This window comes from Giraffa tippelskirchi, chromosome 3 (assembly GCF_054371585.1).
Source record: "Giraffa tippelskirchi isolate mGirTip1 chromosome 3, T2T-mGirTip1v1.2.pri, whole genome shotgun sequence".
Classification (NCBI taxonomy): domain Eukaryota; kingdom Metazoa; phylum Chordata; class Mammalia; order Artiodactyla; family Giraffidae; genus Giraffa; species Giraffa tippelskirchi.
In genome coordinates this window covers 128858354-129002532 of record NC_137277.1, presented here as the reverse complement: position 1 = coordinate 129002532, position 144179 = coordinate 128858354, and the positions used below count along the sequence as shown (strand labels likewise).

The 144179-nt window shown below is 37.8% G+C and overlaps 1 pseudogene across 1 annotated transcript; it reads left to right on the top strand.

Annotated features, from left to right (window-relative positions):
* Window positions 1-31360: 31360 nt before the first annotated feature.
* LOC145540929 (tyrosine-protein phosphatase non-receptor type 11-like) lies at window positions 31361-114411 on the top strand (annotated as a pseudogene). The gene is made up of 2 exons (XR_014078645.1): window positions 31361-36486; window positions 114374-114411. The product of XR_014078645.1 is annotated as a tyrosine-protein phosphatase non-receptor type 11-like (transcript).
* Window positions 114412-144179: the final 29768 nt, after the last annotated feature.

Here is a 144179-nt window from a genome sequence, read left to right as displayed (position 1 = left end):
ATTTAGGTCATACCTGAATGGTCTAATGGTTTTCCCTACTGTCTTTAATTTAATTCTGAATTTGGCAATAAGGAGTTCATGATCCAAGCCACAGTCTGCTCCCAGTCTTGTTTTTGCTGACTGTACAGAGCTTCTTCATCTTTGGCTCCAAAGAACATAATCAATCTGATTTCGGTGTTGACCATCTGGTGATGTCCATGTGTAGAGCCTTCTCTTGTGTTGTTGGAAGAGGGTGTTTGCTATGACCAGTGCGTTCTCTTGGCAAAACTCTATTAGCCTTTGCCCTGCTTCATTCTGTACTCCAAGGCCAAATTTGCCTGTTACAGCAGGTGTTTCCTGACTTCCTACTTTTGCATTCCAGTCCCCTATAATGAAAAGGACATCTTTTTTGGGTGTTAGTTCTAAAAAGTCTTGTAGGTCTTCATAGAACCGTTCAATTTCAGCTTCTTCAGCATTACTGGTCGGGGCATAGTCTTGGATTACCGTGATACTGAATGGTTTGCCTTGGAAACGAACAGAGATCATTCTGTCGTTTTTGAGACTGCATCCAAGGACTGAATTTTGGACTCTTTCGTTGACCATGATGGCTACTCCATTTCTTCTAAGGGATTCTTGCCCACAGTAGTAGATGTAATGGTCATCTGAGTTAAATTCACCCATTCCAGTCCATCTTAGTTCACTGATTGAAGAGAGGGAGCCAAAGCAAAACCAATACCCAGTTGTGGATGCAACTGGTGATGCAAGACAGGTCTGATTCTTTAAAGTGAAATATTGCATAGGAACCTGGAATATTAGGTCCATGAATCAAGGAAAATTGGAAATGGTCAAACAGGGGATGGCAAGAGTGAACGTCAACATTTTAGGAATCAGTGAACTAAAATGGACTGGAATGGGTGAATTTAACTCAGATGACCATTATATCTACTACTGTGGGCAGGAATCCCTTAGAAGAAATGGAGTAGCCATCATGGTCAACAAAAGAGTCCGAAATGCAGTACTTGGATGCAATCTCAAAAACGACAGAATGATCTCTCTTCATTTCCAAGGCAAAAGATTCAAAATCACGGTAATCCAAGTCTATGCTCCAACAAGTAATGCTGAAGAAGCTGAAGTTGAACAGCTCTATGAAGACCAACAAGACCTTTTAGAACTAACACCCAAAAAAGATATCATTTTCATTTTGGTGACTGGAATGCAAAAGTAGGAAGTCAAGAAACACCTGGCGTAACAGGCAAATTTGGCCTTAGACTACATAATGAAGCAGGGCAAAGGCTCATAGAGTTCTGGCAAGAGAACGTGCTGGTCATAGCAAACACCCTCTTCCAACAACACAAGAGAAGGCTCTACACATGAACATCACCAGATGGTCAACACCAAAATCAGATTGATTATATTCTTTGCAGCCAAAGATGGAGAAGCTCTATACAGTCAGCAAAAATAAGACTGGGAGCTGACTGTGGCTCACATCATGAACTCCTTATTGACAAGTTCAGAATTAAATTAAAGACAGTAGGGAAAACCATTAGACCATTCAGGTATGGCCTAAATCAAATCCGTTACAATTATACAGTGGAAGTGAGAAATAGATTTGCAGGACTAGATCGAATAGACAGAGTGCCTGATGAACTATGGACAGAGGTTAGTGACACTATACAGGAAACAGGGAAGAAGACCATCCCCAAGAAAAAGAAATGCAAAAAAGCAAAATGGCTGTCTGAGGAGGTCTTACAAATGAAGTCCTTCCTTCATTGAAAGGACTGATGTTGAAGCTGAAACTCCAATACTTTGGCCACCTGATGTGAAGAACGGACTCATTTTGAAAAGACCCTGATGCTGGGAAAGATAGAGGCAGGAGGGGAAGGGGATGACAGAGGATGAGATGGTTGGATGGCATCACTGACTCAATGGACATGAGTTTGAGTAAACTCCAGGAGCTGGTGATGGACAGGGAGGCCTGGCATGCTGCAGTCCATGGGGTCACAAAGGGTCGGACACGACTGAGCAACTGAACTGAATTGAATTATTTTTATTTTAAATTGACATTAGATTTAATTTTAGACTTCAGAGAAGATGCGCATTAACACAGACAACTTTTGTATACATGCTATCCCACTCCCCCAATCTTAATATAGAAGCATAGTTAAATGGTCAAAGTTAGGAATTTTGTACATTACTTTTAATCATACATTCTTTATTCAAATCTTACCACTTTTCCATTAGTGTCTTTTTCAGTTCTAGGATTCAATCCAAGACCCTACATTGCATTTAATGGTCATCTCTTTAGCACCTCAAATCTTAGAGATTTGCTCAATCTTCCTTTCTTAAGAGATTTCTCCCTCCACTTTTCTGCAAAGGAAGCACCTTTTCCTGTCCTAATTGGGAGGACAAGAAAGAGCAGTCACAAATAGGCAGTATCTCACAGCAATAATGCTCGTATCCTCTCTCTAGCTCTCCCAATCTTCAAATACAGAATGGGATAGAATATGGGCAGTAACTGAGATGGAGCAGCACAACTTGTTTAACGGCCTTTCCAAATATTTAAAACATGGCATCTCCCACTGGTTGTTTGGGTTTCTCTTTGGTATAAGGAACATTTCATGCCTTTGCCTTCACCGTCAGTTTTTGGTCACCAATTTTGGAGCAACAGGAAATATTTCAGTTAACATCTCAAACGAGATTGACCTAAAAGGAATATATATGTTTACTTTGCCTTTTGCAAGACTCATCATGGTGTTGTACACAGGGTAAGTGTAATAAGTGCCCACTGAATAAAAAATGACTGGTAGGAAAGAAAGAGGGAAAGGAAATGAATGAAACATTGGTCTGTGCTTTGGTCAGATCATTTTATAGAAAAATGCAAAATAATTTTCTTCCAAAGTGGCACTTAAAGTTAGATGGGTAAAAGTGCAAAGTACATCTTACAGTCAATTGCAAATAAAGTAATGAAAGATATGATGGAGAGAAGGAAAGGAGGCACACATTTTTACTGGTTGCTCTAGTGCTCAGCCACCTGCCTATGAAGCACTCCACAATCTATTAGTGCAATCACAGTGCACAATACTTTTTCACAAATTCTGGGTGTTTTCATAACATTATATTAGAAATAAATGTTGAGTAGAATATAATATGGAATTCTAGAGAAAAATCACCAAGTTTTGAAGTCATTTTAACTATTTCCAATATCAAAATTTAATGTCCGCAAAAATGTGCTAAATTGCATAATAGTTCGCTTGGTTTAAATTTTTTGTTATAAAACAAAGTAGTTTATCATTCTATCATTCTTGATTCATCTCCTACCAGGGCACTGTGAAGTCTCACCTGATCAGATCTATCTCTTGGTGACATTTGCAGGTGCAGAGTTGCCAGCCTGTCAGCCAGTGTGAATCCAGCCATCCCAGGACAATGCATCTAAAAGAGTAAAGAGAAAGCATTAGTCACTCAAGCAAATATCTCTTACATAGCCATTTCTTTAGAAAATGGCAACTTTTCAAGAACTAGCTCTCAAGAGTTGCAAATGTGGTAGAATTTCACTAGCTCAAAATGGAGTTGACTGTCTCAGAGCTGTCTCTTCCTTTGACAATACAAGTTACAGATGAGTTGAAGCTTATTTGAGTAGTGAGAATGATTCCTTGTGAGACAGAGCCAATGCCTTTATTTGGATAAAGATTTTCATTACTTTTTTTCTTGAAGCCTTTCCTGGTTTTTCTAATCTACATCACTCCTTGTTTCTTTTAATAATTTTGAGTGTATATTCCTATAGTTTGCATTTTTGTTGAATTAAATAAAATATGAGTTGCCAGGACTTCCCTGGTAGTCCAGTGGTTGGCTTTGCCTCCAGTGGAGGTGGTATGGGTTCAATCCCTGTTTGGGGAGCTAAGATCCCACATGACTCATGGCCAATAAACCAAAATGTAAAAAACAGTATCAATACTGTAACAAATTCAAGAAAGACTTTAAAAGATACGAGTTTTAAATTTTGTTTGTGATTTTTTTCTTTATTCATCCAACCAACTTGCTAATTACAAGTATTGAGAGGTGACTAAGATGATTCCTCTGTTTAAGAAGCTTGCAAACTAAGAAGAGGACAAGCAAGAGCACAGTGATTCTGTGTGGCGAGTTTCATGAGAGTGTTCTAGGTAGATTGCTGTTGGAGTGCAGAGGAAGGATGGTGACCTCAGACTAGGTGTCTGAAAGCACCTTCTATAGGAGATGATGCATTTCTAGGAGGCTTACCTTTTATTTGGCCCAATGAGATGTAATATTCCTGAGCATTTAGAACAACATCTGATACTCAGTGAAAACTTTCTGAATAAATAGAATAATGAACTATTTTTTCTTGATACATAGTTTCTTAAGCACCGAAAACTTAAATGACATTATTCATTATAAATATGAAACTAAAAAGTAACTCAGCCTCGTTTTAGTTGTTGAAAATGACGTAAATTATTCTGAGAATTCCATAAATGTGACCTTCCAGTGCATGATCAGACTTGTAAGCAAAAAGTCCACATGGGTTGTGATTGACCAGCAAGCTTCTTTAATAACCATCCGTCATGAAACGTATTTCCTACCCCATCTGCTATGAAATGAGCATGAGATTAAAAAAATAATAATGTATTGTGTTCCTACAGCTTTGAAGGGGAACCAGCTTAGAAGTAAAGGCTGCAAACACAGCGGATATGATGGATTAGTGTCAGAAAGCAGCAGGATACAACTCTAGAATTAAACAAGTTAATAACAATGACATTTCACATGGAAGTGCTGTCAGAAACAGGGTAAAGAGATAAAACCCCTAGTTCTCTTAATAAAAATACCAGAAACATTGCATTCAATTATAACTTAGTTTAGTTGCATTTAGGTTTTGCTACTAGTTTTGAATAATTGAATTCTTCCTTTTATTAACAGAACAGCTAGCTATAATTCTTAATCAATTTCAAATGAGGATTGGAAGTGGAAAGAGAACTCACTTATTGAGGATCTACTAGATTTTAGGCAGGACTGTAGCACACCAGGCTTCCCAGTCCATCACCAACTCCCAGAGCTTGCTCAAATTCATGTCCATCAAGTCAGTGATACCATCCAACCATCTCATCCTCTGTCCTCCCCTTCTCCTCCTGCCTTCAATCTTTCCCAGCATCAGGGTCTTTTCCAATGAGTCAGCTCTTCGCATCAGGTGGCCAAAGTATTGGAGCTTCAGCTTCAGCATCAGTCCTTCCAGTGAATATTCAGGGTTGATTTCCCACTGACTCAAGTGAAGATATTATGGTCAGTGCTAGAGCAACTATCTTGAACTTCCAGAGTTTGAACCAGAAGCTGTATTTTTAGGTTAGTAAGACAAGAAGATAGAAGAAACCAGGATGCTTGTAACAGATTCTTCCTACCAGACCTGAGTCTATGTGATGAAAAAACATCTTGTTTGAAACTCTTATTTTGGTCATCAACAATAAAGCTAATACTAATACAGCTCCATTATTTCATTCACACACTATTGCTTAATTCATTAAACACAGTGACCTATAGAAAAAAGAAGAGTAGCCACACAATGAACATTCATTGAAAATTAGTACACGTGGATTTCTATTCCTTCTGTTACTTTATAGTTGTGTAATCTTGAAAGAGTTTCTTGAAGAGAGAAACTTCCTCTTACGAATCGAAGTTTGTATGTACATAAAATAACAGGTTTAGACCAATGGTTCTCTGCTTGCTTGCGTGTCACTTCAGTTGTGTCCAACTCTTTGTGACACTATAGACTGTAGTCTGCCAGGCTCCACTGTTCATGGGATTTCCAAGGCAAAAATATTGGAGTGGGTTTTTATACCCTCCTCCAGGGGATCTTCCCAACCCAGGGATCAAACCTGCATCTCTTATGTCTCTTGCGTTGGCAGGCAGGTCCTTTACCACTAGTGCCACCTGGGAAGCCCCAGTGGTTCTCTGCTGAGGTCAAATATTCCCCCTAGAGGACTATTGGAAATTTCTGGAAACATTTTGGTTGTCACACTCAAGTGGTGGGTAGCTACTGGCCTCTATAGGTAGACATCATACAATACATTCCATCACCCCATGACAAAGGATTTTCTGGCTCCAAATGTTAATAGTGCTGCAGTTGAGAAACTCTGGTTTAGATGAAATATTTGGATTCCTTTATCCATGACAATGACTTTTACAGTACTGAAATTATTCATTCATTAATAAAATATTATCTCTCTTCTGGTGATTTTGACAGTAAATAAGATAAAAATATTAGACAATGAAATAAAAAGAAAATTTATCTTACACAGTTAGGTCCTGTGGTTAGCAGTTGCCAAGCTTGATTAAATCAATAGGAATTACAAGATCTTCTTTTCTCTGCTTTTCTCAACATGCGGGCTTTGTCTTCAAGTTAGATCTGCTTGGGGTTGTAAAGTGGCAGCCATGGTTCCAAAGCCCAGATGAAGAACAAAAATACATAACTGAGGAGAATGACCTTTGCTTTCTGTATCTATTTTGATTGGCAAGAAAAATCTTTTAACAATATACCGAAAGACTTTTCCTAGCAACACTTTAGTTAAAATTTCTTTCTTTCATTTTCCTGTTTGTAGGGATCAGGAACTGGGAGCTGCCATCTTGCAAAGAGATGGATCTAGTCTAAGGATAAAGTCAACCTGCTGAGGATAGTAGAGGAAAACAGATAGAACCTGAGTCCTTGATGACCTCACTGCATTTTTCAGTTAACTGGCCTTAGAAATAGCATACCCTGAAAATTATTATCATGTGAGATAAAACGTCCTTTCCAATTATCATCTAACCTCAATTATCAGAAAAAGGAAGAAGACCATTGTTCCTTTTTGAATGTGATTTACTCACTGGGACTGGAGTGATGGCTTGGGTTTAAAGATGAATATGGCAGAATTCTTGTGTTTATGGAGGTCCTAGTTTTCTGGCAGGTAGGGCCCATGAATAAAGAACATATCATGCAGAGGGAGTTGGTATGTCTCGAACTATAATAGTTGTCTTTGATAGCAAGCATGAATAGCAGTTGAAAAAAAGCAGGTCAAAAAAAAGAAAAAAAGCAGATCATAAATACAGATTTAGAAGTTGAAAATAGGAAATTTATCATGTTTTGGTCATCATGACTTGGCAAAAGATAATAAAAATTTTGGTGGAGAAATTTTTGAAGAGAAGTAAATTCAAAAGACAGAGAGCACAGCCTCATATTCATTCTGGAAGAAAAATCGGGATGGACATTTTATCAGTATTAAAAAACACAAAAGAAGAAAACATCTAAAAATAGCATCTGTGAAAAGAAGCATCGTTTATAAATTTGTGTCTATACTGCTCTTCTTGAAATTTTGTGATCTTTCACACTATGTAAGGGTCCAGATTATTTAAATACAATGTACATGGTTTGTTTTAGGATATAAAAAACATTTAACGACATTTCCAAGTGGTCAATGATGTCACAGTGATCTTCCATTTCCTAGACTAGTCAGAATTTGATATAGTAGTATTTACTTTCACATATTTTGTCCACTCTATTTTGTTTCCCTAAGTGTGTCATGTGTTTCAATTTTGCTTCATTAGCTATACTGAAAGTTTTCTGAGGGCAAGCATTTGAAGATAATGATGATCTATATTCTACCTGTAATAGCAGGAAGTAAAGTGGGAACTGAAGGAAATGAAAAGAAATGGCATCAATAGAAAAACCTCTCTTCTGGTGGCAGTGATCCTGCTGTGATTGCATCAAATTTCTGTCACTAAAGTTTGTTCATTTATCTTTGGTGTATAGAATTTTAGTAGAATTAAAGAATGATGAATCTAGGTAATACTTTGGCACTTCAGTTTGAGCTTTCAATTTTATTAGTATTGAAAGTAGAGACTAAAGAGACAAATTAAAGAGCTCCAAATCCCACAGATAATTAGACTGTGAGAGGAAGGAAGAGGCCAGGATATAAACAGCTGGCTCTCGATCAATTAAAATGGCAACTATAAGGGCAAGCAAAACTGAAGGTAGAATTCAGTACTGTTCAGAAAACTATTTCTGTATTTTTTTCTCATTTGCTTGTGAATGTTGAGAGATTATCTTTTTTGGCCAGCCCTCTGCCTTGAAATTCTGCCATATGTTTGTTTTTTTTTTTTCAATATTTATGTTGTGAATCACTGAAACAGAAATAAAACACTTCCAACTGAGTTGGACTCTTCTGTTAAATATCTCTCTAGCATCAGCCAGCAGTGAAATTACAGAACATTTAATTTGACCAACTTAAAAGTTCTTAACTGTCTCCTTTTTCTTTCCTTTCTTTTTTTTTCTCTCAGTTTTGCAGAGGGAGCCTTGAGATCTATTTTAACCTAATTATTTTTGACAGGCCAACCGTACCCAACAGGATGAAATTATAACCTTTTCAGTTAATTGTTGTGATTATCTACTTAGCATAATGTGCTTACCTGTCACATTAAGGAGATGCCTGCTGTGGGGATGCAGCTGGTAGTTTAGGTGTGAAGGGTGTATCTTAAGATTTCATTAAAAAATATCAAAACATGGATGCTTCAGGGAATAAATCAGAATATCACCACCTGGGTAACTGGTCAACAAAGTAAGGCTTTCTGCAGAGGAAAGGGGAAAGACTAGACACTCAGCCTGAATTTTTTGTATCTTAAGGACCAGAGAAATAATAGTGAACTAGGGATTTGGTGGCACATTAAAAGTCATTTTCCAAGAGAATTCCATAAGGACAAACTGTCTCCATTAGGGCTGGGGATGAGGAGCACAGGAGCAGTGCCTGAAGCTATTTGATGAAGCATGGTAGAAAATGGGACCAAAGTCATAGTTAAGGATGTATCCTCAACATCTTCTTACTAATGGCAGGAGTAAAGTGGTCTTGCAGTGAATGAGTGGGAGCATAAAGGGGGAATGGAAGTTGCAGAAAAGAATAATGGCAAACAACAACAAAAAATAATAACTTGAAGATGGCACCCTTTGGGACATTGATTCCATCTTACCAATTTTATCAGAGGACTCCTTTGTCTTTTATTTTGGTCCAGATACATTTCTAGGATGAAGGACAATGAGGACATCCATTAATTTTTTTTTTCATGAAGGGATAATAATATCCACATTATAATTTCAATTTCTATTAGCTAAGGACAAGGAGAAGCAGGGCTCTTGATTATATATAGGTCCTGGACCAGGAAATCTTATGTCTAAAGACTCTCTTGGTGTTTGCTGTAAGAATAAGAGGCTCCTTTTTATGGGTCCACCCTTGAAACTATAACCTTACTCTAATTGGCTTCAATATTATTCATAATTCAAAGATAATTAAAGTGTGTTCAAGACTTTAGAGAGGGCACCAAAAGTCAAACCCTTACTTAGGACTCCCTGATATATTGCTTCCATGGTGTCCGACCTCACAAAATGTCAGTATAATATCTTTCGGGCTTTGTAGCCTGGTAACCTTGTCTAGTTTCCTTAAGAGAGTTGGTAAGTTTTTTCTTTCTCCCTTCTAAAATACAGACCTTGTATTCTTGTAGCTCTTCTTTCTTTGATACTGAGCAGAAGAGAAAGTTGCCTATACCTCACATTTGAAGTTTCTTAAATAGTGCATAGATAAGAGTGGGCTTATTTTGTATCTACCATGGTGGGCACATCACATACCTTTGCAGAGAGAAATGATTAATCTACTGATATGTATTTATTGCTTGGCTTAGTGGAGAAATGAAAGGAATGCATGTATATTCATATTTATAAATGTTAACTGCTTTTTGTGCGGAAACCTGCTATTTTGAAGGATGCTGTTTGGAAGTTGAAATAAGGGAAGATTGGTGCGCATGAAAACGTGTTGCTAGGAGTGCACCATGCCGAATGGTGCCTAGGTACCATTCTCTCAGCTACATATTAACCCTTCTAGTCTCTTCCCTTGCCTGAGAGGGCTAGAAGACTAAACCATTTCTTTCCAGATTTTCTTGCCAGCTGACTTCCTGTCATGTTCAGCCAATGGGAAACCTTGGAGTGAGAATGGAAGTCAAGAGAAAGGGAAAGACATTTTCTTCTAGTTTCTGCATTGGCAGAAAAAGTGGAGACGTTAGCAATGGTTACTGGTGGACTGTGTGTACTGATTTCAGATAAGGTAACTCACATCCAATCACAGCAATTTCTATTTTATTTTACTTATTGGTGTACAGTTGCTTTACAATGTTTGTTAGTTTCCACTGTACAGCAAAGTGAATCAGCCATACATATACATATACCCCCTCTTTTGGGGATTTCCTTCCTATTTGGGTCACTACAGAGTATTGAATAGAGTTCCCTGAGCTATATAGTAGGTTTTCATTAGTTATGTATTTTATATATTGCATCAATAGTGTATACATGTCAACAATTCATCCTCCCCCCTTCCCAATGTTCATATGTTTGTTCTCCACCTCTATGTTTCTATCTCTGTTTTGCAGATAAGATTATCTATACCATTTTTCTATATTTCACACACAGCAGTTTCAAGGGACAGAGATCATGGGCTCAGAGTGGGAGTAGACCCTTGTTTCTTCAGCCCTATGAGGGTTTAGCCACCACTTTCTGTTATGAATTTTAGGATACACTTGCCTTCTTCTTTTACTCCTCCACATCTTCTATATACTTTTAACAAAATCTTTTCATTAAGGTCAGTTTTTAAAAGTCCCTGGAATATTCCTTATTGGGTATGGACTGACATAGCCTCACACTGCTTTCAGCTTTCCCTCCTTGTGCTGTTTGGAGTGCTTAAGGCTATGAGAGAACAAAGCAAATGATAGAGTGGAGAGGTGTGGCACAGATTTAGTCTCATCCAGCTCATTTTCTGGGTTTCTTTCTACTCAATTCTAGGCCTCTATTCCTTTTGCCATGTTACTTCTGCAGCATGCTAAACAGTACTAAGCACCATCCCTTTGAGAGATGGATAGCTAATTCAAAGTATTCATAATCAGAGACTTTCCTGGTAGTCCAGTGGTTAAGAATTCACCTGCCAATGTGGGGACATGGGTACTATCCATGATCTAGGAAGATTTCACATGCCATGAAGCAACTAAACCTGTGTACCACATCTAATGAACATGCACCCCCAAGACCCTGTGCTCCACCACAGTGAGAAGTCTGTGCACTGTAGCTAGAGAGTAACCCCTGCTCACTACTAGAGAAAATAGTGCACACGGTTTCTCTAATAGTGCAACTAGAGAAAGCCTACATTCAGTAATGAAGATCCAGCACAGTCAAAACTAAATAAATGAATAAATAAATACTTAAAACACAAAGTACTCATAATCAGTACTGTGATGTTTCTGAAATCATCTTTTAAATTTTCTCTATGTCTCTGGTTTAGGAGATGGAATTACTGCATTCTACTTTTCTAGAAGCTTTCCCACATTGGCTTTTCAGGAATAGGTTTGCCAGAAAATACGCAGAATATCTAGTTAAATTTGAATTTCAGGTAAATATTGCATGGGGCATACTATTAAAAAATATTATTAATTATATGAAATTCAAGTTTAATTGTATCTTAGATATATATGTATATGTACACATAAATGAGTATGTGTATATGTACACACATATGTTTATGTATGCATACATGTGTCTATATACATGATTTTTATTTCGCTAAATCTGACAACTCTAGTCTGAGGAGTTCAGGAGAGTTTCTCTAAGAACTTCTTGTGCTATAACAGTATTATATGAGGCCTTATACTGTAGAGGTCTGAGAACAGCTTGAATGCATGTAATCTTCCAAAGATTAAAGATATGAAAGATAATCGACTTCTGAAATTCCATGTTTGTTTGCAAGGTTTCTTCAGTCCAGGATAAGGCGATGGCACCTAACACTCTAGACCAATGGTTCTAAAAGTGTGGTCCCTGCCTAGCAGTACCAGTATTACCTGGAAACTTGTTGGAAATAAAGATATTCAAGCCCTACTCAGACCTTCTGGGTTAAGAAATATGTTTTAACAAACCCTACAGGAATTTCTAATGCACGCTGGAGTTTGAGAACCAGTGCCCTGTTACAGCAAAATACAGAACACCTGTAATGTTACTTCCTATTCTCCACCCATGTTGGAAGTTTCATTTATGACTATAGTGAAAGTGAAAGTTAAGTAGCTCAGTCGTGTCTGACAATTTGCAACCCCATGGACTGTAGCCCACCAGGCTCTTCCATCCATGGAATTTTCCATGCAAGAGTACTGGAGTGGGTTGCCATTTCCTTTTCCGTAGTATTTCCTACTATATTTGGGTCTAGTCCTGGCATATGTTTTATTATAGCTCTTTAGCAGGCACTACAAATTTATTTCCTAGTAGAGTGTTAGTATCAGAATACACTTCCAACTTTTCAGCCTTAACTTTGGAATCTCACTGAAACTTACTTTCTCTAGAATAATGCTTTGTGTTCTGAGGTATCTTTTCTTACAACCTACAATTTCTTCAGTCACACAGTTTCTTCAGAGATGGATCAAAAATGCTTGGGCTGATGGTGAGTTAAAAATAACCTCATGTTTTAATGCTTGTTCATGGCACCATAAATTTACACCTGAAAGCACTGAAATTCATTAGCCAAAGGGTCTCCATAATGGTAAAATTTAAGACACTGTAGAAGGTAAGTTAAATAAATTATTTTGGTTAGGAAAGATTTAACAGTGGCCTGCAAATCACACTGAAACAAGTAACAGTTTATTATGTCTACACATAAATTGTGCTTTTGGTCTGTTGTCTTGAGGAAATCTGAGGTGTAAAACACTTGTGGCAAATCCATTTAGGTTGATTTGGAGATTCTAATAGACACCATTTGAATTCACAGAGAAGGAACCTCATTTTCCCATAGGTAAACAATTCTTGAAATAAAGTCATTATAAATTATAGTGTGGCTGTTTACCATCAATACACACCTCCTTAATTAAGTGTTGACTGGATCAATTGCAAGACAGCACTGGGTCAGGTCAAAATTAGAAAAAGAATGATGAAGAGTTGCTTAGTAAGAGACCAGTTCTAATGAATAAAATTAAAGTGATTTTTTGCTTACTGCAGAAGCAGAATTCATGCTTCCAGGACAGATGCTTTGCCCAAGAGTTAAGAGTGTTGGGCAAAGCATGGGTTTAAGAATTGGTCTCAAAACATGTGGACAACTGATCAATCTCAATCTTAATAAAAATATTTTCTTTAAAACAATAATGTGGTAGCATTTTTCATCTATATCATCTGGAATTATTTTAAACAAATGAAGAGGTTTGGACCACCAAAGATGTACTGAAATCTAAATTCTCAGATTCTTTTTAAAGGAATGTTAATTACCACAAATTTTATAAAGGTTAATTTGATTGTGTATATCAAAAACTTTCAAATGTTCTCTTGGACTCAGTAATTCAATATACTGTGACTGGTCATAAATAAACAACCACAGTATTATGTGAAAGGAGTTTTTAGACATTTTTGAAATTGTGAAAATTTAGAAATAGCTGTCTTGAATATCTAACAGTAAGAGAATGGTGAAATAAGTTATGGTGTTTATAAAATAGAATTATTATATGGCTGTTAAATAATTTTATAAATTCTTATGATATAATGTGAGATAGAAAGTCAGGACAGAATATTGCAGATGGAAAAGCCTCAATTTTGTGTATATATACACACATATATTTATAATAAAATGGAGGAGAATAAAACATACCAAAATGTTTATAATCACTTCTCTAAATGATAGCGTTAGTACCACATTTCTAAATATATATTTCTTTTGTATTTTCTAATATTTATAACTTAACAATTTATTGGGCTTCTGTGGTAACTCAGCGGTAAAGAATCCTCCTGTCAATGCAGTTTGATCCCTGGGTTTGGTCTCCTGGAGAAGGAAATAGCAACCCACTCCAGTATTCTTGCCTTGGAAATCCCATGGACAAAAGAACCTGGTGGACTATGGTCCTTGGGGGTCACAAAGAGTCAGACATGACTTAGTGACTAAACAACAACAACCATGACTACAGAAAATAGCGCTGGGATTACTGTCATTCCTTTAACATCATCATTCCAGGTACTGCCACCATTACCTACCATCTAAGTGCTTGCTCTTCTCTTGTACTTGCTAAGTACTGTAGGACCATTAGCACATTTACAGTTTACCATAATCCTATGAAACTGGCAGTATTATTTCTATTGATGAGTTGAGGAAATTTTGACTTCGAAAAATTAAAGTCTGCTGGTATTTAAGTATCGTGGGTATCAATGCAAATGCCGTCACCCTTTCCACATAATGTCACACTTAAAATTTGCATGCTATTTCTTTTTAATGTTTTTCCCCCTTTTCTAGAAGTTACTTACATTTCAATTTTCCCCGTTCAGAAATGTTGGTGCCTTTAAATGTTATGAATCTTTATGACTATTGGAATACTGAAGTGTTCTGTCCTGTCTTTTTCTGACCTATGTCATGGTCTCTTCCAAATTGATTGGCACTGGGCCTGAAATGACTGCCCTTATGTTAGTCTGATCTTATGAAGTGAGTGCTTGAGGTTTTAAATATTTAAAATCAATGGACAGTTTGAGAAAAAGAAGACCAATCAAATGAGTGATGTGTGACCTCAATTTCTTCAATCTATTTGAAGTTGAATTTGTTTTCCTATAGGAAGATAAAAAAAAAATTGAAACTAAAACAGACAGATATACTTTTGCTGTAGCCAGATAATGTGTTTGAGATGCTTGACCTGGCTTGGAGAACAGAAAGGCCAGCTGAATCATATGATGAGATCTGTGGTGGTGGTGGTGGTGGTTTAGTTGCTAAGTTGTGTCCGACTCATGAAACTCCATGGACTGTAGCCTGTCAGGCTCCTCTGTCCGTGAGATTCTCCAGGCAAGAGTACTGGAGTGGGTTGCCATTTCCATCTCCAACTGAGATCTGTGGAAGAGGAATATTCAAGCAGACACAGTAGGATAACCTCTGCTAACAGTGTGCTATGTATTTAGTCCACATACAGTTAAAAACAAAACAATGGAATAATACTGTTCCTATTCTTGCAATTTGCTTATCCCCTTAAACAGTATTTTCTGGGCATCTTTTGATTTATGAGCATCTTTATTAAAATTAGAGACCATTTTTTTACATACTGTTACATGATATGAATTATATCTATTTCTATATCTAAGTTTATTCTCTTTTGACACATAGTTACTTAAAACTTTTAAATTATACATAAGGTGTATATATCACTATGTATTAGTATTTGCAGCCAACTATAATTGTCTATAGATTGCATTTCTGATAAGAACTTGAAAGTCAATAATTTCTTTAAGATACATGTGACCATCAAACCACAATTATTAGAGAACTTTCCTTGAAGTTTAAAGGAAGTACTGCACAAAACATCATTTTTCTGGCTTACTTTGGTAGGACCTTGGGGATCAGGGTTAGGGTGGGTCTCATGTCAGAATGAGATATGGTAATAGGTGAATTTTCCAGGTAACAGAAACTTTATTTTCTAAGTTCTGACATTTTGTAAAATGCTTTCTGTTTTAAAATTATCCATATAAACATTCAACTTCTTTCAATTATTCTTATTGTTCTTTACACTCTGTATATAGCACATTGTATACACACACATCTGACACCTCAGTAAATTACAGCGTGATGGTTAGTGTGTATAACAAGGGAGAAATTTGCCTCTGTGGATGCTTGGGTTTGCTATATTTTGTGTTTAAAAGAGTCTGTCAAATGATAACAAAGCTAACTAGTGACTAATATATTTCTAGACTCTCTTCACTGTACTACTACATTTTCTTATAACCACTAGAGTTTTATACCCATAAACAAATCATCATCTTTTAAAATTAAATGGCTTTAAGTGACAAGTATAAGTAATTTTGGTGAAATATGTGAGTAGAAAGTGTAAAATTTTTTTAAACTAACTGATGAAACAGAAAAGTTACAGATAAACTGAATTTTAAAAAATTGTTTTTAAAAATTCACTTTTAATCTGTAAAATGCAGCATGTCTTAAATGCACTAAAGAAAGTGGCTCTTTACAAAAGATTAGTTGATCATTCCTTTGCAAAGTGATCAGTTTTCTCAGATCTGTTTTGATACCAACATCTTATGGAATGAAAAAAGCTCCAGATGTAGAGAACTCTGAAAATTCATAGATACTTCTCTCAGTTCAGTTGCTCAGTCGTGTCTGACTCTTTGAGACCCCATGGACTGTAGCCCTCCAGGCTTCCCTGTCCATCACCATCTCCCAGAGCTTGCTCAAACTCATGTCCATTGAGTCTGTGATGCCATTCAACCATCTCATCCTCTGTTGCCCACTTTTCCTTCTGCCTTCAATCTTTCCCAGCATCAGGGTCTTTTCCAATGAGTCAGTTCTTCCCATCAGGTGGCCAAAGTATTAGAGCTTCAGCTTCAGCATCAGATACTGCTCTAGTAAGTGATATTTCTGTACATCTTGTGATCCCATTCTAGAGAGTCACAAGGAGAATCATTATCTTTTCATTATGAGTATTTCCAGGCTGATGGGATTTAATAAAGGATGAGACATGAAAAATGGAGAAGTTAGTAAGGCAATGAGAATTTTTTAGAAAAGCTTTTAAAAATTGATTTCCAGGAATAAAAGTGAAGAAAAATTAAAAAAAAAAATGGTCAAGAGATCTGACTTTGATTAGTTTATCCTTCTACCATTTTTGGTTCAAATTTCAGACATTTAATGGAACACATTGCCTAAGTCATTTAATACTAGAGCCAGAAGCAGTCTTAGAAACCATTTAGTTTAATTTTCCCATTTTATAGATGATGATGCTGAGGGCCAGGGATTTCCTATAGGACGCTAGTGAGTTGTGACCTAGAATTAGATTCTAGGTTTCCTGTTTGTCAATCCAGAGCTCTTTCCACATGTTGGCTTTATAGTGGGACATGTGGCCAGCTGTGCAAACACTGGGCTTTGCTTTCCCTGAAGGACCATGTTGGATTGATTTCTCTCAATACTGTGTGAGTGGATAAGGTTTATTAATGGCCTCTTCCCTCTAAGCCAGATTTTACTCTGTGAAGTGAAAGACTGCATTACTTATTCCCTTCTGTCTGCAATCCCCATTTTCTTTTTATCTGTCAGCAAGCTGATTTTTGTTAGGGGCATTTAATTTTCAGGCTCTGTCTGTGATTGAATCTATATGTCTTCCCTCCCACCACATTTTCTTTTTGTCTGCTCCTACACATTCTCTTTATCTTCATTGTCATTAGATATTTCATTTGCTGGACTCTTTTCTCATTTGTAACCTAACATTCGATTTTATTATTTTCTTTCAGTCACAGGCTTATTGTGAGTAATGCGTTTTTCTCATACTATTTCTCCCAGGGAAATAAAGAGGAAACACAAGACAGAGGAAGAAAACATCCTTTTTATAAGGGAGTGAAAAGCCAATCTGAGTTTGGCTGGCAGTGGATCTTCTTTTTCTTCAGTTTCTTTTGTAAATCTTTTTTAGGCTAAGTGAAGAGTAATTTCCTGAATCCAAGATTAAACCAGAATTCTCAGACATTTCCCAGTTACTAAAGGACTCTTTAATATTGCCTCTATCCACTTAAAAATACTACACAAGATACTCATCAAAATAAATCAAGAAATAAAATTAAGAGTTCATACCAATTAATTTACCACCTTTTACTGCCAATACTTCATTAAACTTATAACTATCTTGTCAAGCCTACTAAATAACACATTAATTGATACACTGAGTAGCAATATCATCTAAAGAGATCATACTGGGAGACTGGCTGATTGTCTTGATATTTTGTTGCTCAAGATGTGCATGAAAATAATTTCTGAGCCACACAAGGAGTTCCATTGTTTAATAAGCATCTCATTTTTTGATTCTCAGCCCCCATCACCATCTGAAAGACCTTAACGTGAGGGCAGCCTCCAAATCAGCTTGTAATGTTGATAAAAGTTAAACTACATGCAACAATGAGAAAAAAAGTTTTACAATCAATGTTAACAGTGATGGTCCGTAATGAAATTTGTCGTAGGTAATTGTTTGTAAGTCCTAAAGACACATATGCTTCATGGCAGACATCTGTGGGACCATGTCTTCAGGAAACAAATGAACACCATCAGCTTAAGTGCACTTCGGAGAATGGCACAAAATAGATGAAAATCTTCACTCACACTTTATTCTAGTCACCTTTTGAATGGAATAATGCCATCTTATTTATTTCTAGCTCTAGGTAATGCTCTTGGTAATGATTTTCAAAGCCCTAGGTAAATAGAATGTTTTCAGAATTTTTGTGTTGCCCTGAAAAATATTGCCACCTTAACTTCAAACTCAGTGTCAAGGTATATTTCCCTTGGTGTTTCATCATTCTTCTCTCTTTTTGTCCATCCACCATCTGCTTATCTCTTCATTTTTTCCACTTCTTAGGCTGTTTAGATGCTTCTATATTAAATCCATCTCTTAACACTATGGGCTTCCGTGGTGGCTCAAATGGTAAAGAATCTGCCTGCAATGTGGAAGACCTAGGTTTGATCCCTGGGTTGGGGAGATCCCCTGAAAAAGAGAATGTCTACCCACTCCCGTATTCTTGCCTGGAGAATTCCATGCTCTACACCAGGTTTAACGTACTCAATTCAGTTGTTTAAACCATACAACTTAGCATAATCCTCAAATCTTCTCCTTTTATTGTATCTCACATCCAGCCCATCACTAAATTTTACCTTTGGGCTTTTCCATGGCAATCACAGTAATATAAGATATTGTTATTTCTCACCTGGATTATCACAATAGTCTCCAAACTGATGTCCCTGCCACTACACTTACTCACTACTGTTAGTATGGAGTCCAAAACAAACCTTTTAGGATGTAAGTCAGCTCTTGCCATGGCTTTTCTGTAGACTTGCCAGTGACCTCCCATATCACTCAGAGGACAAATTCTTGCAGTGGCGTATAGGTCCTATGTACTATGCTTTCCCACTATTTCTCTAATCTTATCCCCTGCCACTGGTGGTAAAGGATCCACCTGCAATGCAGAAGACCTGGGTTCGATCACTGGGTTGGCGATATCCCCTGGAGAAGGGAATGGCTACCCACTCTAGTATTCTTGCCTGGGAAATCCTATGGACAGAGGAGCCTGGTGGGCTGCAGTTCATGGGGTCACAAAGAGTCAGACATGACTCAGAAAGTAACACTTTCATACGACATTTGCCCCTCTGGATTTTCTGCTGTTTCTTAGACGTCAAACATAGCCCTGCTTTAGATCCTTGCCACATGTTACTTTCTCTGGCTGGGATGATCTTTTCCCCTGGTGGGTCAGCTGGTAAAGAATCTGCCTGCAATGCAGGAGACTGGGATTTGATCCCTGGGTCAGGAAGATCCTCTAGAGAAGGGAATGGCTATCCCCTCCAGTATTCTTGCCTGGAGACAGGGAAGTCTGGCAGGCTGAAGTCCATGGGTGGCAAAGAGTCCGACACGACTGAGTGACTAATACTTTTGTTTTGCATGACTGGAGGGAACATCTTCCTTAACAGCTGCTCAACTGTCAGGTTATCAATGAAGCCTTTATTAAGGTGATCACCTCCTTAAATAGTATCACCCTCTGCTGTGCTCTCTGTTCTTGTTTACTTTGTTTTATCCCCCTGTCCGTAGTATTTATGACCTGAATTTACTTTTTATTCATATACTATCTGTCTGCCTCATGCCTCTTAGAATACAAATTCCATGAGAGCAAGAATTTTTGTTTAGCATATAAGAGTGTAATAAATATTTATTGAAAGAATAAATAAATAAAAGTAAAGATGTTAGTGAAGTGTTTGAAAACATCGTCTTTGGTGTAAATATGTGGATCAAGTAGCAGAGTAATCATAGGAAAAGCATTTCTTTGCAAGAGAATGCAATAATGCTGATTTCATAGGCCAGTCGTATGAATTCAACGATTTATAAGATAAAGAGTGTATCAAAGTGTTTACTAGTAGCAAATGCTCACACAGTGATGCTACTGCTGCCTCACTTGCTGCATTTAGAATCTGCATTTTTACTTCAAGAGCATCAAAGCACTGACCCCTCCTCTCAGGGGAGAAGGGCACACGTCACCCACCCTCTTCCCTTCTTCAAGGACATTTTAATGACGTAACCACCTGTCATCTGGGCTCATAATGTAATGTTTGTTTCTTTTTTTTAATAGCCAAACTGTTGTGAGATATTTTACCTCTGTGATGCATATCTCACTTTACTAAGCCATTGATTAAAATTATCAACGATATAGCCTGACCTTGTTGGCTCTTTTGCCACTGAAATCAAATCAGGGAATCAATAAAACTAAAAGAAAATAAATCTTTAAAATCCATTTAAAGTTGACATCTTCAAGGAGAAACTTGAGTTTCTGAAATGAAGATATTTACTACCACTGCCAGATGAGTAATGGCGTCTTTTATTTTGCATCTTTCTTTGCAAAGGAGACAGAGGACAATCTTCACAGACTTAGAGAAGGAACTTATGGTTTTCTGTACACAAAGCTATATTTAAAGTGGATGACCAACAAGGATCTACTGTATAGCACAGGGAACTCTGTTCAATGTTATGTGGCAGCCTGGATGTGAGGTGAGTTTGGGGGAGGATGGATACATGTATATATATGGTTGAGTACATTTGCTGTTCACTTGAAGCTATCACAATGTTGTTAATTGGCTATACCCCAATATAAAACAGTTAAAAATATCTTTAGTTCATGTATCCTTGCAATTAAAGACTTAAAGTTCTATTAGCTAAAATTAAAGACTTTCAACTCTCTTTCAACCTTTGTGGTCCAGTTATACTTGTAAAAAGCAGTGGAAATTTGGCTTGGTAATTATGAGTGATGCTAATATTTAAAGAAAGGAGTAAAGAAAAGGCAGAAACATAATTTTTACCTAATGACCAAATCTTCGAACTGATTCATGTTTGCCAAATGTATTTTCCAGCTCAAATACACTTTGCTACACTGATGGACCCCATTGCCGAAATAGGTCAGTATGATTGCTTGAGAAGGATTTGGACAAACAACACTGACAGACACAACTACCCTAGAAAGAATATGTTTTTGCTAAGTGCTAGCTCTGGGTCAGGCAGATTTTGATAAATGTTGTATGAACAGAGCCTCACAGCAACCCAAAGAGTTAGATGTCATTTGTCATATTCTGCAAGATGCAAAAAAAAAAAAAAAGAGTATGACAGGATAGTCTAACCAAGAAGAGGCAGAGTCTGGATTTCATATTGAATTTCCCTGGGTAATAAGACCCAGTTTTTACTCTAATGCTTCCCAACAGAAACCTGAATCACTTGTCAAACAGCTCCTGATAGCAGATGGATTCACAGTTTATTGGTGGCATGAAGAGGGTCAGTGGTTTAAAACCAGCATTCTTCCCAACCATATTCAAAGACTTTTTTGATCTCACCTGTCAGTTAAATCTGATTTGCCTCTGATTAATGGTTACCTCCTTAAGACACTTTCTGGTGTGAGCAGGTATGTGCTTCAATGTCTTTTTTATTTTACTGTGATAAAAATAATCTCAACATCTTAGTGGCTTCCAACAATAAACATTTACTTGATTCTTGGGATGTGCATGTAGTTTGGTTGACCAAGGCAGGACTCAGTTGACCCTGGCTGGACTCTCAACTTCTGGCTGAGTTCAAGTCTGTGTCTTCACTACCTGTGACATACTCTTTTCATGGTGGATCTTCTCAGGAGTGTACGAGGGAGAAGAGTGACATGGGACGCTTATACATGCTCAGTCCATAATCGGTCCACTGTCACTTCTACCCACATTCCACTGGCCAAAGCAAATTGCTGTCAGTGGCATGGAGATATATTCTGCACCATAGTAGAGACACTGCAAACCTCCATTTCAAAGGCATGATATATTATTCTAACACAGGGAAGGAATAAATGAGAATAATGTGGAAACAGTTTCTACAAACCAAGGATTTACTCCAAAGCCCACATTCTTATGACATGGCTTTATCTATCTAAAATGTGGGTGACAGCATTTATCTCATGGAGATCCAGTGAAGATAAAATGAGATAATTTATCTATATACTGCAAGGAATAATATCTGGCATTATGAACAATCAATGGTGGCTTTTGTTATTGTTTTTCATGTAGTACTTTTATTATTTTTATATTATTAGCTCTTTCACATCCTTTTGATTCATGTGAATCAATAGATTCTTGATTACTTGTTTACTCTTAATAAAATCATCAAACAAATATGTTAAACTGCTACTCTGATTTGGCCTTGCCCGTGATTAACTAAATCTATCTGGTTTTCATCTGCTTGTTTAGTTTTTGATCATCTGCATATTTGGATTCCTGGTAGCATCTGATTTCTTCTCTTTCCATGGTTAGTTTAATTTCTTACTGTGGCTTTGCCGGAGAGTATATGAGTGGCTTTTGATGGCATTTGATCAATTTCAACCCCTATTAAATCTGTTAATTTTGATTATTCACAACTTTCTGGCTCTCATAATCATATTTTGTATTTTCCTATCACTTATGCCTTTTTTCCACTGCAAGCCAAAGAAAACTTGATGCACAGTGGCTTATGCAAAGATGAGCTTACCTGAAAATTCCAGGAGTAAGGACAAGTCTCAGGAACAGTTTGCTGCAAAATTTAGTTTCTCTCTCTTCCTCTTCCTGACATTCATCTTGTTGAGCCAGCTCTGTTATCATTTGGATAAAATATCTTCCTTTGGAAGCAAGACAGCCTTTGTAGCTCTGCACTAAATACTAGCAGTTAAGTTAGTCTTCCCTAGAAGTTTCTGATCAAATTTCATTGCCTATTATTAGTTTGACTGGAAGTAAGTTTCCACCTCTGAACTGATGATCATGCATTGGAAAGATATCCCAGTTGACTTAAACTAAGTCACATGCTCCAGGAACTGAAGACTGGCTCAGTCTTATCTGTGTTCATGGGCTAAACTAGGGGAAGGGTGGGTGTCAAAAATCAACATTGGGAGACAAAAACAACAGCAACAACAACAAAAGAAAGCCATTTACTAAATTCCCTACATTTTTATTTTCTCTGTTGTTGCTAAGGCATTCAATCTAAACAGTGCTCATTAAAGTAAAAAATTCAGCGAAATGCAAGTAAGTGTATCTGTATAGACAGAGGTTCTGGGTTTTATGGCTTCTACTCTCCTCTCTGTCTACTCCAAATCCCAACAAGAAATCTCATTGGAGCACTGAGATTGCCTACATCATTTATTCTATGGTACAGAAAATTTAGATTTTTTTCTTTGGGAGTTTATGGGCCTTAAGTGAAAGTGAAAGTTGATCAGTTGCCTCAGACTCTGCACATGGATTATACACTCCATGGAATTTCCCAGGCCAGAATACTGGAGTGGGTAACCTTTGACTTCTCCAGGGGATCTTCCCAACCCAGGGATTGAACCCCAGCCTCGTGCATTGCAGGCAGATTCTTTACCAACTGAGCTATCAGAGGAGCCCTATGAGCCTTAATACTAAGTGAAAAGTTGTTAATTACTGCAGATTTTAAGTCTGGCAAATAATTCATTTTTGACTGGGCTAACCCATTCAATATCACGATAATCCAAGTCTATGCCCCAACCATTAACACTGAAGAAGCTGAAATTGAACAGTTCTATGAAGACCTATAAGACCTTCTGGAACTAACACCCAAGAAAGATGTCCTTTTCATTATAGGGGACTGCAATGCAAAAGTAGGAAGTCAAGAAACACCTGGAGTATCAGGCAAATTTGGCCTTGGAGTACAGAATGAAGAAGGGCAAAGGCTATTAGAGTTCTGCCAAGAGAACGCACTGGTCATAACAAACACCCTCTTCCAACAACACAAGAGAAGACTCTACACGTGGACGTCACCAGATGGTCAACACCAAAATCAGATTGATTATATTCTTTGCAGCCAAAGATGGAGAAGCTCTATAAAGTCAGCAAAAACAAGACTGGGAGCTGACTGTGGCTCAGGTTATGAACTCCTTAATGCCAAATTCAGACTGACATTGAAGAAAGTGGAGAAAACCACTAGACCATTCAGGTATGACCTAAATCAAATCCCTTTTGACTATAGAGTGGAAGTGAGAAATAGATTTAAGGGACTAGATCAAATAGACAGAGTCCCTGATGAACTATGGATGGACGTTCGTGACATTGTACAGGAGACAGGAATCAAGACCATCCCCAAGAAAAAGAAATGCAAAAAAGCAAAATAACTGTCTGAGGAGGCCTTACAAATAGCTGTGAAAAGAAGGGAAGTGAAAAGCAAAGGAGAAAAGGAAAGATATACTCATCTGAATGCAGAGTTCCAAAGAATAGCAAGGCTTTCTTGCTAAGAAAGCCTTCCTCAGCGATCAGTGCAAAGAAATAGAGGAAAACAACAGAATGGGATAGACTAGAGATCTCTTCAAGAAAATTAGAGATACCAAGGGAACATTTCATGCAAGATGGGCTCAATAAAGGACAGAAATGGTAGGGACCTAACAGAAGTGGAAGATATTAAGAAGAGGTGACAAGAATACACAGAAGAACTGTACAAAAAAGATCTTCATGACCCAGGTAATCACGATGGTGTGATCACTCACCTAGAGCCAGACATCCTGGAATGTGAAGTCAAATGGGCCTTAGGAAGCATCACTACAAACAAAGCTAGTGGAGATGATGGAATTCCAGTTGAGCTATTTCAAATCCTCAAAGATGACACTGTGAAAGTGCTGCATTCAATATGCCAGCAAATTTGGAAAGCTCATCAGTGGCCACTGGACTGGAAAAGGTCAGTTTTCATTCTGATCCCAACGAAAGGCAATGCCAAAGAATGCTCAAACTACCACACAATTGCACTCGTCTCACACGCTAGTAAAGTAATGCTTAGAATTTTCCAAGCCAGGCTTCAGCAATATGTGAACCGTGAACTTCCTGATGTTCAAGCTGGTTTTAGAAAAGGCAGAGGAACTAGAGATCAGATTGCCAACATCTGCTGGATCATTGAAAAAGCAAGAGAGTTCCAGAATAACATCTATTTCTGCTTTATTGACTATGCCAAAGCCTTTGACTGTGTGGATCACAACAAACTGTGGAAAATTCTGAAAGAGATGGGAAGAGTACACCACCTGACCTGCCTCTTGAGAAACGTGTATGCAGGTCAGGAAACAACAATTAGAACTGGACTTGAAACAACAGACTGGTTCCAAATAGGAAAAGGAGTATGTCGAGGCTGTATATCGTCACCCTGCTTACTTAGCTTATATGCAGAGTACATCATGAGAAATGCTGGGCTGGAGGAAGCACAAGCTGGAGTCAAGATTGCCAGGAGAATTATCAATAACCTCAGATATGCAGATGACACCACCCTTATGGCAGAAAGTGAAGAAGAACTAAGAAGCCTCTTGATGAAAGTGAAAGAAGAGAGTGAAAAAGTTGGCTTAAAGCTCAACATTCAGAAAACTAAGATCATGGCATCTGGTCCCATCACTTCATGGCAAATAGATGGGGAAACAGTGGAAACAGTGGCTGACTTTATTTTTGGGGGGACTCCAAAATCACTTCAGTGGGTGATTTCAGCCATGAAATTAAAAGACACTTACTCCTTGGAAGGAAAGTTATGACCAACCTAGACAGTATATTCAAAAGCAGAGACATTACTTTGCCAACAAAGGTCCATCTAGTCAAGGCTATGGTTTTTCCACTAGCCATGTATGGATGTGAGAGTTGGACAATAAAGAAAGCTGAGCACCAAAGAACTGATGCTTTTGAACTGTGGTGTTGGAGAAGACTCTTGAGAGTCCCTTGGACTGCAAGGACATCTAATCAGTCCATCCTAAAGGAGATCAGTCCTGGGTGTTCATTGGAAGGACTGATGTTGACGCTGAAACTCCAATACTTTGGCCACCTGATGCGAAGAGCTGACTCTTTGGAAAAGACCCTGATGCTGGGAAAGACTGAAGGCAGGAGGAGAAGGGGACGACAGAGAATGAAATGGTTCGATGGCATCACTGACTCGATGCACATGGGTTTGTGTGGACTCTGGGAGTTGGTGATGGATTGGGAGGCCTGGTGTGCTGCGGTTCATGGGGTTGCAAGGAGTCAGACACGACTGAACGATTGAACTGAACTGAACAGAACAACAAGGACAAGGTTGTAGAACATTGTTATTATTCCATGTCTGTTTTTCAAATACTTCCTTTGACCTTCAACTTTTAGTGGTTTATAGAAAATATCATCTTCCTCTTTCTCCTGGTCCTTTCACTGCCGTGAGCTATTTATATATCATGATCAACATCAATAGCTATTATTGATCATGATGATACTAATGTTAAGACACATGTGTCATGTTACGTGTTACTAAGCACTTTCTCATCTATTTAAAAAACGTTAAACCTTGTGAAAATTCTGTAAGGCAAGTGTTATCAATTAGAAATTGAGGTCTTGTTAAACTTTTAAAAAGTTGTATAAGGACCCAGAGCTTTAGATTATCTTAATTCACGTTCAATAGTCTTCCCGCTGGTGCTACTCTATAGCTTTAGAAAACTTATCCTAGCTAGGCCCCTGAAGGAGAAGAAATAGAAGCTTATAGACACTTGAAAAAAATCATGGTTAGTGGAATAAGAAATGTCCTCCCCCCAAATCCCCAACAAAACGAGCTTTATCTTTGAAACGGATTTTATATGAACAAGTTCTCTCTTCAGGAGAGAGAATTAATGAAACTATTTCAGAAAAGGCAGGACACAGATGTACTTATATTTCAGAAGTTTGAAAGGATTATGTGGAGGTTCTAAATCAATTACTTCACATTCTCTTCTTTTTATATTCACCACTAATGTACCATTAGAACACACTGTACCTTAGGAATTTTACCATATACTAAAAATCATAGGTTGTGTAATTTATATAATTCATCTTGAAAAGATATAATGCTAGATAATATATTATTACAATCTTATATTATCTAGTCCTGCTTGACTAAACCAGAGCCAGTAAATCATTTTCAATACCATTTCTCTTCTGCACTTGAAAATGTTTCGTTTGCTTAGTTCTTCTTAATCTCTAGAATTGAGATACTCAAGTGCTATTGTATATATAAGACCTTTTGTTGTTGTTTAGTCACTAAGTTGTGTCCACCTCTTTGTGACCCCGTGGATTGAGCCTGCCAGCTTCTTCTGTCTAGGGATTTTCCAGGCAAGAATACTGGAATGGGTTGCCATTTCCTTCTCCAGGGGATCTTCCCAGTCCAGGGATGGAACCCAAGTCTTCTGCATTGGCAGGTGGATTCTTTACCCCCAAGCTACTAGGGAAGCCCATTTAAAAACCATAGACTCTTCTTTATTCCAAGGATTATTTATTCTTTCTGGTAAATTGCTATAAATAACTACTAACTCCTGACTTAATTGTAGCATCATTCATTGAAAAATAACTTTGAAAATCATTTGGTGAAGTTACCTTTCATAGGAAGAGACCACCTTCTGCGGGTAATCGGATCTTTCATGGTGCATTTTATTTTGGAGACTAGGTTTACTTTTGAAAATCCAAAGCCTTAGGGCTGCATATGCCTGCATATGCCTCATTTGTTTACTTTTCTTGTTTGTTTGTTTATTAATTTTTAATTATTCATTGATCTTCTGAACTACTTTATAATCTTTTGAATGTCCTTGGTTCCTCCCCTATTTTTATACTCAATGCTTTGAGGTTAATATAATGTCTCATTAATATGTTAAATTTACATTTGGAATTCAGGAAACTCAGTTCTTCACTTCAGAATACTTCACTAATACTTCACTTTGAATACTATAATTCAAAGTATTATATTTACAACAAAAAAGAGATATGCCAGCAAACATCTATTTCTCTGTCTCTAAAGAGAGACTCTCTTTTTTTTTCTTTATTGCCTTTGTCCTTCCCTTGTCAGAGATGTAGCTTTTTCTTATAAAGAAGATATAAAAAATTCTTTAAATGAGAACCTGCATGAGAATTCTTATTTTTGTTGTCTGAGTATGCATCTTGTATAATTTTTTTGTTGTTACTATGTCTTTGGGAAGCTAAAAAGCTGGTTTTGAAAGATTGTCAGAACTTCACACTTTCCTGATACAAAGTTGCAAGATGGATTGGCTACCTACAAGCATAGAAAAAGGGAACCTGATGAGAATTAGGATTGTCCAACAGTTGGAGGGACACATAGACACAAGATAAGTGTGTATTATCAACATGTATGCTGTGCTATGCTAGGTTGCATCAGTCGAGTTCAACTTTTTGTGACCCTATGGACTGTGGCCCGCCAGGCTCCTCTGTCCATGGGATTCTCCAGGCAACGATACTGGAATGGGTTGCCATACCCACCTCCAGGGGATCTTTCTGACCCAGGGATCAAACCTACATTTCTTATGTCTCCTACATTGGCTTTATGACTACATGACCTGGGAAGCCCCATCAACATGTATTCAGTTCAGTTCAGTCACTCAGTCATGTCTGACTCTTTGTGACCCCATGAACTGCAGCACTCCAGGCCTCCCTGACCATCACCAACTCCCAGAGTTTACACGAACCCATGTCCATTGAGTCAGTGATGCCATCTAACCATCTCATTCTCTGTTGTCCCCTTCTCCTCCTGCCTTCAATCTTTCCCAACATCAAGGTCTTTTCCAAAGAGTCAGCTCTTCGCATCAGGTGGCCAAAATATTGGAGTTTGAGCTTCAACATCAGTCCTTCCAATGAACACCCAGGACTGATTTCCCCTAGGATGGACTGGTTGGATCTCCTTGCAGTCCAAGGGACTCTCAAGAGTCTTCTCCAACACCACAGTTCAAAAGCATCAATTCTTCTGTGCTCAGCTTTCTTTATAGTCCAACTCTCACATCCATACATGGCTACTGGAAAAATCATAGCCTTGACTAGATGGACCTTTGTTGGCAAAATAATGTCTCTGCTTTTGAATATGCTGTCTAGGTTGATCATAACTTTCCTTCCTAGGAGTAAGCATCTTTTAATTTCATGGCTGCAGTCACCATTTGAAGTGATATTGGAGTCCCCCAAAATAAAGTCAGCCACTGTTTCCGCTGTTGGGTTAATTGCTCAGTTGTGTTTCAACCCCATGAACTATAGCCCTCTAGGATCCTCTGTCCATGGAATTCTCCAGGCAAGAATACTGGAGTGGGTAAATTGTTTTCTCTTCCAGGGACTCTTCCTGACCCAGGGGTCAAACCCAGGCTTCATGCATTGCAGAGAGATTCTTTACTGTCTGAGCCACCAGATAAGCTATTCAACCACACAAACACACACACACACACACACACACACACACACACACACAAAGCAGAAGAATGAGATCCTACTCTTTGCAATAGCATGGACAAAACTTGAGGGAATTATGCCTGGTGAAATATGTCAAAGAGAGAAAGATAAACACTATATAATATCACTTAACATGTGTAATCTAAAAAAACAAATCAGAAAAACCCACAAAGTCATAGAAAAAGAAACTAGATTTGTGGTTACCAGCAGAAGAGAGTAGGGGGTAGGAGAGTTTAATGAAGGAAACCAAAAGGTACATATTTTGAATTAAAAGAAATAAGTATGCGAAATGAAGTATACAATATGATGACTATAGTTGATACTGACAGTAATATCATATATTTGAAAGTTGCTAAGAGAATAAATTCCCAATGTTCTGATGGCAAAGAAATAAGTTCTTGGTAACTCTATGAGAAGATGAATATCAACTAAACTGCTGTGGTAATCATTTCTCAATATATGTTTGTTAAGTCATTATGCTGTATACCATAAACTTATACAGTAAGTCAATTATATTTCAGTAAAAGTGAAAAAAAAAAGTGAGTAAGTGATAAATAGGGAGATGAACAGATCCTGTGTCACAACACAGATACAAATGGTGTGCAGAGACGCAACTTCTCTTTCCACCCTTCAAAGCAGCACTTCTCATAACCGGTCTGTTTACCACCCTACTGGTCTCTGGTCCAGCCTCCATCCCTTAGGCTTCGGTCAGGCAATTTGCTGTGTTTGTCCACTCTTGAATGGCTGTCCCTACCTGAGGACAGAGAATGGCAGGGTTAGCATTTTGTTATGGCATCAGGAACACCAGGAGAGCTCCAATAACTGTCCTCTTTGCCCTAAACCCTCTTCAGTCTCTAGCTAATGCCTGCTTTCAGAACTTCATCACACAAGACCTCCAGTGCTTAAGGGCTGTCTGAAATGCAAACTGAACAAGTCACTTCTCTGTTAGACCCTTCAGTTGATCCTGCTTACCTATGAGATCAATGTTGAATACTTGGCCTGGGCTCACCTTTTCATTAGCCTGTGTTTTTGGTCTCACCTCTGTCCAGAACTGACTATCTTCAGCCACAACCACTAGTCTTGTCTAGAGGTGCCCTTCTCTCAAATGAGCTGTTTTTTTCTCAGCTCAGGAAGAATTTCCCATACTACTCCCTGCCCCCAGTGTCTGCTGGTAAGCAGCAACTCATTCTCTGTGATTCAACTCATCCATCGCCTCATTTTTTGACTCACTCATTCTTTTTATGTAGATATTCTTCCTCTTTCCTCTGTACTTCCAGTGTTTTCATGACCCACCATTTGTCCACACAGGATAGTTTAATGAGACTCAGAGACAGGACTGTGTTTTTCCTGTTTGCCATCATATTGCCAGTGTTTTGCACAGGGCCTGCCTAGTACAAAGTAAGCTCTTAATACATTAAGGTTGAATACGTATTTAACAAACAGTAAATGCTAACATGTGGTACTATTTGAATTAGTGCAAGCTGATCGTTTTCTTCAATTTAAGTAAAAAAATAACATAAGATGTGTTTTGTCTAAAATATTATGAATCCAAGATTCGCTATAGTCTAACAAAATTTAGGAAACTCTGGTCTAGGTAGGAGAGTAGGGGCTTGAGTTTGTGTGGCATTAGCCCTGTTTGGAGGTGAGGAATGAATGAATTAAGTTGATGGACGATAGCCTGGAACTCATCCCCCTGCCTACTGGTGTGATGTTTTTGAGGGCAGTGGCTACATCTGACCTGGTTTTTTGGGCCTCAGTGTCTGCCACAGCACCAACCACATAGTTGGCATTGATCAGATATTTGTTGAATGAGAAAAATTAAGAGCATCCACATTTCAATATTAGACATGAAAAGCAAACCTTATATTTAATGAGCTTATGCTTTAATAGATATCAGTCGCCATCTGATTTCAGGGTTTGTCAATCTCAACATACTTGATGTGGAATAATATTTCAAGGTTATAACACACACTAGATTTGCTTCCTGGTGTAAGATTGATGGTCTGAGGTATTGCTATTAATCAGTTTTTAGCTTTTCTTAGTAAAAACCATCCTCTCCTCCATCTAACCTAAGATTCTTTATGCCCCCAACCCCAGTTTCTATCAATTCCTTTTTTCTTTTTACCTGTTATTACTTCCTGCCTATGAAATTCTTAAATGTGAACAAGCTTCATCCTCCCAAAAGAAATTTACAAAAAGTATATGATTGGGCCAAAAACTAGGATCTTCACACCTACTGCTGAATTTTGTAGGTCCCCTTGGATTCTAGAATGTTTGCAATTTATGCTAGCCTGTTTAGACTTTGAGACATTATCTTGTCATAATTTACACATCCATGTCCTCCTAATCTCAGGTTATCCAACTATTTTCAGCCATTATCTACCATGATTCTAATTCAACCTCCAGGTCTATATAATGCCACACACTCTCTCTTCCAACTTTCAGTGCAGAAGTTTCCTTGCTATGAATTTGTGGTCCACAGATGCTCATGATTTCAGATCCGACAGAAGAAAAAAAGATTAGGTTCAGTGCTACACGCTCAAGACTCCTCAAGGCCTTTGGCTGGGATGGATTCCCTTTGAATCCAAAACCATCACTCTCCTACATTTGTGACTGGGCAAATAAACTTGCCTAGCTTTGGAACCAACATTCACAGACTCATTGCCTCAATATTTACTTTCAAATAAGAACATTTTCCTAAGATGATTTATCACTTTTCAGAGAAAGAGATTCTCAGATGGAGTTCTTGGTAGTTAGATGGGTGTAAGTCCCAGGGCCCCAAAAGACTGGTCTATCTTCTTTGTGCCTCTGATTGCCATCTTGAAAACTTTTAGCTCTTACAGTTTAGTTAACATTTCCTAAGTGTCTCCCTTGAACCAGGTGCTGTGGATACCAAGGTGAATAAACACAGTCTGTACCTTGGGTCATATGTCGAGTCAGACAGGCAAATGTGGAATTTTAACACAGTATGGCGAGTGTTCAGTGACACAGGAGAGTAGAAGCTGGTATAGAAACATAATGAAGAATCATTTTTGTCTAACCCAATGATTCTCAAATTTTAATGTGCACCAGAGTCATTCAGAAAGCTGATTAAAGCCCTATGGATCTCACCCTCAGATTGTCTGATTTAGCTTGTCTGGGGCTGGGTCCGAGAGTTTGCATTTCTGATGAATTCCTGTGTAATAGTGTTGCTGCTGGTGCAGGGACCTGGCTTGAGGTAACAGTGGCCTCTCCTTAGGGGCTCTGAGAAAGGCTTTCTGGAAGAGAGGATGTCAAACAAGTTGAAAAAGATAAATGAAAAGGGAGAAATTCTAAGAAAGGAAAGAGCAGGTACAAAGACAGAAGAATGCACAGGGCACAAATTCTTCTGGAAAATACAAAGAACAGGAGATGAGGCAGGGGCCTTTGAAGTAAGACAAATTAAATAAATCAATGAACTATGGGACTCTTTCCCCTGGCATCCAGTGCTGGAGTAGGCACTGTAACATTTCAAATCTGTACAACCTGTAAAGAATCACACAAATGCCAAAAATTATGGGTAATTCTTCCCTCCTGGGCCACATTCAGAGACAGGTCTTATTTAATGTATCTCTGAAAGGCGAGACTTTGTAAGAATATTTTAAGCAGATTGGAAAACTTGGATGTACAATGATTACAGGCTACATGAAAATGATATAAAAACAATAATATTTTGTACAGTACCTGTCAGAGACAGAGATTTGAAAATGCTGTTTGGTAGAATGTAAGAAGTCTGCTCTATTGAGCATCAACGTGAGACTTACGTTTACTTTTGTTTGCCATTTCTAGTTATAACATCAAATTCTTCTAAATTTATTGGCTTAAATTTGTGCAATTAACTTACACATAAATAAAATTAGATTTTCCATTTATTAAAGAGGAAAGAATTCTGATAATATCAATGGAATAATAGTTTTTGTTCCATAAATGTTCAGCTTTTATTTGCATTAATATTGTTAATAATAAAATAAATTACACAGAAGGTATATGCAGAGAATAAAGTGAAAGTGAAAGCTCAGTCTTGTCTGACTCTTTGTGACCCCCATGGACTACACAGTCCATGGAATTCTCCAGGCCAGAATACTGGAGTGGGTAGCCTTTCCCTTCTCCAGGAAATCTTCCTGACCCAGGAATCGAACCGGGGTCTCCTGCATTTCAGGTGGATTCTTTACCAACTGAGCTATCTGGGAAGCTCTATATAGAGAGTAGGCATAGTTTAAAGAATATTAATTTTATGAATAGCATTATCCATTTTAGAACATTACTAGAATCTTTGAGACATCCAATATATCTCTCCCCAGTTACATCCCCTTCATCTCTCCCAAAGGTAACTTCTGGCCTTACATTTATTTAATAATTTCCTTTGTTTTTACCATGGCTTCCCAGATAGCTCAGAGGTAAAGAATCTGCCTGCCAATGCACGAGATGCCAGAGACATGGGTTTGATCCCTGGGTTAGGAAGATCCCCTGAAGGAGGAGGAAATGGCAACCTACTCCAGTATTCTTGCCTGGAGAATCACAAGGACAGAGGAATCTGTTGGGGTACAGTCCATGGTGTTGCAGACGAGGACACAACTGAACAATTGGTCACAAATTTTTATTATAGCTTTGCTAAATTAGTACTTACAAACTATATGTTTTCTAGTTCTGCCTTTTGAAATGTAAACAAATGGAACTTTATGTGTTCTTAGGCCCTTTGCACTTTTTGCATTACATAATGCTGTTCAGAATTGGCTGTGTAGACATGGAGCCATACGTCATTCAATTTCATGGCTGTAAAATATTCCATTGTGTCAATAATCACAATGTAATTGTCCTCCTACCTTTAACAAATATTAAGTAGTTTACAGTTGTGTGGGTTTTTCATCACAGGCACGGATATTATGAACATTAAGTGTGCCTGGCTGAGTTTCAGGGTGTGTATATGTTTAGATTTATTAGGTAATATTAATTTCTTTTTGTAGTCTTTTGTTATAAAATTTTCATTTTCTTTGGAAGTATCCTTTGGTAGACTTTTAATTTCTTCCTCAAATCAGAAAGGTGTTATTCATTGTTTTTTAATTGGCATTTTCCTGGTTAATAATGAAGTAGATAATTTACATTTATATCTTTATTCATCTTTTGTCTTCTTTGAAAATCTTTTCCCACATCTTTTGGTTGAAAATTTTTTGATTCACAGGATTTTTGAAAAGTCTAGACACTTATACTTTGTCACTTATATCTGTTCCAAATATCTTCTCTCAATTGTAGCTCCTTTATATATTTTCTTTTGATAAATAGACTTTCTCATATTTTATACAGTTGAAGGTATCAAACTCTTTCTTTATGGTTTATGCTTTTTAATCCCAAGCTCCCAACTATTTTAGCTTTCTTTCTAAACATGTTTTAGGTATCATGTTTTCCCCTTCACTTTTCCCCCCTCCACTTTTAAGTATTCACTGCATTTGGAATTTTTGTATATATGTATATGTGTGTGTGTGGATATATGATATGAAGATCTATTAAAATATTTATGGATGATCAGTTGTTTCTATGTTATACCAATTATCTCTAATTGTGGCCTAATTTACATATACTTGCTTTTCAGTTTTCTTGATGAATTAGTCTATTTGCATGCTACCACCACTCTTTTTCAGTTATTATAGTTTTAGAGTGAAGTGATATTGTTTAAGGCAATTCCTATTTCTGGTTATTCTTTTTCAAGAATGTATTTGGTATTTTAGACTCTTTTGTCTTCCATATACATTTTAGAGTTTGGCTTTTCAAGTCTTATTAAAATCAGGTTGCAGTTGTGCTGAGGATTTCTTGGAACCAATAGGAGGAGGAGCAAACCGGGCTTGGGGGGCGGCTGCAGAGTCTCCGGGCTCCTCAGGCCTTGAGGGGGGTCTGCGCGCGGCCGGCTGGCTCCCTCCCCTCCCCCCGCGCGCCCAGCCTGATGTGACCGGGCCCAGCGGAGCCTGAGTAAGGAGCCGGTTCGTCACGGAGCCGGAGGGCGGGAGGAACATGACATCGCAGAGATGGTTTCACCCAAATATCACTGGCGTGGAGGCAGAAAACCTACTGTTAACAAGAGAAGTTGACGGCAGTTTTTTGGCGAGGCCCAGTAAAAGCAACCCTGGAGACTTCACACTTTCCATTAGAAGAAATGGAGCTGTCACCCATATCAAGATTCAGAACACTGGTGATTACTATGACCTGTGCGGAGGAGAGAAATTTGCCACTTTGGCTGAATTGGTCCAGTATTACATGGAACATCATGGGCAACTAAAAGAGAAGAATGGAGATGTTATTGAGCTCAAATATCCTCTGAACTGTGCCGATCCTACCTCTGAAAGGTGGTTTCATGGACACCTCTCTGGGAAAGAAGCAGAAAAGTTATTAACCAAAAAAGGAAAACGCGGTAGCTTTCTTGTGCGCGAGAGCCAGAGCCACCCTGGAGATTTTGTTCTCTCTGTCCGAACTGGAGATGACAAAGGGGAGAGCAATGACACCAAGTCTAAAGTGACCCACGTCATGATCCGCTGCCAGGAACTGAAATATGATGTTGGTGGAGGAGAACGGTTTGACTCTTTGACAGACCTCGTGGAGCATTACAAGAAGAATCCTACGGTAGAAACATTGGGCACAGTACTACAACTCAAGCAGCCCCTCAACACAATTCGTATCAATGCTGCTGAAATAGAAAGTCGGGTTTGAGAACTAAGCAAATTAGCTGAGACCACAGATAAAGTCAAACAAGGCTTTTGGGAAGAATTTGAGACACTACAACAACAGGAGTGTAAACTTCTCTATAGCCGAAAAGAGGGTCAGAGGCAAGAAAATAAAAACAAAAATAGATATAAGAACATCCTGCCCTTGGATCACACCAGGGTTGTCCTCCACACTGGTGATCCCAATGAGCCCGTTTCGGATTACATCAAGGCAAATATTATCATGCCTGAATTTGAAACCAAATGCAACAACTCAAAGCCCAAAAAGAGTTACATTGCCACACAAGGCTGCCTGCAGAACATGGTGAATGACTTCTGGCAGATGGTGTTCCAGAATTCCCGAGTGATTGTCATGACAACAGAAGAAGTGGAGAGAGGAAAAGAGTCAATGTGTCAAATACTGGCCTGATGAGTGTGCGCTAAAAGAACACGGAGTCATGCGCGTTAGGAACATCAAGGAAAGCGCCGCTCACGACTATATCTTAAGAGAACTTAAACTCTCGAAGGTTGGACAAGTAAGTATACTGTGGTACTTTAGAGACTCTGGTAACTGCACATGGGGTGCGCTAATCCAGGGTCATGCAGTCACTCCTGTCTGCATACATTCAGGCATTCGTTCACTCACTGAATATCATCCATTTATGGACACCCTCTGGAGAAGGAAATGGCAAACCACTCCAGTACTCTTGCCTGGAAAATCCTATGGACAGAGGAGCCTGGTAGGCTGCAGTCCATGGGGTCGCTAACGGTCGGACACGACTGAGCGACTTCACTTTGACTTCTCACTTTCATGCATTGGAGAAGGAAATGGCAACCCACTCCAGTGTTCTTGCCTGGAGAATCCCAGGGACGGGGGAGCCTGGTGGGCTGCCGTAGACTGGGGTCGCACAGAGTCAGACACGACTGAAGTGACTTAGCATGGAACCAATAGATAACTTCGGGAAAATTGGTGTTTTTCTAATATTGAGTTTTCACAACTATGAACATAATATATTTTTCTATTTGTTTAGCTTTTAAAATACCTTTAAATTAGGTTTCATAAATTTTGCAATGTGTATGTCTTTTTTTGTGTTTAGTCTTAGGTTCCTTATCTTTTGTTTTAACAATATATGTTATCTTTTTAAATTAAATTTTGAGAAATTTATTGTTAGTGGATAGACTAACTGCAATAGACTTTTCTACATTGATTTTATATCTGGAAATTTTCTTAAACTATTTTTACTTATTCTTGTTATTTATTGATAAAACTGCAAGATGCTCACTTTAAACTTAGTTATCACTGATCAAGTGTACTAATTAGGGCAACCTTAGCTGCTAAAACAACTTCAAAATTTAAAGATGGGAGTTTATTTCTTGCTTTTGTGACAGCCAGTTCTGTTTGCTAGTTGTGGTGATGCGTATTTGGCACATACTCATTAACTCCCATTTTGTGGGTCTTGATATTCAGGGTCAGCCAATTTAGTAAGCAGATGGAGAAAGACAATGCATAAATCACAAGGCATGCTTTTGCGGTTCAAACATGGAAATATGCACATTTCTTTCTGTCTCAGTCTAATGTCCAGAATTCTGTCACATGATCATATCCAGCAGCAAGAGATGCTGCAGAGATAATCTTGCTCTGCCGGGACAAGCAGAGACCAAGGATGCTGAAAAGCCAGATTGATGTCTGGCACAGTAATTTAGGGAAGTTACTTTCTATTGTTAGTTTGTTTTTTCTGTTTATTTAGAAATTCATATGATTTTCCTCTCTTAATATGCTAATTTAAAAAACTACTCTAATGCATTCTAATATGGAAAGCAATTTTATATTTATGGGTTAAGCTCTCTTAGATATATTGTATTTATTTTTTGTTTCAATAGAAAAGCACTTCTGCATTTTAGCTGCTAATGCTTTGTTTGGAATTTTTGTTCTCTATATTTAAAAGTGAGTCTGAGCAATAAGATTCCTTTCTCATTAATATCTGTCTGTGTTTGGTTTCATTACCAAGGATGAAGTATACTCACAAAATAATCTGAGAGTTGTTTCATCTCATTTTGTTTACAATGGAGCTTATCTAATTTTTGAGTTATCTATTCCTTGATTATGAGGCAGAATTCATAATATTTTTGAATGTATGGTAGAACTTATCAAGAAAATTCACTAGGCCTACTTCTTCTCGTGTCACAATTTGAGTTCTATATTTTTTCCAGAAATTAATTAATTTCATCTAAGCCTTTGCTTTTATTGGCAAAATGTTTCTTATGATGACTTCTCATTGTTTTTTTCAAACTCTGCTGTGTTTGTACTTACAGCTTGCTTGCAAGTCTTCCATTTTTTCTCTCTTCCTGTCTGTATATCTCTTATCTCTTTTTAAAAATAACTCTTCTGGTAGCTTATTTTATTTTGTTCTTAAAAGAATACACTTTTATACATGTTTTCTCTTGCTTGCTTTTCTTTTTTCTAATACACTAATTTTGGCTCATATTTTTTCTTCTTTTTGCAATCTTCGGATTTGTTCTTGCTATCTTCAGTTTGTTCTTTCTTTTTAATTTGGATTTCTTTTGGTTCATTACTTTTTACTATCTTTTTTAACATAGAAATCTTTGCCAAACTTGGGTTATAGAGATATTTTATATTAGCTTTTGAAGATTTTCTTATTTTACTTTTCATAGTATTTAAGTCTACAATCCAGCAGGAATGTATTTTTTTTATTATGATGTAGAGTGGAATTTAAAATTTACTCTCTTCTATATAAATATCTGGGCTTCCATGATAGCTCAGTTGGTAAAGAATCCGCCTGCAATGCAGGAGACCCTGGTTTGATTCCTGGATCAGGAAGATCTCCTGGAGAAGGGATAGGCTACCCACTCCAGTATTCTTTGGTTTCCCTTGTGGCTCAGCTGGTAAAGAATCTGCCTGCAATGCGGGAGACCTGGGTTCAATCCCTGGATTGGAAAGATTTCCTGGGGAAGGGAAAGGCTACCCACTCCAGTATTCTGGCCTGCAGAATTCCACAGACTGTATAGCACATGGGGTCCCAAAGAGTCGGACACAACTGAGTGACTTTCACTTTCACTATATTCATGTAGTGATAACTGGATATCCAGTTAAACAAAAAAACAAAAAATATGTTTAAGCTTGTCTTTTCTTTATTCTCCTATAGTACCACTTTTTCCATTAAAATGTAGGTCTCCTTCTGAACTCACTAATTCATTCCATTTCTATTTGTATTTCTTCACACTGAATCATTTTAATGAATATATCTTTACAAGAAGATTTTCTATCTAGTAGAGTAAGTTATCCAAATCAATTTTTCCTCAAAACATTTGGGCTCCATGAACCACTGGATTTTTTTTAAAAAGTTAAAAGAAGTCTATCAGGTTTTATGAAAAATATTCAACTGGTTTTTAAAAATCTGGGTAAAATTACATACGGTAAAATTCATAGATCTCAAGCATCAATAAGTTTTGACAAATGTATTCACTCTGACTATTATTATAACCAAGACCTCAAAACTTCTTTCACCTCAGAAACATCCCTCATGGATTTTTCTAGCTCTGCTGCCTCGAAATTGCTGCTGCCTCAGTTATAGGTTCATTACTGAATGTCTCCTGAAATGTCAGCTATTCTTTTAAGATAGAAAGGAGACAGATGGTTTGTGTGCCTTGGTATATCAGGGTTTGATTTTCAGCAGCTCTTAGTCTCTCCATTTGCCTGAGACATTCAGAGGATTTATGACTCACTGGTAGAAAGGCTAAGAGAGTACTTTGCTTAGACCATACTTTCTTTACCAAGGCTCAAAGGCTTACCTTTCCATGGAACCTTCCACTTTAGAAGCCTCCCATAACTCTTTATCTTTCCCTTGCCCACCTATAGGGCTGGGCATGATACTTCCTCTCCAAAGATAGTCTTTTTGTAGAACTCTGGTTTGTCTTGAATAGCTCACATCTATATCCCCTGCTGTTTTTCTGCCTTCTTTGTAAATTGAAAACTAGGGCTTCCCTGGTGGCTCAGACCACACAGAATCTGTCTGCGATGCAGGAGACCAGGATTTGATCCCTGGCTTGGGAAGATCCCCTGAAGAAGAGAATGGCAACCTGCTCCAATATTCTTGCCTGGAGAATCCCAAGGACAGAGGAGCCTGGTGGGCTACAGTGTGTGGAGTTGCAGAGTCAGATGTGACTGAGCAGCAAACACTTTCACCTTCACGTATCCCTTACTGTTTATATCCTCATTGTTCCATTCTTTGTAAACTTAAGCAGTCTCTCAGTAAAATCTTTGGTATCTTTTGATTATTATTATGCTTTGTAGGCAGCTAATTTAATACTTTGCTAAAAGACCCCAGATGCGGTGAGATGAACATGTTTTGACTTTCAGAGTAATTATTTGAATATTTAGTGTAGTAGAAATAGATATAAATATATGTATCAGATCTATTTATATTTCTCTATTTATGGCCCTATAAAAATTATGTTCTACGGAACTCTGCTTAATGTTGTGTGGCAGCCTGGATGGGAAAGGGACTTCGGGAAGAATGAATACATGTATATGTATCGCTGAGTCCCTTCGCTGTTTACCTGAAACTATCACAACATTGTTAATTGGCTATACCACATACAAAATAAAGAGTATTAAAAAATGTGTGCTATTGATCAATATGACACAAGTGTGAAAAATTTTGTTGGTTTTATTTTATGTAACATTTTGCAGCATTCTCTTCACCTTAAATATTAGAGACTTGGAAGGTATATTTTTAAAGGGATGTTTTAAGATGTAATAGTTGAACAGAGGAACAAAGATATGAGCTCTAACCTTCACTTCCAGAGAGTCTATGTACCTGACATGTGAGTGAAAATTTCAACACATGAACCAATTACACATAAAACTTTCCCCAGCATGTTCTTTCTCTTCCTTACAACAGAGAGCTCAAACAGAACTTCGGCAGAATTTTCTAGTGTAGAAAAGGATATTTATTATATTGAAAGTACAGACTAATTGATTTTATTATTGCTATTGGAGACAGACAAAGGAAATAAATTAGAACAATTAGGGAACAAGAAACAATAAAAGGAAGAAGACATGTAAAGCCTGGAACAGGCTGCAGAATGTGGAAGTGAGACTCTTTAATATTTTGATCAACTGGAAGAGGTACACATATATGTATATGTGTGCACACATATGACCTAAATCAAATCAAATTATGACTATACAGAGGAAGTGAGAAATAGATTTAAAGGACTAGATCTAATAGACAGAATGCTTGATGAACTATGGATGGAGGTTCATGACATTGTACAGGAGACAGGAATTAAGACCATCCCCAAGAAAAAGAAAGGCAAAAAAGCAAAATGGCTGTCTGAAAGGCCATATAAATAGCTGTGAAAAGAAGGGAAGTGAAAAGCAAAGGAGAAAAGGCAAGATATACCCATTTGAATGCAGAGTTCCAAAGAATAGCAAGGAGAGATAAGAAAGCCTTCCTCAGCGAGCAATGCAAAGAAATAGAGGAAAACAATAGAATGGGAAAGACTAGAGATCTCTTCAAGAAAATTGGAGATACCAAGGGAACATTTCATGTAAAGATGGGCTCAATAAAGGACAGAAATTGTAGGGACCTAACAGAAGCAGAAGATATTAAGAAGAGGTGGCAAGAATACACAGAAGAACTGCACAAAAGAGATCTTCACGACCCAGATAATCACGATGGTGTGATCACTCACCTAGAGCCAGACATTCTGGAATGTGAAGTCAAATGGGCCTTAGAAAGCATCACTACAAACAAAGCTAGTGGAGGTGATGGAATTCCAGTTGAGCTATTTCAAATCCTGAAAGATGACGCTGTGAAAGTGCTGCACTCAATATGCCAGCAAGTTTGGAAAATGCAGCAGTGGCCTCAGGACTGGAAAAGATCAATTTTCATTCCAATCCCAAAGAAAGGCAATGCCAAAGAATGCTCACACTACTGCACAATAGCACTCATCTCACACGCTAGTAAAGTAATGCTTAAAATTCTCCAAGCCAGGCTTTAGCAATAAGTGAACCATGAACTTCCAGATGTTCAAGCTCGTTTTAGGAAAGACAGAGGAACCAGAGATCAAATTGCCAACATCTGCTGGATCATCGAAAAAGCAAAAGAGTTCCAGAAGAACACCTATTTCTGCTTTATTGACTATGCCAAAGCCTTTGACTGTGTGGATCACAATAAACTGTGGAAAATTCTGAAAGAGATGGGAATAGCAGACCTCCTGACCTGCCTCTTGAGAAACCTGTATGCAGGTCAGGAAGCAACAGTTAGAAATGGACATGGAACAACAGACTGGTTCCAAATAGGAAAAGGAGTCCGTCAAGGCTGTGTATTGTCACCCTGCTTATTTAACTTATATGCAGAATGCATCATGAGAAACGCTGGGCTGGAGGAAGCACAAGCTGGAGTCAAGATTTCTGGGAGAAATATCAGTAACCTCAGATATGCAGATGACACCATCCTTATGGCAGAAAGTGAAGAAGAACTAAAGAGCCTCTTGATGAAAGTGAAAGAGCGAGAGTGAAAAAAAATGGCTTAAAGCTCAACATTCAGAAAACTAAGCTCATGGCATCCAGTCCCATCACTTCTTGGCAAATAGATGGGGAAACAGTGGAAACAGTGGCTGACTTTATTTTTTTGGGCTCCAAAATCACTGCAGATGGTGATTGCAGCCATGAAATTAAACGAAGCTTACTCCTTGAAAGGAAAGTTATGACTAACCTAGACAGCATATTAAAAAGCAGAAACATGCTTTGTTAACAGAGGTCCGTCTAGTCAAGCCTATGGTTTTTCCAGTGGTCATGTATGGATATGAGAGTTGGACTATAAAGAAAGCTGAGTGCAGAAGAATTGATGATGTTGAACTGTGGTGTTGGAGAAGACTCTTGAGAGTCCCTTGGACTGCAAGGAGATCCAACCAGTCCATCCTAAAGGAGATCAGTCCTGGCTGTTCATTGGAAGGACTGATGCTGAAGCTGAAACTCCAATACTTTGGCCAAATGATGCGAAGAGCTGCCTCATTTGAAAAGACCCTGATGCTGGGAAAGTTTGAGGGCAGGAGGAGAAGGGGATGACAGAGGATGAGATGGCTGGATGGTATCATTGACTTGATGGATATGGGTTTGGGTTGACTCTGGGAGTTGGTGATGGTCAGGGAGGTCTGGCATGCTGCAGTTCACGGGGTCGCAAAGAGTCGGACATGACTGAGCGACTGAACTGAACTGAATACATACATATAATATACGCACTTACAATATATATCTTTTATAAATTCCAGGAACCAGAAAAGGCTGATGCTAATTTTAAGTTAGACAATTTCAATTCCAAAGAACAAGAAATTCTAATGTAGTATGTATAGCATAGGATCCTGGAATATGCATGTTTAACAAAATTACAAGATGAGTCTGATGAAAATAATCACAAGCCAAATATTGATAAATAGACCTTCTGTGTGTTTCAGAGTGCTGGGGGAGGGAGCAGTTGCTTTCACTTGTTTAAGAGACTAAAAATAGGTTTTGTTCTTTTAGAGGTTTCAAGGCAAGCACAAGGAGAGAGAGAGAGACTTGAGCAAGAGAGAGATTGAGAGAGAGAAAGTTTGCCTTTCATTCCCACAGTATATCATTTTCCACGATAATCTTCTAAAGCCTACATTTCAGTATCTATGATGGCTGCTGATTGTGGAAGCTAAAGGAAGTAGCAATTCCTGTTCTCCAAGCCATTTGCTATTCTATCTTGTTCTGCTACAGATCTCTTTTGATACTGGGGCAGAGAAAAATCAGATCCATAATGTATACTGAACCCTGTGAAAGACATCACCAATGAGTTGAAGCTGCGACAGCTGCATGCTTCTTTTACCTCCATATCAAGTATATTTCAAACACGGAAGTTGAAAGGAATAATATACTGCATGTAACATCAATTTTTAGTAGCTTATAGATATTCTTCTTCTTTACTTATCCTATATCCATCACTCACAAAGCAAACTGTCTCTCTTAAACTTGTCTTTGGCTTTAAGCATCAAGCAACTTGAGGAAGAAATTATAAACTTTATTATGTCATTGTTTAATATGCTAATCTGGACTGTTGTTTTCCCCTAATATATCAGAAGGAGAATCACATCTGTTAATGCAGATGGCTGAAGACAGAGCAGAACCCAAATGCTCACACACCACCCTGCAGTCACTCAATTACTCTCCTGGAAGTAAAAGCAAAATAACTTGCTGGTATAAATGTGGGAATGAAAAGATATGTATAAGCTTTGAATGATCATATTCACAAAAGATAAATTAAAATGATTTGGTTCCCCATTTTAATATGGCAATAAGGGGAGAAAGAGAAGTTAATAACAAACTGAATATATCTCTCCTTTGGCAATTGATGTATTCTCATCACTTGATAACACAACAGCTAAGGATATGAGAGAGCCCAAGACACTCAACAATGATTATGTGGTTCAAACTATGTTAAAAACTTCAGCTTGAAGGGGAACACTCTGATAGACAGGTAAAAGGGATATAACACGTTTAGTCCATCCAAACCACCTTTGCCTAGCAGAGATCTTCAAGATCCAGAGTGAAGAAAATTTTAAAAAGTGTAAATCAAAGCTTCTGAAATCTACTCATCATCCACACAAGCCTAACTGAATCAAAATCAGAAAGCCACAAGAGTCAGGGAGAATTGAGCAAAACATATCCAGTTGGTTATAAGTTTCGGCTGTAAAATGAGGTTTTAGAGGAAATCGAACATGTAAATGTAATTCAGTGAGCAGTGAACATATGACACACACAGTGTGCTTGCCTATGGGGAACCAAGAGCAAATTGAGTGAAATGAACATACTCTCATTAAGGAGAAGTACAGTTGCCCACCACTGAAAACAACTGCAAACTACTCACTTGTTCCTGGGGTGTTTCTGTTTATATTTTTTGTGTAATAAGTTGTAATTGGGCCAGCAGCTATCTTCATATTTTGGAGTTACTGGCTGAGCAACAGAGAAGATTTTCAGGTTGGGTTTTCCACCCTGAGAAGCCTATAGGGCATTTCAGCTGAATCTACTTTGCAAAGTCCTTGTGTTACCATTCTGTCCCGCCACCAACTCCCCATTGACTCTAGTCCCCTCACATGTGTTAGAAAGAGCTGGAAAGAAAAACAAAACAAAAGTCACATCATATTAACATTTGAAGTTGATTTAATGAAGAACAATTGTGCTCCTAAAGGTAAGTATGATGGTGTGATCACTCACCTAGAGCCAGACATCCTGGAATGTGAAGTCAAACGGGCCTTAGGAAGCATCACTATGAACAAAGCTAGAGGAGGTGATGGAATTCCAGTTGAGCTATTTCAAATCCTGAAAGATGATGCTGTGAAAGTGCTACACTAAATATGCCAGCAAATCTGGAAAACTAAGCATTGGCCACAGGACTGGAAAAGGTCAGTTTTCCTTCCAATCCCAAAGAAAGGCAATGCCAAAGAATGCTCACACTACCACACAATTGCACTCATCTCACATGCTAGTAAAGTAATGCTCAAAATTCTCCAAGCCAGGCTTCAGCAATACGTGAACCGTGAACTTCCAGATGTTCAAGCTGGTTTTAGAAAAGACAGAGGAACCAGAGATCAAATTGCCAACATCCACTGGATCATCGAAAAAGCAAGAAAGTTCCAGAAAAACATCAACTTCTGCTTTATTGACTATGCCAAAGCCTTTGACTGTGTGGATCACAATAAACTGTGGAAAATTCTGAAAGAGATGGGAATAGCAGACCTCCTGACCTGCCTCTTGAGAAACCTGTATGCAGGTCAGGAAGCAACAGTTAGAACTGGACATGGAACAACAGACTGGTTCCAAATAGGAAAAGGAGTCCGTCAAGGCTGTGTATTGTCACCCTGCTTATTTAACTTATATGCAGAATGCATCATGAGAAACGCTGGGCTGGAGGAAGCACAAGCTGGAATCAAGAATGCCAGGAGAAATATCCGTAACCTCAGATATGCAGATGACACCATCCTTATGGCAGAAAGTGAAGAAGAACTAAAGAGCCTCTTGATGAAAGTGAAAGAGGGAGAATGAAAAAGTTGGCTTAAAGCGCAACATTCAGAAAACTAAGATCATGGCATCTGGTCCCATCACTTCATGGGAAATAGATGGGGAAACAGTGGAAATAGTGGCTGACTTTATTTTTGGGGGGACTCCAAAATCACTGCAGATGGTGACTGCAGCCATGAAATTAAAAGAAGCTTACTTCTTGGAAGGAAAGTTATGACCAACCTAGACAGCATATTAAAAAGCAGAAAACATACTTTGTCAACAAAGGTCCATCTAGTCAAGGCTATGGTTTTTCCAGTGGTCATGTATGGATGTGAGAGTTGGAGTATACAGAAAGCTGAGCGCTGAAGAAATGATGCTTTTGAACTGTGGTGTTGGAGAAGACTCTTGAGAGTCCCTTGGACTGCAAGGAGATCCAACCAGTCCATCCTAAAGGAGATCAGTCCTGGATGTTCATTCGAAGGACTGATGTTGAAGCTGAAACTCCAATACTTTGGCCACCTGATGCGAAGAACTGCCTCATTTGAAAAGACCCTGATGCTGGGAAAGATTGAGGACGCGAGGAGAAGGGGACGAAAGAGGATGAGATGGTTGGATGGCATCACCGACTCAATGGACATGGGTTTGTGTGTACCCCAGGAGTTGGTGATGCACAGGGAGGCCTGGCGTGCTGCAGTTCATGGGGTCGGAAAGAGTCAGACACTACTGAGTGACTGAACTAAAGGTGAGTAAGTAAGATGGAACTATTCTTATAATAGTTCCTATAACAGTTATTAGTGTTCAGGTAAACATTTTTCCAGTATGCTTTAATTAAATAATATTGAATATAATGGAAGACTTAGTATACATCAAGAATTATGGGATTAAAAAAGATACGTTTTCTAGCTTCAGCAGATCTTAAAATATAGAGAGAATAATGCATAGTATAAATTATATAGCAGAGTGTGCTTTAAAGTAGTTGTAAAGAGTATTTTAATAGACATAGTTACAAGGTATTGACAATGAAAAATAAATAGGATGTGAGGTTTAGGGTAGGTTTCATGAAACAATGAAATAAAATTCTCAAAATATCATAAATAATATTAGTGTTGGAATATGAATTGAAAAGAGGCAACATTTTTAGAAAGGATAAGATATGACTATAAACAGTGAATATATTGTTTTTAAGGAGAATGACCATGGCATTGAGATGACCAACACTCTGAGTGTTACACAAAGAGCAACAGACAGTAGAATGGTGGGCTGGAGGTAATGGAAATAGAGGTTGGTGCCCATTCAGTTCAGTCCCTCAGTTGTGTATGACTGTTTGTGATCCCATGGACTGTAGCACGCCAGGCTTCCCTGTCCATCACCAACTCCCAGAGCTTGCTTAAACTCATGTTCATTAGTGGATAGACTTTAAATATCATGCTAATGAGCCCTGACTTTTGGATGGGGTAAGCAAATCTGTGTTGTAGAGACAGAGACATGTATGGGGGTAAAATCTCGGGATGGAGTTATGAAGCTTGGAACTGTTCAAATGGGGATTCTCTGAAGGCCAGTGTTAGGAAATGGTGATAATAAAAAGACAGAAATATGAAAATCTCACAGAGAAAGAATAAGAAGAACCTGGAGATCTAGGGGTTGTATCAAGATGGAAAAAAGATGTTATACATTGGGTTTCCAGGAATTCAGGAGAAGACACACGGGCTACTCACCGAGAAGAAGCTGACGGTATGTGGGATGTGGAAGTTGAACATGGAGAAGTTTTCACTCCCAGTATGTTTGAAGAGAAAGGGCCAACAGCGTCTAGAAGTTGGTTCATGCTGGTTGTGGTCTCCCCTATGTGCATTCTCAAACACTCAGGAAAGTTAGACTGTTGACTTGAAAACATTTTTGGAATCAGAGCAATTATATAAAGTATGTTGAGTGTCTCAGTCTTTGGAAACATCCCATCCACATCAGTCTTTCTTTTGAATGGCTGCTTCCCAAGATCCCCTGGAGGAGGGCATGGCAACCCACTCCAGTATTCTTGCCTGGAGAATCCCATGGACAGAGGAGCGTGGCAGGCACATAGGGATGCAAAGAGTTGGACATGACTGAAGCGACTTAGCAAGACACATTCAGGTTAATATCAAAATGACCTGTGCCTGAGGAAGTATGGTTTGGAATTAGAGCAAGGAGTTAGAAAATATCTGGCTATGTGAGTTGGCAGAAAAGAGCTCAGGTTACAGTCACATTGATATGCTAGACATAGAGAAATTCCATTTGACTTCTGAGTTACTTAGATGTGAGGAATAGAAACAAAAAGGCTATGAAGATACCTCAGGATTTGAGATTAAGTTCCTGGGGAAAAGGTGAATGATTTTTAATAAGTGAGGAAAGATCAGATAAAACCGTTGAAGGACAGAAGTATGTTGAGATAGAAGTACTGGCGAGCACTAAGAGGCACCAACTGGAGCTCCAGTTAGAAGCCAAAGTTAACAATGTGGACTTGAAAATTTTTAGCACTTAATTGTCAAATAACACTGAGGGAACCAGAGAAGGACAGATGGTAGAAGACAGAATGTTGGAATTCACCCAACAAATATTTGTTGAACATATGACATTACCAGGAACTCATGAGTGCTGGGGATACATCCGTAAATGAAGTAGATCAAGTCCCTGCTTTTTTTTTTTTTTTTTTTTAGGGAATGTGGCTGGTGTGAAAGTGGGGTAAAAAAAGATGATTTGGTAAGAGGAGAGAGTGACAGGAGACAGATGGTAGAATTTCTTGCTAAGAAGGAGTGGGTGCAAGAAAAGGATGAAAAGGGAAAGAGTACAAGGTTTGGAGTCAAGCAGAAAAGACATCACCTACTTTGTAGGAAGTAAGATATATGTCAAGCTATTGAGATTCAGTTTTCAGTATAAGGGAAATGATAATTGTCTTTTGGTGAGGATTATATAAATAAAACATGTTGGGTGCCCTGCTCATTATAAACACCCTATTCATATTAGCCTGCCTTTCAGTGGCTTCATCCTGCACTCATTACTGAGGAATGTGTGAGAGGGTAAACACTTGTGCGTCCTTTCCTCCCTTGGACCAGCACAATGGCTTTGCTCTGCTCACAGTATTAATTCTAAACTTCCTCCTGCGGCTGACAAGGATGTACATGTTGATCTCTTCAGCCCCACCTCCCACCTTCCTCTGCCTCTCTCTGTGTGTGCTCTAATGGGACTGGGCTTCATGTGGCAACTTCAACATTGTCATCCCCAATGGAAGGCTCTCCTGGCCTTAATTCACAGTTCATTGACTAGTTCATTCAGATTTCAGCTTCACATCCTCAGGGAGTCCTGGCTTTCTGGACCAGATCAGACCACACAACTGTCTTATCTCTTAAACGTTGTAAGTAAATAATTAACAATGTAATTAGTAGATAAGTGTCTACATCCACCAATAGGACATGAGCTCCAAAACTGTCTTTGCCCAGCTGTTTTGATGTTTGGTTACAAAACAGATGCACAGTCTATACTGGTAGCATCTGTGAATAAAGAGCACAAGGTGTAATAAATGACTACTGAATAAATGAATGGAAAGCTAGGAGTAATATATCTGGTTAATGCCTTTGAAAATACATCCTAGGTTCTATCCTAGTTGGAAGCCAAAGGGCACATTAAAAAATGAAAATTACAATATTAACTTCACAATATTACCTTTGGGATCTACAGTTGTGCCATACAGGTAATCCTTTCTAATAATTTTGTGTCTATCCCCTATGAGATTTTCTAAACATCTTAAATAGTCCTTTGCATGTTTCGGTTATACTGTCACATGGATATTATTATAAAAATGTACTTGCTCATTTCTGACATCAGTTCATTTCAGTCACTCAGTCATGTTCGCCTCTCTGCGACCCTATGGACTGCAGCACACCAGCCTTTCCTGGTCATCACCAATTCCCGGATTCAACTCAAACTCATGTCCATCGCATCACTGATGCCATCCAACCATCTCATCCTCTGTCATTCCTTTCTCCTCCCGCCTTCAATCTTTCCCAGCATCAGGGTCTTTTCCAATGAGTCAGTTCTTCGCATCAGGTGGCCAAAGTATTGGAGTTTCAACTTCAGCATCAGTGCTTCCAATGAATATGTTCGGGACTGATTTCTGACATACTATTTAGTTTATTTCAACAACGTACTCTCTTAAACTTCAATTTTTTTCTCCCCTTACTGCAGTTCAGAATTTATGGTCTTAGCCCAAAGCTCCATCAGATTTTGTTTCTCTGGATGGATGATTCTGACACTTGGCCTAGTGCTTTACACATGATAAACTTTCCTACCGAAGCTTTTGTATTTTCACTTGATTGATTAGCTCACCTATTCCTTGGGCTTTGTTCTCCTTTTGCATATTTATTGTATGTTTTGGAGGTGTAAATGCAGTGATACAAAAATGTGCTTTTTGGTATTCACAGTGTCCGAAGATGGGAGGATGCTTTCACATTAACCCAGAATCTTCTCTATTGATAACCTAGGCTAGAGTAATATTCCTTTGTCTGATAATTCCAAATGACTATCATAAGTGGTCACACTGAATGCTTTCAAAACACTATATAAATCTGAATAAAAATAGTCCACTGTAATAAATATACTACAAAGTCAAATAACTGAATTTTTGTAATCTCTCTATAATGGGAATACAATGTGTCTTAGAAGAGATAGATATGGGTCAAAATTTCAGTTCTGCTTTTTACTAATTATGTAACTCCGCTTAAAATACGTTTCCTAGTCTTCAGCTTCATTTTCTCTGAAAGCAGATTACATTTATTCTATGCCATTTTAATGCAGATTAAATTGTAAATGAAGATTTAACAGAGTTGGGGACGTTTTCTCAAAAAATGGTACTTTGCCTCTTCTTCTTTCAAACAGGAGTATCTAACTCAGAGTATTCTTTCCCTCCATCTGTTTTGCTATTCTGTCACATCTTTTCTTGTTATTTTACTTCCAAGTTAATGTCTTTATAAAGTTTATCATAATTTTGAAAACAGAACTGAGCAAATTATCTTGTAGTATATAAGTAACAGTATGACTTTATGCATTTTTGAGGAAGAATGTTTTTATACCTGTGAGGTTGGGGAAACGTGGCAGTGAAAAATATGAATTCATATTGAAGATAGGGAAATTGATCATCCATCAAGTATGGATGCTATTAATGGCAGAATGTGTTAAACAGTTCATCAGTGTTACTCAAGTGTAGGATTTCTTCCTTCTTTATATCTGTACTCCTAGTTCCTAGAGCAAGGCCTGGTATTTCTCAGGTATTTTACATAATCTTTCCAACTAATTACTAATTCCATATACACTTTTGAGTCAAAACATTTAATTCACATCCCTGGAGTAAATACACTGCTATTTCTACCTCCTTTGACCACAGATGAAATACTTTCACCAATTAAACTTCAAAAAATAGCCTTTACTTTAAGCAGTGATAGATTCGGCTCAATGAGAAAAGTTGCTTTGTCAGACTTAAATTAGGTGGTGTGATGAGTTGATTCCAATAGTGAGAAAAGAGAATATTTTCTTGATATGTATCCTTGATCCCAGATTCATAGAAACCTTTGTGGACAATAAAACAGCTGTAAGCTCAGTGATAGCAGTGACAAAATTAACAATGACACACTACTTTAGACAACAACAATATCTACAAGAACTACAACATAGCCATGTGAACTGTTATGACACATAGACATTGTGCTAATCACTTTGCATGCATTTTATCATTCAATCTTCTCAAGAATTCTTTCTCATCTCACGAAAGATGAGAAAACTAAGGCTTAGCTAGAGAAAGTGAAAGTTGCTCAGTCATGTCTGATTCTTTGTGACCCCATGGACTATACCGTCCATGGAATTCTCCAGGCCAGAATACCAGAGTGGGTAGCCTTTCCCTTCCCCAGGGGGTCTTCCCAACCCGGGGATCAAACCCAGGTCTCCAGCATTGCAGGTGGATTCTTTACCAGCTGAATCACAAGGGAAGCCCAAGAATATTGGAGTGGCTAGCCTATCCCTCCTCCAGCGGATCTTCCTGACCCAGGAATAGAACCTGGGTCTTCTGCATTGCAGGCAGATTCTTTACCAACTGAGCTATCAGGGAAGCCAGGCTTAGCTAACACATCACTAAACTTTTTAAAAACTTCTCTGTATGCACTCCATTGCCGTTACTTACAGAAGTAGTACTTCCAATAAAATTAGGACAATGACATGATGATTTAATTTATAGTGTTGACAGAAGCTTTAATTTCATTAATGATTATCTCTACCTAATCAATATTGGTTGCAATGAATAAGAAGAGTGGGATGGTATTAAAGGGTAGATGCTGAGTCTTCTGAAAGTATTCATGAATGCAGCCAAATCCAAGAATCTAGAATTAGCGTCTGTTGTTAAGACAGTGTTAGAAAAGACAGGATATGATTAGAATATTGAAAACTGTTATGACTGAATCTGTCTTGTCATCTTTCTCTGTTTAGTTCTTGCCCAGTATCTGAAAGTTAAGAAGAACTCAATATATCTTCATTGTACTGAAGTAAATTTTATTAATTCCTCTATTGTAATCACCCCAGTATACATGGAGTAGTTACAGATTTTCAGTAACATGTTCATTTGTGAAAAATGAAATTTATGAATTTACTTTATTTTCCTATAATATCTTAATTTCTACCAAGGGTCTCTATTCTGCCTAATAGTAAAATATTTAATTCAATTGCTTCTAAGAATAATTAGTCAAAATCAGTGAATCCTCAGTTTTTTTCAGATTAAAAATTTATCAGATATATTGTTTTCTCTTTTCTGCTTTCATGGGCTTACTTTTGCACATGGCTGATGGGGAGAAGTCATTGCTTACATGTGACCAAATATAATGCAGGCTTTCTCCTCTGAACTTGTATCTTAGAAAAGAGGAAGTTCTCTACTTTGCATCACTCAAAAATCATAGTTTCTCTCCCTCTCTTTCTTTCTCTTACTCTCTCCCCAACTCTTCTATCTTTTTTAAAATTAATTTTTATTGGAGTATAGTTGCTTTACAATGTTGTATTAGTTTCTACTGTATAGCAAAGTGTATTGGCTATATGTACATATATATCCCCCCCTTTTTGGATTTCCTTCCCATTTAGATCACCACAGATCATTGAATAGAGTTCCCCTATGCTATACCGTAAGTTCTCATTAGCTATCTATTTTATACATAGCAGTGTTTATACGTCAATTCCAATTTATCTCATCTTCTCTTTCTCCCTTGGTGTTCCCCTCTTGGTGTTCAATGTTTGTTCTCTACATCTGTGTCTCTATTTTTGCTTTGCAAATATATTTGCCTGTTTTATTTTTCTAGATTCCATATATAAATGATGTTATATGATATTTGTTTTTCTCTCTCTGACTTGCTTTACTCAGTGTGCTAGTATATAGGTGTATCCCCATCTCTGCAGATGATACAATTTCATCCTTTTTTATGGTTGAGTAATAATCAATTGTATACATGCAATATATCTTTTTTATCCGTTCCTCTGTTGATGGACATTTAGGTTGCCTCTATGTCCTGGCTATTGCTAAATAGTGCTGCAATGGACATTAGGGTGCATGTATCTTTTGGAATTATGGTTTTCTCCAGGTAGGTACATACCCAAGAATGGGATTGCTAGGTTAGATGGCAGTTCTATTTTTAGTTTTTTAAGGAATCTCTATACTGTCCTCCAAAGTGGCTGTATCAATATACGTTCCAACCAACAGTGTATGAGGGTTCCCTTTTCTCCACACCCACTCTAGCATTTATTGTTTGCAGATTTTTTGACGATGATCATTATGACTCATGTGAGGTGATACCTTATTGTAGTTTTGATACATTTTTCTAATAATTAGTAAGATTGAGTGCCTTTCCTTGTGTTTGTTGGCAATTTGCATGTCTTTGGAGAAATGTCTATTTTGGTCTTCCATTATGTTTTAATTGGGTTTTTTTTAAATTGGGTTGTTTATTTTGATACTGAGCTGCATTTTTTGTTGTTGTTTAGTCGCCAAGTTGTGCCATAGACTGTAGCCCGCCAAGTTCCTTTGTTCATGGCATTTCCCAGGCAATACTATTATAATGGGTTGCCATTTCCTTCTCCAGGGGATCTTCCTGATCCAGGGATTGAACTTGCATCTTCTGCATTGGCAGGCAGATTCTTTACCACTGAACCACCAAGGAAATCCATTCAACTGCATTAGCTGTTTGTATATTTTGGAGATAATCTCTTTTCAGTAGCTTCATTTGCACATGTTTTCTCCCATGCTGAGAGTAGTCTTTTTGTCTTGTTTATGGTTTTCTCTCTTCTGCTTCTGGGATTCCCAGGTGGCATGGTGATAAACAATCCTCCTGCCAATGCATGAGTCATAGGAGACACCAGTTTGAGGTTCAATCCCTGGGTCAGGAAGATCCCCTGGGGAAGGGAATAGCAACCTACTCTTATATTCTTGCCTGGAAAATCCCATGGACAGAGGAGCCTGATAGACTACAGTCCATGGGTTCCCAAAGAGTCAGACATGACTGAGCAACTAACACACACATATGGACATTACCTACTTGACAGAATAGGCAAATTAATTTAATACAGATTTATCTTAGTTGGGGGATAGTAGCTCATAATCGGACATGACTGAGCGACTTCACTTTCACTTTTCACTCTCATGCATTGGAGAAGGAAATGGCAACCCACTCCAGTGTTCTTGCCTGGAGAATCCCAGGGACCGGGGAGCCTGGTGGGCTGCCGTCTATGGGGTTGCACAGAGTCGGACACGACTAAAGCGACTTAGCAACAGCAGCAGCAGATCATAATTGTAAGTTAGTGGTTAAAACATAGGTAAACTTTAAAAAAAAAAATCTTTGAAAAGCAAAGCTTAAATGATTGTGTTGATGAGACTCAAAATATATAGCAATTACAATGAGAATAAAAGCACCTAAAGTTTTGCAGAAAGATATTTTGAGCCTTGGATAAGATTTTATCTCCTGTAATGCAGTTTTGCATAAGATTCAAAACTTGTATTTCAAACGTTTCTATGGAAGTAAAGGTGGTGTACTATGGAATCAAGTGAGAGATTCCTCCAAAAATGGTGACGTGTCAGCAGAGTTTATCTCTTGTGTTGAAGGGGTATGTCAACAATGTGAATAAACTGTTTCATGATACAACTAAAATATTACTATATGTGATTTTTAAATGTGTGTGTATAATTAACAAATTAAATTTTATAGAAGTGGATACTTGTTAATTTTTTCTATATTCATAAAAGTCTATATATTCAAGTTGACCAACATGCATTTAAAAGATGATCTCATTGGGAAAAAAGGGAAATTGCTGCCACATTGGGATCACCTTGTGTTTGGGCATATATAATGCTCTCAGTAGGTGCTGGTAGGAACTGACTGGCTACTGAGAAACAGAATTAGAGAATAGTAGGTCATGGCTGTTACGAGTCTTAATGTGAACATCTGCCCAAACTTCTGTCCTCCAAACACTTGATCCAGATAAACATCTTCAGCAAACCTGCCTAAAAACTCCTTTCCATGTTCTGATCCTGTCTGCTAACTTCTACACTCCAGTTGAGTGAACTTCAGACTGATTTCTAAAGATGCCGATATGCCATGGAAGGCTACTCATCTTATAATGAAAGTTATCTCTGAGATAAAGTGCCTTCATAGAATCCAATGTGGAAAGCTGGGTGAAAGCCACCTTTTCCATCAGAATCTCAAACTGATATAGAGCTTTGATGCTGTTCCCCTCATAACTTCAGTCTAAGGAAGAAGCAAGTTCTAATCAGCTCTGTCCTAGTCCATCAAGTTCAGCTTCCTCTGTTAACTTCCCTTCCTTCTCCCCAGTTAAGAAAAAAAACACTTATCCTTTTCAATGCATGTTCTTTCAGTTTCTCTTGACTTAATACTTTATGAAATATAAGACTCAATCTAGCATGCTGAAAAAGGATCTACTGCATATACATGATGCCTGGTGTGATATAAATAGAAGTACACCTGTGCTTGCAAAGAAAATGAAAGCAATTTATTCAAGCCTCTAAATCTAGCTAAATACCAGTTTACAGAAGTTACTGGGGAGCGATAAACAGGTTAAAGATCACACAAAGAAGAATCAGACACATCCAGCTTGAGATTAATGCTCTGAGACAGATGACCTAGATTGTTGGAGAGGAAAAGAGACAACTTAAATGCAATATGTGAGCCTTACTTCAATCCTGAGTTAAACTAACTAAAAAAAAAAAAACATTTTTGAGACAATCAGGCAAATTTGGATATGGATTGGGTATTATGAAATAGCAAGAAGTTATTAAATTTTATATGTTAATGACACTGCATTTAATATCAGCAACCAAGGAACAAAACAATAATGAAAACACTGAGAAAATATTTCTGGAAGATACACATATCTGGGATTTGCTTTTAAACTAATAAGAAAAAAGGTGTCAGAAAAAACATGACATAAGGTTGGCAAATCTATCTAGTTGTTGAAGCTGAGTGATGCCTACCCAAAGATCATTTTTGTTTGCTTTACATTTGTAAACATTTAAATATTTCCATTGTTTTTGTTGTTGAGTTGCTAAGGTGCATCCAAGTCTCTTGCCACCCCATGGACTATAGCCCGCCAAGCTCCTCTGTTCATGGGATTTCCCAGGCAAGAATACTAGAATGAGTTGCCATTTCCTTCTCCGGGGGATCTTCCCGACCCAGAAATCGAACTTGTGTTTCCTGCATTGGCAGGTGGATTCTTTATCACAGAGCCACCAAGGAAGCCCAAAATATTCCCATACTGAAGTGAAAACAATAAAACCTAAAGCCCAATAACTTGACAGCTATGTCTCAGCTCAAGGTTTACTCCTGCCAATGCCACCACCAACAAGATGACCGACACTGTGTGGAAACAGAGTCTAAGGGTTAAGGGGGTTAAGGCTGCAGGAAAACAAAGATAATGGTGAAAAGTTCAGATTATTTCCCACTAAATGTGCTTTTCAAAAATTCTTTTCAATTAAAAATAAAGCTTCCTTTATAGTCTAAATAAATATGCTACTTCAGACCAACATTGCACAATTTATCAATAGTATATAGAGGTTCTTGTGATGAATTTCATAAGCATTTATTTTAAAATATTATTGAATTTATGTAGTTTTAAGAGTTTGTCACTATCAATGCTCTCCAACAGTCGAATATAACTAGTGTCATGGAAAAATTCACAACTTTTTTATTTTAAAAAAGAATTCTCATGCTTCAAAAGGTTGGGATCCATTTCTGTAGACAAAGGCAACTGTTTGAGAGAAGGTTTTCTTCTTTTTTTTTCATTTCTGCCCTAGGAGTTTTGACCCTGAGATAAAGAGAACTTTAGAAACAAATGTCAGCTTTCTGGCTGGTGTGTGTGACGATCTTCCATGGTCTGTGCCCCGGCTTATTAGCCTTTCTGTTTGCATTTCTGCACTGAAGCAGCCAGCTTGAAGGGAATCCTCAGTGTTCTTAGACCTGCCAATGGCCAGACCTGAACCCCTGAGGATGGAGAGGGTGTTCTTTGAATTCACAGATAACCCCGCTGATTGTGTTCAACACAAGCAGAGAGCACCAGTGAGGAGCTTTGTGTGACCTGCTATCCTGGGAACACTTTGAATCTTTGCCTGATTTTGCCCCTTGGCCATCCTTAGAAGCAGCTGCCTCCCATTCCCTCTGTATGCTGCCAGGTGAATAAGTCCAGAGCCGTCTCTTCTAGGCTGGGTTTCCTTTCACTGTCCAAACTCCAGTTCACAAACGGGTCTCCACAGGGTGCTTTCTTTTCTGCGATGTGTGCATGAGGCCCTGTGACTTCTTTGCCATTTGGTGCCAATTTAAACATCAAACACTGCACATTTGGCCACTTCCAGAAATAACGTTAGGCACTTCAGGTAGAGTAAGGGAGAGGATATCGATGGAACTCACAGGGAGCTAGTAAGAAAAGCACCAAATTAAGACTCCAATCCTATTTCTGCTTTTCTTGTTCATTATTCTTTTGCGTGACTTGGGATAAATCTAGACCCTCACAAAACTATTTAAATAACAAAAAAGTAAAATAAGGTAAATTAAAATAAATTAATGCATACATACTGGCTAGTCGTTCTGTTATCAATGTTGGATGAGGAGCTTAAAATCAAATTTGAAAAAAATACGAAAGAAGAGAATGTGAATGTGATAGAATTTTGAGGACAGGAGTCATTTGAGGGGGAAAAAAAACTTTATGAGAACTGTCTGTAATCACACAGTCTTATGTATATAGAGAATATTTGACAATGGCTGAAAAGTTGCTTAATTACTCATTTCCTGACAATAACAATTGCTTTGACATTTATATCTTCATCCTAAAGACGAAACTAAAAATATTTTTAAAAATTACAATTAAATGTGCCAGAAATTTTAGCTGCACTTGCTATTTCTCTATGCTTTCTCATTTTGCAATGATTTCATTTCCTGACTAACAACAAGAACCATTTCTGGATCATACTTGGAGAAAGAAAATTGCAAAAGCTTGTTTTTATGTGACAAGATTTTGTCCCTTTCATGAACCCCTTTTGATCCCATATCTACGTGAATTATACAATGATGATTCAAGGGGAAATGAATTGGCTTGATTAAAGAAACAGAAAATCTGAAATTCTCTCCCCTTCCATTTCAGATTTGGACTGGGGGGACTCTGGTTCTGATGGATTCACTTTACTCCTTTCATTTTCTTATTCTGAATGCACAGTGTAGCAGTTTCCACAATGGACTGCATGGATCTTCTTGCATTTTTTTTTTTTTTTTGATGCTGGATGCATGAACACTCATTACAGATGCCTACTCCGCTTGATTTAGTGCTTTGATATGTAGTTATCATGGTTTTAAGATAATTTCTGTGACCACTGCCCTTCTTTGTATCTTCCCACCTGGTGTCCTCTCTGGACTGCCCAAATTGATGTAATCTTAATTTAGCCCACGACTTTCATAATCAAGGAATACCTTGATGCTCTTAACTTCACCATTCACCCAAAGGGCATTCCATGCTCCCTTGGCACCAAGATCAGTAAGCCCTGTAGTTCCCGTAGTTTGATCCCTCGATGCCAAGTCTCTGATGCGGAAAACCTCAGCCTCCAGGGATAATGGTAATCAATTCCAAAGCACCAGGCGGCTGCTCTGTGTAGCGGATTTAATTCACATTGCATAGTAATGCTCATAAGATGAGGTCCCTGGGGATATGTTACGATGCAGGACTTTTCACAGAGGCTTATTGCTTTTCTCATCAGCATCTAAAGCTTCTTATGAATTCCACATGGATTCCTCTTTCCCTACAGGATAGCATTTGCATAAAAAACAAACCACTGAATAAACAAGTCTTCCCCAGCTATCATTCCTTTTAACCCCCATACATGCAAAGTTGATGGGTACCAGGTTCCGTACAGGTTACATATTGCACTTACCTAAGCTCATGGGTCTGGATGTTGTGTTGTCTCACGAACTGAGGGTGTTTCTTCTGCCTGGAAGAAGCTCAGACCTTGAAAAAGACACTGAAGTGATTAAGTAGCATGTCTTCCCCTTATCTTCTCAGTGTTGGGTAATAACTTTCTATATCTGCTCCAGGTGGTGCCATGGTGTTATCCAAACACTCTTAGGTGCTACTGGATGTGGCTCATTGTGGTTAAATGTTGCAGAAAGACATCAGCTTAAATGTTTTCTGTTTGTTTCCTTACTGACGCGTGAATCCCACATGAAACAAACGGCTTCCCCTGGGATGTGATTTCTAAAGGAACCAAAAATGCTCTCCCCCAGAGTACTAACTCTGTTGGTTTACAAGACCAGAGGAACTGTAGGTAAACCCCTGACGTGACTTTGGAATGATAGCTACTTGGATTCAAATAGCACTTAAATTATCTCCTGATCAGATGTGGAAGTTTAGAAAGTTTTTAGATTTATTCTTCTTATCTAAAATAATAAATTTTTAAATTTTATTATTTTGTTTGATTTAAAAATTACAAATGAAAAGTATGGCTCTTGTAACAAGTCTTAACCTTATAAATGCTTAACCTTATAAATGTTCAGAAAGGAAATAAATGACAGTGACTCAAATATCCCTTTTCATCTGGGCCCCTGTTACAAACACACACATAGACATAGCCAGTAATATCTGCATGATATCTATCCTTCTTGTGCTTCTAAACTTACACATACACAGGAAAAGTCATATGTAGTTATTTTCTTTATCTCTTCTTTTTTTTTTCCTGACAAAATTGTACACATGTTATGGTATCAACAAGGAGTATATATACTCTTTTCCAACACATTCTCTTCACTTAACATTCATATCCTTCCCAAGAACACTTTTATTTTTAACAGTTCTGAAATTTCACAAAATCTAGATGCTCTATAATTTATTTGAATACAACTTATTTTATGAAAATCAGATTTTCCCCCTTTTAACCACAAATAAAGATCCTAAAACAAATGTTCTTATAGTTACATCCTTAAGTTCTGGAGCTTTTTTTTTCAGTACAGTAAAGTTTTAAAAGTACAAATTCTGAGCTCAAAAATCGTGAACATTTTAATATTTTTGTTTATTACCAGATCACCTGTCAAAAATTGGCAGTGATCTACACACCCATCAGCAAATTATGAAAGTCCATTTTTCCCACATGCTTGCTCATTTTAGCTGTTATCAGTCTTTTTAATTTTTACCAGTTTGATGGTTAAAAATAGTATCTTGTTTATGTTTGAATTTGCATTTCCAAAAGTCTAAAGTGAGTGATGAGATTATTCACAGAGAGGTCATATAGAGGTGCTCAGTAAATCAGAATGATTAGCAAGAAAGCATGTTTAGAGTTCAATTTTCCAGAGAGAGGAAACATACCTGCTCACACTCTTTTGTGAGTTCTAGATGAGAACTGGGCACATGAAAGACAGATTACATAGTGTGGAGAAGCTCAGGAGAGAGATGTCACTGGGGCAAGCCAGGGGGATATTTTTTTTATTCACAATATTTCAATCCTGCTGGCAACATTAGATAAGCTCACACCCTGAACTGTACTTTGGCCTTGCCCTCTGATCACAGGTTCATCAGCCTGTTCAAATATATTTTCAACAAATAATTTGATAGTAATGACCCAGGGTTGTGTTATGAATTTTGTGTTACAAATCCAAATGTAGTAATTAAAAATGAAATTGATTCATGTATTTCATATGCTTTCCCTGCTGATTTACTAACATTTCATATGCAAAAGAAGTCAAAACAGTATGTTGACATCCCAAGAATAAAAGCACTGCCTTTCTCAGAGACTGCAGAGAAAGGGCTCACACTAATTAAACCTCACAGCACATACCTTATCCTAAGCACATATAGATTTAGTTCAATAAGAAAAGATTATTTGTAGACGTGCAGCTCAGGGGTCAGATGAACTCTTTCAAACTATAATGAGAAATGCACACACTTTCACGTGAGATGTGTTAGCAATAAAATATTGTGAAGTCCCAGATTTACATGGCAAATGACAATACAAACAGAAAAAATGTACTGTGCCCTTATTCAGGCCAAGTGCATTTCTAATTTTATTTTAAAGTTACATTATCTAACCTTCACTACAACTTCATGAATTAGAAACATTCATTACACCCCATTTTACAGACAAAACAAGGGGAGGTTAAGTCAACTACCCAAGGTTAACAGAATTGGTCCGTAGAAGACACATGGTTTGAACACAGATAGTCTGAGTTTGAGGTCATGTATTTCTTTGACTGTTAACTGGAAAGAAACCACAACAGTTATTTTTAACAGGGATAATTTAATATAAGGATTTGTTAACAAGTTGTTACTCAAAATGGTCAAAGGGGACATATCCCAGGGAAAGTAACCACAGGAAACAACTGTGAAGTGTAGGATCTTGGAGGAGAAACCTGCAGAACTGGGATCCAGACCCTGGGAGAGGGTGTCAACTGACAAGAGCTGGTATTTCTTAGGAATCTGAGGCTGGTTTTGGAATACAAAGAAAGCTGCAAGTAGAAATCCACTGTTGCTACCTGCCCCAAGAGTGAAGAATAGTTGCTGTGGTGAGACTGATAGATACAGGGATTGAGGAGAAAGCACAACTGTCTTCTCCCTCCTCTGGCCTTCCTGTCGCCCTCAAGAGCTCCTATTGACAGACACTAACAGGGCTCAGGTAAGAAGTTGGAGATGTAGTTTGCAGAGTCTCAGCCCCGGCACTGCAAAAGTGAATTTGAAGCTGAGAGACAAATGTTTACTATCCAGCATGTTCTGCCCTTTCAACTACTTGACATCCTTTCAGATCCTGCTACACGTATATCGGCTTCCATAGAATCGCAAAAACTTTATGCTCCCACCTAACAAGACGCAGCCTCTTTCTTACAAAAAAAGATGCCCTAAGCTTCTACTTAAAATGTGGGGTAAACCAGATGTTTCTTCGGAGAAGGCAATGGCAACCCACTCCAGTACTCTCGCTTGGAGAATCCCATGGACGGAGGAGCCTGGTAGGCTGTAGTCCATGGGGTCGCGAAGAGTCAGACATGACTGAGCAACTTCACTTTCACTTTTCACTTTCATGCATTGGAGAAGGAAATGGCAACCCACTCCAGTGTTCTTGCCTGGAGAATCCCAGGGACGGCGGAGCCTGATAGGCTGCCGTCTATGGGGTAGCACAGAGTCGGGCACGACTGAAGCGACTTAGCAGCAGCAGCAGCAAACCAGATGTTTCTTAGTAGATAGAATTTTTTAAGTTAGTTAATTAATGTTTACATATATAACTATTTCTCACATTTCTCGAGAATCAAGGTGTTGGCAGATTCAGTGTCTTGTGAGGGTCCATTCTCTGGCTTGTAGATGACCATCTTTGTCTTGTATTCTCATATAACAGAGAGAAGAGAGAAGTAGCTAGCTCTTGTGTCTCTTCTTATAAAGGCACCAATCCCATTCATGGGGGATTTGCCAAAGTCTTTGCCTTCTAACACCATCACATTTAGATGTTAGGATTTCAACATCTGAATCTACCAGTAATACCAACTTCTTGTTCTTGTCTCATGGTTGATTGGCTAAGATCATGATTGATTAGCAAAGATTAGAACTGTTTGTTTTAAAGTAATTATCCTGAAATTACCTATCCATAGTAAAAAAAAAAAAAACAATTCCTGTTAGATAACTGACTGTGACTTCCCAGCCTACACAACAACTCCAACTGTAAGCCACCCCAAGGGCAACATGTTTACCTCTCCTGATAAAAATCTAAGGCAAAACCACTTGATTGAGATGCTCCAATCTTTGAAACTGAGATACTCTATGACAATAATCTTGATAAAATCAATCTCCTTACTTGTCTGGGCTTTGTCTTTGGCAATTATATATTTACTGATGTGCTTTCTTTTGTAATACATGTTTCTTCTGATAGCTCATGTCTCTATCCTTTCACACACACTAGACTCTAAGCTTTGAGAGGGAAAGAACCATGTTTTTATTTATTATGGTAACATCAATGTCTCTCACATGTCTAATTTAGGAGACACTTCATAAATAAATGAATAAATGAAAGAATATGAAAGCATCAAGTATCTTCAGGTAGTGACAAGACTTATATAGGGCAACTTTATTGACATAATTGGCTAGGAGTGTATGCAACCATACATGGCCCCCAGGAAGAGAGACTATAAAGGTAAGACAAGTTGTTAAGGTATCATCCTGAAGACCTGGACTTCAGGTGAGGTCTTCTATCCCAACTGATGATCTAAAGGAAAGACTGTTTGGCTCAAGTCCAGACCAGGAAGAATAGACTATAGCAGAACTATGCTGAGACTCATATTGGCATGCTAAATCTACTACAGCAGAAAAAACAACTCTAACACACAAGTTTATGAATCAGATTATATTGATCAGTGGGCAGTCTTGGTCTAATTTGGCTCAGGGCATACAGTATAAAGACATCAGTCTTGTATCTGAGCATAAATTGGGAAACATACATAGCTATAATAGAAAAGGAAGAATGGAAGAAAGAAAAAACCTAAGGTGTAATACAAGAAATATAAACATTATATTTTATCTATGAGTTTGGCAAAGCCTGGGAAAGATTGAGTGTTCAGGCATTCTTGGAATGGAACCAGGCATTCTTACATATAACTTGTGAAAATGTTCATTCTTTCAACTTTTCTTGAGGTCAGTTGGCCATGTGTATTGGAAGCCTAAGACATTCATTCACTGAAACAATACAGTTTCTAGAAATGTGTCCCAAAGAGACATGTATACACAAAGATTCCTTTCTAAATAAAACAATTATAACTACATGTAATAAAAATGGGGGAATCACTAAACATTTAATGATAATAGAAGAATTCATGTATTACCCATTTAGAGATGAAAGTATATTTATTAAATTTATGTTTCTGCTCTAACAGTAAACTCCAAGTCTCAGAATGGGTTAACAGACTGGAAAGCATTTTTTCCTGACATAATGTATGTATATCGGGCTTCCCAGGGGTGCTAGTGGTAAAGAACCCACCTGCCAATTCAGGAGACCTAAGAGAAATGGGCTCTATCCCTGGATCAGGAAGATCCCCTGGAGTAGGGCATGGCAACCCACTCCAGTATTCTTGCCAAGAGAATCCCATGGACAGAGGAGCCTGGAAGGCTACAGTCTATAGGGTTGCAAAGAGTTGGACATGACTGAAGCGAGTTAGCATGCATACAAATATATGCATCAGGTGAGGGAAGAGCTGGGAATTTACTCCATGCTGTCATTCAGGGACTCAAGATGATGGAAGTTCTGCCACTCATACCATGTGTCTCTGGGCATTTACTTCAAAGTAGCATATAGGGGAAGATGAAAGAGTGGCAGTGTATAGAGGAGGTTCTTATGTGTTAGGACTAGAAACAGCATACATTGTTTATATACATACTTCATCAGGCAAAACTCAGTCATATGACACAATTTAGATGTAAGAAGGTAAGAAGGGTTGTTTCCATTTGGGACTCTACACAATAAAAAAAGAAGTGTACATGTTTAATAAAGAGTTAACCGTTTCTGCCACAAACAGATAATTATGCAAATATATAATTGTGATATCAAAGAATGTTTAATAATATATGAAAAATTAGTATGATTCCAATTATACAAAAACACAGCAAACAAAAAATTGAGCAAGTTTTTCTAGAAGTAATGAATGGGTGGGTGTGGAACTTCAAAAAACGCACCAAGATATTAACAGAAACTTTCTGTGGGTGATGGAACTGCAAGTAAATTTTTTCTCATTTTTTCCCCCATGATTTGTTTATTATCTGCAATGAACAATACTAAAATTTTAATCAAATTGTGAAAAATTATAAGAGAAAAAAGGAGCAATTTGGTATACTTTTCATATTTTGTCAAATGTAATTGAAAATTTCAAAAATTTAGGTTATGTGTTTCTTGCTTTCCAAGTCTTTAATCCTAGATAGACATGATTAACAGATAGGAAACAGTTGGAGAAGTATATGAGAAGACTTAATTGTGTTCATTTATTTGTCTTAATATTTTGTAGCCTGTTTTTGAGAATGTAATGATCCGCCAAAACTATACTGAGGACATTGGTGTTTGAGCATAAACAGCTCTTACCTCCACAGTGTGTTAAAGTGATTGTGATTCAACATATTTGATTTTTTGCCATCATAAGTGTAAGACCCTTTAGCCTTCCCCACAGAGCTATGAGATCCATGCCCAGAGTTCTCACTACATACACAGCATCCATTTCTAGCACAATTTGATGGACTTTCTATAATTTAAAATCATATCTATAACTTCAAGTCAGCAACTAATACTGATTAGTTGCTCAACCATGTCTGACTCTTTGTAACCCCATGGACTGTAACCTACCAGACTCCTCTGTCTGTGGGATTTCCCAGGTAAGAATACTGGCCTGAGTTGCCATTTCCTTCTCCAGGGAATCTTCCTTACCCTGGGATTGGACCTATATCTCCTGTTGGCACACAGATTCTTTACTACTGAGCCACCTGCGAAGCCCCCTCAAATCAGCAAAGTACAAGCTGAAGTCTATCACTCTGCTCTTTTCCAGTTTTCTTTGAAAATTTTCCCCTATTAACAATCTGGGGAGTATGTCTGGGAAAGTGATTGATGTTGGTGCAGCAAAAATTTTTGTGTAAATTTTATTGTCTGTGGTCGTTACATATTTGGGCAAATGATTTGACTTACAGTATCTTGAAAATTAAAATTAATATTGAGTAGTGTTTGTGATGGTTCTACTGCTACTGTGTTTTCTTTCTGTTAAGTGAGTTTGACTTCTTTTCAAAGTTTGTAGCAGTACATCATGACTTTCATTCTATATTATATGATAATATTCTTTTTGTTCTTGAAGAAATTAAAGAAAATATTTGTTTTGAGATAAATTAGAGATGTGAAATCTAATCACAATGAATGATTAACTAAACATTTTTTTCTATTAACATCTAGTCTCTAATAGAATTGTCTTATTAATGATCAGCTGTGTAGTTTTAAATATGCAAAGAAGTGTATATTACAGTAAAAAAAAAAACTTTCTTCTGACTATTTTCTTTATTTCCTTTTATTTCTTTTTACATGAAACTTCCATTTTGAATGTTAAAGTATTTGAAATGGAAAAGTCGAAATGAAACATCCAGGGTCTCCCTTACAACCTCTAATAAACCAGGTAGTGTTTGATCAATATAGTAATTACACTTCTAAATAGACTCTCTTAGTAAATGGGTGATATTTATAATCCCAGTGTTCTCAGATACTAAGGTATTGTGACACAAGACATAAATAAATCAGTTTATTTTATTATACTTTTATCCAATTTTAAAACCTGTGTTTTAGAGAAGCCAGATATAAAGCAAACACGGAGTTGACTTTTTATTTTTTATTTATTTATTTTTTTCATTGAATTTTTGTTGTATTTATTTCCCATCCCGGAGTTGACTTTTTAAATTTCATATCTAAATATTGGCATCATGCACATAAAATCAGTATGATTTATGTTTAAGAAAAATTCAATTTTTTTGCGTCATTAACGTACTAATATGAAAGTGTAAGTTCATAAACTTTCTGGAGAAGGCATTTATCTTAATTGTTTGAAGCTGCTAGCTCCTTATCCTGGATATCCCAATGTTTAAAGCACACATAACTACAGCCCAAGTGGCTCCAACCTAGTGTGTATGCAAGTATATGTGTGTGTTGGGGAAGAAGTTGTCTATAGTGTGTATATATATAAAATATCCTATATATACAAATTTATTTATCTATCCATTTGGTCTATGTGTATATGTGTGTGCATGTATGCGTACTCAGTCCTGTCTGACTCTTTGCGACACCATGAACTGTAGCCCACCAAGCTCCTCTGTCCATGGAATTTCCCAGGCAAGAATACTGGACCAGGTTACAATTTCCTTCTCCAGGGGATCTTCCCGACTCAGGGATTGAACTTGTATCTCTTGCATCTTCTGCATTGCATTGGTTGGCAGATTCTTTACCACTAGCAACACTTGGGAAGCCCATAAATGTGTGTATGTGTATATAAAAACTAAATATATGACGTATTTAAATATAGTGTAGTATACTAAAACATCGTATATGCAGTCCATGGGGTTGCAAAGAGTTGAACACGATATGGCCACTCAACAACAATGATATTATAATATAATGAAAACTTATGATGTAATAAACTCTCAGGTCTGAAGAAACTTCATTCTCTTTAAATTCACCCAGAAAGTTCTGAAAATTCTCCAAGGGATGTTTCCTATGTGCTCCATGGGCCAGTTACATTGGCGATTCCATGGCATAAACAGTATTTCTCTTCTCTTGCTCTGGCTGATGCGGTGGCCTCTACCAAAGCTACAAAACCTAACACAACAGTTATGAATTAGTACTTGCAAAAGTACCACTATGGCCTCTTGCCTTCCAAGTACCACACCAACTGCTTCTGATGCTCACCCATTTCTAGAGCAAAGCTCTGTATTCTCCGTGTCAAAGGTGCAACAAGCACACATTCTCCCAATGTTGCTTGTCCAGTTAGGCATCTCTGTGGAAGGTTTTGGCACAAGTTCTTTCTGAAACAGTTCTTGTTATATTTCATTGTTCTTAGCTAAATATTTGATCTCAGGCATGCATCTTAGATTTGGGCCAGTAGATGATTGAAAGGACCGGCACTGCTTACCGCTTTGCTCTGCTGCAGGTGCATGGTACTTAGACCATGTTTGTAAACTTGATCTCTTCTTCCCTCATAGAAAAGGTTTTTCTCAAGAATTTTATCTTCCTTTATATAACTAGAGTCCTGAAAGACTTAGCTTATAAGTATCCTAAACTCATACAGAGACAGGAAAAGAAAGATAAATATTGTATTTTAATGCATATATGCAGAAACTAGAAAAATGGTACTGAAGAATTAATTTACAGGGCAACAATGGAGAAACAGACATAGAGAATAGACTTATGGGCATGGGGAGAGGGGGGGAGAGGGTGAGATGTATGGAAAGAGTAACATGGAAACTTACATTACCATATGTAAAACAGATAGCCAATGGGAATTTTCTGTATGGTTCAGGAAACTCAAATAGGGGCTCTGTATCAAACTAGAGGTGTGGGATGCAGAGGGAGGTTCAAAAGGGAGGGGATATATGTATACCTATGGCTGATTCATGTTGCGGTTTGACAGAAAACAGCAAAATTCTGTAAAGCAATTATCCTTCAATAAAAAATAAATTAATTAAAAATAATAATAATAAAAAGCTGAATCCTAATATGGAAAAACTTTAACCTCAAGCTGGAATCCTGTTACAAGTAACTGTGACACAATCTCTCATAAAAGAAACTTCACCAGCCAAAATAAGTGGAAAAATTCAGATGAAGAGAGTGTTTACTGCTGCCATAAAGAATACTTGAGGGATGCTTTAAGATAAGCTAGGTTGACCATTTGATACCTGTACTTCAAAAGGGGAGGGGACCCTGACAGCTTTCAAAAGTGCAAAATATTCATAGGGTCAACTCAGATAACAATAGTAGCATAGTAACTATCATCAGATCCTGAAAATGTCCATAAGAACATTAGAGTCTGGGCAATCAGCTGAACCACAAATTTATCAGGAACTTTGAGATATTAGGGAGAAGGCAATGGCACCCCACTCCAGTACTCTTGCCTGGAAAATCCCATGGATGGAGGAGCCTGGTAGGATGCAGTCCATGGGGTCGCTAAGAGTCGGACACGACTGAGTGACTTCACTTTCACTTTTCACTTTCATGCATTGGAGAAGGAAATGGCAACCCACTCCAGTGTTCTTGCCTGGAGAATCCCAGGGATGGCGGAGTCTGCTGGGCTGCCATCTATGGGATCGCACAGAGTTGGACACGACTGAGGTGACTTAGCAGCAGCAGCAGCAGTTGAGATATTATCTAATCACCTCAAGTTCACATCATCCTGGATGTTCAGTGTAATTAGAAAGATGATAGAGTGATATATGACTAAGGATTCAAAACAATAACAACAAAACTTGTGGACTTAATGGATAAATACTACTTAAAATACTAGCATTTGCTGCTACTTAAAATTCTCGCAGCAAGAGAAGTCCTGACTAGTGCTTGAGAGCCTTGTTGTACTGTTATGCATGTGCCTGCTTCACTCTTTAGTAACACCTCCCTCCAGCCGTATAATCCTGCAGTATAGTCAGAGAAGCTCAGGATGAATAAACTCTGGCAAGATGAAGGATTCAAGGTGACTAGGGAATTATTAGTGTTGTTATGGAATTCTGAGAAGGATAGAGGCTGGTGCAGACTGCCTGGCATGCTTTCTTTTGTCTGACTTTTTTGACCCCACGGACTGTAGCCCATCAAGCTCCTTGTTCATTGAAATTCTTCAGGCAAGAGTACTGGAGTGGGTAGCTACTCCCTTCTCCAAGGGATCTTCTCAACCAGGGGATCGAAGCCAGGTCTCCTGCATTGCAGGCAGATTCTTTACCATATGAGCCTCCAGGAAAGACTCTTTCTGTGAGTTAAGAAGCTCATATAGATTTAATAGAGATAAAGATGGGTATTTTAAAGTGATATGTGTAAACCCTAGAGAAAAAAGTAACAATAATGAGTTGGCATGTATCCAAAAATAAAGTTATAAATAATACAAAACAGAAGAGATCAAAATAAAAGGAAAAATGGACAAATCCCCCACCATAGTGGGACACTTTTACATACTTCAGAGAAACTCATAGAACTAGTTGACAAAAAGGGAAATTCTTAAGGGTAAAGAAGACATAAATAACACAATAAATGAAACGACTTAATCAAAATATATTGAATGATACAACCAACAACTGGAAATATATTTCAGATATTTGAAGACATATGGAATATTTACAATATGGATTACAAAATTGACTATTGGTTAACCCATTAAGTAAGCCACAACAAAATTGAATAATTGAAAGAATTTAGACTTTAGAATTTTAATCTACCCCATTAAAATTAAAGTAGAAATCTATAACCAAAAAATAACCAGAACATTCTCATGTTTTTGAATTTAAGAAATACATTTAAAAATAACCCATGAATCATGAGAATTGGAAAAAATAAGGAAAAAATATTTGGAAATGAAAGATTATGAAGCTGTGACATTTAAAAATTTGCAAGCTATAACAAAAACCAAAGCTAATACGGAAATTCCTATACTTAGATACACGCTAGAAAAGCAGAGTTGCTGAACAATTGTAATGTAACTATCTCTCCAAAGATATTGAAAAAATAGGAGAAAATTTGAAAAGTAAAAGAAAGCAAGTAATATTGATAAGGATAAATCAGTGAAGAAGAAATCTGTAATAGAGGCAATCCACAAAGCCCAAAACTGATTTTTTAAAAAAAGAAGTAGATAAACCCTTGGTAACATCAGTCATTGGAAGAGAGTAAAAGAGTATGAGTGAAGGTACAAACAGCAAATACCAGGAATAAAAAGTGGTGTGTTGACACAGATCCACTAAACATTAAATACTTAATATTATATTATCAACAACTGTTGTGTCAATAAAATTTGGAAATGTAGATATAATGTACAATCTCTTAGAAAAAAGCCCAACTTTTCAAATTTGACACAGAGGAAATGGAAATCTTAATTATTTACTATCTAGTGAATAAGTGGAATCCATAATTCAAAAATCTTCCCATTTAAAAGAAACTATAATATAAGGCAAACAGAATACCTGGCACAGATGATTGTCACTGTGACTTCTTCCTAATATCACAGGAGGACAGGAAAATTACACAAAGTCTCCTTTTACATACAAAACATCCAATAATTTATTTACTAGGTCATGATTTTGAAGGGCATAACAGGAAGAGAAAACAATGTCACTGTTACAATTAATGTAAAAATTTTTGCCTTAAACTTTAGCCAATAGAATCCAGTGATATCGAAGAAAAGTAAATAATCACAATGAAGTTGAATTTATTTCAGGTCTGAAAGATAACATTGAAAAATATAATCAATGTAGCTCATCACAATAATTGAATAAAACATCAAATGATCATCTCAAAAGATTAGGCAAAACATTTGTGAGAACACAACATCTGTTTAAAATTTAAAGGAAAAAAAAGAATTCTTGGACAACTGTTCATAAGGGACTCTCTTTTCCTTAGACTATAAAAAAAAATAAAGATTCATAATGGTCAGGTGTTCAGTTAGAAAAACGAGAAAAATATGCTACCTATGACAACTTGTATTCAATATTTCACTGAATCTACCCGCCAGTTAGAAAAAGATAGAAAAAGAAAAGGAAAGCATATTGCATTGGCAAAGAAGAAATAAACTGCTATTATTTGCAGACAATTATATCATACATGGAAAATTCCAAAAGGAGCTACACATAAACTATTAACACTAATGAGAGAATTTATCAAATTTGCTAGATATAATATTAATGTTTAGAAATCAAGTATATAACTAAATATCATCAACAATACTCTGAGAATTATATTTGAATGATACTATTTACAGTAGTATGAAAATTCAAATACCCAGGATAAAATAGGTACAAGACTTCAATACAGTAAACTATAAAATACAGTTGAAAGAAATTAAAAAATACATCTACATTAAAAATTCACATCTACATTTTATGTTATGGGTTAGGAGAATCAGTAATGTAAGGATGTCAATTATTTCCAAATTGATTGTCTAAAAAATTTAAAAATATTAAAATGTAAAATGAAATGCACAAGACAAAGAATGGAAAAAAGCAAACCTGATAATTAAATATGAGAAGACTTATTCCCCTGTATATTATAAAAATATGGTATTTAAAGAGTGTAGTATCAGCAGTGCTCTGTACTTAGTCCCTCAGTCGTGTCTGGTTCTTTGCGACCCCATGGACTGTAGCTCCGGGTTGCTCTGTCCATGGGGAGTCTGCAGGCAAGAATACTGGAGCATGTTGCCATGACCTCCGCCAGGTGATCTTCCCAACCTAGGGATTGAACCCAGGTCTCCTGCATTGCAGGCGGATTCTTTTTTTTTTTTTTTTTTTTTTTTTTATGGACATATTGTCACCCTGTTTATTTAACTTTTTTTTTTTTTTTTTTATAAATTTATTTATTTTAGTTGGGGACTAATTACTTTACAATATTGTAATAGTTTTTGCCATACATTGACAAGAATCAGCCATGGGTTTACATGTGTTCCCCTTCCCGAACCCCCCACCCACCTCCCTCCCCCTCTCATCCTTCTGGATCATCCCATTGCCCCGGCCCTGAGCCCTTGTCACATGCATCGAACATGGAATGGTGCTCTGTTTCACATATGACAATACACATGTCTCAATGCCATTCTCCCAGAACGTCCCACCCTCACCTTCTCCCTCAGAGTCCATAAAATTGTTCCATGCATCTGTGTCTCTTATTCTGTCTCGCATATAGGGTTATCGTTACCATCTTTCAGATTCCATATATATGCATTAGTATACTGTATTGTTGTTTTTCTTTCTGGCTTACTTCACTCTGTATAATGGGCTCCAGTTTCATCCATCTCAGTAGAACCGGTTCAAATGTATTTTTTTTAATGGCTGAGTAATATTCCATTGTGTATATGTACCACAGCTTCCTTATCCATTCATCTGCTGATGGACATCTAGGTTGCTTCCATGTCCTGGCTATTGTAAACAGTGCTGCGATGAACATTGGGGTACACGCGTCTCTTTCAATTCTGGTTTCCTCGGTGTATATGCCCAGCAGTGGGGTTGCTGGGTCATATGGCAGTTCTATTCCCAGTTTTTTAAGGAATCTCCACACTCTTCTCCATAGTGGCTGTACTAGTTTGCATTCCCACCAACTGTGTAAGAGGGTTCCCTTTTCTCCACACCCTCTCCAGCATTTATTGCTTGTAGACTTTTGGATAGCAGCCATTCTGACTGGTGTGAAATGATACCTCATTGTGGTTTTGATTTGCATTTCTCTAATAATGAGTGATGTTGAGCATCTTTTCATGTGTTTGTTAGCCATCTGTATGTCTTCTTTGGAGAAATGTCTGTTTAGTTCTTTGGCCCATTTTTTGATTGGGTCGTTTATTTTTCTGGAATTCAGCTGCAGAAGTTGCTTGTATATTTTTGAGATTAATTGTTTGTCTGTTGCTTCATTTGCTATTATTTTCTCCCATTCTGAAGGCTGTCTTTTCACCTTGTTTATAGTTTCCTTTGTTGTGCAAAAGCTTTTAATTTTAATTAGGTCCCATTTGTTTATTTTTGCTTTTATTTCCAATATTCTGGGAGGTGGGTCATGGAGGATCCTGCTGTGATTTATGTCGGAGAGTGTTTTGCCTATGTTTTCCTCTAGGAGTTTTATTGTTTCTGGTCTTACGTTTAGATCTTTAATCCATTTTGAGTTTATTTTTGTGTACGGTGTTAGGAAGTGTTCTAGTTTCATTCTTTTACAAGTGGTTGACCAGTTTTCCCAGCACCACTTGTTAAAGAGATTGTCTTTTCTCCATTGTATATTCTTGCCTCCTTTGTCGAAGATAAGGTGTCCATATGTGCGTGGGTTTATCTCTGGGCTTTCTATTTTGTTCCATTGATCTATATTTCTATCTTTGTGCCAGTACCATACTGTCTTGATGACTGTGGCTTTGTAGTAGAGCCTGAAGTCAGGCAGGTTGATTCCTCCAGCTCCATTCTTCTTCCTCAAGATTGCTTTGGCTATTCGAGGTTTCTTATATTTCCATACAAATTGTGACATGATTTGTTCTAGTTCTGTGAAAAATACCATTGGTAGCTTGATAGGGATTGCATTGAATCTGTAGATTGCTTTGGGTAGAATACTCATTTTCACTATATTAATTCTTCCAATCCATGAACACGGTATATTTCTCCATCTGTTTGTGTCCTCTTTGATTTCTTTCATCAGTGTTTTATAGTTTTCTATATATAAGTCTTTTGTTTCTTTAGGTAGATATATTCCTAAGTATTTTATTCTTTTTGATGCAATGGTGAATGGTATTGTTTCCTTAATTTCTCTTTCTGTTTTCTCATTATTGGAGTATAGGAATGCAAGGGATTTCTGTGTGTTAATTTTATATCCTGCAACTTTACTATATTCATTGATCAACTCTAGTAATTTTCTAGTAGAGTCTTTAGGGTTTTCTATGTAGAGGATCATGTCATCTGCAAACAGTGAGAGTTTTACTTCTTCTTTTCCTATCTGTATTCCTTTTATTTCTTTTTCAACTCTGATTGCTGTGGCCAAAACTTCCAAAACTATGTTGAATAGTAGTGGTGAAAGTGGGCATCCTTGCCTTGTTCCTGACTTTAGGGGAAATGCTTTCAATTTTTCACCATTGAGGATAATGTTTGCTGTGGGTTTGTCATATATAGCTTTTATTATGTTGAGATATGTTCCTTCTATTCCTGCTTTCTGGAGGGTTTTAATCATAAATGGATGCTGTATTTTGTCAAAGGCTTTTTCTGCATCTATTGAGATAACCATATGGTTTTTTTCTTTCAATTTGTTAATGTGGTGTATTACATTGATTGATTTGCGGATGTTAAAAAAACCTTGCATTCCTGGGATAAAGCCCACTTGGTCATGATGTATGATCTTTTTAATATGATGTTGGATTCTGTTTGCTAGAATTTTATTAAGGATTTTTGCATCTATGTTCATCAGTGATATTGGCCTGTAGTTTTCCTTTTTTGTGACATCTTTGTCTAGTTTTGGAATTAGGGTGATGGTGGCCTCATAGAATGAGTTTGGAAGTTTACCATCTTCTGCAATTTTCTGGAAGAGTTTGAGTAGGATAGGTGTTAGCTCTTCTCTAAATTTTTGGTAGAATTCCGCTGTGAAGCCGTCTGGTCCTGGGCTTTTGTTTGCTGGAAGATTTCTGATTACAGTTTCGATTTCCGTGCTTGTGATGGGTCTGTTAAGATCTTCTATTTCTTCCTGGTTCAGTTTTGGAAAGTTATACTTTTCTAAGAATTTGTCCATTTCTTCCAAGTTGTCCATTTTATTGGCATATAGCTGTTGGTAGTAGTCTCTTATGATCCTTTGTATTTCTGTGGAATCTGTTGTGATCTCTCCATTTTCATTTCTAATTTTGTTGATCTGATTCTTCTCCCTTTGTTTCTTGATGAGTCTGGCTAATGGCTTATCAATTTTGTTTATCTTCTCGAAAAACCAGCTTTTAGTTTTGTTGATTTTTGCTATGGTCTCTTTTGTTTCTTTTGCATTTATTTCTGCCCTAATTTTTAAGATTTCTTTCCTTCTACTGACCCTGGGGTTTTTCATTTCTTCCTTCTCTAGTTGCTTTAGGTGTAGAGTTAGTTGATTTATTTGATTTTTTTCTTGTTTCTTGAGGTACGCCTGTATTGCTATGAACCTTCCCCTTAGTATTGCTTTTACAGTGTCCCATAGGTTTTGGGTTGTTGTGTTTTCATTTTCATTCGTTTCTATGCATAATTTTATTTCTTTTTTGATTTCTTCTGTGATTTGTTGGTTATTCAGAAGCGTGTTGTTTAGCCTCCATATGTTGGAACTTTTAATAGTTTTTTTCCTGTAATTGAGGTCTAATCTTACTGCATTGTGGTCAGAGAAGATGGCTGGGATGATTTCAATTTTTTTGAATTTACCAAGGCTAGATTTATGGCCCAGGATGTGATCTATCCTGGAGAAAGTTCCATGTGCACTTGAGAAAAAGGTAAAATTGATTGTTTTGGGGTGGAAACTCCTGTAAATATCAATTAAATCTAATTTGTCTATTGTATCATTTAAAGTTTGTGTTTCCTTGTTAATTTTCTGTTTAGTTGATCTATCCATATGCGTGAGTGGAGTATTAAAGTCTCCCACTATTATTGTGTTATTGTTAATTTCCCCTTTCATACTTGTTAGTATTTGCCTTATATATTGTGGTGCTCCTATGTTGGGTGCATATATATTTATGATTGTTACGTCTTCTTCTTGAATTGATCCTTTGATCTTTATGTAGTGTCCTTCTTTGTCCCTTTTCACATCCTTTATTTTAAAGTCTATTTTATCTGAAATGAGTATTGCGACTCCTGCTTTCTTTTGGTCTCCGTTTGCATGGAATATGTTTTTCCATCCTTTCACTTTCAGCCTGTGTGTGTCCCTAGTTTTGAGGTGGGTCTCTTGTAGACAGCATATATAGGGGTCTTGTTTTTGTATCCATTCAGCAACCCTTTGCCTTTTGGTTGGGGCATTCAACCCATTTACATTTAAGGTAATTATTGATAAGTATGATCCCGTTGCCATTTACTTTGTTGTTTTGAGTTCGTGTTGAAACATCCTTTCTGTGTTTCCTGTTTAGAGAAGATCCTTTAGCATTTGCTGGAGAGCTGGTTTGGTGGTGCTGAATTCCCTCAGCTCTTGCTTGTCTGTAAAGCTTTTGAATTCTCCTTCATATCTGAATGAGATCCTTGCTGGGTACAGTAATCTGGGTTGTAGATTATTCTCTTTCATTACTTTAAGTATGTCCTGCCATTCCCTTCTAGCCTGAAGGGTTTCTATTGAAAGATCAGCTGTTATCCTTATGGGGATCCCCTTGTGTGTTATTTGTTGTTTTTCCCTTGCTGCTTTTAATATTTGTTCTTTGTGTTTGATCTTTGTTAATTTGATTAATATGTGTCTTGGGGTGTTTCGCCTTGGGTTTATCCTGTTTGGAACTCTCTGGGTTTCTTGGACTTCTGTGACTATTTCTTTCCTCAATTTAGGGAAATTCTCAACTATTATCTCCTCGAGTATTTTTTCATGGCCTTTCCTTTTATCTTCTTCTTCTGGGACTCCTATGATTCGAATGTTGGGGCGTTTCATATTGTCCCAGAGGTCCCGGAGGTTTTCCTCATTTCTTTTGATTCTTTTTTCTTTTTTCCTCTCTGCTTCGTTTATTTCCATCATTCTATCTTCTACCTCACTTATCCTATCTTCTGCCTCCGTTATTCTACTGTTGGTTCCCTCCAGAGTGTCTTTTATCTCCTTTATTTCATTATTCATTCTATATTGATTCCTTTTTATTTCTTCTAAGTCCTTGATAAACATCTCTTGCATCTTCTCAATCTTTGTCTCCAGGCTATTTATCTGTAACTCCATTTTGCTTTCAAGATTTTGGATCATTTTTATTATCCTTATTCTAAATTCTTTTTCGGATAGATTCCCTATCTCCTCCTCTTTTGTTTGGCTTTGTGGGCATTTCTCATTTTCCTTTACTTGCTGAGTATTTCTCTGCCTTTTCATCTTGTTTAGATTGCTGTGTTAGGCGTGGCCCTTCTGTATTCTGGTAGTATGAAGTTCCTCTTTGTTGTGGAGGTTCCTCACTGCGGTTGGGGTTGGACAGGTGGCTTGTCAAGGTTTCCTGGTTGGGGGAGCTTGTGTCGGTGTTCTGGTGGGTGGAGCTGGATTTCTGCTCTCTTGAGTGTAATGGAGTGACCAGTATTAATTTTTGAGATGTCTATGGATTTGGTGTGCCTCTGGGCAGCCTGGATATTGATGCTCAGGTCTATGTTCCTGCGTTGCTGGAGAATTTGCGTGGTATGTCTTGCTCTGGAACTTATTATCTCTTGGGTGGAGCTTGGTTTCAGTGAATTTATGGAGGCTATTGGATGGTCTCTTATTAATTAATGTTTCCCCTGGCTTTCAGTCTTATTCTTGCAGTAGCCTCAAGACTTCTCCTTCCATACAGCCTCAATAATAAAACTTTTAGGTTAATGGTGAAAAGATTCTCCACAGTGAGGGATACCCAGAAAGGTTCACTGAGTTACATGGAGAGATGAGGTGGGGGGGGTGGGTTGAGGTGACCAGGAGGGGAAGAGGGGAATTCAAATGTGGAGAGAGCAATCTAGCCAGTAAGCACTTCCCTCTGTGCTTTCCACAGTTTGGAACCCTCAGAGTGATTCACAGAGATACATAGAGAGGGGGGAGGAAGGTAACAGAGGTGAGCATGAGTAGAAAGGGAGGAATTAAGAGGGGAGAGAGAGATCTGGGCAGTATCCTGTTCCTGAAGTGTTCTCCGGTACCCAGAACACCCTCAGAGATTCACAGAATTGGGTTGAGAAGAGAAGGAGGAGGGTGGGAGATACAGGTTCCCTGGGGGAGAAGAAAGAGCATCAATAGGGGGAGAGAGTGATCAGGCCAGTGATCACACTCCTGAGTAAAAATGGGTCCTAAAGATTGGGTTCTTAAATGTACAAAGTTGATATCAAATATGTAAAACACAGATTAAAAATCTAGAGTAGAGGTTAGACTCTTATAAAACTTACAATCTAAAAAAAAAAAAAAGAAAAGAAAAAAGGGAACAGTGTAAAAAGAAAAAAAACAGTAAAACAGTAAAAAAAGAAACAGTAAAAAAATGTAGAACAGGAAAAAAACATTAAAAAAAAAAAAGAAAACACAAAAGGTATAAGATATATGTATGTAGTTTGCTTCAAAAATAGGGTTTTTTTTTTTTTGCAAGTTAATAGTGGGTTATGAAAATGAAAGTTAAAGGTGTAATAGAGGACTTGAAGAAAAAGGAAAGAAGAGAAAAAAAAATTTTTTTAATTAAAAAAAAAATTAAAAAAAAAAAATAATAATAGTAAAAAATATATATATCCCGGACTTTCTCTGGAGCTGTTGTGAGCAGTGTGGGATCTGCTCAGTTTTAGATAGATCCTTATTCCTGCTTATACTTTTCAAGATCTGTAGGTCCTTTTTAATGCAGTCGGTATTAACTACAGGGATCTTAATCTGTTGGCCTGTCCCTTCCAAAGCACTTCCCTCTGTTTATTTGGCTTCTGTTTGGAGATCTCTTCAGTATCTAATTTCCGCCCTGCAACAAAGCGGTGGAGGTGATCTCTTCAGGTTCGCTTGTTCAATCGTGCTGTGGGGAGGAAGGAACACTGCAATTCTGGCGTGCGTGTGGTAAGCTCGCAGTGTCTCGGCCGCACTGGGTTCGCCCCCGCTCACGGCGTGTGTGCTTTCCCCGTCTACCCTGCTCAGGCTTCAGGTTACTCGGCCGGGGAGCGGGCCCTGAGCTGCGTGCACTTCCCAGGTCTAAGCCGCTCAGGTTCAGGCTCCCGGTTACTCCACAAAGGCGCAGACTCGATTTTGCCCGCGGCTTGTGCCGTTCCCGGTCGGAGCTGCCCAGGCGGCCAGGAGTTTGGCGAGGGCGCTGTCCCCTGTTGGGGCGGTGCGGCTTATCACCTCCCTGGTCCCCGCCTCGGTTTACGGGCGCGCCCGGCTCCGGTGTGCTTTGTGTCGGTTCTGGGGAGCTGGTCTCTGGCTGCGACCCTCCCGGCTGCTGTCGACCCTCCGGGATCTCAGGCAGTCTTTGCTTAAAAACTGGGAGCCTGTTTGCAGTTTGGTAGGGGGTGCCCTCTCTGGAGCCGAGTTTGCCCCTTTCCGGCTCTGGCGGGCCCCGCCTGCCCGCTGTGTCCGGCGGGGGATGGCGCGGTCCGCAGCCGGCTAGCTCTCCTCTGGTATCGCTCAGTCCTTTGTTCTGTGAGCGAGCCGGCAGTGCCTTAGAGTTGGGCTTTTCGCGGGATAGTTCTCTCTCTCTCGCTGTCCCACAGTTTAGGTTACTATCTCACGTTAGCTCCCTCAGATTGCCCTCGGGGCACTCGGGCCCGGTCCTTACCCTAGGCAATGCCGCCCGCTCCTCTCCGTTCAGCCCCCACTTGCTGGTGGCGGATGATGCGAGCGTCTGGGGTTCTTTGCTGGGAGTTGCTTTAGGCACGTAATCTGTGGATTTTATTTATTTTTTCCTCCCAGTTACGTTGCCCTCCGAGATAAAAAATCCTCCCCCACACCCGCCGGTGAGAGGGTTTCCTGGTGCTTGGAAATTCCTCCTCTTTTACGACTCCCTCCCCGGGACGGGTCTCCGTCCCTAACTCTTTTGTCTCTCTTTTTATCTTTTATAATTTCTCCTACCTCTTTTGAAGATAATGCGCAGTTTTTGTGAAAGCCTGACGTCCTCAGCCAGCCTTCAGAAGTAGTTTTGTGAAGTTTGGTCAGCGTTCAGATGTTCTTTGGATAAATTTGTGGAGGAGAGAGTGGTCTCCCCGTCCTATTCCTCCGCCATCTTCTCCCTCTCCCTCGCAGGCGGATTCTTTACTGTGTGAGCCACCAGAGGAGCCCATATCAGCACTAGAATGATAAAATAGATCTGTGGAAGTGAGTTCAGTTTAATGAAATGCTTGGATTTATGCTACAGGTATCATTGAGAAGCAGTGGCAGGAAGGATAATCTTTTGAATAAATGGTGCTGGGCCAATTGAATATCCATAGTAGACATGAATCTCATCCAATATACAAAAAACATTCTAGAAGTATTGTTGATCTAAACTCTAATGAGAACAATACAGCTTCCAGAAATTAATTCAGAAAAATATCACCATGATTTGGGGAAAGGGAATGCTGTCCTAAATAGGACGTGATACACACTAACCATGAAGTAAACAATTGATAAATTTGGCTATTAAATTTTTTTTGTTGTTAATAGACCCAAGAAAGAAAGTAAACATGCAGCCACAGACCTGGAGAAAACACTTTCAAATAATATCACTGTCAAAGTGATCTAGAATGTCTAAAAAACTCACACAGATCCATAAGTAAGAGAGAACAAAACAACTGAAATAATTTTCAAATGAGATGAAAATATACTTTCAAAATGGTATTATCCAAGCAGCTAATAAACATAAACAAAGGTGCAGAGCTATTCAAATGAAAACCTAAATGGGGCTGCACACCAAAACTTTCAAACTAAAAATTAAAATAGCAAATTTTCCCATATATGTGGGCTAACTGGTTCTCTCCTGTTCTATTATGGCAGCTCAGATGTTACAAATACTTGAAAAAAGCTGCTTGTTATTATCTGTTAAAGTTGAACACATGCATGCTTTCCCCCAGTAATTTCACTCCTACTCTTACCCAAAAATCATGTATATGTATATGCACCAAAATGAATGTATTAAAATTTTAATAATGGCATTATTCATAATAGCAAGTACTATGAAAAATTGCCATCAACATTAGAATGGATACATATATTATTTTTTAATTTCATACAGTATAACACTATACAGCAGACAAAATGAATTGCCACACAAAAGAAGAATAAATCTCACAAACATAATATTGTGTGAAAGAAGCCAGACACAAAACATACTATATGATTCAATGTAAATGAAACTCAAAAAACCAGAAATGTTAATCTGTGGTTACAGAAGCAAGGTTAGCAGTTGAAAAGGAGGAAGAGACAAAGAATGGGAGGGAACACCGTCTGGAGACTGCCAGGTGGTGGTGATGTTCTTACTCTTGACTTGGGTGATGATCATACTGGAAGATTTGTTCTGTGAATATTCACAGAGTTGTGTTCCTAAAGTCATTCCCTTCTCTTCTGTATATTTTATTAAAAATTGTACAAGTGCATGTCTTCTTCAACTGTATGATGCGTGTTATTAAGGCTACATCTTGGTATCACCCAGAATCACCTTGTCTCCTGCACCTTGGGACATAGCATTATAGCTGATAGTCAACTTGTCAACTTGCGGAGGTGGAGAACATGTGTCCCATCAGCATAAACCTCTTGGACTGGGGAATTTCTCATCCAAAATATTAATATATGTGTGGATGTGTGCTCAGTCGTGTCCAACTCTTTGCAACCTCATGGACTGTAGAGAGCCAGGCTCCTCTGTTCTTAACCAATTTCTTTTTCCAAAAACTTCACAGTGGAGATTATATTCTTTCTGGTGTGATTCACTTTACTTTAAATTTTTTATCCTTTCATTTCCAATTCATTTTCTGAATTGCAAAACTTTTGTGTCAGACAGCTCTGGTTTCAAATCTCGCCTGTGTATTTTCCTAACTACATGATTTAGGACAACTTACTTAAACTCCTTGAGCCTCAAGTTTCCAATTACAAATAATAATGCTTATTCAGTAATTTATAAGGAATAGAGTAAAATACCCTATAAACAATGCTTTGTATTGAATTTTTCTCATAGAATGCTAATTCCATTCCCCTCATAAATTATTTTGTGAATCAAAGTGGCCAGCGAAAAAATTCCTTTATGTCACAGCAGAATTAATATCCTTTTTTTTGCAAGAGTATAGAATATTTAGAGGACATTGGTATTTTTAGGGTGAAAAATGTAGAATAAATTAAGCTCATTAATTTTTCATATATTCTCTAAAATTATTTTCCATAATCTCTTGCCTGTCAAATAATAAGATTCATGGAAAAAGCTTCACAATAAATTTCAATAGGAAACAAAATTTACTGAAGGTATTATCAGCTCTTTAATGGGACTCCAGTATCAGTATTTATGTTAGAATTTTTAAACATATGGCTGGAATTTCCTTAAAATCTAAAATAAAAGAAGAAAAGAGATCCTTTCCTTTAACTGATTAAACCTTTACATGTTAGTCAAATTCTCCCCCTGCCCCCACAAAAGTCTTTGATGCAAAAAAAGGAGTGAAAACACAGAAAATGTTTGCCTATGGTCATAACTGGCATAATGCCATTTGTCCTCAAGCCACCAGCCAAAGCAAATCAGAAAACTTGGTATTCAGTTAAAGGATCAGGAAAGTGTGATTTCTGAAAGAGGTAAAGAAATGAAGCAACATTTTGAACTATCACAGGTACCATGAATGTTTATGACTATCCACAGACTTACAAAAAACTAATTCATTTTTTTACTCATCAATGCCATTCACAACTAAACAAATACTTAAGGGATGTTATGTACTTCTGGGAAGTTAGTGTATGACTGACCCTGGTTTTGAAAACTAAATTAGAGTCACTACTTCATTTATTCATGCATTGAATACAAATCATTCCTCTCTGCTCAATGTTGTGTGGCAGCCTGGATGGGAGGGGAATTTGGGGGAGAATGGAGACGTGTATAGATATGGCTGAGTTGCTCTACTATGCACCTGAGACTATCACAACATTGTTAATCCTCTATACTCCAATATGAAATAAAAATGCTAAAAAAATTAAAAAGTAAAAATCATTCCTGAGCCTCTGTAATATGTCACGTTATTTTGCAAATGCCTTTCAAAATTTCTTGCACCCAGCAATTCTCAATAGTAGAAAAAATATTTCAGTGACCCAGATATATGATTTACAAGCGATTACTCTTAGAAAGTTCACCAGGATTCTATTAGAAGTAAAAGTAAGCATCTTTTTGAGCATGCTTTCTGAGATTGTTTATAATATGTGGTCTATGAGATTGAGAGGATTTCTTTTTAAGGAATGTTGGCTAACATTTTAATGGTAATATCATTTGCTAGATGTTACCAACTGTTGGCATAGTGATCAAATTTAGCCACTGGTGAGTTTTGTTTCCCCAGAACAGTGGTTAAACATCCTTGCATTTGACGTTCTTTAAGCAAAGCGTGTATCTAATCACTCAGCACGGCGCTCACTACTCTTATTTTGCGGACTTTGCTTTTCTGAACATTTGGTTACCTTTCATGACTAAAGTATTTGATTATTTAAAATTTGCTCTATCAATTGTAACCCTGGAGCACTGGTTACCATTATTTCATATATTTGAGCTGCTTCAAAACTAATGAGAAAACTTTCTAGTAGGTTCCCTAGCTCTAACAGATGATGTGAGGGAGCTATTTATTCACATGTATTAACCAGAAACATGTAACATTTGTGCTCCAGATATGAAATCGGAACCAAGAAAGCCATCAAATGAGGAGGGCCTGTCAACTCATTCCAGTATTCTTACCTGGATAATCCCATGGACAGAGGATCCTGGTAGGCTGCAGTCTACAGGGGTGGCAAAGAATTGGACACGATTGAAGTGACTTATCATGCATGCACACAAGCCATCAAAACCTTGATCCAAGAGTTGAAAATACAAAGGAAAATAAATCAATTTTTGTCCTCAATGAGCTCACTTCCTAGTAGGTAATTAACACAAAATTCTGAGAGTAGGATAAGTCTTCCATGTGGATATGATGATACCTGAACTGAGTCCTCACGCCAAATCTTTGTAATGAGCAAGGAAGAAATGGGTATTCCAGGTGTGGGGAAATATATGTGTCAACAATCACACACATGACTTCAGTAAAATGCAAATACATTTGAGGCTCTGAGACAAGATGATGAAGGGTCTTCTCTGCCGTACTAAAGCATGCTTTTCCAACCTGCTGTCCACCCACCCATCAGTCATCTTTATCCAGACAGTTCTCATCTTTAATTGCCCATTCTATATCCATTCAGTCTTCTTTTTTCTCTTTCTTTGTTCTTCCCTTCCTTTCTTCCTTCTTTCTTTCTTTTGAGTCTTATGCCACTTTTATACCCTTCTTTCATGTTCAGTTTTATTTGGAAGGAGGCAATATGCATGAATAAAATCTTGATTTCCCCAGTTGCTACTTTTAAACTAGGTTTGGTCATGAGACCTTCATTCTAGCAGGTGAAATGTAAGTGAAAAGTGGAAATACTGGTTAAGGCCGTTAGGAAAACTAGTGTATTTCAGATAAAGAGGGCCAGAATGAGACTCAGATCTCTTTCTCCTTTACTCTTTCCTTTTACACTTCAGTGTAAAAGGCAGTGTAAAAGACGGCAGTGTCATTGCTGCCATCCTGAGGTCAAATACTAGAGGTGATGGGGCAGGAAAAAGATTAGAAGATATGTATGTCTCATTATGGTAACATCACACCATCCCCGAACTACTTTTTGAAACTAACACATCATTCCTGAACTACTTCTTATGAGGCCTTTGTCTTTGTGAGGAAAAAATAAACTTTCTACTTGTTTAGATCATATTTTATCAGGGTTTTTGTTTCTGGCAGTTAGATACAGCCTTGACTGGTAAGTCATCTATTCTTCCATATGTGCTTAGAATTGTGATAATTTCAATTTGTGGGAGATGTAAAGATAATACAGATGTCTTTGATTCTCTTTAAAGTATGTTCAGTGAGAGAACCTTTTGCTTTCCAAATAAATAATGGTTGTCTGTGAGCCAGTTATGTAAGTGCCTGAAAACATCTACTAACCTTGCACAGAAGATTATAGAGAGTCATTTACACATTTACATTTTCCATTTATATAACATTTCTCATAAAAATGCTTTGCTTAAGGAAAGAATCCGGACATACTGAGATGTCCTTCTCCATCATGAGCCAGCAGTGATCTTGCTTACAAATATAACACAACTAAAAATCCAACCCTTACCTAAGTAACAATTGCTATATTAAGAAACTTATATAAGATATGTTCACTTAGATATTTAACTTTCCCTTGAGTACCAAAAAAGATCACTTCTGAGATATGAGGGGTGGTGACTAATAAGAAGAACATCACAAGGAGAACAATGGATTGACAAGACCAAAAGGACATCCCAAAGGGGTAAGGCTGTAGAACCTATGCATTTTCAGCAAGGCTATGTTTTTTCTCTGAAGTGTGAAAGAAGATGTTTTGAGCAGGTTCTTGAATATACATTAATCTTTGATAGGGAGTGGAAAAAATGACTGGCCTTTCTTTCCAGGTAAATCTGGGCTTTCTATTCTTTTTCCTCTCAAGAACTAGAAGAACATCTATTCAATGACTTCCTAAGTGGAAGTAATAGTTGGCAATTTTTTTCCTTTTCTAAGTTGAAAGGAAAATTTTCACCCTCTATAACCAATCTGAGGTGCACCCCGCCTTCCAGGCATGTGTTTGATACACATCAACACAGCTGGGCCTTCTTGATGGCCAGATTGAATCATATACCTCAATCTCCCCAGGAGGGAAAGCCAACCCTGGCTTGAGCAACTATGCATCTTTACAAGGTTGAAACAGTCTCATTTTCTCCACTGGGAATGAACATTTTCAGGCAAAATAAGAGGCAATTGTGATCTGATTTTAAAAAATGCCAGTTTTAAAAATAGAAATGAAGATATAAGAGAACTTCTTTTTTTCTTTCCATTATATGCTACTTTCTCTTTTCAGTTCAATTTCAGTTCAGTTGCTCAGTCATGTCTGACTCTTTGCAACCCTTTGGACTGCAGCACATCAGGCCTCCCTGTCCATCACCAACTCTTGGAGTTTACTCAAACTCATGTCCATTGAGTCAGTGATGCCATCCAACCATCTCATCCTCTGTCATCCCCTTCTCCTCCTGCCCTCAATCTTTCCCAGCATCAGGGTCTTCTCAAATGAGTCAGCTCTTAGCATCAGGTGTTCAGCTTCAACATCAGTCCTTCCAATGAACACCCAGGACTGATCTCCTTTAGGATGGACTGGTTGGATCTCCTTGCAGTTAAGGGACTCTCAAGAGTCTTCTCCAACACCACAGTTCAAAAGCATCAATTCTTCGGCGCTCAGCTTTCTTTATAGTCCAACTCCCACATCCATACATGGTTACTAGAAAAATCATAACCTTGAGTAGATGGACCTTTGTTGGCAAAGTAATGTTTCTGCTTTTGAATATGCTCTCTAGGCTGGTCATAACTTTCCTTCCAAGGAATAAGCATCTTTTAATATCATGGTTGCAGTCACTATCTGCAGTGATTTTGGAGCCCCAAAAATAAAGTCTGCCATATCTATTTGCCATGAAGTGATGGGACTGGATACCATGATCTTAGTTTTCTGAATGTTGAGCTTTAAGCCAACTTTATCACTCTCCTCTTTCACTTTCATCAAGAGGCTCTTTAGTTCTTCACTTTCTGCCATAAGGGTGGTGTTATCTGCATATCTGAGGTTATTGATATTTCTCCCAGCAATCTTGATTCCAGCTTGTGTTTCATCCAGACCAGCTTTTTCTGTTAACTCTAAGTTGGTAAAATCTCAGCTTGAGAAACTGATTGCAAAATCCCATGTGTTTATAACTGCCTTAAAGATCAGTCTGTGTTCAAGACATACCACTGAACTGTGGGAGTTTAAAAATAAAATGCCTGGGTTTGTAAAATGCACTGATTTACTAAAGAAAATCATTGCCCTTTTAACTCTGAAAAACTTTTTTATTGGAATAATGGGAAATAGGAAAAGCAAAGTTTCACAAGTACAAGTGGTTATAGAGGTCATCTTGTTTGACTTCTAAAGTTAAATTTTGAGTAATTCCTATGGATTCCTGAGTGATAGTTTTCCACCTCATTTCAAGCTGAGACTATTTTAACCCTGAGAGTGCTTTGAAAGAAACATTTTTATTTAAATTGTATAAGTTCAGATAAATATCTAGAAAGCTTTTTCCAGAAAGAATTCCTTTACACCACTATATTTTATTGATTACTTTTCTATATGTCATAGCTAAACATTCTTTACTCTTATTTTACTAAATTTAGGGATAGATTGGGAGTTTGGGATTGACATGTATACACTTCCATATATATAAAATAGATAATAAACAAGGGCCAACTATAAAAAATAAATAATTAAATAAAATTATTTTCATTATTGCAAATATTTTCTCAAATTATTAACAAAATTTGATTGATTAATAAGTTTTTTTTACAAAAACAAATTGTTTTATACATCAATTCTGATATTTTCTCTTGTAGCCAATGCTTTCACAATTTTAATTTTCCTGGGTCAAATAATAATCTATATTTCCCTCTTAGGAAGTGTGAGGACTTTTGTGAGACTGAAGAAAAGATGGATATGGAAGGAGAGTGAGAGGAAAACTCTCATGAAAAGGAGAGAGAAAGGAAATGATGAGACTATAAGAACAAAAAGGAGTTCAACAGACAGACATGATGTTAACAGAAACTAGAGACCCAGAGAGTCATGTTAGTCATATCACAGTTGGTATTAATAGCTTGACTCAAGTTTTTTTTCCAACTGAATTGAGCTCTAGCCTTTATAAAGGAGAGTTGTCCCCTCCAGATGGGTACTTATCCAGTGTGAGCTAATACCTAGCTCTCTCTGCTAGTTTATGGACCTGGGGCCATTGGGTCTCAACCTTCCTCTCTGCATTTCTGCTTTGCTAAAGTTTATTCTATGCTTGAGTGTGGCTGTAAGTTTGTTACTGTTTGTCTCCATTTTAACGATCATTGTTTTACATTGGAATGGAAGAGGTAGAGCCCTGAGAGTAAACTCTTAAGCTCTCCCAAGTGTAAAACACGTCAGGATCACATTTCAATGAATGAATGAACACAGACACACTGTGTGTCAGGCACTTTACCATTATCATTTTAGTCACCTAGATGGAATGTATTTCATTTTATCCTTGGAGACTGGAAGTGTTTTATGCACTTTAATGACATTTTTATGTATCTTGGACATTGTTTCTTTTATTATAATATTTATTCTTTTCATTCACTATTTTGAATTAAATTAATACTCTTTCTATAAGACTTTAGTATCAGTAAGGGATACATGGTAGAGAAATAGCTCTCTTAAGTATATCTATTTTAGTCAATCTACAGTTTGGTAACGTTGACTGAGTACCTATAAAATATCAGGCCCTCTAGTTGTTTACAAAGATTTGGGAAGCTTACAAATTATTTGGCACTTTAAGCACTTACAAATGCACTCTTTATTTCCTTGACAATGCTGTTCATTTTCTTATAAAGAGATGATTTATGTTGGCTTTCATTTTTGCATTATCCATGGGCCTTAGTCAAATGCCATTGTCACCGACTAGTTCCTGAGAATTGCGAATTCTACCCTTAGAGAGTTGTTCCTTTAATTAGAGTAATAGAGTCTGGAAATGCTCCCATGTCTTGGCTCATAACCCCAGGGTGTCCTTACACGTTATGCTGTCATCAATTATCCAAAGCAGAATCATGATAGCCTACCCAAATTATCAAAAGATGGATGAGCTTGCCACTGGGAGAACAGTGAAGGCAGCTGCAGGCTGAGATACTGGCCAAGATATATCATATGTGGTTCCCGGGACATTAGGGAAAGAAATAAACTGTGACCCAAAATCATGGCAAATATGAGTAAGGTTTTATTGCACAAGATACATATCTAAAATGTAAATCATTGCAATTGAGTACTGAGAGCTGGAAGCTGGAATCAGACACCCAGGCTTGCTTTGGAAGTAAATTTCATTTTTTCAGTTCAACAAATTGTGTACCCACTATAGACTTGGCAGAGTGTAAAGTACTAGAAATATAATTAATAACAAGACTCTACTTTCATGGAGCTTAATGGAGCAATGATGAAAATGATTATTGAGATACAGTTGGGATGACTGCTACACAAAAGTAGAGTATTTGAAAATGCCCATCATGAGAAACCTAATCTCAGTTAGGAGGAGACATAGGAGAAGTTTAAGGAAGTTTCCCTGGGGAAATATAAAGTAAACTGACACTTGTCAATTAAAGACAAATTAGGTAAGACACAAGAGAACATAGAAAGTTCCAGGCCAAAAAAAAAAGAAAAAACAGTGGCACATGGGATTGTTCTGAGAGGTGTGGTCAGTAGACCCAGACTTGCAGGGTCTGGAAGCCATGCAAGCTGCTTATCCCTCTAGGTATACATGGCCTCTTCCATGAAATGCTATGATACTGGTATTTTTGGGGAACTGACCAAAAAATGAGCTTATATAAAACATGAGGTACCTCTGCACAAACATATACAAACACATAAGGAATGATTGCAAAATGCAGTCACAATTTTGAAACGTGAGATGGATTTTTATGTGAATTATAGAATTTTAGAACTAGAAATGGGCTTGAAAAATCATGCTGGACAACACTTTCTTTATAGATGAGGTCAATAAGATCAGAGCTGATAATTTACCCTAAATTATAATGTTGCTTAGAGGCAGAGCTAGTGATGCATTTTCTGGTCTCAAACTTGTTTTCCTTTCTCTTATACAGTGAGTTTCAAAACAAAGTATTTATTTGTGCCACGCATTACTGAAAATTACATATTAATTGTTTAAGTCAGAATTTAAACCTAGACCAGCCTAATAGTGGTGGTGGTGGTTTAGTTGCTAAGTTGTGTCCGACTCTTGTGACTTCTTGGACTATAGCCTGCCAGATTCCTTTGTCCATGGGATTTTCCAAGCAGGAATACTGGAGTGGGCTGTGATTTCCTTCTCAGGGGATCTTCCTTATTCAGGGATTGTGGCGCTTGCTCCAGATTCTAGATTACTTACTGGCAATGGCTAATCAGCTAAAGTGAAAATCGCTCAGTCGTGTCCAGCTCTTTGTGACCCCATGGACTGTACGTAGCCTGTTAGGCTCCTTTGCCCATGTAATTCTCTAGGCAAGAATGCTGGAGTGGGTAGCCATTGCCTTCTCTAGAGGATCTTTCCAAACCAGGGATTGAACCCAGGTCTCCCACATTGCAGGCAGATTCTTTACTATCTGAGCCACCAGAGAAGCCCCAGCTAATCAGCTAAGGAAGTATCAAACGCTTCCGCCAAGGAACAGAGAGGTAAAAGTACACCTTTCTTCAGTTTCTGGTGAGGGAAGTAAGGCACTGTGTTCCACTACTATTATAAGCAATGGTGATTTTTTGTAAAATAGGAAAAGAGGTTGGAAGGTTGTCAACCAAAATATTAAAATGTTCCACTTCAGCCCTTTTTCTGAATGCTGATGAAAGTAGGAAGTCAAGTAAAAAATAAGTTTTAAGTCAACTAAGACTTTAAATTTGCCTTAGAAGAGTTTTCAGTCATACCATGAGAAAAGAGAAGATTAATTTTAAACAATTAGCTAAAGGGAAGAGAAAAGAGAAATCAATGTTAATAAAATTTGTGATTCTAAAACTATATCAAAAATGAAAACAAATATTAAATATGCTAATATCCTTTTTCACTTAAAAGATATTAACTTTAGTATTCATTCACAATACTAAAGCATGGGAGTATGGAAATATTAGTTAAGGAGAAAAAAGAGAAAGCTAAAAGTTCTCTCTCTATATATATATTTATACACACACACACACACACACACACACACATATGTCTATTTAGAATTCTCTTTTAGAGGCAGTAAAGATCACTACAAAGCACTCAAATTAAATTATTCATATTGTGGGAATGAATAGTAAAAATTCCATCACAATCCCCACCCCACACACACAAAAAAACTCAAACAAGTAAACACATACACAGATAAAAGGACTTGTTTTTGATTTTTACTTTTATTTATTTTTTTTATAAACTCTTAAAGCTTTGTTTATATAATCTATTTGGGCAGAATAGCAGTTCTAAAATATAGGAAACAACAGTGCATATTTTCATCAAACATAGGCATGTGTGTTTGTAAGAAAGGATTCTGTAATTATTGGCTGGAAGAAGGATTGCATTAGTTGTGTCTCATCTTTCCCTCATTCTATACCCTCTGTCACTACCAACTGCAAAAAGACAGTTGATTAAATAAATTCTTTATATCTTCATATCTTAATGAGGTACTTTGACAAGAAGGTCTCAAGATTGCACTATAGACACAGGTTACAGAATGCTATTCTCGTTTTCTTGGAGGATTTGAATAGACGTCAAAGGTGATGGGCATTTTCAGCAAGTGAATTTCTAGAGAAAAATATGCATGAAGAACCCAAGCATTCTGTGTACTGTCCAAAGGTTTTCTGTGCTTCAAGTGTGTCTGTTGATAACATAGTTTTTCCTAAATGCCATAGAACTTCCTCTTCCATTTTTCAAGCTGACAATTAAAGATGTACAGACCACTAGAAAAAGACCTGATGAGGTAGTTCTTGTGCACTGAAATCTTAATATGGTTAGCACCTCATATAGATCCACTCATTTAATCTTTACAAAGACTCTATAAAATAGATACTCCTGTCTTAATGTTTCTACAAAAGAAAGTGAGGCTCAAAAAAGTTAACTAAATAACTCAAGTGCTCAATGTTACACAGCTTCTAAGTGGTGGGTTTAAACAAACATGAGTTTCTCGAGGCTTGAATCCATCTTCTTAACCACTTCCCCTTCAGCCTTTAAACTAATACTTTTTTTCTATTTTTTTTTTTAACCCATCTTCAGCAATAGAGTGTGTTCTCACCACACTGATTTTGTGCCTCCCCTACTTGGGTCTCATCATTTGGACTTTACAGTTTGGCTGGAAAATAATCATATCGAGAAGAAGCTTTGTATGTCATGTGTATTTGGGGAGCATTTTCACCGGCTATGGAGACCTTGGCCCTGGCCCTGGAGTTATAAAATTTTGGGGTATGGATGTTCTGAGTTGGCAAAGAGGGTAAAGTTCACCAGATGATAGGAACCAAAAGCTTTGGGGTTCCTTGCGCATTCCCCATTCCTCTAATGCTTTACTCTTCATTCTCTTAGAAGTTTGCAAACCCACTTGCAGATTAACCAGATTCTTTCACTTCCACTCTCATCAGCAGTTATTTATTGAGTCCTTGTAGTGTTACAAGGTTTAGTCTCTGAGTCTGGAAGATCCCTTGGAGAGGGAATGGCTACCAACTCCAGTATTCTTGCCTGGAGAATTCTATGGACAAAGGAGCCTAACAGGCTACAGTTCGTGGGGTTACAAAGAATCAGACATGACTGAGCAACTAACACTTTCAACTTTCTCAGGGTTACATTATACATGCAGTGAAAGTGAAAGTGTTAGTAGCTCAGTCATGTCCAACTTTTTGTGATCCCATGGACTGTAGCTCAACAGGCTCTTCTGTCCACGGAATTCTCCAGGTAAAAATACTGGAGTGGGTTGCCATTTCCTACTCCAGGGAATCTTTCTGACCCAGAGATCGAACCCAGGTCTCCTACATTGCAGGCAGATTCTTTACCATCTGAGCCAAAAGGGAAACCCCATTATACACAGAAAAGCCACGTAATTTTGAATATTTATACTTATGTATCCCTTGTAGAATCCGATGAGTATATTAAAAAACCTACTTCTACTATCAAATTAATACACTCACAAAAAGTATTTGAAATCTATATTCAGTGTCCAAAGGTGAAGATTCTGGTACGGTGGCATGAAAAGATAAAAAATGCATTCTCCTCAGCAAGTACAAAACTGGGAAGAATAATTTTAAAAAATGACCACTTCCGGGCTCTGGAGGTAAACCAAAAGCAAACAAAAAAAAAATGAGAAGAACTTATTCATAAAACACTACCAGAACCCTGGTAAAGACAGTGGAACCACAACCTTCTTCTCTGTGACTGCTCATATCTGCCTTGTACCCTTCAGGTGAAGTGACAGTTTTTCCACGGTTCAGGGAGCCCAGAAAATCTGTCACCATGCTGCAGGAAGAGCTGACTTGATTTGGCATGAAGGCTAGAATATGTTTACATTATTACTAAAAGTGACAATTTGAGGAGGAAATTACAGAGAAAACTGTACTTCTGTTAGCTCAAGGTTGAGATGTCAATAAGTCATCAATTGAATGGAACAAATTTAGAAATAAGAGACCCATAATAAGGCCTGCTAAACTCCACAGACCTCCAGACTGATCGGAGAAGGCATGGAAGATTCAGATGAGCCAGCAGAGTGTAAAAATCTAGGCAGATTTGAGAACTGGCTGAAATTTGAATGCATTCCACAGAGGCAGCCTTTCAATAATAGGTGAAAGCCTTATGAAATCAGTCTGTTCAAGCTCAACCTCAACCCAAACATTAACAGGCCACTAAGCTATAAAGACGCTTCCCAGGTGGCTCAGTTGTAAAGAATCCGCCTGCCAATGCAAGGAGACACAGGAGACATGGGTTCTATCCCTGGCTCAGGAGGATCCCCTGGAGGAGAAAACGGCAACCCACTCCAGTATTTTTGCCTGGAGAATCCCATGGACAGAGGAGCCTGGCAGGTTACAGTCCATGAGATTGCAAAAGAGTCAGGCACAACTTAGTGACTAAACAACAACAAAAACAATTCTCAGGTAGCTTGGTTGAAAAAGAAAACTAAGAGGACTTCACTGGTGGTGCAGTGGCTAACACTCTGCACTCCCAATGCAGGGCGGCCCAGGTTTGATCTTTGGTCAGGGAACTAGATCCCTCATGCTGCTACTAAGAGTTCATCTGACCCAATTAAAAAAGATTCTGCATGTTATATCAAAGATCTAAGATCCTGAGAGCCACAACTAAGACCTGGCACAGCCAAATAAATATTTTTTTTAAAAAAAAGAACCCAAGAAAACAAAAATAAGAACAAAAAAACTTGAATAGACATCAGTGGCTATACACCATGGGAGTTTAAATCCAGGCAAGTTGTAAAGTAAATGAATAACAACAAAAGCACAAACACTTTAAGGAGGAAGTCAGAGCTGAGTATCCATAATGTATTATCTAAGGCATAAACTTATAACAGGTCATGACATATAAGTAAAAGGAATGTGTAAACCATACTTGGGAAAAATTAGTTAATGTAAACTAAAAATTACTTGATAGGGGACACCTGTTGGAAAGTAGAAATACATATTTAAAAATGAAATGGAAACACTAGAATTGAAAATTATAATCACTGAAAGGAAAATTTCACTAGATGGCCATGATAAAATATTCAAATGGTGGAAGAAAGACTCTTTGAACTTAATGATAGATGGATAAACATTGTTTAATGTGCAGAACAAGTACTGAAGAAAAATGACAGAGCCTCAGAGACCTGTGGGAGAACATCAAACATAGCAATACCCATGTAGTGGGAATTGCAGAGGAGAAAAGAGTAAGTGGTACAAAAAGTAGCTGAAAACATAATGACTAAAGACTTCTCAAATTTATGGGAAACTTTAATGTATGGATCAAAGAAGCTTTATAAACAGTGGTCAGAGAAACACAAAAACATTTACATTTAAACATTTTATAGTCAAACTGCTGAAAGATAAGACACTGAGAAAAATCTTAAAAGCAGAAAAAGAAAAATGATTTATGTACAGGAAAAAAGAAGTAACTGGCTTCTCATCAGAAGTAAGGGAAAATGTCTATCCTCTGACCATTGGTGTTCCTGGTTTGAGCGTCTTTGGACTCAGACAGAATCTTTACTGTAGACCCCAAAATCTCAGAGTTTTGAACTCAGACTTATGAGTCCCGTGTTCTCATGCCTTGGGACTCAGACTAAATGAAATCATCAGCTTTCCAGATTTTCTAACTTAACAGATGACAGACTGCAAAACTTCTTAGCCTCCATAATAATGTGAACCAAATCAGATAATAAATATTATATTATCTATTATCTGTTGCCTATTGGTTCTGTTTCTGTGGAGAACCCTGACTAATACACACAGTCTGAACACAAAGACTTTAGGGACTGACAGTAGAGCACGGAGTACATTCTGAGTAGGTCTTCTCTAAAAGATTCCCTAGTTTTGAGGGCAAAGAGTCTTTGAGCACAATGTTCTAAGGATGCTTAGTTAAACTTCAATGATTATCCAGACTTATGTTGATAAGGTCAGAGTAGATGGTCAAGTGCATGATATAATATCAAAAGCACAGAGGCATTTACCCTGTGCCCCAATCCAATAACTTCTTAATTTAATGCCAAAGTTTTCTTCCATTTTTACTCTAAGAATTTGCTCCTCTCAAAAGGTGAAAATTGGAGAGGGAAATGGCAACCCACTCCAGTATTCTTGCCTGAGAATCCCATAGACAGAGGAGCCTGGCATGGGGTCGCAAGAGTAGGACACGACTTAGTGAATAAACCAAAGGTGAAAATATATAAAAGAGTCATAGTTAAAAAAAAATCTGAAAGAATAATTTGCTTAGGGGTGAAATTGAATTAGCAATGCTGAGTAGAAAGAAAGGGTAGGTAGGATAGGAGCCAGAGAGTGTATTTTTCATAATGAGGAGCAGGAGTAGGAAAACATTTATTCTTTAAAGAAATTTGCTTGGGATAACATCCAGATTTCCTTGATTTGTAATCAGCTTCTTTAGTGGACTTTCTTTTACTTGGTTCTAGCCCTAGTAAAACCTCTAGGAGGTTTATCAAGGTGGTAAGATGCTATTACTTTATGAGTTAACTCTCATGACTGTTAACCTATTTATCATCTACTGAATTTGTATAATAACATGTTTCTTCATAACCAGATAACATTTATTCCTAACTGCTAGATGATAGCAGATAGAAAAGAAATTAAAAATAAAAAAGAAGATGCAATTTGGGAAGCAGTACAAATCAAATAGAAACGAGAAAATTCTGCATGAATGTAATTTATTTTTTAGACTACCTTGTATACTTTTTGATATAATCAGTTCTTATCATATTTCCAAATGTTGCCTCTTTTGCATAACTTCCTTTTAAACAGAGATGAGGAAAGCTAATGGCTTTCTTTATCAATGCTTGAATTGGATTATAATGCAGGTATATGCCAACATCTGTAAATCACAGAGAAACAGATGTTTTCTTAGGTATGAAAGCTATTATGGTTGAGTTTTCTTCTGAAGACCAGTTTTCAGTCTATAAAAAATAGTAAGAAATGTTTAGTAACAGACTAGTTCTCTCTTGTAGTTTCACAAAATGCTCTCACAAGATCCCATCAAGTTATGTTCTTGGTTCAATGAATAAACACTCATGTAAGATAAGAAACAAGAAATAAGGAGTGACCTTGTCTCATATGGCACCAGGAGATGGCAAAACAGAAATGATGCTGGGAAATTTAGTTTAAACTTCAGAAGTTTAAACTGCAGAAGACCTAAGAATACGTTTATGGATTGGTGGAATGAAGTCGCTATTCAGTCTTGAAAACATGGTCATTGCCTTTTGTATTCCAACTTATTTTTACAAATATTTATCTAGCATCATTTATGAGTAAAATCTGTGTGTAGAATGATATTGCTTACTTGCTACTCATTCTTTTGCTTAAATCCTACCCAAAGATTAAAATGTAAGAGGGAGAGAATATGCCTATATTTATAACAACCCATATAGAAGGGATTTCCCCAAAATGAAGCCTTACACAATTCAAATACATAGTATGTATTTAGTAAAATTTATTGGATGAACACTCAATAATGCATTGCTATTTGGTCCAGAGATTACCTCTCCACAGAGAGAAAATTCACTTTTTTTAACAGAAAAAATGTTTCAACAAATATTAGTGTGATTTTTTCCCCTTATATTTCTTGAGTACAAGATTTTCACCCTAGTTGACCCATGACATCCATGTCCCTGGATATATAGGCAGGAGAGAGAAAATTATAAATTTTAATATTCAGCCAATTATCTTTAAAAATTGTTTTTTTTTTTTCAGCAAGACAGTTACGTTCAATCTAAGTTACTTTTTTGAAAAATGTCTGCCTACATTCTATTTTTGGTTTCCATCTTTAAGCATATTAATATACAGGCACATTAGGCTAACTTTTACATAAGAAAAGATAAATGGGAAAAAGAGTGAAAATTAGACACTTTCTTGAACTAAGGTATTAAAGAAATGAAAGAAACAGGGAGAAGAATGAAAAAGCCAGATAAACGTCTAGCTCACAGAGAGAGGTGACATGGCTACTGTGAGAGAAGCACTGTATTACAGCAAGGAGATCATCTCTTGATTATTTCTGTCCCATCCATCATATTGGGCAGCATGGTTTAGTAGGGGGAGGGGCGGCAGCTTGACCTGCCAGACCATCCTCAGTTCCAGTGAAATATGGAGCTGATTTGCCAGCCAGTAGCTCGGGCTTTCTCGGGCAGCTCAGACAGTATAGAATCTGCCTGCACTGAGGGAGATCCAGGTTAGATTCCTGGGTTGGGAAGATCACCTGGAGAAGGGGCTAGCTGCCCACTCCAGTATTCTTGCCTGGAGAATTTTATGGACAGAGGAGCCTGGCAGACTACAGTCCATGGGGTCGCCAAGAGTCAGACACGGCTGAGTGAGCAACACACACATGCAGCCTTCAGAGGATGAACACTGGTGGGATAGTGATCTCCCAATGGAGAAAGTGGGTAGGTATCCATGCCAAGGGATGAGGTAGAGGATGGACCAGGAACAAGTGCCAGTTAAAGCAGAGCTGAAGTGAGTGCCCCTCAAACTACTGCTGAAGCCTAGAGAGATCACTGAGTCAAACTCACAGCAGATCTTTTCAGCTCTGTCAGTACAGTATGAGACAATCAGAGATGCCAAAGATATATCATCCTGAAGATCCAAGGACTGGAATAAAGTCAGAGTTAAGCCCTGCCCTTCACTTCCTGAAGCATATTGAGTCTCTTTATCAAGTTTGTGTGGGTGCCTACTAAGTTGCATCAATCGTGTCTCACTCTGTGCGACCCTAAGGACTGCAGCCCACCAGGTGTTTAGATGACAGGAAAAAGAGATATGGAGGCTATTCCAGTGACTGAATATTTTTATGCCCAAGAGACTGAAAACTCCTCCTTAAGGAAATGTAATTATTTAATTGGGCTAAAATTTAGTTCATTTAGATATTTAGTAAATTTTTCCTGCTAATGAGAGTGTGAAGTCTTATACAAAAGAACATACTCAGTTTAATCAAAAATAAAGAAAGTGCCTTCTATTTTGAACGTCCAAGTGGCACTGTGAGTTAAAATTAAAATTTATGAACCAAAGCCCCTCTTCCTCCATACAATTTTAATTTAAAAATAAAAATTGTCACTCAAAGCAACAATTATTGATATACCAGCCTCTTATTTCCCTCAAGATGGTTGGTTTCACTCTTCTTTTTCCTGAAGAGTTGAATCTCCCAGGAGAAAAAAGATTTTCCAAGAAGATACACAGTTGAAGAAAACAGTTCTGCCTTTCCTAGAAATAGATGGGGGATAGTCACAGATTCTGATGTGTATAGAAAAGTTTAAAGTGTTAAATATGGCAGTGTGATTTATAGAAAATGTCACGAGAACACAGAGCACAGAGTGAGTCCCTTGCCAGGGGAAGTTTTGTAGCTCAGGTGATGTGTGGCCTTAAAGAGCCAGTAGTAATTGGCCAGGGTGGGATGAAGGGAGAAGGATATCTCAAGCAACTTATTTAAAAGCACAGAGGTAGGGATGCTCAGGGACTCTGAGAGTTTGTTGTGACTGAAACATATGGAGCACATGCATAACAGTGGAGAATGATTAGCCATAAGGACCAGAAGCAACGAGCCAGAAATACAAGTCTGTGTACAATTAAATATTGAATAGTTAACCATTCGATATTTGAGTATTATGGGAGCTTATGAGTATTATGGGAGTTTAGAAAAGAGGACAACCAATGAGGACAGAGTGTTCAGTGAAGGTATCATGGAGCAAACTTGTGATTCACTTGGATGCCCTCAGCATTAGAGTTCTTATATTGGCAGTGTTCTTATTATGCCCTGTGAAATCAGTGGGCAGCAATGAATTAAATCATCAGGGAGAGGGCCTGTAGATCTTCTGATTGAAACACACGGCTGTTAGGCTGACTGATTCAGCTGTGGATGTGGGAATAGACTAGTTCTTCTGGCAGCTCCATCTATAACAGCCTTTCCTTAATACTGCTCCCCAGATAGCATTTGCATTGCTATTAATAGGTGTTTCCTGAAGAAAAAAAAGTCTCTGGACAAAACTCAGGGAACTTCAGAATGTATTAATATTTTGTTAATGTTTTACTAGGTGTTGGGATGCTCCAAGTGGTGATCATATAAGCAGTGATTCCTGAGCAAATTGAACCATGGAACCTGTCCTGGAACATCTCACAGGATTAACCTTCCACAGGATGAATTTTTAAAAAACAGAAAAAAAAAAAAAAAACCCCACAAGTCTAGTATATTAACGCATGTATGTGAAATCTGGGCTTCCCAGGTGGCTCAGCTGGTAAAGAATCTGCCTGCCAATACAGGAGATGCAAGAGACACAGCTTTGACTTGCTGTTCTTCAATCTCTCCTTCCTTGCTCTTTGGTGTTTGGTTTGGCACCTCAGCTCAAATATTCTCTTGCCTACACTCCCTCCTTTGCTCTGGTGGCTGCATTTAAGAACAACTCGCCTTTAGCCAAATGCAGGCATTAAACTACAGGTAAGTTATCTTCTGAAACTGTAGGTAAGGAATTCCCTCAGTCTTCCCAAGGTCCTCAATAGAGAGAGGTAGGGGGATTCACCATTTAAAGCAAAGCAAGGCTAGTGTATTAGAAAAGGATCCTTGTCCTGGGGAAAGTGAACATAGGGGCGGTGAAGTCTCTGTTCCTAAGGCAAGGTCTAGGTAGAAGGCAGGTGACCTGCTTAGGCATTCAGGCAAAGGGACAAGGATTGGAATCTGGTTACCAGAGCTGGGGACCAAGGTCAGGACAGGAGGGCAAAGTCAGAGACACTTTTGCATCAATGCGACTTGAAGTTCAATGTCTAGAATCTCTTAAATCTTAACTACTGAAGATCAGGAATATTTTAAACATTTATCTCCAGCTTTAATTCTGTGCTCCAATTGCTAAATTTATATTCAGTATTTCTTGTTGGATGCCTAAAAGATCCCCCAAACTGAGAATTTCCCCAAATGAATTCTTGATCCCCTCTCCCTCACTTTTAATTCTAATGCTTTCACTATCTCAAAAAATGGCATCATCATTAACTCATTTTTTTTAGCCCCAAATTTTAATGTTCAAGCTGAGGCCAAGATTTTTATTACCTTGAGGATTTTGCAATTGATTTCACCTCTTGAACCTTCCCCCCAGGTATTGTTAAGTTTTGATCTTCTATATCATTAGTTAGGTCATTAAATGTTGTTTTCTCAGGGTGTTCTCCCTATATATCCTGATATTAAATAATAGTCTATCTTCTGAGTTTTACTATTCTCTATCACATTTGTAACTATATTAAGTGATATCACTTACTTTTTCTCTGCTTGTAAGTAGCTTTTCTTTCCCTCCAGAACGTAAGTAAGCTTTTTGAGGCTATGGACTTTGTTTGTCTTGATTAGATCATTGTTGTAGTCTTAGCATCTGGCACATAGCAGAACTCAGTATTCACTAAATGGATAGATGAATGGGTAAATAAATTTTAGCACTTAGAAGGTTGTAAAAAATGGTGATTATGCATCATCTCATTATCCCATGAAAACTACAAGTAAAGATTATCTTACCCATATTCCTGGTTGTCTTTCACTGGAAGGTCCTTTAAGCCATCCCATTTCTGCACATGTCCAAAGCCATTTTCATACAGAATTCAAGCAGTCAAATTGACAAACTTTTTAGTATGATGTTTTAATTCTTCTTCCTTTATAATTAAACATAACATATGCTTCACACATGCTCCTAGTACTTGAAAATGCTGTGGTTTGAAGTGTTGTACTCTCCCTTGGCATCTCCAAATTAAGGGAAACTCTGTACCAGCTGCAGAGTCATCAGTGGCATTGTTGTTATAGCCTTATTTCTAACTATTGAGGCATATGTTGGTCACAGAATATTTGTATTTTTTAAATCTATGGTAGAATAATCCAGGTAGTGATAATAATGGTCATTAACAGAAAATAAGAGACAACTGGATATTATCTGCCTTTTGAAATAAGAAAAGGGTCCTTGTCCTGGGGAAAGTGAACATAGGGGTTAAGAAAATCTCTGCTCATGACAACAACACTCCTGAAGGAGTGTTGCAAAAATATGTTACCTTTAATCAGATTAAGCCTCTAGTTCTGATTACCAGTATATAGTAAATATAGAGAACAGAGAAATGTATTGAATAAGCCTAAGTGTGTGCAATCAATGAAATATAGACTGTGGAAAACACTGGTCAGCAAAAAACCCATTTTCCCCCCAACAAATACATTGCAAGAAAATAAAGAATAAACAAGGATTTAACGGACATTATAAATATGATATGTGAATCTTATTTGGTTCCAATCTAATAAATAAATGTATCAATGATAAAAGCAAAATAAAACAAAAACGCTCTTACAAGGTAATCTTAGAAAATGTAACACCTGATGATTTTCTAGAAAATGATGAAGATCACTTGAAGAGATCCAACTAAAGAGATCTATGTTACTGAATTAACAAATGGAACTTTTTATACAAGTATTTTTTATTAAACCATGTAGATAAATTTAGAAAATATATAGGATTACATGTCATTGTGTATAGACACAAGACCAAGATCAATATATTCTTAGGGAAGTTGAAAACTCTGAAAAAAAGTAACCTAGTTTCATGATGATATTAATATAAATTTTCAAATTATTATAATTCCTTAGGAATAATTTTTGTGTGTTTTCTGGGGCCTGGTAGCAATAAATTTACATAATCACTACCACTTTATTTACTTATTACCCATCAGGGCTAGATATGTCTGCTGTAGTTTCCTTAATCTATTAAATGAAGAAATGTGGCCCTAAATTGACAGCTATCATCGAATAATCTTAGAATGTACTTCCCAGTTCCAAAAACTAAAGTTTTAGACTAGTGGATGAAGTCGTGATATGGAAGGTACCCAGAAAACTTTGGATAGACTCTTTTTATGATCCAAAGAAGGGAGGGACTACTAGAGACAAGGTAAATGCCAACTACAGATAAAAGCTCACTTTTACCTCCAATCACCAGCATCTCTACCCTAAAAACTTTTGTCAGAAGTAGAAAAATAGATTTATAGTAAAGTCACCTTTTCTTCCTGTTTCTCTCCTTACTCTCTGTGTATTTGTTACTGTTTGGGGAAGAAATACAATGCCTGACAATAAAAAAGGAATGAGAAAAATGTGGGCCAAATATGAGAATATCTACATTCTATATAGTCAAGAGTTAGCTATACAGATATTAAAGTGGAAAGACTCTTATTCATCTAATATGCTATATGCAATATGTATGTATGAACATTTATATATTATGTATGTGTAGGAGTGCGTGTGTGCTAAGTCTCTTCAGTCATGTCCAACTCTGTGCGACCCTATGGACCAAAGCCTGAAAGGCTCCTCCATCCATGGGATTCTCCAGGCAGGAATATTGGAGTGGGTTGCCATGCCATCTTCCAGGGGATCTTCCCCACTCAGGGATGGAGCCCACTCTCTTACATCTCCTGCACTGACAGGCAGTTTCTTTACCACTAGCACCACATGAGAAGCCCTTGTATGTATATAAATAAATACAAATTCATACACACATCTATACATATATATAATGCACCTTTGCACATGTGCACACACACACTTGCACACAAGCATTTACATAATCACTACTTGAACCCTTGAACAACATAAGGTTGAACTATATGGGCCCACTTATACAGGGATTTCTTTTTTAAATAAAGAATGGTACAATGGGGCTTCCCAGGTGGTGCTAATGGTAAAGAACCAGCCTGCCAACACAGGAGACATGAGAGATGTAGGTTGATCCCTGGGTTGAGATGATCCCTGGGTTGAGATGATCCCCTGAAGGAGGGCATGGCAAACCACTCATTGAAACAGACCTTGATGCTGGGAAAGATTGAAGCAGAAGGAGAAGAGAGTGACAGAGGATGAGATGTTTGGATGGCATCATAGATTCAGTGGACATGAACTTTGGCAAACTCTGGGAGATGGTGAGGGACGGGGACACCTGGAGTGTTGCAGTGCATGGGGTCACGAAGAGTCTGACCCGACTTAGTGACTGAACAACAACAACAACAAATGCTATAGCATTACAAGTTTGGTTGAGACAAAGATGCAAAACTGTGAATATGGGAGCCAACTGTAAACTTATACATGGGTTTTCTACCATGCAGTCAGTGCTCCTAAAGCCCCAGTTGTTGATGGGTCAGCTATATTGATATATATAGAGGTAGATACAATGAAACAGTGAGACAGAATAAAATTTCAAAGTACATTCTTTTGTCCTTAGAAAATATCATATTATATCTCTTTATTTCCTATATATTTTTATGCTGAATGTATGACATATTTTGCTGGATGTATGAGATATGTTTTTAAAGCATGATTATTATACTTTACTTTTGTTACTAAAGTATTATTATTAATAATACTAAACAATATTGTTAAAGTATTATTGTTTAAATTTTAGACATAATTAAGTTAATTATTTTTTTTTCTCTTTATTGGAAGGCTACCATAAAGGAAATAGCAAACCACTCCAGTATTCTTGCTTGGAGAATCCCATGGACAGAGGAGTCTGGCAAGCTACAGTCCATGGGGTTGCAAGAGTCGGACATGACTTAGCAACTAAATGACCACCACCATAAAGGAAGATATTGGAAAAGAATAATGTCCATTTCATTGTTATTTATTTCCATATGAAAACATACTGAAACATGTGGACACAAAGTTTACACTACTATTTAAAGCACATTTCATATGAAATATAAATAAAGTATATTTTTCTCTCGTGCTTAGGGTTATGAAAATATAGCACATTTTGAGCTTTGATGAGTTGGAAAAAGAGGCCAGAAATTACTAATGTGAGCTCTACATTTCCTAGAATAGCACTTCCAGCACTGTTAGGCTGACACCTAGATCTTTGCTTAGTACATACTGGCACACAAGTTTATTTTTCCATGAATAAATTAAGTAACAAATGACAGCTTGATAGGAGGGAAGTTCAGCTCAGTTCAGTTGCTCAGTAGTGTCTGACTCTTTGCGACCCCATGGACTGCAGCACGCCAGGCCTCCCTGTCCATCACCAACTCCTGAAGCTTATTCAAAGTCATCCATCGAGTCGGTGATGTCATCCAACCATCTTATCCTCTGTCGTCCCCTTCTCCTCCTACCTTCAATCATTCCCAGCGACAGGAAAGAAAACATAAAGATTTTAAAGGAAGTGATAAAGTAGTGGAGCCAAAGGTTTTTTAGTAAAGAAATGGGAGCCAACTTGAAAATGTTTTCTCCCTGTTATCAGCATGGATGCAGTATTAATACTTTGTTCTCTTCCTTTGAGGGTATAGAGAAAGCACAAAGGACTTTGTTGTGTGCTTTTAAGCCTGCAGCTCCCACTCCTGACCTTCTGAGTTGAATGAAATGGTGGGGAGGTGGTCTTACCAAGTGGATATATTAGGAGAATGAAATAAGGTGAATGTGTCAACACTTTGAAGTAATAGTTCCCATAGCTATGGAATGCTATTATTGCCATAATTGTGATAAAAATTACTAACAACAAATGCAAAAGTGGCTCAAACATTCATATTGCTCAAAATTATACTCAAATGTTTCTATAGTCATAACAGTTGTGGTTCTTTTATTTGTCTTTCTAAATTATAATTGCTAAATTGATAATGATTAAAATGCATTTAGACCTGAATTTGAAACCCACTATGCAACTGCCAAAATAATACCAATCCCCTTCCAGCACTGCCTAATAAATGCTGGGGACCTACCCCCTACCTTAATGATACGTTACATAGCATCTATTATTCTACAGAGTTGTTGTGTTTTAAGAAACAAATGCATTTCTGTAGAAATATTTTAATGTTATCATGCTCTTTATGTTTTAATTAGATCTCCTGGGAAACATGGAGGCACATGAATTAAAAGTAAAAATAGAGAGGTTGCAGAAATTTAGATTTCATTGTATTTTTGGGTTGAGTATTTTACTATAAACTTTCCAGATTTTGATTATACTTGTAGTATTCATACACAAAATGCTACCCCATGGGTTAACTTACCTTGAATCTTCCATCAGATTCAAGTTTGACTAGTCATTTGGTGGCACAGGTTCTCAATGTACTAGCTGTCAATTGCATTAAAAAGTATTATCAGCTTTTTATTCTGCTGTTGGCATAGTCAATAAAGCAGAAATAGATGTTTTTCTGGAACTTTCTTGCTTTTTCGATGATCCAGCAGATGTTGGCAATTTGATCTCTGGTTCCTCTGCCTTTTCTAAAACCAGCTTGAACATCTGGAAGTTCACGGTTCACGTATTGCTGAAGCCTGGCTTGGAGAATTTTGAGCATTACTTTACTAGCGTGTCAGATGAGTGCAATTGTGCGATAGTTTGAGCATTCTTTGGCATTGCCTTTTTTGGGGATTGGAATGAAAACTGACCTTTTCCAGTCCTGTGGCCACTGCCGAGTTTTCCATATTTGCTGGCCTATTGAGTGTAGCATTTTCACAACGTCATCTTTCAGGATTTGAAATAGCTCAACTGGAATTCCATCACCTCCACTAGCTTTGTTCACAGTGATGCTTCCTAAGGCCCACTTGACTTCACATTCCAGAATGCCTGGCTCTAGGTGAGTGATCACACCATCGTGATTATCTGGGTAGTGAAGATCTTTTTTGTACAGTTCTTCTGTGTATTCTTGCCACCTCTTTTTAATATCTTCTGCTTCTGTTAGGTCCATACCATTTCTGTCCTGTATTGAGCCCATCTTTGCATAAAATATTCCCTTGGTATCTCTAATTTTCTTGAAGAGATCTCTAGTCTTTCCCATTCTATTGTTTTCCTCTATTTCTTTGCATTGATCCCTGAGGAAGGCTTTCTTATCTCTCCTTGCTATTCTTTGGAACTCTGCATTTAAATGGGTATATCTTTCCTTTTCTCCTTTGCTTTTCACTTCCTTTCTTTTCACAGCTATTTGCAAGGCCTCCTCAGACAGCCATTTTGCTTTTTTGCATTTCTTTCTCTTGGGGATGGTCTTGATTCCTGGTCTCCTGTACAATGTCATGAACCTTCATCCATAGTTCATCTGGCACTCTGTTTATCAGATCTAGTCCCTTAAATCTATTTCTCACTTCCACTGTGTAGTCATAAGGGATTTGATTTAGGTCATACCTGAATGGTCTAGTGATTTTCTCCACTTTTCTTCAATTTCAGTCTGAATTTGGCAATAAGGAGTTCATGATCCGAGCCACAGTCAGCTCCCAGTCTTGTTTTTGCTGACTGTATTGAGCTTCTCCATCTTTGGCTGCAAAGAATATAATCAATATGATTTCGGTATCGACCATCTGGTGATGTCCGTGTGTAGAGTCTTCTCTTATGTTGTTGGAAGAAGGTGTTTGTTATGACCAGTGCATTCTCTTGGCAAAACTCTATTACCTTTGCCCTGCTTCATTCTGCACTCCAAGGCCAAATTTGCCTGTTACTCCAGGTGTTTCTTGACTTCCTACTTTTGTATTCCAGTCCCCTATAATGAACAGGACATCTTTTTTGGGTGTTCATTCTAGAAGCTCTTATAGGTCTTCATAGAACTGTTCAACTTCAGCTTCTTCAGCATTACTGGTCAGGGTATAGACTTGGATTACTGTGATATTGAATGGTTTGCCTTGGAAACGAACAGAGATCATTTTGTTGTTTTTGAGATTGCATCCAAGTACTGCAGTTAGGACTCTCCTTGTTGACTATAATGGCTACTCCCTTTCTTCTAAGGGATTCCTGCCCACAGTCGTAGATATAATGGTCATCTGAGTTAAATTCACCCATTCCAGTCCATCTTAGGTAAAAGATTTAAATTAAACTTTTAATTTTGAGATAATCATATATTGAGAAACTGTCACAACTATGAGAAGCCTAAAAAAACATGACAACTAAATGTAACACAGTGTCCCGGATGGTATACGGGATATGAAAAAGGGCGTTATGTAAAAACTAAAGAAATGTGAAAAAGTGTGGATTTTAGTTAATAATGATGTATCAGTGGGGCTTCCCAGGTAGAGCTCGTGGTAAAGAACCTGCCTGCAAATGCAGGAGACATGAGACGTGGTTTCGATGCCTGGGTCAAGAAGATACCCTGGAGGAGGGCATGACAACCCACTCCAGTATTCTTGCCTGGAGAACCCCTTTGGGAGAGGAGCCTGGCAGGCTACGGTCCATAGGGTCACAAGAGTTGGACATGACTGATGTGACACTGTGTATCAGTATTGGTTCATTAATTGTAGCAAACATATCATTAAAAACAGAGGAAACTGGATGTGGAATATTCAGCAACTCTCTATCCTATCCTTGTAATTTTTCTGTAAATATAAAGCTGTTTTTAAAAAATACATTTTATTTGTAAAAAGGTAAAGGACGTGTTCATATTACCTTAATAATTAAAATATCATTTAATCATGGGTTTCTTTGCAAGCAAAATTCTATAATAATAACACATTCAATAATCTGTTTTCCAACAATTTTTTTTTTTTCGTTTTACTCACATCTTCCCATAAGTGTTCCATACCGGATGTGTGTTTATGTGACAGTGTCAAGGAAGATTGGCCACAGCTGGTGCTTATAATGTCCTTAAGGAACTGGCCGTATACAAGAATGATCATCATGCCCAGTTGAAGTTTTTGTTAAATATCACTTGTTGTTGGTATGATTCTTTGAAAGTTCTTAATCATACAAGGCACGAATAGCACATTTTTACCATTCTGAATCTCTTAATATGTAGAACAGCCCTTTCATTGTATTTAAATAAATATAAATATAGATGATTGCTGTTTCCAAATCTACTCTGGTTCTTGATTCCAAATATAAATATACATGGTTAGTTATCTATTTAGTTAGTTTGTTACTTGATAAAATCCAGTTTCCCTCACTTCATTAATGTTTATTTCCTTTTCATTATAGCTTTTCACTCTGTACATTCAATACTGATAAAAGCTTTTTATAATCATTCTCTTTTTTGCTTTATGTAAAACTCAGAAACATCTCTTGTTATTAGCACTGATATCAATATTTAGACATGTTTCCAATCTTCCTTTGATGGTGCCTTTTCTGATTTGAATTTTGTATCTCTAATCTGCAATTCATATATTTCCATCAGAGTATAAATTCTTGGTAGACAGTATCTTTTTTTTTCCTATATGTATTGTGCGGGATAGCAACAACACTACTTCCATATTAGATATTGTCAAACAACGTAATTAAACAGAAATCATCTTTGTATTAAAATTTGATTGAAGAAACTAATGCCAACTAATTAGAATTTTTAAATATTAGAATTGGTCTATGTATACATGTGCTACTAAACTGAATGTTGCAAAAAACATCAAATATTTGTATGTAGTTGCAAATTGTTATGAAAGTACACTGTTTGGATATCATCTTTGGGTACTGATGTTAGTCTCTGAATGTCCAAATGTTTTTTCTCATGGTGATGATCTTTTCAAAGTTTGGGAGTTCTCCAATACTTGGGACAGTTAAATTTTCTTTATATGACACTTTCCTGAAATTAAGCAGATGGGTGCTAAATTGTTTTTGAAACTGATACTATCATGACTTTTAAGAGATAGAAACACTTGTCTTGCCCCCACTGGGAAACTTCATCCCAGAGAAGAGACCTTCAGTTGATGTTTATCACATCTATAAGCATGGATTTCTTTTATTCTCATCATCGGGCCACAGAAGTGTAAAACTCCAGTTAACAATGGAAGAAAATTCTTTAAAAACTTTTGGAAAACATGGCAACTCATTCAAGTATTCTTGCCTGGGAAATTCCATGGACAGAGGAGCCAGGCAGGCTATAGTCCATGAGGCCACAAAGAGTTGGACGTGACTGAGGTGACTTAGCACTGAAGCACTTCTATTTCCAGTATAATAGATACTGTCAATGTGTTCTTAATTTTTAAAATCACTTTGAGGATATGATTATTATTTGATTCCTGATCATATTCTCTTTCTAGAAGCCCCACAATGAATGCCCAGTTTTCTTCCCAGTTTTCATCTAACTTACCCAGAACCACATGATTTTTGTTCTCTAAGAACTCTTTCTGGATCATTGTGGACACAATTTTGTTGATGCCAGGATGGATGATTCCACTGAAGTGGCTGCAGCCTGGGTAGAAGCCTTTAGTCAGCACCTCCAGATGTGAATTTCATAGATCATGGCCATCATGGCCAGCATAAGTACACTTGTGTTGCTGGGCTTCTGACACTTGAAGGCTGTAAAATCTCGAATCATTGCCATGCCAAAGTTCACCCATAGATCTCTCAAACTTACCATCTAATTGGAATATCTCCAGAAGAAAATTCATCTTCTTATGTCAAGCTGGAGCAATCTTACTTAACAGATCTCTTCATCTACACAAGACTATCATGGCCAGATTTCATGATTCACCTGGAATTTGGCCTTTCTACAGCAATCCTCATAAGAAATGCACCTTCTAAGCTTCCAAGAGTTGGACTCCCTGATGCAAAGTGCTACACGTAAGAACTATTCAAATAGGTTTTAAAAACTCTAATGCCTTTCTTGAATGAATCACTTCACAGAGATGTACGATGATGCTTTGGGGTGAGTTTTAGCCAGCAGAAGGCTTTAAAACCCTCGTAAATCATTAATCCATAGCTATTATTATTACCTATGTCAATGATTTAATCAACGTTCTTGTCTGTTCTCTAATATTTCCTTTCCTCTGTGTCCCCTCAAACTTAAGCAAATGCAAATAAACACAATTATCCTCTATTATCATTATTAACTTTAGCTAGCAGAAAATGCAGAGTAGACTAAAGTTATTGGAGTATTGTTTCCATGAAAGAGTTGTCAAATATGAAAATACTTGCTTGAAAAGTTGATTATTCTATATGGATTGAGTTTTTCAAGATCACATTTATGTTTATTTACATATTCTTGTTTCAAAATTCTTGACTTTCCTAACATTTATAAACCAAAAGATGAAGTCTTAGTCTGTAGCACTAAGGTTAAGTAAACTAGCGTCTAGAGTACTTTCAAATTTGGAGGTTAACAAGTTGGTTTTTCCTCTGTGTTACCCTAGAGTGGTGAGATGGGGGATGGGGTGGGAGGGAGGCTTTAGAGGGAGGGAATATATGTATACTTATGGCTGACTCTCATTGTATGGCAAAAACTATCACAACATTGTAAAGCAATTATTCTCCAATTAAAACTAAAAGTTAAAAAATTCTATGATATACATATTTATGTACCTAGTAATAGCTATACTCTTATGTCTTCATTCATTTAGTGGATATGGGGCATTACTTTCCTTCCAAAAGAATGTTGATTACAATAAGATTATAAGCCAAGGTCACTGTTTGGTTCTAATATACATACTTGCCTATGAGTTCTGGTATTATCCCAGCTGCATTTGGGGTTCCTTGGTTAACATCTTCAAAGTCCCACTAGAAGGATCATTTTGGAAGGCTGTGAGCTAAAATGGTGGGAGGGCACAGTGGGTCAACAAGTTTCTTTTCAGTCAGTGAGCAGAGTAGTAAGACAGAAATACGTTTTGACTACTGAGGGTAAAGCATGAGGACTGGTCAGAGATGGGAGCACAGAAGTGTCAGAGGAGCCTATGGATCCTGAGGTATTTGTGAAGAAGTGAACTTGACCCTGATGCTAGGAAAAATTGAGGGAGGAGAAGAAGGGGGCAACAGAGGATCAGATGGTTTGATGGCATCACTGACTTAGTGTACATGAGTTTGAGCAAACTCGGGGAGATAGTGAAGGACAGGGAAGTATAGCACACTGCAGTCCACAGGGTCTCAAAGACTCGAACTTGACTTAGTGACTGAACAACAACAACAAACTTGAAATAACTTGAAAGCTCAGAGGGCCTGATAACTTGAGACTTGAAAGCTTTGTGGAACCAGGACCCAGCAATGCTATAACAGCTCCATTCAAGGGATGCTTAGAGCAGAAAGCATTGCACAGAACTAGGCCAGCTCAGAGGTGGAATGTCTGAGCATTAGTTATGATTCTCCAGAGAAAAAGAAGCAATTATATAATGCAGGGAACTATACTATGTTTATTAAGCTAACTAGGGTCAAAAGTCTACTTGCTTGTTTACTGGCTAAAGTTGATTGTTAAAAACTTTCAGTCAAACTCGTGAAGTAATTGCTAGCCATAGCTACTGCAGAGAAGTGGAAGTCAAGAGGTGGAGTGCCATTGTACTAATCCTCATCGTTCTATACCCAAGGGAAGACCAGGCACAGGAGTTTCAGGCTCCTAGTTCTCATGGAGTGCTAAGACCTAGGGAATCTATGGCCCCAGATGCCCTTGAGTCTGCCAGAAAGATGGTCTTGGTTCTCCTTTCCTCTGTCTATATTTGGTGAAGCAGGCTGTAATGATTAATTTTATGTATCAACTTGACCAGGTTATGGTGTCCAATGTTTGATCAAAGGCTGGTCAATTTTGTTTTTAGAGTATATTTTTAGATATGATTAACATTTAAACCATTAGACTTTGAGTAAAGCAGATGTCTGCTTGTAATGTGGGTGAGCCTTATCCTATGATGTGAAAGGGATCTCAGTTATTCTAACTAATGAACGTGTGTGCACTCAGTCATGTCTGACTCTTTGCCACTCTATGGACTGAATCTAAAACATTTTAAAGAGCCACTATCAGTTTGTTCACAAATAAGTGTATTCTTTTAGCAGCGACTCTGTTCTCTGTGCTCTTGTGACCTGGTTATGGAACAAAAATATTCTCCTCCTCTTCCTTTCTTTTCCCTGAGAATGGTAATTTCAGCATAACATTTAAATTTTCCAAGTTTTTTTTTTTTTTTAATAATCCAGTTGTAACTTAAACATTGTATTAGCAACATCAGTCCTAGGAATTATTCCACAATATAAGGTGTCATTTGTTTATCAACACCTCTCCAATTTATTCATTGTGCTGTGGCTTTAACTGGAGTGTCATCTTTGATATCAGACGACATTTAAACAACCAAAATCAGGACCTTCAAAACTACCTGGGATATATAGTGTTTAATATTTCTCTCTTATGCTGAGTGATCATCTTGAACTAATTCAATTTAACCGGTTTGCATCATTTCTAGAAAATCATAGGGCTTTATATGTTTTGAAATGAAGCTAAATTTTTTGAACTTCTCCTTATGTTAATTTTAAATGCCAGCAGAGAACCAACTGCTGTGAAAATTAATGAATGAGCTATAGCATTCCATCTTCACTTTGCACTTGAGTGATATTGTACTCTGAGAGCATAAGCAAAAAACCAGTAAATTCAAATAATACCCTTTACATCAAAGAAATAGTAGTCTACCTGCTATTTGACTAAGAAGGTAGACTGACAATTCTATTCTTTTTTTCTATAGACGATTCTTCTTAAAGAAATGAAGAAAAAATGTTGTTGCTCTTATTGTTAATCCTAGAGTAGTGTTTGAATGTGTTGGTATGGGATTCTATTGTATTACTTGTACAAAGCTACTGTATCTATTATTTCTGTTCCAATGTGTCTTGCTTTGCATTCAAAGAGATCTGTGAAACCCTAAGTTCTGCAACCCTACAGCCACACTACTCTGCATGAGACAGTGAAAAAGACAGCAATGTGGAGTTCCTTATAGTGGACATCACATCTTAGCCCAGCCCTGCCATTTCTCAGCTTGGGACACTTCTCTAATGGCTCTGAGGATCATTCTCTTCATCTGTAAATGGAGATAATGGTCCTAATCATGTATGTTGGATTCTGAAGAGGAGAAGTTATGTGGATTATTTAAGACATTATTGTGGACTAGTTAAGGATCTAGTCCATAGTAGACAGTCAATAAATTATAGTTATAGTGATAACACCATCATTTCATTATGCACTAAAGAGCAATCATAGAGAAAAAAGAGACATTCTTGTTGGTTATTGCTGTTCAGTCGCCAAGTCGTGTCCAACTCTTCAAGACCTGATGGACTGCAGCATGCCAGGCCTCCCTATCCCTCATTATCTCCTAGAGTGGATCTCTTCCCTTTCATTGACCACTGCCTTGTCTTGGTGAAGGGGCTTGCCTAACTCAGTGAAGCTATGAGCCATGACATGAAGGGCTACCCAAGATGGACAATTCATAATGGAGAATTCTGGCAAAATGTGATCCACTGGAGGAGAAAATGGCAAACCACTCTGGTATACTTACCATGAGAAACTCATGAACTGTATAAAAAGGCAAAAAAAAAGAAAAATATATTCTTGCTAGGCTGTGCTAAAGCACAGTGCAATACACTACATATTTGTAGACAACAGTTGGCCTCCAGATACTTTTCTTCACATGTTTTTGGAGCAAATAATCTCAGTCCTAGTGAAAAACAGACAGGATATTTGAGTTGAACACAAAGAAAGTATATTTTTCTTTTAATAATTTGACCTCGGGATTGAATGTGAAGAGTTAACATTAATTTTTTTTGCTACTGATTCAGAAAAAAAAAATTTTTTTCCCTTTATGAACAGAATATCTATAGAGTTAAAAATGTTCCAGAGGAATAAAGAATAAATTATAACTGTGTGAGCACACTTTTGGTGAGACTAAATACATTTTTTATTCCCCTCTTTTTGCCTGCAGAAGTCACCCAGGTTGGACTAGATGACTTTGAGATACATCAACAGAATAATCAATTAGTTACAAACTGATTAAATAAAGCACATCATTCCCAATGAATTTAAATGGCATTGCATTCATATTTGTGGGTATATGTAGTTTACATCTAGCTATATTTATACTATATTATAGTCATTTATAGAATTGATGCCTTTGAACTGTGCTGTTGGAGAAGACTCTTGAGAGTCCCTTGGACTGCAAGGAGATCCTACCAGTCCATCCTAAAGGAAATCAGTCCTGAATATTCACTGGAAGGACTGATGCTGAAGCTGAAGTTCCAATACTTTGGCCACCTGATGCGAAGAACTGACTCCTTGGAAAATTCCCTAATGCTGGGAAAGATTGAAGGCGGGAGGAGAAGGGGACAACAGAGGATGAGATGGTTAGATGGCATCATCCACTTGATAGCCATGAGTTTGAGCAAGCTGTGGGAGTTGATGATGGACAGGGAAGTCTGGCGTGCTGCAGTCCATGGGGTCATAAAGAATAGACAGGACTGAGTGACTGTACTGAACTGCTGGAAATTTAGCACTGCACTGTAACAAATCTATGTGATTTTGGAGAAATAAGCAGATTCTAGATTTGAAGTTTATAGAGCCTGATGCCCCATTCTCACTCAGGCAAATGAAGTGACTGGTTTGGGAGGCTGAAGCCACCAACTTTGTAGCCATATATGTGTGTGCTTCAGAGGATCATCAGTCAGCTCAGAAGTGTCTTCACTTCTTGACAATTTGTGAAAGCTAGAAATGCTTGGTGCCATTTTCCTCACATGACTTTCTCTTCTGAGCCCAACTCCATGTGTCAGGAGATACTACATAAATCCTGGGAGTTCATGGGCATAAACTTTTATCTGTCTTTGTTTCAGATGTTCATAGATCCCACTCTTCTCTTCTAATTTTCAGGAATAATCCATATCACCAGTTTCCTAGGACTTTACTTCTGATATTCAATAACTCTGGTTCTGCTATCCAGCTATTCTTTGATCTCAGATTTCTATTTCTTCCTTTTGTTTTCATGGAGACACTCATCTGGCAACACCTGGAATCTTTATTTTTCTTTTCTTTTCTTGTTGTACCTAAATCAGTGATAGCTGACTTGATTCACGAGTAATTTAAGCAACCAAGGAACAAAATATGTGTTCCTATTTCCATAATTTTATGAAAACGTTTATCTTTTGTTTTAGTTTCTAATCATCTAGAATTCGACTAGAGATATTATTTCAGAGAATAAATATAGAGAGACAGTATAACAGTCAGATCATGAACCTGCAATGAAGTAGAGAAAAAAAATCCTACTTCTTTTGCTTATTAATTATTTGACTTGACAAACTCTCCAAGCTTGAGAAAAATATTCTCATCTATAAAATGGGGTAATAATAATATTAATATCATAAGGATGTGGTCGGTAGTACAAAAGATAGCCTGATCCCTTGTTTCACTGTCACTAAGAAAGCACTCAGTAAATAGCAGCTATTATTTCAACTGACATTTTAGCTTTTTGTTTTAATTTTAGGCCTTTAGAGAATTCATAATAGGAGTTTTAGCTTTCACCATTTTTATCTGTTGCTATTTCTTATAGCAGTTAAAGAAATGACCTCACACCTCGCTGTCACTAGTCCAATATTCCACTAACTTGCTTAAAAGGAAGAAATCCTAGAATCTATCACTGTATGTTTTCCCTGTGTCTCTCTATAGCAGAATTATCTGCTTAAAGAGAAGTATTTTATATGCCTACTATACTACTATGTATTAATGGCACACATTGTTCAGTTTTCTTTCTCAAAGTGTATCTTAGATATACATTTTTGAAATTTCTGTCTTCAGCTTAGTAAGTTGACTAATGCCTGTAGAGCATCACCAAACACATTCCACACCCAAAGGCCTTTGATTCTTTGCAGCCACAGTTCTAGCCATTATCTTTGGATTGTCTTTACACACAAAAGTGTAATTGTTTGTCAGTAAGTGTCTACCTTGTAACACAGTAAAATAAAATATTATGAAATTTTTGATGAATAATAGATACAGCATTTGAAGAAAAAGGAATATCCTTTCCCAACTTAAGCATATTTCTGTTACTATAATAGTGTGTAGAGTAAGTTTATTTATTTATTTAGGCCATGGAAAATGCCTGTGACTAATCAATGTTGGAAAGAATTTCCTTTTCTGGGCCTGGGATCTGAAGCTCAGGAAAGATAAGTGGCTTTCTTCAAGGCAAAGTAAGTGCTGTAAACAGACTAGAATCTAGGCCTTTGATGATAAATTCTGAAATGATGCTGCTGCTGGAACCTCATATATGTATGGTAATGATAAACACTCTGTTGATCTTGAAATTGTTAGTGGATTCATATCTAGGGTATGTTCTCATAACTGTCCCCATCCCATTCTTGAGAAAATGGGCTGAGTTCAATACCCTAGTTTTGAAAATCATTGATTTTCATAAACTGACTTGCGATTCATGGGTTTTTAACACTTTAGCTGACAGTTGCTATTTCCAGTATTAGATGGTTAACCTATGTGATAGGTTACATCATGCTACTGAAGTGTATTAAAATATAATAGTCTATACAACTGAAGTTTCTAAAATAAATAATTAGAATATAGTAAGAAAATATACAGATACATGATTAAAATTTTACTATTTATTTGGTTGGGCTTAAACTATGGTTTTGACTCTACAAATAAATATGCTGGTAAAGAGGCCATTTTAGCGGAATGCTAATGATTTTTCGAGCGGCTTCAATTTTGAAAATTGCACCACTGTGTTGTACTCCATGTAGTAAATGAAAAAGCTATTAAGAAAAAATTGTTCTCCCTGCTCGTGGTCAAGCTTAAATGGAAGATGAAAAAGTAATGTAATGTTTGAGTGGTATTATATGGCTCTGCTCTAGTTTAAGAACAATCTCTTTTATGTACCTCTTTGGCATGGCTTTGCAAGAAGTCCAAATTAAAATATTCAGTAAGTGCTTGCAATGTGAAACTTCAATTGTAAAATTTACTGAATTTTTCATTTACAAAGTGAAAACTGGCTGTGACAATGTTCCATTTCTATGTTCACCCCACAGAGGGGTATTTATTAACCTTTGTGCCCCTCCCTTCCCAGGCTTCCTCTGCCTTCACATTCAAGTTTCTCAGGCGCAGGAAGCCCTGAACTCGGAGCAATTTTACCCTTCCAAATAGAAGTATCCCTCTTATTTCCTTCTTGCACTTTGGAAATTTGGAGCAAAGTCAATCTTTAGAAAAATTTGTTTCATTTAGTACAGTTAATTTAGAATGTTGTGTTAATTTCTGCTGTACTGCAAAGTAATTCAGATCTATATGTAACATTTATTTTCATATTATTTTCCATTATGGTTTATCACAGGATATTGAGTACAGTTCCCTGTGCTGTACAGTAGGATCCTGTTTTATTCTATATATAATAGTTTGCATTTGCTAATCCCAAACTGCCAATCCATCCTTCCCTCACTGCTTCCACTTGGCAATTGCAAGTCTATTCTCTACTTCTGTCTTGTAGATAAGTCAATTTGTGTCATATTTTAGATTCCACATATAAGTGTTATTATATGGCATTTGTTTTTCTCCTTCTGACTTCACTCTTCAGCCTGCCACTCTTTGAGGTTTTTCTCCTATCTGCCACTGATGCTTCAGAAGAGCATGAGCCATGGATCCATGAACCAAGGAGATCTAGACCATTCACTTCCAGTCAATTTATGTACTAATAAGAGGTTTAGGGCTTCCCTGGTGGTTCAGATAGTACAAAATTTGCCCACAGTGCTGGAGATCTGGGTTTGATCCCTGGGTCGGGAAGATCCCCTGGAGGAGGGCATGCAACCCACTCCAGTGTTCTTGCCTGGAGAATTACGTGGACAAAGGAGTCTGGCAGACTGCAATCCAAGAGGTTGCAAAGAGTTGGACATAACTGAGCGACTAACACTTCACTTCTCTTCAAGAGCTTTAGCCTGTCTCATTATCTTCCCTACATTGGATTTCCCTGATAGCTCAGTTGGTAAAGAATCTACCTGCAATGCAGGAGACCCTAGTTCAATTCCTGGGTCGGGAAGATCCCCTGGAGAAGGGATAGGCTACCCACTCCAGTATTCCTGGGTTTCCCTTGTGGCTCAGCTGGTAAAGAATCTGCCTGCAATGCGGGAGACCTGGGTTCAATCCCTGGGTTGGGAAGATCCCCTGGAGAAGGGAAAGGCTGCCCACTCTAGTATTCTGGCCTGTTAAGTAAAAACACTTTGTGGAAACAAACACTTATTTGTTTTAAAGAGACATCAGAAATCTAACCCCACATGAAAGAAATTATATTTATCATATTTATCCTATCAGAGAAATTTTATCATCAGTACATGATAGGAGAAAAAATAACCAAGCCAAATCATGATTCTTCAGTTAACCCAGGGAAGCTTTAGTCATTTCCTGCATTGTCTGAGATAAGCTTGCCAGTTAAAGGAAAACCACACCCTTTAAACTACAAAGGGGACCATATTCAACCCTCTTGCTAACTAACATGTAATCTTGTTTGAATTTTTTTGGATTGGGGTTTTCTTCTGCTAAAATAATATGGAGTATATTTTACTTGTTTGGTTTACTTTCTCCAAAAACTGAATAGTAACAAAAGATGCTGCAAATGAAGTTCAAAGGTGAGCTTTGAAAGAAAAGCTAATTCCTCTGGTGTGTGGGGATCAGAGATCCTGGCTAAGCTAAATTCTAATATGACAAGGAAAAAACTACATCTGTATCAAGATTCAGGAAAGATACAACTTGTAGTCAAAGAGAACAAAGTTCACTGCTGCCTTTCTCACTTGCTCACTTCATATATGTCCCTGACTTCAACTTCTGAAGCCTCAGTTTCTTCATCAGTAAAATGGGGTCAACAGTGTCTGCTTGTCACATACTTGTGGGCATTACTCACTTATTGAATGGGGAGTGCTTGGCTCACTGTAGACTCTCAACATATATTAGAAATTTCACTCTACAGTACAGCTCACATAATGTAAATAAGTATGATTCAAGTAATCATTCGTATGCAAGACTTTTATTTCTGTGATGCTATATAAATCAGCCATTCCTACACTTTACTCCTCCCTAACTCACAGGGCATTTTGTGGAGCCCTAATGAGATAATGCATTTGAAAATGATTTGTAAGCTGAAACATACCTTTTAAAGATATGTAACTCATTTTTTTCTGAAGGTTTTTTCCTATCTGTTAACATATGTGTGTGCTTGTGCACTAAGTTGCTTTAGTAGTGCCTGACTCTTCACAACTCTATGGGTGGTAGTCTGCCAGGCTCCTCTGTTCATGGGTTTCTCCATGCAAGAATACTAGAGTGAGTTGCCATTTCCTTCTCCAGGGGATCTTGCTGACCCAGGGATTGAACTCATGTCTCCTGCAGCTCTTGTGTTGGAGGAGGATTCTTTTATCACTGAGCCACTGAGGAAGCCCTTGTTAACACATGTAGCTTATATGATTTTTGTGGGCAGGTAGGAAAAAATGATATTTTTTCCAGCATCACAGAGAGCAGAGACTTCTCAAAGTTTACACTGTAGATGATGGCCAATTCTGGAGTAGAATCCAGAAACTTAACTTCGGCCTTTGTGTTATTTCCATTCTCAAATGCTCATTTTATTTTTGATTATGCTGCTATGTGTTGATATTTCTCTACAGTTCACTTTTCAGTAAGACGATTCAGACACCCCATCCTTTGACCTCTCCTGACTTCTTCAATGAGTTACGTTAGTGGTTCACCAGTTTGGGAAAACATGTTCAACCATGAGGGATTTGAACTGGCTTTGATGCTTTGACTTATCTGAATTCTTACTGCATTGCGGGCTTTGATATGTTCTGGGCAACAGTTATTTTATGGTAAGACAGGTATAAGTGCAAGAGAATAGCGACCATGTATTTCCCTTTCTACTCTGGGCTTAACCTGCCAATATCTCTATACAGAATATGTGGACCCCAATTAGAGAGTTACCAAAGTGACTGACTCTTAAGCAATTCAAAAACCACTTTCACTGAACTGAAGGTGCCATTAAAAATAAATTCTTAAGACTTTCTTTTAACAGACTATTAATGGCAGACTAAAGTTGCTTCTCTGTTTCTTGATAGTACATAAACCAAAAGACTGAAAAAAAAAAAAAAGAAAGAAAACAAATGCTCTCTAGAGAAAAAGTACACATTCATAGCTCAGAAATACAGTCCATATAAAAGAAGTTGCAAACACTATGCAAAGTCTACCACAAATCTCTACAGAGAGTCCGTGCATGTAAGAGGTTTTAGGATTCTTGAATTCAAACACTTTTTTTTAGCACTTAATAGCCACGTTGGACTTCCCAAGTGATTCAGTGGTAAAGAATCTGCCTGCCAGTGCAGGAGATGCAGGAAACATGGGTTCAGTTCTTGGGTTGGAAAGATCCCGTGGAAGGAAATGGCAACCTACTCCAGTATTATTGCCTCTAAAATTCCATGGGTAGAGGAGCCTGGCAGGCTACAGTTCGCGGGGTGGCAAAGAGTCAGACATGACTGAGCATGCATGCACACAATAGCCATGTTCCGCTGGGAAAATTACTTATTCACTTTGTGTTCCTCAGTTTTCTCATATGTAAACTGGGTATAATTACTTGATACTTCATGTGGGTATTGTATTAATTGCATCTACATGCAGAGTGCTTGAAACAGTGTCACACAGTAAGCATTCAAAATTTAATTATGTTTATTATCCTTTCCTGAAGAGTATATGAAACATGGAGTTTCCCTAGGACATCACATAATTTGAGGGGAAAAACCAATGTCTGTAGTTTAGAATAGAAATCTTGGTGAGAGGAAGAATGATGCCCCAAAGTGTTCATGCACTGTAAAATGTCACAGAGTGTCAAGAAAGTCAGAGCAGAATGAGAATATCTATGGACAAATCATCTTTGTAAGAAGCAAGATGCTGGAATGACAAAATACAGGGAAAATTTGTGAGTTATAAGTCTTGCTATACTTGAAAAATGAAGACTAAAACACCACATAAAGAACTGTTGGTGAGAAAATCAGCAGTCTAGGGACCAAAAGTTAAGCTCCTGTGGCTAACATTTTGTTGTCGTTTAGTTGCTAAGCAGTGTCCAATTCTTTTGTGACCCCGTAGACTGTAGCCTGCCAGGCTCCTCTGTCCATGAGATTGTCCCAGCAAGAATACCAGAGTGGTTTGCCATTTCCTTGTCCAGGGGATCTTCTTGACCCAGAGATCAAACCTGCATCTCTTGCTTGGCAGGTAGATTCTTTACCACTGCTCCACCTGGGGAGCCCTGACTAACATTTTACTCAACGCTATTTTCTTAACCATCAGGCCATGAGAAATACCTCCCCTTACTGAGCAATTACTTAAAATAACCAGATCATAGAGGTTTTAAAATAAATTCAAAATGTTAAACAACACAGATGTCAATCAAAAACAAAATGAATAAACAAATTATTGTATATCTGTATAGTAAAACACAACTAATCAATAAAAAGTATGAAGAACTAACACATACAATAAGGACATGTTATAAAAACATCCTGAGTGATAGAAACCAGACTCACGAGAGAATGTATTATATGATCGATCCCATTTTATGTTCAAAAACAGACTAATCTATAAGAAAATAAATCAAAACAGTGATTGCCTCTGGGAAGGAGTTAGGGAACAATTATCAAAGGGCAAATAGAAACTTTGCAATAATATAAATGTTTCATATATTAATGGGGGTATAGTTTATGATGGGGTCATGTATGTATTTGACAATCAAACTATAATGTTAATGTCTTAAGCTCTAAAATTGCATAGTAGAAATATTGTATCAAAATTAAAATATGAAAAGAGCAAGCAAATGGCTTGTGGGCAAAACACTGAAAGAAAAGGAAAAATTAGCTTTATAACATTTGCATTCCAGTTTTATTTTACTAACAAAGAAGTGAAATTATGAAGAGATTTCCACTAAAGACAAGGAGAGATGGAAGAGAGAGACATAGAATGCTTTAAAATAAGACCTCAAAGAAGATATAATATCTGAAAGAAGAAACCAAAGTATTGGTTGAAGAAGCACTATAAACTGGGTAAGTTTAGGGGGAAATGCAAAGTAAATGTAATATCATTAGAGGAATACATCATAAACATGATTAGAAAATTGTAAGGCAGACTTGCAAAAACTGAACAAAATGAAATGGGAAACATCAAGGATTATAGAATATAGAGGGGCATAGTTGAAGTGGGGAAAACACAGAGAAAATCAGTAAAAGGCTAACTGGTGTCCAAAAAGAACAGAATTGAGCAATAAAATAGAAGGAAAGTTCAATGACACATTGAGCTTTCCCGAAGGCTCGGTGGTAAAGAATCCACCAGCAATGCAGGAGACACAGTTTCTATCCCTGGGTTGGGAGGCTCCCCTGGAAAAGGAAATGGCAACCCACTCCATTATTCTTGCTTGGAAAATCTTATGGACAGAGCAGCCTGGAAGGCTACAGTCCAGGGGCTATAAAGAATATATAAAAAAGTAAAATTCTATGATAGTTGACACATAAATAAAATCAAGTGATATACTTGAGGAAGAATATGGAAAATTCAACTCTCTTCAAAGAAACATGCAATGATAATAAACAGAGAATCAATATTCAAAAAGACACCAGGGAAAGAATTTCATTTTTTAAAAAAATAGAAGTAACTTATAACTAATTTTTAAGCATGCATGATATTAAGGATTGGCATTTTCATAGCACCAGAGCATGGGATTATGTTCCTGGTCAGTGAACAACTTACCTATAGATATTAGTCTCCTCTTATCATGTCTCCCTCAGAGCTGCTAAACACTGAAATCTCACATATAGAATTTAGTCCATTTGTATTGGGGCATCTTACTTAGATGCAAATATTTCCCAAACAAGTCACACACCTTAATTGAAAAGAATCTACAATGAATCTACTGCAAAGAAAATAGGTTGAAAAACTGGCAACCCAAATAAATATCTGCAGTAAATATCAGCATCTAAAATGCATATCTATTCATTGCATTCACAGTATCCAAGATATGGAAAATTGTAAATGTCTGTCAATAGATGTGGATAAAGGAGATGTGATATATGTATATATATATATACATATATATATACACATATACATAATGAATATTATTGGGCCATAAAAAGATGTAAATCCTGCCATTTACAGCAATATGGTTGAACCTAAATAATATATGAAGTAATCTATATGTCAAATCAAAAATAAATTAACTCATAAAAAGAAGAGAACAGTGCTTAACACAGTCTGGAGGAGGTGGAGTGGGGAACAGGTTGATGATGTTCAAAGGCTACAAGCTTCCAATTATAAGATGATTATGTTCTAAGGATCTAATGTACAGTATAGTGACTATAGTTAATAATACTTGCTATATCCTTGAAATTAGCTGTGAGTGTAGATTTTAAACATCCTCATGATACTCACACAAAATAGTAATTATGTGAGGTGATGGATGTGTTAGTTAACTTGATTGTGGTAATAATTTTCCCAAGTAAATGTATATCAAATCATCACTCTTTACAGTTTAAATATATACAATTTTATCAATTCTAACTCAATAAAGCAAGGGGAAAAATAGAAAGACAATAGAGAAACGAAAAAGTTTTAAAAAAAGAGGTTAAGTATCCTGGTGACATGTTACTAATGATTGGCACAAAGAGTTTTGAACTTAGCCTTGTCTGACTCCAAAAGTTTTGAGGTGTCTTCATAGTGTATTTGAAATCAATAATTGTTTATTTCTCCATCAAATTTGAATGAGAGTTTTGCTGGGTAGAGCATTCTTGTTTGTAGGTTCTTCCTTTCATCAATACACTGAGACACATAGTCATTAAACTGACAAAAGTTAAAGACAAAGATAAAATATTAAAAGCAACAAGGGAAAAAAAAGAACAAATAATATATAAGGGAATTCGCTTTATATATTAGCAGATGATTTCTCAACAGAAACTCTACAAGCCAGAAGAAAATTGCACAATATATTTAAAATAATTGTTTATTGATAGAAGACATTTCTTTTTAGAATTGCAAATTTGTTTGTATTGCTTGCATCAAATCATTGCTTGCATCAAATCAAATCATTGCTTGCATCAAACAAAATAAAGAAGAATATGAATAAGGAGGAGATGAAGGGGAGGAGGAGGAGGAGAAAGAAGAGGAAGAAGAAAAGATGTTGAGGGAGAAGAAGAAAAATAAGTTGAAACAATAAGACTTCTAAAATGAGAGAAAAAATATCAGTGAGAAGCATTAACAAACAAAGGTCAATGACATCAAGGCAATTTCTTCCTGCTTTAAATGTACGCTATGCAATGCCAAGATCTCCATACTGCTCTTTAAGAAAAAGAGAGAGAGAACTTTCTTTCCATGAATAATGTAACACAACTATGTAGACTCATACAAATAACTGAAATTCAATCTTATTTTTATCTAGGTATTGTTAATACTCTGGGTTGAATTTGATTGTATGCAACTCCACTGGCTAAAAGGGACAAAACAAACACAAGAGAACTAAAATGTAGTATATGCTGCATAGTTAGCTACTGATGCCTCTCAGACACCCATGCTCCCCCACAGCAGAGTGACTTGCCCTTTCCCTGGGGTCCCTGATTTCAGCAGAGGTGAATTGGACAGCTCCCTTTACCTTGCTCTACTTTTCTGCTCTCTTAGATCAAGGGAGGCAAGTGAGCCCAAGTACAAGTGTAGCCCAGAAAGGTTGAAGTGTTACACAGTGAGGGACAACACCATACAAAGTAGGACCTCAGCTCCCCATCTTTCAGTTGTAAGTGTCTGTGGACAAAATATGATTGCTCTCCGTCTGCCTCTATAAGGATGAAGTCATTAGTCATTGCAGTTGTTGACCTTCAACACACCCTGAAAGGAGTTCAGTGTGGAAACTAGGAATCCAGTGCTCTATGCTCTAGGAAAACTAGCAGAATAGGCCTTCAGATAGCTAGATATTTTTCAAGAGAAAATTTTATGAGCCAAATTTCTTGCATCTTTTCATATCTAGGAAAGCACTAAAATCAACGGAGATATCTGTTCCTCATGACTACAGCAACCTTCTGCCAAATATGTGCTTGGTTGCAAATATCCCCCTTCACTAGAATTACATATATATTGACACTCTGCTCCCCACCTCTTTAGAGTAGTTCATCAGAGCTATCTGAGAGGCTGTCTCCCAGGGTATAGTCTTCATTTTGACCCAAGTAAAACTTAACTCACAACTCTCAAATTGTGCCTTTATTTTCATTTGACATGTCTCAGTGATCCCTGTGGGCTTGAGCTCTCTGTTGGCTTTTCTCTCTTCTCTTTCCAACTTGCTTCACTTCTTTCCTTCTGCTTCCTCAGATTACCTCTCAGATAAGCTGTGCACGTGCACTCAGTTGTGTCCAACTCTTTTGCAACCACGTGGACTGTAGCCCACCAGGCTCTTCTGTCCATGGCATTTTCCAGGCAAAAATATTGAGTTGGGTTGCCATTTCCTACTCCTGGGAATCTTCCTGACCCAGCTATCAACAGGCAAATCCTTGCTTCAGAGTAACTGAAACTAAACCAGCAACTTTTAATATCTATTGGTTAGATGGTTCTGGAAGCAGTGGGTCAAAGCCAGAATAAAACTAAATTTTAAAATTTGGACTTATCTATGGATTCTAGGCTACTTGGACGCCATGAAGAAGGATCAAGTCACTGGAGGATCCTGGTGAGGCAAATATTTCCCTCTGTATAGATTACAGGCAACGTTCCAGCTCAAATAAAATATGAAATCACTCTTAAGTAGATTAGCAAATGAAAGAAAATGCAGGGCTTCAGATTTCCAGGAAATGAAGCAGCACAGTTAGAATGACAAGGCAGTCATGACATTAGCTCTGGCCCCTTCTCATACTGAGAGGGCATAATGAATTCGATTGCAAAAATGCTCTGCCATTTGAAGCAATGGAGTGATTGCTAATGGTGACTGCTTTCTGAAACAACAAATTAATGAGATTCAATTTAAAACACTCCCTGAAATGTCTTCAGTTTATTTTCTCATTAAACAGAGGTCTCAGAGAGGCAGCTGTAACTTTGATGGGTTAATGATAGTTGAACATGAAAAAAAAAATACAGACTTTGAGGGGATGAAAGAATGGGAAACTGGATGATAAAATTTTAGATGATCAATCGTTTTTGATAGTCCATCTACTCTGCAAAGTTGAAAAATGATTTATTTCTGGTAAAATGGCTTTTAAACTTTTATTTTATGTTTCTTCCAGGTTTTATTTTTCTTTCCTGATCTATTCAGAGCTCATTTCCCAAGGAAAAGTGTATTTCAAGTTTTCACATTCCACTCTTTCATGGGTGAAGTGTAAGCGTTTTTTATTTAACAGAGATGGCAGCCAGGTTCCCTTGTTATCACGCCAGAAGGTCTCCAGAGTCTGGTGGCAGGGGTGTGGCTTGATTCAAGGGACTTTTCACATTAGCTCTTTTAAAAATCATGATCATCTCACCATAAACTAACTCACCATACATGCCATCATGGAGTTCACTCACTTTTCCCATACACTCCACTACAACATCAAGGCAGAAAAAATGCCAACCAGCTCCGAGTAAAACAACTGTGGAAAATTTAAATTTTCATAAAATAGAGAGATCATAAGTTTTCATGTGTATAAAGCCAAAAACCAACTTTGTATAGCATATTTTTACAAAACACTTTCCCATCCTTTTGGGATAGAAATAAAGCTTACCTGTACTGATGAAGATAGGGAGGCTCAGAAGTTAAGCTGCAAGAATAAAGTTTCAATATTAATAGGGGAAGAGATAGTCACATGAGATCTAGAAAAGGACTGTGTGAAAAGGGCTATGTTTATAGGTCCTCAACAAATGTTAGTCATTTGACCATTATCAATCTCTTCTATGACACATTTTACTCATGAAATTTATGAACGGAAGAAGACTAGTTGAAAAAAGACATTTTGTACCAGGAGTATCTTCTAAGTTTGAGGAAGATTATAAAGATGTCTTCTATATTTCTAATAAAATTTATATAGTTTGAACATTGTTGCTAATTATTGATTGACTCGGTTTTAAAAATAAGGCTGGCTATCTATGTTTCCTGTAAAGGGTTAGCTGTGTAAATGCCAATTACAACAGAGCTTGCAATAATGCATTACAGAAAACTACTTTGAATCATCTTCAAAAGAGATATTTGGAGATTTTTAAAACCTTTTGAAAATAAGAACGATGTTCTTCCCTCCTTCACTCCCTGACTTCCCTACCCTGCACAGCACACACAGATCTGTAAGCCCACTTTTATCTGACACAGACCTGAGTATGAAATAGTTATTTAATACATACTTGTTGTTGATTTTAAGTCATTGAAAGGTTGGACCAATGTTATGTGTAGTGTGTGAAGTTGTCTATGTCAGGGAACTATATTCTTTGTTTTTGAGGAAAAAAGCATCTGAATAGTAAACTCATCATATATTAAAGATGTTTTAGAGGAGGAGACTAGCTATTCTACTTCTTTAATAATTTCAGCACTCAAATGGCAACAGGATGGATTAAGGTGACCTAGCTCAGAAACAACTCTCATCTGGGTCATAGGAAAAAGTTGTAAAATCTCCTTAACAGAAAATTAGAAGTATATCTTTATAGATTATTCATGGGAAAAAATTTCTAACTTGATTTTCTAATTCAATAGAATTTAGTAAGAGTTGACCACTTATTACACATTTTAATTTCTCAGTATCTCTGTATAGGGACGACTTCTGTTTCATCTCTGGATATGCTCATTACCTTTCTCCATCCTGCTTTGTGCCCAGAGGCATGTATAGTCAGTAGGAGCAGGCTTCCTTGTTCCCTAGTGTCTAGCTGGTTTGGGTCAAAGGGAGGCAGTTGTTGGAGGGTAGAGGGTATGAGGAAGTGATGTGTGTTTATTCCAGTTCTCTCCCTGTCAGGTTATTGCAGCCCTCTCGTGAAGACTGCAGCTCCTCCAGTTCCTTCTACATGTTCCTTTGCACTAAGGATAATTAATGCCCCCTTCTTGCTAGTTTGGGGCAAGGAAGGAATTAAGCAAGTGGCTTCTGATCTACTTCTGTCCCTCAAGATTTTCCTGGATAAAACAGAAGATTTGGTATAATCATCAGGTAGATATGATGATAATTACTCTCCTGCCAGGCAAATAGTGTACATGCTTTAAGCATGATGGTGGAGGATGACCTCAGATAAACATATCTAGAATCTATGTATTTATTGGGCCTAGTGCCCTGAAGATATAAAGTAAGTTAGGGAACTATCTGGGCAGCAAATGAAAATGGTTCCTAACCTTGAATGTTCCTTGTTGTTTGAGCAGATAGCTCATTTCAAAATATCATCCTTCAACCTGAACCAGGGAATGCAAGTTCCACCTAGGAAGTAAGGATCTGGAGCATGAGAATAGATGCCCTGGGTGGTTCTGCTTCTCCTATTTCTGGTGAATGACTATATCCTTGAACCTGAACACCATCTCTGATTAATATATGCCTGATTTGACCAACCTATGCATTGTTCACACCCAACTTTTATGGATCCTGTTAAATTTCCTTAATTAAACTCTCACCACATATCCAGTTTGAATGTGCCATGGCTCTCTGGCTGGTATCCAAACTGAAATGTTATCATTGTTTTTCAGTGTTGTTTTTATTGCTGTTGATTGTTTCATCTGTTTATTTGCTTGAAGCAATGTAACACAGCAACACAAGCATCTAAATTGTTCCAGCAGCCAAGACAGCTAATCCACAGATAATTCATGTATAATTTCAAAGTGTAGGAATCATTCCTAAATTCTATGATAGCTAATAAAATGGATGGGGCTTTGTTTCTGTCCTATTCCAGAAACAAGACAGACAGATTGTATAAAAAGTAAGCAACACTGAAAATAATGTGCTACAGTATAAAAGATCATGGGCTTTGGAGTCAGACATCTGTGATATCAAATCCTTGAAATGTAACCTTACTGTGTAGCCTGAGGCAAGTTTCTTACTTCTCTATGCCCTCAACAGAAGTAATAATTTTGTTCTTACAGGATTGTAGTGGGAAATATATTCAATAATGTTATTGCAAGCATCCAGAAGTGCTTGGCACACACTAGGGAGTCCTCACATTTTTCTCCCTCCTCCCTTCTCTTCTGAGGGATACTTCCTAGTGGAATTTGTAAAATGAAAAAAAAAAAAACAAAAATCAGTGTTCAGCTTACATGTTTCAATTAGTCTCTTAGTTTTTCAGTACCTGTAAATGGTGACATATCACTTCTTGAAATTAATTCAGATGGCAGTTATTGTTCCCTCAGGAATGAGTTTTTCCAGTTGTTCAGCGAATCCAACTATTTGCAACCCCATGAACTGCAGCATGCCAGGCTTCCCTGTCCTTCACCAGCTTCTGGAGCTCACTCAAACTCATGTCCATTGAGTCGGTGATGCCATCAAACAATCTTGTCCCATCATCCCTTTCTCCTCCTGCCTTCTATCTTTCCCAGCATCAGGGTCTTTTCCAATGAGTCAGCTCTTCACATCAGGTGGCCAAAGTATTGGAGCTTCAGCTTCAGCATCAGTCCTTCCAATGAATATATAGGGTTGATTTCCTTTAGGATAGACTGGTTTGATCTCCTTGCAGTCAAAGGGACTCTTAAGAGTCTTCTCCAACACCACAGTTTCAAAGCATCAATTCTTCAGCACTCAACCTTCTTTATGGTCACACTCTCACATCCATACATGACTACTAGAAAAACCATAGCTGAGTAGCACATGCTTAAAAGAAGCCACTATAAATAAGAAAGATGACAAGAGGAGGAAAAAGTTGTAAGAGTTAAGGTAGTAATTCAGTCAGCTGGACCAGAGGACCGCATAGGAAGAGAGATGACAAGTATATGGAGGAGGCATAAGTCATGTAGACTATAATGGTCAAAGGACACAAGAGAGGGATAGAAACTGGAGCTATTGTGGGGGTTAAGCTACCCATTCCCAACTGTAGTCCCTAGTAGGTCAGGGTCAATGGTAGCTGAAAACAGGATAAATGGGGCAGGGTAATGGAAGGAATTAAAAAATACAAAAATAGCAAGGTAGAGGCAAAAGTGGAAGAAATAAAATGCACTTGGTTTGCTATTTCTCATAGATTCTATAGCAGTTGATGTAGAAGAAAGAAATAGATGAGGAAAGCATATTAAAAACTATGGATCTTTAATAGGTGGAGCAGGAAAGTCAATTTGATAAGGATGGCAGACAACCACCCAGCACAAAATGATGACGACTCAGTGAACATTATCTTCAGTAACCAACATCCCACATATAAACGATTTTCATGTGAATCTTCCAAGCAGCAGAGAAATCAGATTGATTCTAATGGCTTTACCAGGAGAAAGTGTACCAAGACTGCATCCATTACCTTGTGTGTGATTTCAGTGAATGTATCAAGAGCATGATTAAATGGAATACAGAGTCAGAAGAGCTGGACAGGATGAATTTTTAGATTAACGAGGAAAAAAGGAAGAAATAAAGCTGGAATGAAAAATCAAGTTAGTGACAAGAAGATAGAGTAGAGCAAATTCTTGACACTTCATCAGAGTTGAACAAACTTTGTAAAGGAACTTTGTGGGTGTGATAGCTAATTTTCTGTGTCAACTTGTCTGGGCTAAGGGATGCCAGATATCTGGTAAAACGTTAATTCTGGGTGTGTTTGTGAGGGTTTTTCCAGAAAAGATTAGCATTTAACCCAGTCAATTGAGGAAAGAAGATAACCGTCACTGATGTAGACAGACACCAACCAACCTATTGAGGGCCAAGGTAGAACAAAAAGGAGGAGAAAGGGCAAATTCTCTCTTTCTGCCTTGACCTTGGACATTCATCTTCTCCTGTCCTTTGACTTTAGTGTGTGCTGTGCTTCGTCACTTCAGTCATGTCCGGCTCTTTGTGACACCATGGACTGTAGCCCACCAGGCTCCTTTGTCCATGGGGTTTTTCCAGGCAAGAATACTGAAATGGGTTGTCATGCTTTCCTCCAGGAGATCTTCCCAATTCCAGGATCGATCCCAGGTCTCCTGCATTGCAGGCAGATTCTTTACTGTCTGAGCCACCAGGGAAGCCCTTTGACTTTAGAGGTCTTCGTTTTCAGGTCATTGGTCTCTAGGACTTTATACCAGGACTTACTTCCCCCAGGGTTCTCAAGCATTTGGCCTTAGACTGGGAATCACACCATTGGCTTCCCTGATTCTCAGGTCTTTTAACTAAGACTGAACTATACCACTGGCCTTCATGTTCTCTAGCTTAGACAGCAGAGTATGTTACTTGTTAGCTTCCATAAATATGTGAACAAATTCTCATAATTCTCATAATTCATAAATTTCGCCTTATGTATCTATATATCTTAGTGTCCTGTTTTTCTAGAGAATCCTGACTAATACAGTGGGTTGTATGATCTCTGTCCTTATAAAAGCAGCCATAAACAGTACATAAGCAAATGAACATGACTCTGTTCCAATAAATCTTTATTTACAAAAACAGATGGTGGGCCAGATATAGCCCATAGGTCATGATTTGCTGGTTGCTATGCTTTGTTTATACCTATGATAGGGAAGAGATGTTGGAGCACTGTCAAAACAGACTAATGGATTTCACGTGGCAGGAAAATATCACACACAGTAGGGCTATGAATTTAGGGGAGATCTGAGAAACTCTTCAAAATCCACTTTATATTCTACCTCATTTATATTACTTTAAGTAAAAGTTATGCAATGCGCCAGTGCCCCATCTCCTATTTGCCTAAATTGTAAAAGTTAGAATTTCTGGAATCATGTTTCTCTATTAATTCTTAGGAAAACAGCCTGAAATTTTAGGATTTCAATGGACCGTGTGAGTTTGAAATAAGGGAGCATAGGGCTCAGTACCTACCTAGTGTGACTTTTTTATTTAAAGTTTACTACAGATGCAGCTTTTACAGACAAGAGCCAAAACCCCCCTATAGCTTAAAAAAGCATACAGAGGCAGTATATAATATACAGAGGCAGTCTGAATATAACAGGCAGTAAAGCCAGGACCAGTACTCTTGCCTGGAAAATCCCATGGACAGAGGAGCCTGGTAGGCTGCAGTCCATGGGGTCGCTAAGAGTTGGACACTACTGAGCGACTTCACTTTCATGCATTGGAGAAGGCAATGGCAACCCACTCCGGTGTTCTTGCCTGGAGAATCCCAGGGACTGGGGAGCCTGGTGGGCTGCCATCTATGGGGTCGCACAGAGTCGGACACGACTGAAGCAACTTGGCAGCAGCAAGGCCAGGACTCCATGTGTGGGGAACAAGGCATCTCTGGGCCTTCTGCAGAAAGTGGATGGTCTGTCACTTTTGTAATCAGAAAGGCCACAGCCATGCAAAATGCATGGAGAGCATAACAGCATAGGAAGAAGGCAGCCTCATGGATCAGAACGAAAGGAGATAGAAAGCCATCGAGCTGGTCACACCTGCCCCAGTGAATGTGGCTGTAGCAGGGAGTGAGGCTTTGAAAGGCATTGCCAGGCAGACGTGGGAAGAAAATAGAGAAGGTGGATTTCAAGCTGTAGATGGAAAAGACTGCTGAAGAACAAGAACCAGCCGAGGTGAAAGATAAACAGAGCAGGGAAGTCACAGGCAGGGGAGGTGAGCAGCTAGGTCCTGTCGCAGAAGGAGACGAGAGGGCCTATCTTAGTAAAAATGGACTTGTGTGAGCACTGGTGGGGGAGGAGGGAGTGAGGCGAGAGGACCACAGGGGGAAAACAGGGAAGACAGGACAGCAGGAAAGACAGCTTCTTTTCTCCCCACCCCCCAGAGTAGAAGGCTCTCAAGGAGACCTCAATAAGGAGGACCAGGAAGAAATAACGGAGAATCTGATTTCAGAGGAAATGAAATAAAGAAATCAAAGGGGAAGCTCAAGGAATGTCTCCAAAGAGTATTTCAACTGAGGGAAAATGTAGGGAAGCATCATTGAGCGGTTAGGACATGCACTGCTACTGACAGAGAAATAAAGGTCTGACTGCAGGGGGAGAAAGGAAAGATGAGAAGATGGGAAGGGACTAAGCATTTGTTATACTGGGTCTGTGAGAAACCAGAATGCAATTTAGGTCCTGAAAGATTTGAGGGAAATTTGTTTGCTCTGCTAGGGAGGAATTATAGCTAGCTCATCGTCTAGCTCAACTCTGGCAGCAGTACTCTCAAAAAAACTCTCCAAATATAAGATGTTGGTATATATTTAAATTCATGTCCTAAAGTACACAGCTGGTTCTGAATACTAGATGAGTCAATGTGTAGAAAAGGGTGAATTACATACACGTAGGGTGGAAAGTATCCACACCCACACATACATATGCTCACATGTATATGTGGGCTTCCCAGGTGGTGCTAGTGGTAAAGAACCCACTAAACAATGTAAGAGGTGTAAGAGACACAGGGTCAGGAAGATCATCTGGAGGAGGACATGGCAACCCACTCCAGTATTCTTGCCTGGACAGAGGTGCCTGGCAGGGCTATGGTTTGTAGGATCACAGAGTCAGACAGGACGGAAGTGACTTAGCACACAGCACATATAAGAATGTTATGGATCACGATACCCATGTAAAGAATTCCTCACTAGGAATTATGAGCACCTATTAGATGCTCAATTATTTACTGGAAGAATTAAACAGAGGACAATAGAGAATGAATAATGCGGCTCTGTGTTGGATCCTTACTCATGTAGCTCGAATACTCATTTACTGATGTGGTGAGGCAGCTATCAAAGAAACACGGTTGATAATGATGATTTCTCACTGATAAAAGTAAGAAACTGATTATGATTGCATATTGCTCTTTCCAAAGACCAAGTGTCTTTTCCTTTTGAGCACCATTACTGCTGAAACTTCTCTTTTTCCACAGGTCAGTTGTTTTCCTTCCATTGGCTACTTGCCTTCTTCACAGACTCTGAATCTGCCTACTGCCCCCAGTACCAGTAGTTTCTTTTCATCTGTTGCTTATCCTTCTACATCACAGAGGAGAAAGCCTGAGCCAGCCCTGGAAACAGAGAGCTGCTGGGATGTAATGGGAGAGAGTAGGAGTGGCAACTACTCTCCTAATTGGCATCTCATGTATGTATCATAGAACCTGCCTCTGACTTGATTCTGTCCCAATAACAACCTCAGTGAGATAGTCTTGCTGTTTCATCTTTCTTTGCTTTTGCTGTTAAGATTAGTGGACATTATCATTTAATGTGAGAAATTAACTTCAGTGTAATAATTAGGAACAATGCAATATATAGAGGAAGCATTCTTCTCAATGATTTGGGTATTGTATGGTCAATATTATAATCTTTTCTGATGAATAAAATAAGACTTTTTAATGCAGACTTTTTCAGACTATACTCATTCATCTTCCTGCTTCTGTAGTTCCCCTCTGCCCTCTGCATATCACAAGTGGGAAAACTGGAGAATCATGTGTCTGTCTTAACTCAAAGAAGAATTGTCATCTGAGACTCATCATTAACTCATTTCATTAAAGAAGTGCTAATAAATAAACTCCCTAAGAGACAACCATACCTCAGGAACAAAATTGAAGAAACAGTGTCAGGAATTTCTAATATACGATAAATCTATGACATAATATGAGAATGATAAATATTGCCTAATTTTCAGTAACTAGAAACCTGTAAACACAACAAATCTTCCTAAGAACATTCTAGGATATTAAGCAGATGGTCTGTGAACATATAGAAAAGATTCATTTACTCATTCATTCTTTTCATTTATAGATTAAGTGTTTATTGAACACCTGCTTTGTGCCAGATGCACAAATTAAATGGATCTTATGGGAAAGATTTTTTACAATGATCTTGCCTTTAGAAATATAAAACTGATTCATAACTGTAATTTAATTGTATACTTTTAAAAATATTATATGAACACATACATGAAGCAGCAGAGGAAAAAAACCTCTTAGTGCTAATTTTAGATTAAAACATTATGGCAACTATAGGGTTGGCTGTTCACTTTTGATAGTAAACAGGTTTATTATTAACTCCTTAGATCACTTGTTTGTGGTCTTAAAGTATCTGTGTAATTGAAAACATCCTCTGTAAAGTTTAAAAGCATATCTCTTCTCAAATTTTTATATGAATTTCAAAACCCTAAGAGAGAAACATTTTCATAATGTATGTAATTTTTCAGGACTTCTTCCTCAGAGTCTAAACTGCTCCAAGTTCAAGACAATTTTCTCCCTAATGGTATGAATATTTTATGTAAGTATAATATTCTATTGTATTGAGATAAATCAAGCTTGCCTCAGAAATTTAACTTTCAGCAGATCCTTCTTTGGACAATTTATCTGATAATATTCTTCTAATTCTGAGGGAATATATGTTCCTTAGAGTTCAGAACTTCATTGAATTTCTGAGAATAAAAATGCTAGCAACTCATTATTCTTGCCTGTAGGGGAAAGGAGTGAGCAAGGATAAATGAAATACAAGGGTAATCCCTAAAACTCATTTTAATGATTACTTTCAACTCCTTTCTTTAGTAAAGCTGTGTGGTGAGATTCATGAAGGGCAGGAAGTGGGGGCTGTTGTGTCTGGTTTCACCCCCTCTCCCTGTTTCTGGGTACACTGGGACTCAGGGGACTTCAGGGTGAAGGGAACAAGAGACCAGCATCAAGGGAGCAGAAAAGGAAAGCCTTGGGATGGAGCACGAATAAGGATTAAATCAGTCCTTCCTACCTGATTCCACCATACTAGTTTCATCACAGCCCTTCTCACACTGCAGTATAGGTGGGCAGGTGTTTACCTAGATCCACTGTCATCTATTCATTAAACAAACACTTAATAAGTGTTTCCTGTGTGCAGAGCACTGGGAGACCCTCAAAACTCATTAGTTTCAGATGAGCCTGGGAGTCCTGACAATGGCTATTCCGAAGAGCTTGTGACTTAAATGATCCGTTCTTATTTTGGTACCTTTAAGATACTTTTACAAGGAACAAAAACTTCCATGGGCTCAATAGATATGGTAAACTGACCAGGCAGAGTAACAAGAAGTATAGCTTTTCCCAAAACCCCATGCATGAACTTCTCATTCCAATGTGATGTGTGTTTGTCTTGAGCAGGTTGGTTTTCTAAATATTATTTCTGTCTCATTCATACTTTTGTGATAGCGGTGTACTTGTGTGACTCTTGTGTTAAGGGTATCCAGAATTTTCTTTAATCAGACCTTGCTAATACATAAAGATATGGAAATGACTGTCATGAAGGGATTTTTTTTTTCTTTTTTTTTGCTTTGGTGTCAAATTTAAGAAACCATTGTTAAATCCAAAGTTATGATTTATTCCCATCTTTTATTGGAGAGTTTGTATATCAGTCCCTCCATATCTTTGGGGTTTGGTTCCAGGATGGCTTCCCTGGTGGCTTAGACAGCAAAAGTGTCTGTTTGCAATTCAAGAGACCCAGGTTCAATCCCTGGGTCTAGAAGATCCCCCAGAGAAGGAAATGGCAACCCACTCCAGTACTCTTGCCTGGAAAATTCCATGGATGGAGGAACCTCATAGGCTACAGTCTACGGGGTCGCAAAGAGTCGGAGCTACTTCACTTTCACTTTCTTTCACTTTCCAGGATACCTCGGGGATACCAAAATCTGAGGGTACTCAAATGTCTTGTATAAAATGGTATAGGATTTGCATATAACCTGTGCATAATTTCCTATGTATTTTAAATCATCTCCAGATTACTTTTAATAACTGAATGCTATATTAATATTGTAAATGCTATATAATAAATAACTAAATGTTGCAACATCATGTAAATTGTGGCTGGCATGTGACAAATTCAAGTTTTGCCTTTTGAAAAATTTACATTCTTTTTTCCAACATTTTTGATCTAGAAGGAGTAAACTTTTTTATACTCACAGATCCTTAGAAACAGGAGACATACCACACCACACAGGGCTATGCTGGAAAGCACTAGGGTCACTCAAGAAGTAAAGGAGTGACAAGGAAACATGCCAAGGGCTTTTATCGAAGTTTCCATGGAAAGGAATGGATCAGGTAGGATAAGTAGATTTAGGATTCGCTAGTTTGAATAATCTCAGTGGGTTCTGAGGCACAGAAGCTGTCCCAAGTTGTCCGATATTTGGCCCCATGTTCTTCGGATCGGAGAATAATAGCCTGAGTGTGAGAGCCCTGGGTCTTCCCAGGTGGCTCAGTGGTAAAGAATTCGCCTGCCAAAGCAGGAGATGTGGGTTTGATCCCTGGGTTAGGAAGATCCCCTGGAGAAGGAAATGGCAACCCACTCCAGTATTCTTGCCTGGAGAAATCCATAGACAGAGGAGCCTGGTGGGCTATATGGTCCATGGAGTCACAAAGAGTCGGACACAACTGAGCAACGGAGTATGCAGGCATGTGAGAATCTTATAAGGGGGTGTTGGGGGTGTGAGCTCTGTAGTGTTGGTTTGCATATGAAACATGTGCTCCAGGAAAGTTGTTTGCCTTTCTAGGAATTAGTTAACCTTGCTAGGGCAACAAACCCCCAAGATATCAAAGCATCAGAAAATTAAAAAAGCATACCTACCACCTCCTTTTAAATTTATGGTCTGTTTCTAAACTTTCCTATTACTATGAACATTCAGCTCTAGTTAAGTCCTATCCTTGAATCTATGTTCAAACTTCCTAAAATTATTCCTCTTCAAGCCAAAATTTGGTTAATGGTTTATGCTGACCTGTTCATACACACTGACACACACACAGGGTCCTCATCACAATACTATTTTATCACAATACTGGTGATAGAAGCAATGTCCAATGATGTAAAGAACAATATTGCATAGAAACCTGGAATGTTAGGTCCACGAAGCAAGGCAAATTGGAAGTGGTCAAACAGGAGATGGCAAGAGTGAACATCGATGTTTTAGGAATCAGCGAACTAAAATGGACTGGAATCGGTGACTTTAACTCAGATAATCATCATATCTACTACTGTGGGCAAGAATCCCTTAGAAGAAATGGAGTAGCCATCAAGGTCAACAAAAGAGTCCGAACTGCAGTACTTGCATGCAATCTCAAAAACAACAGAATGATCTCTGTTCATTTCCAAGGCAAACCATTCAATATCACAGTAATCCAAGTCTATGCCCTGACCAGTAATGCTGAAGAAGTTTAAGTCGAATGGTTCTATGAAGACCTACAAGACCTTTTAGAACTAACACCCAAAAAAAGATGTCCTTTTCGTTATAGGGGACTGGAATACAAAAGTAGGAAGTCAAGAAACACCTGGAGTAACAGGCAAATTTGGACTTGGAGTACAGAATGAAGCAGGGCAAAGGCTCATAGTGTTTTGCCAAGAGAACGCACTGGTCATAGCAAACACCCTCTTCCAACAACACAAGAGAAGACTCTACACATGGACATCACCAGATGGTCAATACCAAAATCAGATTGATTATATTCTTTGTAGCCAAAGATGAAGAAGCTCTATACAGTCAGCAAAAACAAGACTGGGAGCAGACTGTGGCTCAGATCATGAACTCCTTATTGCCAAGTTCAGACTTAAACTGAAGAAAGTAGGGAAAACCACTAGACCATCAAGGTATGAACTAAATCACATCCCTTACATTATAAAGTGGAAGTGACAAATAGATTCAAGGGATTAGATCTGATAGAGTACCTGATGAACTATGGACGGAAGTTTGTGACATTGTACAGGAGACGGGGTGAAGACCATCTCCAAGAAAAATAAGTGCAAAAAGGCAAAACGGTTGTCTGAGGAGGCCTTACAAATAGCTGTGAAAAGAAAGGAAGTGAAAAGCAAAGGAGAAAAAGAAAGATATACCCATCTAAATGCAACGTTCCAAAGAATAGCACAGAGAGATAAGAAAGCCTCTTCTCCCTAACTCAGAATAGAGGGACCATACCACACATCAGGGAGACAGATGAGAGAGCCTTTCCTCAATCTCAAAATAAAGCTTTTTCTTTTCTCAAAAGCCAGTGCCATAGTGTTTGTTTCCATCCATATTGGGCAGCCAGTCCTTGTTTGGTAACACTAACTACTTTTCCCTCTTTCCACTTTATCACTACATCAAAATCTTATAAGGAAAAAATATCTCTTTCACTCATGAGAATAAGTCTGTGACTAACTTCTAAACACTCCAGTGGTTTTGAGTCTCCTCTGCCTCTAGAATTTGACATTTAACAGCCTCTCTGCAGACTTATTCATTGGAAGGACTGATGTTGAAGCTGAAACTCCAATACTTTGGCCACCGCATGTGAAGAGTTGACTCATTGGAAAAGACCTTAATGCTGGGAAGGATTGGGGGCAGGAGGAGAAGGGGATGACAGAGGATGAGATGGTTGGATGGCATCACTGACTCGATGGACATGGGTTTGGGTAAACTCCGGGAGTTGGTGATGGACAGGGAGGCCTGGCGTGCTGCGATTTATGGGGTCGCAAAGAGTAGGACACGACTGAGTGACTGAACTGAACTGAAATGAACTGCAGACTTTCCCCAAGTCTCCTTCTAAGGTGGTATGCGGGAGGATGGTGCCCAATGTGAAGCCTAGTGTGTGCTGAGTAAACACAGGGGACAGGGGAGGAGACAGAAGCCAGGAGAGATGAACACAGTTTCTGTGGGAAGAGTGAGAGCTGGGGGAAATCTTGTTCTCAGTCGCTCAGGTGTGTCCGACTCTTTGTGACCCCACGAACTGTAGCCCACCAGGCTCTTGTGTCTATGGAGTTTTCCAGGCAAGAATACTGGAGGGGGTTACCATTTCCTTCTGCAGGGGATCTTCTTGATTCAGGGATCTCTTGTGTCTCCTGCATTGGCAGGCGGATTCTTTAGCACTGTGCTGTGCTTAGTTGTGTCTGACTCTGTGCAATCCCAAGAACTGTAGCCTGTCTGTCTCCTCTGCCTTTGGGATTCTCCAGGCAAGAATACTGAAGTGGGTTGCCGTACCCTTCTCCAGGGGGTCTTCTCAACCCAGGGATCAAACCCAGGTCTCTCACATTGCAGGAAGATTCTTTACTGTCTGAGCCACCAGGGAAGACTTCTTTATCACTAGTGCCATCTGAAACAAATGTGATCTTGGGTGAATGTGGTCAGTAGGTCTTAGTCATAAAGATCAGAGGTCTTCTAAACATAGGTTCTTCAGAATAGCCATTGTCAGGACTCCCGGTCTTATCTGTAGGATGATCTAACTGAACTGAAGCCAAGCTTTGTTCTAAACACTGGCCTGAGGCAAGCAGCAGGGCTTCTAATTCAAGGGGTTCATGGACATCCAGGCAATTATTTTTCCCCACTGAGTTCTCAGGAAAGGCAAAAGGGAGGCAGCCTTATTTGTCTCCTACGAGTGAGCAGCTGAACCCTTGGTGTACAGTCTACCATGGCCAGGCCGAACCGAGGGACTTAGGTTGAACTGAGTCTACACCTGGGGTAGTGGCAAGCTGAAGTGGGACAAAAAATTTATGCGTTTTTGGAAGCTGTGTTAAAGAAAAAGAATACATTATACAGATAAAAAATTAAGTACAAAAGTGAATATTTATTTAGAAAGAATAAAGAAATCAAGACAAATTCCAAACAGAAAGAAGCTGAAAACACCATATAATGTAGAAATTCTAAAAAAACAACAATGTATTTTTTATTAATTAACTTTATGGCACATCTAAACATGTTTCTATTTCTTTCTTTTGATAGATAATCCTATTCATGCAAAAATGCAACAGTTTTGTAATATCTTTTAGAAATCATAGAAAAGTAAATGGTATTTCTTAGTATGATAGATGAAATTTTTATTATGAGTAATATAGTTATTGTGGATCTATTATTATTATTGATATTATCCTTTAATTTGAAAACTAGTTATTAGTAATTAATTTCTGTTTGGATTTTAATGATAAAGTTTAAACATTCCTTTTTGTTGTATTTGAATTATGATAGGTCAACAATTCTGAAAGAAACAAAATTATTCCAAAACTGAAATTATATGAGTAATCTAAATTAATTTAAAATATGTAAGTATTTTATATTAAACTATATACTTTAATAATAAAATTATCCTTATATTATCTACTCTTATTTGTTGTGAACATACATAAAAATTTTATCACTGAAATACTCATTTCTTCAAGCTATTAAGGTAATCTAATTTACTATTCTAACATTAAAATTGAAACTGACAATTTGAAATTTCATCAGGAAAAGATGCACAGACACACCAAGGTGTGATTCAATACAGGAGGATAAACAAAGCATAGGAGTTCACACACAAATGTACATATCTGTGATACTGTTACATATTTATTCCCTACAAACTGAGAAATTATGATATATTCTATTTCATGTGATTCTTATAAAATAATAAAAGTATATGGTTTGTGAATAATTATTTGTATAGCCTTATCAAGTGTATTCTGAACAGAAGAAAACTATTTTTTCTAGGCATAAAGGATCACTGAACTCTCTAAATAAAAGTTTATACTGCTAATAACTGGGCTTCCCTGGTGGCTCAGATGGTAAAGAACTTGCCTGCAATGCGGGAGACCTGGATTCCATCCCTGGGTTGGGACGATCCTCTGGAGAAGGAAATGACAAGCCACTCCATTATTCTAGCTTGGAGAAACCCATGAATAGAGGAGTCTGGCGGGCTATAGTCCATGGGGTCTGAAAGAGTCAGACATGACTGAGCGACTAACACACTTTCACCGCTAATAATCAGAGTAACTTTCAATAGTTCTAGTTTTATACATTTCAAAACCTGTATTTCCTCTGTTACTCAAAAACTTCAGATGCTTGACACCATAAGATACCTTCACATCGTGATATGACCTCTCACCTTTCATCCTAGGTTCATAACAGTTGAAACATTCTTTAAAGAGATTACTAGGCTAGGGTGGCTAATAATAGCCTAACTACATGGGGAAATAGCTGTGAGTAACATACAAATAATCCATTGAACTCAAAGTGAATATTTCTTGAGTTCAACATTATCTTAGCCTCATGTTAAAATTGCCCATAGTTTTGCTCAGTGTCAAGTGCAAGTAGGGGCAAGGAAGGGTGGAAAGAAGTTTAAATCAGTTGCAATTTAATTGTCACATTTTGAAATTTTTCTAAATACACATGGTTATACTTGAATCTCTTTCTTGGAAAAAGCTCATGCATTTATTGATTCTCCATTCATTTCATGGAAAACTTAGCATTGGCAGGGGATACTGCAGTATCTGTTTATGAGACACTAAAACAGCAAAGACATGGAGATGAAGTCAGGGCTGTACTAAGTAGAGGGAATATGAACTTTCTCTGATTTGCTATCCCACAGAATTCGACCATTTCATAAATGTTATCCATTTCCTGTTGCTGCATAATAGTATAATTATAAGCCTGGAAGCCCAAAGTAACATGTAATTTTATTTCCCATTTCTCTAGGTCAGAAGTCCTGTTTAGCTGGGTTCTCTGCTTAGGATATCACAAAGCCAAAATCAAGGCATTGGCTGCCTGGGTTCTTATCTGGAGCATCATGCAAGATACTACTTCCAAGCTCATTTGGGCTGATCCATGAAGGGGATATATATATATATATATATATATATACATACATACATACTACCATGTGCATAGAAGAGTTGTGCATTTTTTCCCCCTTGAGCTGATCTAAACTTCCTGTCCAACTAAATTATTTTAGTTTAGTCTGGTAACCTTAATACATGCCAACGATTCAAAAATTCTCATTAGATAAAAATTGTCAGTGTCTTTTAAAAAAAATTGGAATATAATTACTTTATAGTGTTGTGTTAGCTTCTGCTGTACAACAAAGTGTATAAGCTATACATATATAGATAGATCCCCTCCCTTTTGGGGCTCCCTCCCATCCTCCTGTACCCACCTATCTAGATCATCACAGAGCACTGAGCTGAGCTCCCTGTGCTATACAGTAACTCCCCACTAGCTACCTTACACATAGTACTATATACATGTGTGTGTAAAATAGATAGCTAGTGGGAAGCTGTTGTATAGCATAGGGAGCTCAGTTCGGTACTCTGTTATGACCTAGATGGATGGGTATGGAGAGGTGGAAGGGAGCTGCAGGAGGGAGGAGATCTATCTATATATATAGTTGATATAGATATCAACTTCTGTTGTACAGCAGAAGCTAACACAGCATTGCAAAGTAATTATACTCCAACTTTTAAAAAAAGATACTGGAAATTTTAACCCAATGTGAATTTTTGAATTGTTGGCTTCTATTAAGTCTACCGGATTAAGAGGCATTTCATTTCCCAGAAACCAGAGAGAAAATTGGTGAGCTGAAGGTTGAAGCTTTAGCAGAAATGCCCCTTAGACTTAGGTCTTCCCTGGTGGCTCAGTGGAAGAGAATCGGCCTGCCAATGCAGGAGACACTTTGCTATTCCTGATCTGGGAAAATCCTCTGGAGGAGGAAATTGCAACCCACTCCAGTATTCTTGCCTGGGAAATCCCATGGACAGAGGAGCCTGGAGGACTACCGTCCATAGGGCTGCAAAGAGTCAGATAACTCTTAGCAACTGAACAACAGCAACAATTACAACCTTAAACTTAAAATTGCTTAAGGTTGCTTATATCTTTAACAGCAACAACAAAAAGGTTTTAAGCAAAATTCTCTAATTCTTTAAAAGACTAGTTTTTCAATTTATTTGTATGAGAGAAATTTGAAATGTCATCTGATGGCAGGGGTGTGGTGCTGTCTTTCTGTCATCCCAAAGGCCAGCACAGAATCTGG